This window comes from Mixophyes fleayi, chromosome 2 (genome assembly GCF_038048845.1).
Source record: "Mixophyes fleayi isolate aMixFle1 chromosome 2, aMixFle1.hap1, whole genome shotgun sequence".
In the NCBI taxonomy this organism is placed as follows: Eukaryota; Metazoa; Chordata; class Amphibia; order Anura; family Limnodynastidae; genus Mixophyes; species Mixophyes fleayi.
In genome coordinates, this window is record NC_134403.1 from 353,945,448 (window position 1) to 354,089,273 (window position 143,826).

General features: G+C 41.1%; 4 protein-coding genes across 5 annotated transcripts; 1 reads left to right on the plus strand and 3 right to left on the minus strand.

The window, feature by feature from the left end:
- Nucleotides 1-1,135: 1,135 nt before the first annotated feature.
- On the minus strand, nucleotides 1,136-66,393 carry LTN1 (listerin E3 ubiquitin protein ligase 1). Its single transcript, XM_075197130.1, has 30 exons — nucleotides 66,265-66,393; nucleotides 63,105-63,308; nucleotides 61,696-61,794; nucleotides 60,138-60,368; nucleotides 51,090-51,142; nucleotides 50,245-50,425; nucleotides 48,696-48,869; nucleotides 48,105-48,295; nucleotides 45,139-45,286; nucleotides 41,976-42,776; nucleotides 40,741-40,782; nucleotides 38,859-39,051; nucleotides 36,787-37,026; nucleotides 35,439-35,592; nucleotides 33,923-34,073; nucleotides 33,592-33,790; nucleotides 30,750-30,912; nucleotides 30,505-30,609; nucleotides 29,421-29,563; nucleotides 28,971-29,106; nucleotides 25,948-26,101; nucleotides 23,490-23,703; nucleotides 21,896-22,130; nucleotides 18,764-18,832; nucleotides 15,304-15,490; nucleotides 14,064-14,235; nucleotides 11,465-11,685; nucleotides 9,435-9,629; nucleotides 8,363-8,530; nucleotides 1,136-1,597 (listed from the first exon to the last, which is right to left on the minus strand). The coding sequence occupies exons 1-30, from the start codon at nucleotides 66,304-66,306 to the stop codon at nucleotides 1,535-1,537; spliced, it is 5,328 nt and encodes a 1,775-aa protein (XP_075053231.1). The 5' UTR covers nucleotides 66,307-66,393; the 3' UTR covers nucleotides 1,136-1,534.
- A 2,534-nt stretch (nucleotides 66,394-68,927) lies between these two features.
- Nucleotides 68,928-75,273, minus strand: RWDD2B (RWD domain containing 2B). Its single transcript, XM_075197131.1, has 5 exons — nucleotides 75,053-75,273; nucleotides 72,814-73,039; nucleotides 72,572-72,639; nucleotides 70,958-71,317; nucleotides 68,928-69,293 (listed from the first exon to the last, which is right to left on the minus strand). Exons 2-5 carry the CDS (start codon nucleotides 73,024-73,026, stop codon nucleotides 69,047-69,049), a joined length of 888 nt encoding a protein of 295 aa, XP_075053232.1. The 5' UTR covers nucleotides 73,027-73,039; nucleotides 75,053-75,273; the 3' UTR covers nucleotides 68,928-69,046.
- Nucleotides 75,274-75,743: 470 nt separating this feature from the next.
- On the plus strand, nucleotides 75,744-94,984 carry USP16 (ubiquitin specific peptidase 16). The gene is made up of 18 exons (XM_075197132.1): nucleotides 75,744-75,958; nucleotides 80,592-80,662; nucleotides 81,841-82,022; nucleotides 82,583-82,686; nucleotides 83,042-83,151; nucleotides 85,002-85,189; nucleotides 85,282-85,377; nucleotides 85,866-85,999; nucleotides 86,424-86,511; nucleotides 86,760-86,841; nucleotides 86,948-87,039; nucleotides 87,173-87,229; nucleotides 88,693-88,854; nucleotides 89,826-90,606; nucleotides 92,274-92,368; nucleotides 92,735-92,821; nucleotides 94,248-94,404; nucleotides 94,486-94,984. The coding sequence occupies exons 2-18, from the start codon at nucleotides 80,611-80,613 to the stop codon at nucleotides 94,608-94,610; spliced, it is 2,592 nt and encodes an 863-aa protein (XP_075053233.1). The 5' UTR covers nucleotides 75,744-75,958; nucleotides 80,592-80,610; the 3' UTR covers nucleotides 94,611-94,984.
- A 5,546-nt stretch (nucleotides 94,985-100,530) lies between these two features.
- On the minus strand, nucleotides 100,531-110,264 carry CCT8 (chaperonin containing TCP1 subunit 8). Of its 2 annotated transcripts, XM_075197133.1 has the most exons (16): nucleotides 110,076-110,264; nucleotides 108,044-108,134; nucleotides 107,872-107,951; nucleotides 106,974-107,123; nucleotides 106,222-106,402; nucleotides 106,073-106,134; nucleotides 105,803-105,940; nucleotides 105,347-105,525; nucleotides 105,178-105,244; nucleotides 104,272-104,359; nucleotides 103,997-104,112; nucleotides 103,670-103,741; nucleotides 103,375-103,539; nucleotides 103,175-103,294; nucleotides 102,356-102,470; nucleotides 100,654-100,741 (listed from the first exon to the last, which is right to left on the minus strand). In XM_075197133.1, exons 1-15 carry the CDS (start codon nucleotides 110,133-110,135, stop codon nucleotides 102,375-102,377), a joined length of 1,665 nt encoding a protein of 554 aa, XP_075053234.1. In that variant the 5' UTR covers nucleotides 110,136-110,264; the 3' UTR covers nucleotides 100,654-100,741; nucleotides 102,356-102,374. The 2 variants fall into 2 exon arrangements, with proteins under 2 accessions (XP_075053235.1, XP_075053234.1); XM_075197134.1 differs by lacking the exon at nucleotides 102,356-102,470 and having other exon boundaries at nucleotides 100,531-100,741; nucleotides 110,076-110,263.
- Nucleotides 110,265-143,826: the final 33,562 nt, after the last annotated feature.

Genomic DNA, 143,826 nt, shown 5'->3' on the forward strand with positions numbered 1-143,826 from the left:
TCTAATTCTCCATACATATATTAAGTGACTACTTTAGAGTGATGTCTTTGGGAGGGGGGGGGAAGGGGGGCACCATGTTTTTCCACCCACAAACTAAGCAATGTTCTTAACTTGACAAAAAGCTCTTGTGACGACACGTGATTTGAGTCAACCAAAATTTTTAAATATTCTCTCTGTGCTTTGTTACACTGTTAATCACCCTCCCATCCCTTCTGCCCTCCTCTACTGGAGTCTTTTAGCCGCAGTGAGCATCAATATGAACATTAAACACAAGAGGCCATCCGAACAATGAAACATTAAGCCTGGTAGAAGAATGGTGTGGCTAATTAACAATTTAAATTGAAAGTTCACAAATTATCTTTGGCAACCAATTAAAAGTGGATCTCGCATAATGAATTACAATTTTTCAGACAAATAATAACTATATACCTATAAAATCAAACTAAGCTTTTCTTTCAGCAGTACTTAGAAGGGGGAGGGGGAACACACAAACTGTTTGCAGACAGAAAATATATTAATAAAAGGTCCCTTTCTTTTCAAACCTATAAGAGACTCTTAGAAGTACGACATTATTGTGTTCAAGTATTCTGTACATTCTGATTTCTAACTAAATTCTAAACTATGGTTATAATTCTTTATTTATATGGCACAAGCTATCTGCAGCGCCATCCAGAATACAAAAACACAATACAGACAGTGTACCAGGGTACAGTAGTACAGAGTAAAAGGAGTATAACCAAGACTTCAATATCACCAGGCATTGAAAGTACAGTGGTGTAGGAGTAGAAGAAATGGTAATGAGACAGAGAGCAAGAGGGCCCTGCTCATAGGAGCTTACATACTAAGGGGAGAGGAGTCAGCGGAGGGGATCAAGCACAAGAGGAGACAGGGGGGTGAGGAGAACAAGGATGGAGAAGGTTAGGTGGATGGCTGTAGGCCTTGAGGAACAGATGGGTTTTGAGAGGAGATAAGATTAGGGGACAGACGAATGGAGGGAGGAAGGTCATTCCAGTGGAGGGGGGCAAACTATAACCTCAAACACAGGTCCACTTCAAAGCTTCTCTATAAACCAAATTTTTATTTGACATAATTTAGGTGGAAAATGTACATAACAAACCACACTGAACACAGCAAACCTTTCTCCATTGGATTTTTACTTAAAATAGGGTTATTTTCAAAGGAACATACAATAAAATTTACAAGCGAATGTTGGCTTTTATTGCTGTACATGTGAATTATACAATGTTCAAAACGCAACAAGTTCTGTCATTTCTTTAAAGTTGATGCTTATGACAAAAGTCCCTGTAATCATTAAGACGGTCATTACAGTACATCCCATATAGAAAGCAGAGCAGTAACAACACATCCAAGCACTGCAGAAACTGATTATTTACTGGGGAAAAAAAACATGTTTTTATTCAGATTCACATACTGCTGAAATACAATATACAGGTCTTTCATTAGTGTGCACAGATCTCCACCAGTATGCAGACTTATCTTGATGTTCTTGGAAATAGCTGCTAGCTGGCACCATTCAAAAGAAAGTCTCTCTACACAGGGGGCATGTAGACTTGTTGCTGGAGGTAAACCACTTGTACTACAAGACAGAAGCAAATTATTAACACACATTTTTAAAACTGCTCACGTTGATTTCAATGGACAATAGCAGTAAGTCTCTTTCTACTGGATTAAAGATTTCATCAAGACGATTAGGAGGTAGGGAAGGTGAAATGGGAGCCAGTTATGATGACCCCTTCAATGATTCCTCACTCTATTCTTGTTGGGTATGCTAGCCCTGTGCATCACTATAATGCTGATATACAGCCTTTTTGTGATGTTACTCTGCTGATTACTATTAAGTTACAAGTCTGTTGAATTTATATATATATGTATGTATGTATGGAATTTTACCTTTTCAAAGCAGGTGACTTTTGCCTGCTTATAAATTTTATGTCCTGTTGCATAACAAAGTTCTCACGGCCTGATTATGTCTTAGTCAGATAAACTATGTTTAGTTTGATTCAAAATGTGTTTATAAAAATCAATAAAAAATACTTTATTGGGAAAAAAAGTGTTTTACTATAACCAGAAAATGCTCTGCAGAACACAGATAGGGAACATGCCTCAAGACATTCACCTGTGCTTCATACAAGTTCTTCCCTTATCGATTCTAATTACTTCATGATGAAGCCTCCTCTCACAGTGATCATCATGACCGAACAATATTGTATTGATCACCTGCCCTAGGGTTACGTCAATAGTGTGCTGGGCTCTATTAGGATTATTACATAGTGCCTACATATACTATAGCACTGGAATACATTATGGATATATCAAGAATAACAATACAGCAACAATGAAACAAAAGTAAACTGCTCGCTAAAAATCTAAAGGATATTTTGTGTGACAGTCACACGTGAGATATGGCATAAATATGCCATTTACAAACAAATCCAATATTGTCCACCCACAAATATGATTTAGTTGGGAGGCACAATATTAATCAGAATTCACAGTCAAACTAGCTGGACACTGGAGGAAAGGTTGAGCTAAAATGTCAAATATTTCATATAAGCGTGCAGCAAATAGTATGTAATACACTCAGTGTGAAGTGTAAGAGAACTAATACTGTGCAAATGTCCATAATAAGAGTCATGGGCACATTTCTCCAAAAGGTAGGAGCTGGCAAGTTTGTAATACAAAAATAATTTAGAGGAAGGAGGAGACGCATTATAAAAGGCTGTGTTTCTACTGCAGTAAGAGCCACGTTCCTGCACAGATACCACTCTGGGTGCAGTAACTGTACAATGTTACGTAACATTGTGCGAGTGTGTGAACACAACACTACAGGGACCGGAGGTAATAAAGATCAGGCTGCCGTGTACTGAACGGAGAACGGGGACATGGTCCGGTTACAAGAGTTAAACTAATCTTCATCTGGATAAACCTGTGCTCATTCTGTGGATGTTGTGACCGGTATCTGGCAGATCTGCTTAGTCCATACACGCCCGGTGCTACAGTTATTGTAAATGGTGTTTAGACAAGGATCCATAGCATAACCAATCAAAACACAGTTGTCTATAAATGGAGGGTTATGGGAGGATGAAACATCAGCTCAGGTGTAGAAACCCTTTCATATATCAGACTTTCTATGTATTTCATTGTATGCTATCATTCTCTTTTATCAGTCATTCTAGGTTTATTCCAATGTCCTTAAAAGATCTTAAGCTGCCCATACACAGCAATTTGGCAGCTTGGTTTGGGCATTATGAAGATACAGTAAGAGAAGGACTGTATGTGTAGTTAAGTTACCTCCTCTCTCATTAACATGTCAGATTAAATAAATGCTGAATATATAACAATACTATCTATGGAGAGAAATACAATTCAACGTAAACGGATACAAACCAAAGTCAATTAATAAACCTTGTTGGACAGGGCAATCCTGCGAGTTAAAGACATCCCTTTGTGGTTAAAAGCCTCATTATTTTACTGCCAGAGGGAGTTGAAGACAGGTGAATTGTGGCTGCTAATGGAGAGCAGCTATAGATGGGTTTAAAAGCACGTTCATTAACTCATTTGTAAATACCTGAACACTGAGATCATTCAGAGTTACTATCGGTCTTCTGATAGATGTATGTTTGGTTGATACTTCCAGAGGGTGCACGTCGTTCACGGTGGCAGCTGTTTATACATAGCACTACCTACTGTAATTCCTAATGTCCAAGTTGACAGCAATACACAGACATGTAGTCAAACACAGATTAGATTGTCTAACTAATTATGATACCGCAACCATTAAGAGCTGAAGGGGGATTGGGGGTCTTCTGGTAAGGATCACATTTTGCTGATCTTGCCGGTTTACGTGGCCTTTAAACATGGTGCTCCTTTATTTCCTCATTATATAAATAATATTTTAGCAATGTGCTAACCACAAGTGATCTTTTTCAAATCAGCCATCTCCCTTGAATATATGAGGGTCAGTAAACTGTCTTACCTGTGCAGTGGAATATTTTTCAAGCACAATCTAACGTACCACATATGCAACTGTCTATTAGATTCTGTTCTGTACGGGTGTTACAGCACTTTAAAAAAACATGCTGGTCATACAGAGGCTGTATCTATTGCCCATTGTATAGCATGTATCTCTCTGGTTTTTTATTAAATAAAATGATAATATTTATTACAGTGAAGTACTATTTTCTTGGGTTTGGTGGAACTGGCTGCCTGTTTTCTACAGAATCCAATATAAAATACTTTTACTAACCTACAAGGCCATCAACAAAGCTGCACCAACATACATCTCCTCTCGTCTCAAAATATCTCCCAACTCGTCAACTCCGTTCTGCACAAGATCTGCGTCTCTCATCCACACTCATTACATCCTCCCATTCCCGGTTACAGGACTTTTTTGGGGCTGCACCCACTCTATGGAATTCTCTCCCTCGCACAAGACGACTCTCCTCTGGTCTACAAACTTTCAAGCATTCTCTGAAAAACCACCTCTTCAGACAAGCTTATAATATTCCTCAACCACCCTCTTAACCTCACTACATTACCCTTTTACCATCCGTTACACAATTCCACACAAGACAACTACCCCCTGACCAACATTGTTGTGTGACAGGATCATTTAGCTTATGAGTCACTTTTACCTTTGCAGTCTGGCTGGACCGAAATGCAAAATGTAGACTTAACCTTATGTGTCAATCTCCCATTGTCCCATAGATTGTAAGCTTGTGAGCAGGGCCTTCTCACCTCTTTGTCCATTTTACCCAGTTTGTTTATTAGTTTACTGTGTTTGTCCCTAATTGTAAAGCGCTACGGAAAATGTTGGTGCTATATAAATAAATGATGATGATGATGATGATGATGATGAATATGTGAAATGGTAAAATGGTATTAATCAGACTTTACTATAAATGTGTAAGTTCAGTGAACACAGTCTTTAGAATTAGATAGCTGCTGGACAACTTCCTGACACTATATTATCTATAACTTATAGACTATGACACCAGAAGCCGCCTCATCAGGATTCTAAACAAAGAAATAGGGTTCGATTCAAGTCAGAACGCAAAATGTGCGTCATTTTGGTTTAAAAATTAGGATGCAACTTTTGCGTAGTTCGGCCCAAACTGAAATCCAAACGTTTCTTAAGATACGTTACAAATAGTGGTGAAAATATGCTCTGTATAACCTGTACTTTCCGTATCAGTAGACACACAGAGGCTGGAGTATTTTTAGGAGCATTTGCACTATGTTTACTACTTTTGTATTTACAGTGAATTCACCTCAGAACACACATAACTTTTATATGATCATAAACTAAAACAACAACTGGTAACAATATAATATAATAATCAAACTTAAAAAAAAAAAACCTCAAGAACCAATTTAAATATATTTTTTTTCATTATAAGTCAGATATTTGGGTTGTCTTTTATTTCATCTGGTATTGTAAAAGAAATAAAAAATAGATCCTCATTGTGTACAGTAAATACAATGCGCATTGAGAGTAAGGGCTAGATTTACTAAGCTGCGGGTTTGAAAAAGTGGGGATGTTGCCTATAGAAACCAATCAGATTCTAGCTTTCATTTATTTATTACCTTCTACAAAATGACAGCTAGAATCTGATTGGTTGCTATAGGCAACATCCCCACTTTTTCAAACCCGCAGCTTAGTAAATCTAGCCCTAAATCTCCAATGCACACATTTGTTCTGTGCTCGCTACGGAGACGATGGGTGAAAGGAAGTAAACAGACTTTGCTGTATCAGTCACCGCTGCCATCTGGTATTTCCACCGGCCCTGTATCTGGTGGGACAGATGTGGCTGAAAACATCCGGGGGTAAATGTATCAAGCTGAGAGTTTTCCGGCGGGTTTGAAAAACCAACCAGATTCTAGTTATCATTTATTTAGTACATTCTACAAAATGATAGCTAGAATCTGATTGGTTGCTATAGGCAACATCTCCACAAACCCGCCGGAAAACTCTCAGCTTGATACATTTACCCCCGGACTGTAACAGGGCTTGAATTAGCCGAATCTGCGTGAAGACACCATGATTGTACATGGCCCATGTTACTCTGCCCCGTTCCCTCCCCCGTACTGCCTCCTAAGGGGTCATTATTTTACATTTGGAATATTACACAATTCAAAAACATATTAATGCAAAGTCTGTTATTTCCCATTATTGCATCTCATATGAAAAAACCCCAAAACACGAACTGATGCCAATGCTTTTGTTATTATCAGGGGTGGACAAAACCATCTAGAATTAAGGAGCCAGTTACTTAAATCTAGGAGCCAGCATAACCTTTTGAGGAGCCGGGGAAGTGTATCCACTGACATCAATAGAAATGAATTCTTTTCAGATACACTGGTTACGTGTCTCCTGGAATTTCTCCAGCTCCGATAATAATTCACAGGAATCAAAAAGATTCTACGTCTAATCTTGTTACATAAACAATGTATTAATGCAAGATGCACTGGTAACACTTGTGTTTTTAGGTCCATCCGTACAGGAAAGCGTGGACCACGTGTACTGTTAAAGATGTTTTTCCTAGAGCTCCGATACCAGGACGCAGATTAGGAAGAATACCCAGAGGTTAAAAACCTGCTATTGTTTAAGCCTCCTCGTGTGTCGTACGACTGCCAGCCTTTTTCCTGTAAAACAGAACTGAGAGTACTGTACTGAAGGGCTTGACTTAAAAGATTAACTAGGATATTGCTGGCTTTGGCTCAAGAGAAACTACCACTGTAGAAAAAGACCTTGCCTAGTGGTCTGTCCTCACTGCTCGTAAACACGTGGCCTGACAAGCGTGGAGATTATCTGCAGCGGTTACCGAGGAAAGCCAAATACAATGCTTTGCCATACAATTTTAAAGGAACAATAAAAAACATAAAAACTACATAGAGCAGGCACTTTTAAACAAAGTAATAAACAAACAACACCATCAATAAAATAATAAACATCAATATTACCCTCATCACTGACATACTGCAGCGGGAACAATCTTCTCGGCTGAATAAATGCAGTCTACCAACCCACAAGGGATTAGTGCCCACTGAAGCACATAGGTCACAAAGTGGGGACAGACAAAACAGCAGTGCACCATGTTGTTAGTGAGACCTAGTGAGTTGATAGGTTGAATTCTTGCAAATATTGATTCAGCCCACAAAATATCTGCTGTAAGGACATGCGCTCACTAGATGCTTCTAGCCACATAACCATGTATAAAGCAGTAGACGGAAATATAGAGGGCTCCTGTCTGAAGATTAGTTCTAAAATAGAGTTTTGGACACAAGACTGCAGGGAAATGTACAGACCCTCTAGTGCCAAGTATACAGTGAGAGAGTGGACACAGCCAAAAAATAATGCATCAGTCAGCAAATATGTACAAACGCTATTTCCTTCAGTGTATATCACCCCATTTGAACCGCAATGCGCATATTTATCAAAATACATGTTTGTGGCCCGTTGCTGTTCTATTCTTCACTGCACAATAGAAAACCCCAGGACACATAAAACATTTTGGTGTGAACCGAACATCATTTAAGAAAAAAAAAATGCCCTATGTTTGTATTCTGCACACTGTGCCCTCCATCTCAACACCCCCAAATCCTTGTTTAGGCTGGCCAATACCAAAATCTTAAAATACAAATCAAAATGTCCATAAAATGTTTCCTCAGTTCCTTCCTGGGCATTGATATCCAAGGGTTGTTTCTTTATAGGAATATACAGTAAATAAATCACTGACGATATACTAGCCCTGTACCAGTTATTTGATTTTCATTGAACGGTTTTCACATAAACTATAGGACAGTGAAATTCACCCATTATTCTGTATTAATATATATCAAAACATCTGCACCTGAACTACCTGGATAGATTTATTTAATAAATATTTCAATCTGTCCCATCCCTTTGTGGACATGTGGAACAAGCAGGTGACGAGGGCTGAGCTTCTCAGTCTACCATCACTCAGGAAGAGGGGGAGGGGTCTGTAGAGGAGTGTCAAAGCCAGAGTACGAGTTATTGGTTTAAAGTCTGCTAGGTAACAAAAACGCAGACTAGATATGTCCCATCAAGCTTCAAGGGAATAACTGATGCTGTGCTTTGGCATTTGAACTTTTTGATCCATTATTTGGATACTGGCTAATTACTGTGATTTGTGCCTCTTGCCTTTGATGTTGGGGTGTAGAATTCTCCATCACAGTTGCAATCCAAAGTCATGGTAAGAAAAGGCAAACAATTTTAGGTTTATATACCAACATTTCAAATATTTTTTTATCTCCGTATTATGTTTTAACTTTGACGTCTCTAGACAGCCCAAAGAAACAAGAAAGCTCCAGCTCTTACCAGACACTCCGAGTGAAACTTCTTCTTGCAGGTCCGGCAGGCTTTTCTCGGTAGAGAGTAATTTGAACCGTGAATGACTGAGAAACAGATCATGCAATCTTCAACTCCTTCAAACCGCTTGTCGACATTGTTCTTCCAAAGGGCCAGGCCTTCCATTATACTTCCGTTCTAGGGAAGTCAAAACACAAATTAATGAATCAATACAATTGAATTTTAATGCTTTTCTATAGGAATCATTGTGGTTTCCTTGAATGCAAGAGTTCTTTCTAGAAAATTAAGTGGTGAATATGAACAGGACACTGTATTCCACAGGGGAAGGGCGAAATAAGTACACCAGCCTCACGAGATATAAGTTATGACATGGTTTCTATGCTATGGGATAATTCAATACCAAATCTTGAGAGAGGATGTCTTAAAATCAAGTGAAGAGACTAAATACCCTTACACTGTACCATGTACCTCTTAAGGAACAGCTAACAGAATACAGCTAATATTTGAACAAATTTTTAACAAGATTTTAATGTTTCCTCATTGTATAACAAAAACATAAAGAGTATAAAGGTATAATACTGATGTTGCAGTGCTTCCCCTACCTTCTATAAAGGTACAACTAACTCTGCTGAGTTTACCTTGCCCTAGAGTGCCATTGTTTCTTTCTTAATCTTACCCAAAGTCCTTGTATCATTCTACAAATTCCACTGTCAATCCTAACTGTGTTTTATAATTCTCTCTCAATAAACAGCTGGGGTTGTGGTATGATGTCATAAGGGGTACGAACAGGTCAGACGAATGTAAAATGACAGATGGCAAATGAATGGAAAATAGACAAAACCCCCTAAGTTTGCTCAGAGCCTGTATTTTTATCGTACTAGATAGATACTGGTCACAACAAGCATGGATGACAACGTGTCCACACAAGGGTTGTCTGTATCATTATGTCTTGCTTAAATGGTATCTCTGTGTACACACTCTGCTTAGTACAGCACTGTGTGCTGGTTCTAAACAAAATACAGACTGGTAATTCCTGTTGTGTCAGCGGAGAACCAGCACGTAATTTGCTTACGGAACCCACCTGGTGTGTAAGGTAAGTGTTCAGCTGTAGCATCCAGTTGCGCCACTGCTGAACGGCCACACCCACTCGCCGGCCGCTTTCCACAATGATGGATCCCAGGGGGTAGTTTTGTGGGAGCTGAATTATGAGCTCAATACAGATGTCATCCACGGAATAAGTAGCGATTACCTCCCGTGTAGTGGGACGAGCTTTCACCTAAAGGCACACGAAAACAATCCCAATAGTAAGGTCAGGAGAAAAGCTGCACATAAAAGGCAAATATTAAGAACAATAAAATAAACGTTATTTTTATTTAAAACAAATGGAATCTTCTCGATTTAAAATGCAGTAAATACATGAGATTAGGCTTTGTCTAGCAGAGGTATCTAACAGCAATACAGCCTCTGTCTGTCACTGTCTCCAGTATTTAGTCATCAGTAGGAGAGGAAAATCAGACACATAACACTAGTGCTACATTACAAGTACAATTTCCAAATCTAGGGAACTCCAACTTCCTCAGGTAATTTGATACGAAAACCTGTTTTTGTCTTACTACTATATCTATGTGTTCTATTTTCCTCTGATATAAGAATACTCGTATAGCTGCATCTAGACTGGCTATGGCGAGATCTGGAATATAATGGTATGCGAGATCTAGAATGAGTTGAAATGTTGGTTATGTCAAAACCTTCCAGACACAGGTAATACCCTCACATGGGTTACTGGAGGTGTATGGGATTGTAGGACGTGTATACGGCTTAAGAGAGCTCAGCCTGGGTTCATTTGTTTTAACTAGATTTTTTTTAAGCCTATAAAGGGCCTTCCTACTCATTAAAAAGCCCACCTGATCTGATAATAGAGAAGGTCGCATGCCACTGCTTTCGGTGGTCTCCCCCGTCGCTGTACAGGTGGAGGTACATTTTGACTGTCTCGTTATTAACCTGTTTGTCTTTTTTTTTGTGGATATGCTGGGTGCCGATATCCACAGCATCGGATTACTGTACACCACATGCACCGACATACATCTCCTCACTTGTCTCAAAATATCACCCAACTAGACACCTCCGTTCTGCACAATATCTCCGTCTCTCTTCCACTGTCATTACTTCCTCACATTTTCAGTTACAGGACTTTTTTCGGGCTGCACCCAATTTATGGAATTCACTTCCTCGCACCACAAGACTTTTCTCTAGTCTTCAAACCTTCAAGAGTTCTCTGAAAACCCACCTCTTCAGACAAGCTTATAATATTCCTCTACCACTCCCTTAATCTCCCTAGGTTACTCTATTACCACCCTCTACACATAAGACAACATAGTTGTGTGACGAAGCATACAGCCCACTAAATACTTTATAACCTTTGCATTCTAGCTGGACAAATATTCAATATGATGTAGCACTTACACTTGTGTATCAAGCCTCCATTGTCCCATAGATTGTAAGCTTGCGAGCAGGGCCCTCTTACCTCTCTGTCTGCATGTATTACCCAGTATTGTTTTATTAATGTCTGTTCCCAATTGTAAAGCGCTACGGAATCTGCTGTCGCTATATAAATAAATGCTGATGATGATTGATGAAGGTCCTTCAATTTATTAACAATAATTAATGCGTATAATTTTGTGTCTACATTTAAGATAGATATGGGTCCCCGATATATGGGCAGAGAAGGCCTCAGCCCTCTCCCATCTCCCCCACTGGTACAAAGATGCTTGCCCTCCTCCTCCACCCCACACAAAATCCAGCATTTTATCTATTCCTTTATTTCAGTAGGACTTGCTCTCCCCCAACTAGCCCTCTAGACTCGTAGGCTCCAGAGACAGAAGAAGCCTTGGTGGCACCTTCAGAAATTAAATAAATAAAACAACAAACAGCCCAAGTGAACCTACGGATGGTGAGAAGTTAAAAACAGTGAAGACAGAGTGATTTTGGTTGAAGAGAAAATATTTTTCCTTAACCTACACATAGCAAAAGTAAAATAACCCAACTCTGGTCTAAAGGATTTAATGTGAACAATTATTTTAAGATTGTAAATAAACAAGAAAATCGACTTACGGTCATGCCATCAAACACTTGCGTGCTATGTTGTACTGAGGATATTTCCTGAGAAGACAGCACCCCGCTGACGTACTTGGTGGTGAATTTGTCCACCACGTTGAAGATTCTCTTGTCGCACCCGTTCCACCACAGACGAACCATGGCTGGTAAATCCTGCAGTGTGATGTGATAGACACAACATGCCAAATGGGGGATCTCAGACTGCAGTGCAGCAGAACCTAAGAAATGCAGAATGAAACAGATCAACCACCATGACCTTAACAATCAAATTGCTGTAATCCTTTCCTACAGTACCGTCCTGCTCAATGAGGTGTCCTCATAGGACGGGTGCCGGATGTAGCTCTCCAAAGATTGAGGAGAGAACTCTGTGTACTCTAGTTGTAAGCAGGTTTTATTTCTTCTTTGTTTTTCAATAAGTGTTCAGAAGAGTATAAGGGTGTGCTTTATTGTACACATAACTCTCTGCACAGCCGGACACACCAAGTGTAAGATTGTATGCTGTAAGCACTGTACGATTCTTGTCACTCAACGGAGAGTAACTTGAAAGATGATAGAATGCGCACTTAATAAGTTCCCATACTATAGCAACTTAAAATGATTCACATTCAGAACTGTACCCGTCATGAAGCAAGCTGCTTGCCCTAAGTAGAACTTTTACAGGTTTAGCGGGACAGATTGATAGGAAAGCCTTTATTCGCATTGTATTTAGACTCCGACCCAGAAAAGCAAGCACCAATCAAATCAAAACAACGAGTTTTCAAGTGGAGGCCAGATATCTGAGCAGTGATTGCCTGATCCTGTTAGTGCGACTGCTGGAGACTCTATAGTAACATTGTCACATTTACAACGCGTTTCACATTTAAGTCAAACTTCACTTGCAATTACCTGCAATACATTAAGGCTAAGGAACTCTTTCCTGCTATTCTAGCAGTGAAGAGTCACAATGGGAGCGGTGAGGAAGAGATGAGATAGGATATGTAAAGTATAAGGATGTCCGTCTCAATGGATCTTTCCTCACATTGTATTTAGATTTGTTATAACAGAGTGCAAGATATTGTCCTCTCCAAACACCTATTTTAGGCTCCTGAGAGTATCCGGTTAGTGTTCTATGCAGGAAGACTGAAGCGCACAATAAAATAGGCTTCTCCTCACCAGCAAACCCTTATGGCAAATATCTACAATGCTAATAGGTTTCCATATAAATTGATCAATATTACTAATAGACATTACATTAAAAAAACTTTACATTTTAAGTTTAATAGCTCTTGCCCTAAAACTAATAAATGTTCTATAAAAATAATTTTGTTGAGATGCACAAGTCCAGCTTCATGTGTCTTAAGTACAGACACAAGCCTTGAGATTTTCTAATATCCCTCAATTCCATCCTTTATCTCTCGTCTATAAAACACTTTGTTATATAAACCTCATGCTCGTTATGTTTCTGTAACCCTATTTCTCTAATTGTTTTGGACGTGTGCTGTCATGACTCCAGTTGCTAACAAGAAGACTTTTTTTTCTCCCCATAATAAAAAGAAAAATAAATGTTGTTGATTACTTTTTGGCTGATAACCGCTGTATTATCAAAGCTTCAGATTAATGCAGAAATGAAATTTTGGAAAGAAAACAAACAGCAACACGAATGTAGTCATGTCTAAATAAACTAAATCTCTAATCCCTGCCATTTTACAGAAATAGCTGTGCTTGGTTTACATTACCCCTACTCTACTTGCTGCGGGATCATTTTCTACATTCATGCGATTTGTCCACAGGGTTTAAACATGAATAGTGCCGTCCAGTTAAAACATTTCAACCTATAGATTATATATACATTATAACAGTGGTTCCCAAACTGTGCGTCTAGGCTCCCTGGGGTGCCTCGGCAATCTCACAAGTGTGGCTCGGCCAGGGCCAGTGGTAAGCAAGGCGGGGGGCTACTCGGTAATTATTTTGGCTTAGGGGTGCCTTGAAAAAATGATGGTGGCCCTAAGGGTGCCTTAAACTGAAAAAGTTTGGGATCCACTGTATTATAATATAGAATAATGGATTATTCAATCCCAATGTCACACCACTGAAATGCTGCCGGTGCACATGGCACATTACTCAGCAGTGTGGTGTGCTGTGGATCAGACTTTGGTTGGGTGTATCTGGTACCATTTTGGGGTTTATCTGTCCCTCTTCTTCTATGTGACATTTATACATTTTTGACACTGGTGCTGTGTCATTGTCACACAGAATGAGTAGAGCCCGAAACGGATGGCTCATGAAAACGATCGCCATTTATTTTGCCAATTGCTTGAGGGTTTCATTAGTCTCCTCTCGTTCTCCCAGAAACTGGACATCATGAAGGTAATCATCCATACCTGCTCCCTTCACTGGTTTCTTAGGGTGTCATTCACATTTTGCAGGCTTTTACACATATGTCATTCAGAGCTGAGGACCTTAATTTAGGACATATTTAGACATCTTATCACAGTTTAGGAGTTGGGTTAAAGTATTAAACAATGGCTTTTGAAAAAGTGAATACCTTTGTGAAATGCGTTGGTGTCTTAACATTAACAGGGGACAAGTGTGTCCCTATATTACAGCCTTCACTCACCTCTTACTGTTAAGGATAAGTCTTCGGTAAAGAATGTTTTGAGGTCTTTGCAGGCTGCCTCACCCGTTTGTATAGGAACGATTGGCGTGTGAGGCATAAGCTTGAACAAGTTGTATAGAAGTTTATTTAAACTCTTTGTTTTCCGCAGATACTGAGAATAGAGTGCTCGTAGCTGGTGTAAAAAGGGAAATTATTTGTTATACGTTTCATCATAATATAAACTGAAACTTAAAAAGGTCAGTCCACCTTTACCCATTACTTGGTCCCTTAACTAGTGGTACAAACTTAAAGATTGATTTATCTAACCTTCTAAAATGGAAAAGTGCATGAGTTACCCATAGCAACCAATCAAATTCTAATAAATGGTAGCTAGATTGGTTGCTATGGGCAACACCTCCACTTTTCCATTTTTTAGAATGTTTGCTAAATCTGCCCCTAAGTCCATTAGGACTGTGAGCGAAGTTGGCACCTGACTGTATTGGTATTGGAGAACATATTAATTTCTGCATTCTCATCCATAAGAATGTGAATCACCAGCATTGCAAATGGTGTGGTCTGGCATCCATCATCAACTAGTGGGGGAGGTGCCAAGGGAGATAACCCATTGAGCTGCTACAAGAGCTAAGTAACAGGGAATATTACTAAATGGACCACCCCTTTAAAAATATTTGACAGTAAGGCATATAATAATTGTCCATTCTATTCTATGTTCAACAGTTAGAAAACAATATACACATTGGTTGAAGTGGGCTGGTATACGGTGGTATATACCCCCCTCCCATAGTATTACTTAGTACAACACAAACAGGTGAAAGTAATACTGTTACTGCCAACTGAAATTATATTGGAAGCTTCCTCAAATACTGGATCCTGTTACTAGCTAAATGGTAGCCAAACATGTTGGGAAGTGAGTCACCCTTTAAAATAGATCATTGAAACAAAAACATTTTTACAACTACAATTAGTAATTTATAATCAAGACATTTATGAAATACATTTTCTGTTTTATTTCCCATCGTTGATCTACATATCCCTTGTTTACCACCGGTTCAAATTACTCAGCTGTCTGATCAAATTGTTGCCTTGTCCCCATCCTGCCATATAGTAAATTTATGAGGACTATAATTTTGCCCAAACAAGTAACCCCGGGTTGTAGCTGGAATATGATGAACAGCTCACATACCACTGTCTGATTTAAGACACACAGAGCTCGTTAATGTAGATAATAACAATAACATACTGGAGAAGATGCAGCCTTGAAGAAGGTCAGTATTAGTTTCCACGTAAGAAGATAACCGAGGACAAAGCAGAACTCTTCTTTGAATGGCTGGATTATGGCAAACTCTCCCACCTGGATTCCTTCTAGCATGCTTTCTACTAAATCTTCCTGAACAGCCAGAACGGACATCAGAGAGGCAGGTGGAGACCTGCGAACAAACAACAAACCGTGCGCATAAGAATACGGAGCCAAGGTGGTGTTTCTATTGCCAGTAAAACACCAGAGTATAAAACAAAATATAAATTATAGAAAAAAGAAAAGAAAAAAATGACACATATATTAGACATACCCAATATCCAACTCCAAGCAACTCTGTATTTAATAAAAGTTGCAGACTGTACACAAACGAAAAATAAAGTAGCCAGCCGGCAACTTTTACTAATTACACTGTATTCGTGTTCTGGTTTACTTCTGTGCCTGCATATCGTAGCGCTGTATATTCTGCCACTGATATAACCCAGCTCAGCTCTGTGCATTCGTTAGAATTGTATCCACAGAGCAACTTCGTGTTGTATCCAAAGGCATCAAAAATCTATAAAATAAACAGTTCTGCCTAGATAATACAAAGGCTTTTCATGAAAAATTAAAAAAAGCCAAAAAGATAAAGCAATATATTTTAAATAAAATAACATTTATTAAACTGATGACTTACAGTGGAAGGGGATAGAGGGGAAGAGTAGAGTGATATGTGCCTTACTCCCAGCACAGTGCCCTCTATACCCCAAGGTAGAGCAGTGTCCCTCAAATAGGATGGATGAGAAATTTCAAATCAACCCTTACACTCAATGGAACATCAAGTCACGGTATGGAACTAGCGCTGACATTTTACGGTAATCAAACAGTTAAACATCACAAAATCTATGGAAATCTCAAAGACAATGTTTCCCCCTTTATTGGTGGTAACAGGAACACAAATCTGGCACCATTATAGATGAAGAAGAAATTCCATACCGTTAATAGGAACATACTGGGAACGGAACGGCAGGGAATAAACGTCTCTCACAATTACTTAATCAAGTCTGAATTATTGTACTTTAGATATTCATTTATTTTCGTTGCTCGGGTTTAAGCCAATGTTTTTCCCATCGAAATAAACCCAACCACACTACAAGGTAACACATCATGCTCACTCAGTGCCAATAGTCTTCTATGAGTCAGTTTTCTTTGGGGATGTCCCTCCAGAAATGATATAAGCTTTAACGAAAAAAGGAACAAACTGCTCAGCTGAAAATGGGCGAATTTTCCCTCTTTCTTTAACCCTGAACGGTCTGAGAAAAAGCTACACTGAATATGCTGAAAGGTCACTTTGTATTGCGTTTAAAGACAAACTCCACTGAAAAGTAAATAAGAAAAATTTACAAAATGTAATAAATGATGAATAGATGCAATTATACAAGAGACATATTCAATTAGGTTTGGTGATCGCGATTGTGCATGTAAAGTGACAATACGGTAACGCAACATCTATGGGGTGTTGCGGTAACGGGACTTGTGCAGCCGAGCGTAATCGCGATCACCAAATCTAATTGAATATGCCGATAGTAGTGTATTGGGCAGCTCCACTACCCTCTTAATAAGGGCTCCCAAAGATACAATTTCAACTGTGGGGAAGTGTGACCCAATCCCATGTTGTCACATCAAGGGGTCCAACACCAACACATCATCGTCATCAAGACCATGATAAAGGTCCAAACACCAAGCACAAAAAGTTTTCCACACTAGGTATTAGTTTGACACTTATTCCCTTGCACTTCAAGTGGCATCGTAAGAGAGAGAAGCTCTTATATGTATTAGTGATTCTTTTGCATTAATCTAAGCCAAGTTTTTACAGTGTTCTCCATAGCACTTAGTCTCTAGTGCTAACCTGCCTCCTCTACATCAACGCTTCCAAAGCTCCTTGCTGCTCCTGAGCTCTGACAGAGGAACAGGACTAGTGGTGGAGACTACATCAACGCTTCCACAGCTCATTACTGCTCCTGATCTCTGACAGAGGAACAGGACTGGTGGTGAAGACTACATCAACGCTTCCACAGCTCCTTGCTGCTCCTGAGCTCTGACAGAGGAACAGGACTGGTGGTGGAGACTACATCAACGCTTCCACAGCTCATTGCTGCTCCTGAGTTCTGACAGAAGAACAGGACTAGTGGTGGAGACTACATCAACGCTTCCACAGCTCATTGCTGCTCCTAATCTCTGACAGAGGAACAGGACTAGTGGTGGAGACTACATCAACGCTTCCACAGCTCATTGCTGCTCCTGATCTCTGACAGAGGAACAGGACTAGTGGTGGAGACTACATCAACGCTTCCACAGCTCATTGCTGCTCCTGATCTCTGACAGAGGAACAGGACTAGTGGTGGAGACTACATCAACGCTTCCACAGCTCATTGCTGCTCCTAATCTCTGACAGAGGAACAGGACTAGTGGTGGAGACTACATCAACGCTTCCACAGCTCACGGCTGCTCCTAATCTCTGACAGAGGAACGGGCTAGTGGTGGAGACTACATCAACGCTTCCACAGCTCCTTGCTGCTCCTGATCTCTGACAGAGGAACAGGTCTAGTGGTGGAGACTCTTCAACGCTTCCACAGCTCCTTGCTGCTCCTGAGCTCTGACAGAGGAACAGGACTAGTGGTGGAGACTACATCAACGCTTCCACAGCTCATTGCTGCTCCTGATCTCTGACAGAGGAACAGGACTAGTGGTGGAGACTACATCAACGCTTCCACAGCTCATTGCTGCTCCTGATCTCTGACAGAGGAACAGGACTAGTGGTGGAGACTACATCAACGCTTCCACAGCTCATTGCTGCTCCTAATCTCTGACAGAGGAACAGGACTAGTGGTGGAGACTACATCAACGCTTCCACAGCTCATTGCTGCTCCTGAGCTCTGACAGAGGAACGGGACTAGTGGTGGAAACTACAGGAGCAGTGGTGGAGACAACCCGCCTCCTCTACATCAGCACTCGCAGTGCCCCTTGCTGTCCTGACCTCTGACCCAGAGGAGCAGGACTAGTGGTGGAGACAACCCACCTCCTCTACACCAGCGCTCCTTGATGGTCCTGAGCGCTGACTTAGAGGAGCAGGACCAGCAGTGGAGATATATCACTATCTAACCAAACTATTTAACATATTATTGTGCTAGAACCTTGACAACCCATTTTGTGATTGAATATTACAAAAAAAAATTTTTTAAAAAGATGGGGTTTTTTTGTTTAGAAAAAAACCAAACTTATTTTCTAAGAAATCAGCATTCTGATAAATTAACTGGATTAGTGGAAAAATGATTCTACAAATAGTTTTACTGCATTTGGCAACCAAAAGGAAGAGACTGTGAGAAAGCTACCCATCACATTGGCATATTTGTATTAAGAAATGATGAAAGCCTTAACGGAGTTATAACACGAATTTGGGACTTACAAAGCAGGCTCCTCCTCTTCATCTGATTTGAGATCTTCATCATCGAATGCAGGCAGATCAACCATAATTCTGCAAAGGAATGTAAACAGATCTGTTCAAACACCTTGCTTAGCAAGTACAACATTTATTGCAATACAACATGGGTATTAATGACAGGAATACCCAATGCTCCGTGTTCCAGCCAGGCTCTTAGGAATGAACAATAATTATTTATACACACGATAGACAGATTAGATAGACTAGACTAGATTAGAGGGTTAGGAAGAGCACAATGGGGTTAGGGAGAGCACCAGAGGGAGGTAGAAAGACAGATATTATTTTAGAAGCAAGGTGTGTATCCACCTTCAGTATCATTCTGGAGTATGACAACATTGTGACTGCAATGAATTTATAAATATTAAATATTCCTGCATAAACACAAACTAATGTAAGGTAAATGTATGGCTTTGATGCTGAGATTTTCCCACAGGGATTCTGAGTTACATCTGTTGCCAGCTGTCTGCAGCTGTTGGCAATTTCTATGTTTCTTTCAGCAATCACTGCGTTCTGTCATCACGGCGAGTATTTGATCTGTGTCTGGAAATACAGTCACGTAAACTGTCCACCTGAACAAAACGCTACTATTACCATTGTTAAATAATAGATTGCAGAACACTCATCATTGGTCTGTATAGGATAAACAGTGGGTATAAATCAGGTGAATTATTATTATTTAACTGGCCCTTCCTAATACTTACTTGGGTGACTGGTTACGTACACACAATATATACACAGACACACACAGGCTGATTTAGATAGGTGACAGATTTAGCAAACAAACAAACCACATTATACTATCATGGGGTGCAAACGGGTTTTTTTTTGCACGCAGGACAAATCTGATTTGCTCTTGCGTGCTGAACACAAATGCCAGCCAGCTCTATTTCTACACTACATTTTAGAGTTGGGCTAGGCTACGCCACTATCTCAATTCTAAATCAAGTTGTACATTTTACATGTCCTCATCCCCTGGATTGTCTAGTAACTCTCTCTTTATTTGCCTTTGACCCGCCATTCACTTCAACATACTCTATCTTTTTAGGTAACCATGGTTTGGAAGAATTTATAAATCTGCAAATTCAAGAATAATCCAGACCTGGCTTTTCTCTAATCTAAGAAAATCCCATGCTGAAATGCATCCTCGTAGGACTGTAGCTTGAGGAACTAACATCAAGGGAACCGCAATTGTTTCATGAGGGTTATTCCTGCTAAACAATTAGCAGTTCCAAGCTGCAATTTATTATAAGGTCCAATGACAGCATGGTGGCTCAGTGGTTAGCACTTCTGCCTCACAGCACTGGGGCCATGAGTTCAATTCCCGACCTGTGTGCAGTTTGTATGTTCTCTCCATTGCTATCAGGGCAGATAATGCCAGGAGACAGGCTGCATCATCCTTATTGTAGTTCATTAGTGTAGGACAAGAGACTCTGGCTCAGCATGTGAAGTGACCTCTAGATGGATGTGTGAGAACTGTTAAATTATAAACAGTAGAAATGGAACCTTAGTGACATCGCTAGTGATTTGATAGGCAGAGCTCTCCCAAAAGCAGCTGCCCCCACGTTGTACATTTCCTATAGAAGACACCTGTGAAATAAGAAGTTAGGGGACCCCCTTATATAGCGTGAGAAGACACAAGTAAAAGTTAGCTATAATACAAGAACAAATAAAACTGAAAAATGTTGCCTCAAAATTGCACCTTTATAGGTCGCAACATTTTCCACGATTCCGTTTTCGGTTTTTTTCTTACTTTACCCAACTGAATTTCATATTGCTATTTTCAGGGCGGGTAGTGCTTTCTATTGGTATGATAGTCAAATAAATCTATTTTAAATGTAACGGGCATGATACAAAGGAAACCATGTAAAAAAAATGCAATCTCTTAGAATTCTTCGCTTAGCTGCTTTCATAGAAAAGCCCGGACATCTCATCAACGGAGCTTCCGCGCCCATCAGCCGGGCTGCGTTGTAACACATGGGTTAGTGGTGTCTAGGAGACTGCAGCTGGGTGTCTACTGGCTATCTGATGTCCTGACGCCGTGGGAGCAAGTACTATGGAGCTTGTAATCTGCATCTATGGCATCCTAAGTGTGGGACAGAAACCAATGTAGATTCTATGGCAGGAGCAGGCCAATAAACAATGTTCACAAAAGTATAGAAATACAGGAACCTTTTAAATATTTTACACAATGAAGTGTTTTCTAAAAACGAACCTGACAAAAAAGCAAAGATCCATCTAGAGAGCTTGCATTTGGCTAGTTAAAAAGCTTACGCACAAACAATTTAAATGCATAAAACGATAGCACCACCTTCCGCTAGTTATTAAAGCCACTGGGTTCAGTTAACGAATAACATAGTCTATTTTCCATAATCCCTGAAGAGCTTTGAAATTAAACCAAGCTTGTGCAGGTTGTCAAATCAGGTGTTCCCACAAGCTTTACTCCTTTTAAAAATTATCCAGGTCTGAAGACCTAGAGAAAAGACTGACTACTGAACAAAAGGCACGAGTATCTCGCTAACGCCTCTAGGAAAGGACTCCCACAGGTTTACAAGTTGAGTGGGAGGGAAGAAGATTTTTGTGAATAGTAAGAAGACTGGACTCTTACGTTCTGCATTTCTGTGGAAGGGATTACGTATATAAAAGTTATTGTCAACAGATGCCTTTCAATACTGAGTCAACTTACATTTTAGATTTTATAGCCCTATAAGTTCAGCAAGAGACAACTTTCACAACAACTGTATCTTTGAGCATACCACGGACGGTCTACGCGTTTCAAGATTTATCTCAGGGAGAATTGTTATTGACTGAATTACACCAAATTGCAGATGAAAGTCATATTGTTGTGTATGTCTAAAGAATTAGTAAAAGGCCCAAGGGAAAGAAAATGTTGGACAGCTAGAGGCAATGCATCTTCTCTTGCAAAATCCCCCTGTCACTGGATTGTCTGCACTGTAGTAAAATCACTACATAAAAATGCTAGATATGGAAGACTGTGAAGTCAACAATGAATAATTAAAGAAAGGCATGGTAACTAAACAAATACACAGAGAAGTTGGCATTCCACGTGATGGAGGAAGAAATACACTGTGTTCTTACTTATTCAGCATATGGTAAACTGTGACCTGCACGGCTCTCTCTCTATGCAGCAGGAGAGGGGCCAGCGTGTTTAGTAAGCTTTGTAAGCGGTCACTGAGGTTACTCTTCTGTCCAGCAACAAACTTGGCCGGGAGTTTGTGGTTCAGCAGCTGGTCCTTTGTAATGAAACGCAAAGCTTCACCGAGCGACTGCAAGACGGAGCTCTGATAAGACGTCTCTGAAGCTTTGCTCTCCCCTGTACAGGACAAACCCAACAGAGAACAAAAAGAAAAACGATTTAAAAAATGGAATTACACAGACACATTTTTTACATTTCTAGTATGATAAAGACAGAACGCACTCCCTACTGTAGTCAAAAGATTTAAACCAGGGTATGTAAGTTATTGGAGAGTGTCTTTTGTGGAAATATTTCTTCTTCAAAATTTTACGTCATTTATGATGAGATATAAAACATCAGGATAATTTAAACAGACCAGAAAAGAGCGCAAAAGAAAAAGAGCGCGACAGAGCGAGAGAAAATGAGCGAGAGAGAGCGCGAGAAAAAAAAGAGCGAGAGAAAAAAAAAGAAAGGCGAGAGAGAAAAAGAACGGCAGAAAAAGAGAGCAAGAGTGAGAAAAAAAACCTGCAAGAGAATAAAAAAATGAGCTAGTGAAAAAAAACGAGCGAGTGGAAAAAAAACCAGCGAGTAAAACAAGAGCGAGGGAAAAAAACCGAGCGAGCGAGGGAGGGAAAAAAAAACGAGCGAGGGAGGGAAAAAAAACGAGCGAGCGAGGAAAGAAAGAGCGGCAGAGATAAAAAAAAAGAGCAAGCGAGAGAAAGAGAGAGAAAGCGCAATAGAGAGCAAAAGAGCGAGTGAGAGAGCAAGAGAGGTGTAGACATAAAAATATGCAATAATAATAAATTTCCCCAACTAATAATAATTCTCTTGTGGAAAGATTTGTTAATCACACTTAAATATTGGTATATGTGATATTGTGATGTGTAACCCAGACCTATGGATACTGTACCCTTCTTACCGAAATGGGGTGTGAGAAACTAATGCAGGGGCCCCCATACTGCTTAAACACACATGCATAAAAGCATAATATATGAGAGCAAAGACGAAAGCACCAATCAGCTTCAGAGGTGCAATCACAAACAGCCAATCACAAGTGGTCACAAGACCGTCATCATCTTCATCATCCACTAACTGCGCCAGCTCCCACCTATAATAGGGCTTTCTTAGACTTAAATTAGTTTTTTTCCAATATACATCCATTCGCAATTACACAAACGCACTCCCCATCCTGCCTGCTGCGCCTCCCCTTAAGCAGACTGGCGTAAGTGGCAGAATCATGCAAAGCTCACTGGGCATGTACAAAGCGATTTCACGCTACACAAAATACTGCAACGCTCACTCTGCATTGGCGCCTAAATCTTCACTTGCAATATTTGCCGCCTTGGACAACAAAATCATAAACACTTCGTACATTTATGAGAGTAACGGTAAAACGATGTGGATTTGTGAACGTCAATTCCAAGCGCATTCATGTTTGCTGCATTACGTAATGTTCCATTTTCCCCATACCATGATTACTGTCATTGTGTGGGTTACCTGCTATTTTTACCAGCATCAGTAACAGAGAACTGTGGACACCTTCAGTAAAGAATTCATTCCACTCGGAGATAAGGTTTGCGGGAAGCTGTTCAGAAGTGCCGGTGGTGACGGCTTGAAAATAACCAGACAAATCGGATGTCAGGTTGCAGCTTACGCAAGCAAATAGCCGAACAAGTGCAATATGGTACTGTGCAGAGCTCTCACACGCCGTCTGAGAATGTGAACACAGCAGAATAGTATTTCATTAGACAAGAGAGATGCTTTATCACAGCAACATTTTCCCAGCTTATCTATAATTAAACGAACCTGCAACGCATTACACTTCAATAAATAAATCCTTATAATGACTACCAGTGATTTCAGATTTATCTATTATTGATCAACACTCCTCTATGTGCACTTCTACTCACGCATGCATAAGAAAGGAGAAACAAGTTTAAGTAAAATTATTCCAAATTGAGAGTAGTTAGAGTGCAACAGTGTCAGAGTTACCACACTATTTGTAGGTCAACACTGCCCTCTAGAGGAGCTTTGCAATAACTTCTGGAGTTTAGAGCAACAGAATAAGACTCCCAACTCTGCAGCATCACACAAATCATTTCCTAGTATTAGTCATGACATAACATAAATCACCAACAAATGTGACTATCTAGGAATGCCCTGCCTGATTCAATGTAACTTTCCAAACTCCTGTTTAGGAAAGTCAAAAAAGAGGTCCAAGGGCTAGACGTATATATTACCCAGCTGTTCTGCTCCGACACCATATCAATCACAAACAGACTGTATATTCCAATTACCTGGCATGAAGATATGCTTTAGCTTTCACGTGTGCCATACACATTAACTTACTTCTGTGCTCAGACTGTTTGCAGAATGTGACACGGGGAGAATTACTAAGACGATTACTCAGGCCATGCTCAGTGTACGGTTCTAAATGTTTAGCAGAGGAATCTAAAAGGTCCCATTGATCACATCGAATGACGTATGCGATGCCATCTGTTTATTTTATACCAATATAACGGACCATCAACAAATTCAATTAATGATCAATGGTTATGCACTCATTACAAACGCTTCATAGGTAAATGAAAGAAGTGTTACAAATTGGAAGGTCGTGTTATTAAATATATCTGTGCTATTTACAATATTATACTGGTCAGTTCCTGATGGAGGAAAGCGTATAGATAGGACGGTTCTAGTGATTACGGTAACTTGTTATGTTGTTCAGTTCTTCTACGTGCACATCATGGACACAGAATTGAAGGGTATTTTGCGCTGCAGGCGTTGGGACAGCCGTTTAGTGATCTGAATCAGCATTCATAAATTATGCCACCAATTGGTTTATGAGGTTGCAGTGAAAGGTGCGGTGGAGGCATAAAATAAGATTCAGTGGGATCGATTGTAAAGCTGCTCGGTAATAAAAACGGCCTCCGCTCACAAAACTGCTGCCTCCCGTGTGTCACACATTATAGGGGAAGTATAACCCCCCCAACATTCTAAATCTGACAATCAGAACACTTTATGATCATAGATGAGGGCATACACCAATTCTGATCCAACTGATTATTTGAGATATAATCTCACACTATGCCTCTTTTTTTTTTTATTTAGATATTATATGGAAAAATTGTAACAAAATGCCAATATTCGTCCCTTGTAATCTTTATACGGCCAGTGTAACCCCACAACCGTTGCCCAATGTTTTCTACAGCAGTGCCATTTATAGGGAAACCTAATGGTGATTACAGATTGCGCTGACTGGGTGTTACGTTATATAGAATTTGTGTGTATTTTCTGATTTACCTTTATGTCTATATATATTTATTTTTACACTTTTTTTTTGTAATCCCCTGTGGGATTTTTTTTTTTCTTTTTCACTATTGATAGAATCAACATGTGCTTACTTGCAAAGGTATTCGTGTTCGAGCAGGTTAGTTCATGCTATAAAAACATGGGGAAGTCTCTGGGATCTCCTGTCTGTATGGAAATCCCAGTAATGACATCACTGAGGTTCCCAGGGGGGATGGGCAGACATCACTCTCCATGAATCACATCTTATATTGAATGCTGTGCAGGAGCAATCTAATGGCCCGGAGCCACTCAGTACATTCCTGAGCTTTTAAACAGGGACTAGCAGTCAGCGACAGCCTGGTTCCTGCAGTAACACTGCACCAGAAAGACAACAACAAGTAACTATCACACCCTGGTGCTCAAGGGCTAAACGCAGTTATGTTTGTAGCTGAAAGGATTTATTGGTTGTCAAGAGAAGGAGCATTAAACTCTCACTCATCATGAACAATACAACCAGAATTATTTTATTCACAAATAAAATTAAAAAAAAAATATATATATATATAGTCACCGTTAGAACTGTGATCAGGATCCTCAGCAGAAATAAGGTCATACAGGATAATAACACAACAATAAAACAATCTATGCTACTTTGATAACTTACCTCTAACCACGTCAACATGGAGCACATTATGAAATCCCACTCACTGTCCCCCAGAGAGGGTAACGTAGAAGAGGAGTATTTCAGGAGGAGACATATGAATCTGATCATTTCTACATTAAGGCCAATCAGGTCTAAGTTGGCGTTTTGCAAATTGCTGCAAAGAAACACACAGATATTTCACTTAAACAGCAGTTTTTTTTCTATTGTGTTAAAACATATTAATTGAAATTTTGGATATGCCATTGTTCTATGTCATTTTGATCATTGAACCTCCCTTATCCCCCCCTAGAAAATCCCAAGATGTTAAGCCATCTCTCACGGTCACTATTACAATTGCTAAATTAACAATTTTCCGACACCAGGCTATCTCATCTCCTCCTTCAGAAGTAAAGCAATGACCTTTGTAATACACTATATCTTGACAGAAGAACCACTTTGCTGGATATTGAAAAAAGGGGTTGAAAGATTCTATAGGAAACCGGGTCCATTTGTCAAATCTCTTCAATCCAATGTACAAGAAGAAATTTTAAAAATGTTTGAAAACACAACTTGGTTTCTTTACCACTCACTAGAGGGAAATTAAATGCCTCTTTCCCTCATCTCTTTGTGTTATGAGATGGAATAAGGAATAGAATAAACATATGTAGAATGAACATACGTAACATGATCTTTTTATGGAAACCCCACTCGAATAAGAACATCACATTGCATAAACTTTGGAAATATATGTTTATTCTTGAATATCCTACTGTAATTCCAAAAACTACTCACTATCATTTGCTCCTTTATCTGTTCATTTGCTATTTTCTTTAAAATGTTTAACATTCACTGTTAACTTTAATGCATATTACCATTAACAAGATATAGTACTATATTTTAATATTATAGCAGGCATTCATCTGAACTATATCATACAATTCAGCGGCAAACGCAGGATTTGTAGAGGGGGGTTTCCACACCACACTGCCAGTGGGCGTGACCAGCATGCATGGCGGCGTAGCTATAATATTAGACAGTGCTTGGCTGCTCTCCAACTCTTCCTATCCCCATAATATACATGGGCAATGCTGCGTGTACTACTGTTAGGTGCACACAGCTCTCCCTTTTCAAGTAGAGCCGTGTGAAGCAGGGGCAGGGTCCAGCCACCTTACTTATACAATTGCCCTAGGCTTGGAGGGGGGTTCACAGGTGCTAGGAAACCCCCCCTCGGTTTGCCTATGCAATCACTTTCTATTGTTTCATGGAATGAAATGTACTGAACATTTGTCTGTATCTTAATTTTGTCACATTAAGCTTTCCTTCTGGACGACATATTCACCGTACTTATATTTGAAAAACTACGAATAAAAAAGGTTTTTGAAAAAAACAAAATACAAGAAAACATTAATTGTATGCCACACGTCATTTTAAATCTCGATCTGGATTACTGCTAAAGAAACATTAGTGTCACAATCTCAAAGGTGCTGGTGGACCCCGGCTTGTAGTCAGAGTGTACAAGACACGTTTTGAAGAGGCTGGAATTAGGGGTCAAAACATGTACAGTATAAAGAACAGAGTGGCACATTAAGCACCCATCCAGGTCCTTTAGTGGTAAAGAGAAATAAAATGAATGCGAGTTCGCGTGAAAAATAAAACACTGCAGAGATCACCACGTGCCTTTTATTATTATTATTACCATTTATTTATATAGCACCACTAATTCCGCAGCGCTGTACAGAGAACTCATTCACATCAGTTTCTGCCCCATTGGGGCTTACAGTCTAAATTCCCTAACACACACACACACACACACACACACACACACAGACACAGACACAGACACAGACACAGACACAGACACAGACACAGACACAGACACAGACACACAGACTAGGGTCAATTTGTTAGCAGCCAATTAACCTACCAGTATGTTTTTGGAGTGTGGGAGGAAAATGCTAACCACTTAGCCACCGTGCTGCCCCTATTTTACAAACAGCCATTCAAGTTGTCACTTACGCACAGTGGGTGCAGCCTATCCATTCACTAAGAAGCAGTCCCATTACCCTGCTTTATGGCTCAGTAGTCACTAGTTCCTACTTAATGGCTAGGCTGCATTCTCATAAAAACTGGCGCCCTCTACTGTTCGCAGGTGATGGGTGACACTTCAGACATATAATTGTAAAAAAAACCAGAACATTTGTAGCCACATTGCATACACAATGAGGCTACAATTGTATCCCGTGTGCTCGTCAACACCAAACACGTTATAGAAAACAGCAAATGGCTAGGTCTTATGCAGACGTCAGTTTGCTGTCACAATACCAGTACAATGGTTGTCAGCTGACCAGTGACCGGTAGGGGATTATAAACCAGAATTTAGAGAAAGCGCTGACACACAGTAAGGCTATAGGCAGCCTGCAGACACCCACTTCTCCTCTCAACGATCCAAACTGAAGAGAAGTACAGCAGGAGTGCACTGACATAACCAGGTAATCACATTTTAGTATTTCAGATGCCTATGAAATATTCATGTCAGTACCAAGAAAAGAACAAACCTTCCTTCATGACGGATATGACCTCTCGCACCGCGGGCATTTCACAATGGCAATTATTCATTGACGAGAGCCAACTTATTTTCTATTTTCAATTTCCACCTAGTTACTCCTTACCATAGACCTGCTGGAAGTCTACTGTGCCTCGCTATATATAAAAAAGGGTTAAAAATTTGCTATATTATCTGTGTAGTATGCATTGTATGTTGTGTCCTAGATAGAATAACAAATTTATGGACTAAAGGTCTTTACATCTAAAGCTAAATGATAAACTTGCTAGGATCATCAACGTCCAGGTGTTTGTCAGGATCTATTGTTTCCCCTTCTATGCACTGATCTTCAAAAGCAATAGGCAGGATTGTGTGATAACTGTGCACTGAAGACCCTATGTAACATGATACATCTACCACCTCCTCCTGGTAATTGTAAGGAAGTAAGAAAGCTCAGTATGGATCATCTTGGTAACCGGAACTGAACATAGAATGTACTCACCTGCTGAACAGGAAGAGATCACCATGATCCTTTTTCCACTCGGAAATGATTTTGAGTATACCAGGGAGAACCTCCGGAGAAGGGATAGACTCAGAATCCAGGCACGAATTGATAATAGCAAGATAACCAAATCCGCCTGGCGTGAAGACAAGGGTACAAATATAAAACTCTTCCTGCTTGTATAAAATGTAACATAATATATAAAATATATAAAATAAATAAATGAGTAATGCTGCAATAAGGTGGGCACCGCGATGAAAAGGACATTTTAGTATATTATAGGCTGGTGTTCGCAAAGTTAAGAATAAAAAAAACAAGGATAATGTTCTTGGCGAATCACTCCAACAAGCTTGGTATTTATTTTAAAGACATATCCACTTTTCTTCAGCACTCAATGAGCTAATTGTATAGTTATAGAGATCCACAACATGCGCTCTGGCGCTTGCTCACCATCTGTACAGGAAACGGCCGGCGCGGCGCAGGACATAAGTCGGGCCGTACATTGGATTACAAGCGATTCCTTCTCCTCTTGACATAAGAAGGGGGACAGACACTGGACAGTGTGCAGGTTGCCTTGGGTCACAGGAAAATAGCTATTTGGAGATAGACATAAATATCTATTTTATAAAGCAAGAAACATGTTTAATCAGGATAAAACAGAAATCAGCATCGCGACTGATAGCATTTTACCGCCAGTGTAGTTGGCAATGCACAGTAGTCATACAGCAGACACAGAGATCTGGAAGGTGCGAGAGGTACAATGCCAAGTAAACCCCCCACCCTAGCTGACAAACAATACACTAAAACTCTTTAGAACCATCATATAGCTTCTCCCTATCCAAACAATACTTTCCACACTGTACAAGAATGAGGTCACTTTACACCAATCTTGACGGCGCAAAAAGTACATGAGACGCTTGGGAAAACTGACCTTCCAGGTAGCCAATAGGGGCGAAGACGGGAGGGGCTTGAGCTTTTGCCAGTAAATTTAAAGTGCCCAAGCTCCTGTTACCGCACTCTAAACCTCAGTGTCTCTACTGCCCCCCACAGGATGTATGAGATAGCTACATTTAGCCAATCAGTACCAAACACATTATGGAAAGAATGAAAATTAAAAGTTTCATTACTATATTCCATGGTTTCTCAACCTTTTCTTTATAACATCCCCCCTTATATACTGTGCCATACTGTAGTAACACAGTTGTACTTTCAAAAATGCCAGTCTACCTGGGGGTGGGCTACGCCAGCTAGTGCCCAGCAATCCAATAGCTTTACTAAAGAAACTGCCAACTTGGAACGACAGCACTGAACTGCAAAAGGTCAAATACAGTTTTTACCCAGATGCCCCCACACATTCTATAAAGTTGTTTCCAGGTGAAGGAATCCTTTACTAGCCTTGACATCTACAGTATTGTATTTCAGCCAACTGCATGCTGTCTGTCCGATTTTGATCATGTAATATTAGCACAACTGATACCATAACTCTTATTAGCTGGAAACAACAAGCCTCATAGAAAGAGACCGGATGACTGACCTCTCTGTGCCTGCCGTCAGCAGTTTCAGCTCTTCATGTCCAGGATTCCTCAAAGTAAGCAGTTTGTGAAGAGTCAAGGACCAAAGTGTACCACTTTCTAATGACCTGTAAGTGGAAGAGGTAAGCTGCCATTAATCCATGTAAAACAAAATAAAGAGGACTAAGGCATACAAAATAGTCAAAACTGTTCCAATGGCCAGTTCTTGGGTGAATTATTGTAGGAACAGGAAAACATGATGACTCACCGGGTATACAGCAGTGATAGCAGAGAGGGAAGGTGGTCACCGAGCTCCTTTAATCGCTCATGGGTTATGTCCATGGCGCGGAGCATATCGCAACCATCTGTAATAATAGCTGGAGGTTTCTCTAGCTCCTCGCACCACTGTAAGCTGTAGAGCATTTCTGCAACTGAGAAAACATATGGCAAATTAGGATATACATTGTACAGAAATGGAAGTTGCTCAATCAATTTATAGGTACACAGCAGGTGCTTGAAAGGTGGGGTTATCCAGAAAGGTACAAATAGAGAGAAAAATCCCCTACATTAAATGCAGAAATCTCAGTTACACACATTTGCAAATGTATGGTAAGCCACCCGCCCCATCAAGGCGCTTCTGCTAATAGGGTGGTCCTAACTCTAAACAATGAGAGTCCATATATTGGGTTATACATTTGTGTATTTATAAATTGAGAACTAACTTACCAAGAGGTAACACGCACTGATCCCAAACAACAATACAGAACTGGAACACTTATCATACATTTGCAAATGTGAGTAACTGAGAATTTTGCACACAAATAGAATAGCAGCTCTGTTACTGGTTCACAGCAGTGTGCTGCTGGGGGATTTTTTGTTGTATTTGTGCCTTTTAGGATATACATTGTGTCAGCTTTAAATCAATCAGCTCACGGTGCACGTATTTCTGGAAAGAATAGTTAAAGGAGATCTCCGGTTCTGATAACCCCACAGTGGTCAAATTCCCTACAGCTCCACCATCCAAGAGATTTTCTGCCCCCCTTCCCCGTTTATCCACTGGTTGGCTATCAGGAATGTAAGTAGCTTAGTAGGTGCAGAGGACTATGGGAGACAGCTGTTCAATCTAATGAGCTGCAATCAACACCCCAATCTTGGTCATAAATGTCTGGGTCATTACACCTGGAGAAAAGAGTAAGACTTGGGGCTAGATTTACTCAGCTGAGGGTTTGAAAAAGTGGGAATGTTGCCTATAGCAACCAATCAGATTTTGTAGAAGGTACTAAGTAAATGAAAGCTAGAATCTGATTGGTTGCTATAGGCAACATTCCCACTTTTTCAAACCCGCAGCTTAGTAAATCTAGCCCCTGGTGTCAGACTGGCGAGTATCTCCCAGGAAAAAGACCCCCTAAGTTCTACCGTTTTGGGGGAGAGGGTGAAACAAAAATCATTTTTATTGGCTTGAGCAAAAGTGCAGTAGGAAGTTGATACAGAGAATGGTCTGGGTGACTTGTTCCAGTGCGTATTTGAGACCGACTTGTAAAAGAAATGTTATTCTTTTGTCCTTTTTCCTGTTAAAAGAATGATTGGGACACTATAGTAGTGAATGTGCTAAAAAGTCTAGGGACAGCTTTACTAAAACTTCTAAAAAGGAAAAGTGGAGGTGTTGCCCATAGCAACCAATTAGAATCTAGAATGTAGTAGATCTATAGCTAGAATCTGATTGGTTGCTATGGGCAACACCTCCACTTTTCCTTTTTAGAAGTTTTTACTACCTCTAATACTATTTCAATACCTCTAAATCAAAGTATCTCAAAAAAAAATTCACCACAGTGTGATGGTAAACCTTTATCACGTACCCCTCTAGTGTGTACACTTATTTAAGACACTCCTTAAGCATTTAAATGTTTAACAAAATACCCATTGTGATAAAGTTTCGATTAGAACATATTTTATTATACACCAATATATTGTTCTGTATTTTAAGTAATATTTGTAAGTAATATTTAATTTGACTGAGGTACCCCATGAATCTGAGTTACCTCTTGGGGCAGATCTACCACAGGTGGAGAACCTGGGCCCTAAGGGCCTGATTCATTAAGGATCTTAACTTGAGAAACTTCTTATTTCAGTCTCCTGGACAAAACCATGTTACAATGCAAGCAAATTAGTATTCTGTTTTGCACATAAGTTAAATACTGACTGTTTTTTCATGTAGCACACAAATATCAACTTTAAATTTTAGTGTACAAATAAGCTATCAAGTATTTGTCTGCTACATGAAAAAACAGTCAGTATTTAACTTATGTGCAAAACAGAACACTAATTTGCACCTCTTGCATTGTAACATGGTTTTGTCCAGGAGACTGAAATAAGAAGTTTCTCAAGTTAAGATCCTTAATGAATCAGGCCCTAAATGTTCTTCACATTTACACAGACTAGTTATATATTTAGAATATTCAGAAGAGTTTTCTTTAGATTAAGCTACATATTTCACCTTCCCACGAGATACGAGCGGTCTGAGAGGGAGAGAGGAATGTCACTATTGAAGGCTGCTAGATTTCGCTGTATCTTCTGTAAATACTGAGCCCACCAGTGTCTGTACATCTCTGTAAGTGATGGGTTACTGTTATCACCCCATGCACAAGATAAATGAACTCCGATGAAAGGGAGAGTCCAGGGACTGGGAGTGGAGGAAATAAATGCTGATTGAAACAAATTCATTTTTGGTTCGGCTTTAACCTGGTGACCCCCAGAGGGCACAGATATGTAGTCTGCAGTTACATTACATGCAGTGACTTAGTGAGCAATAGCTAATTGGAAAAGCTTTCTGGTGGATGCGTGGGTGGAACAATTCGCAATGTTCCCAGAGCGTTCCAGCTGGCCAATTAATGGACATTAATTGGGTTTAATCTAAACATAAGTCGTTCTGTCCTAGAATCGAGATGAAATTTTGGCAGCCCCAACTTCGATGAATGGGAATTCCAAAAATAAGAGAAAAAAAAAAAGAAATGAAAAATTAAACTATTAAAAAAAAAAAAGTAGAAAAGCTAAACAGTGATCTAAAAGAAATAAAATGTTATTCTCTCCGCATTCCAATAAAATGTGCTTACCAGTAATGTTTATTTTCATTTCAATTTCCTTGTCTTTAAAAAACGCGTCGTGCTCCAGCATCCGAAAAGCCATTTTGCTCAGTAAAGCGGCTGTACAGAGGTGGTGGGGCAGCCAAGTTTTGGAGAATGATTTAAGATCTGTCCCAGATGTTTCCGAGTTCAGGCTTAATCGCCCTTCCAAAAGTGGTTTGCTCGACCACTGTAATAGAACAGAGCTGTCACAACAGAATCAACGGGATTTCAACACCTCGTTTGTTTCAATGAAATATCACAGGACACCTAGCCTTAGAATGAATACATGTACATAGCGATGAGTATAAAACACACAGACCTGTCCTGGGAGAGACTGCCGCATCTTCTGCCATCCCTCCTCGCTCGCCATCATCAGGGTCATGTGCTCGGCCAGGAAATTAGAAGCGGATGGTCCGGATTCCAGAATCTTGTCGTGCAAGTTATTAACCGTGCTTATTAGTGACTGGAGGCTGAGCAAGTAAACGTTGAAAAGGAGACATTTAGTCCGCCGAGGACGCTATATGAACATTTTTGAACGGTTTAACAAGTAGAGAGACTTTAATGGGCAGCTAGCTATGGAAGAACTTACGTCAATACACTTCTAATATTGAATCACTGGGATTTGGGAAAAGTTAGGAATTTTAGTATACATATCTAATAATGCATTATCCCAGTTTACAAGGTAAAAATAATACTCGCAATATTGGACGGTACTAGCCATAGGAAAGCAGTCACGGGTGGAGCAGATTACAGGGATTGGTGGATCGTGGCACAGAAAACATTTTGAAATTAACTTGACTATCCAAAGTTAATCTAATGAAAGATCTGACACAAGATCCTCCACTTACTACCAGATGTGGCAGCAGTCACTGACATACACTTCTCCCACCAAGAATTTGGCACAAATAATATTTGTATTTGATTGGTTGCAGAACGGGTTGGGGGCCAAAGGATTTTTTTTTTTGTTTTTTTTTTAAATCACCCCCCACTTCCACCTTCTACAGTACAAACTCCCCTGAATACATTCTGCTCAATCTATTTAAATTCATCTGTAGACATCTGGTGACATTGTAAATTAGGGCAATTTGTGCATTAATTTCCAAAACCACAAATGGCCTATGGGTGATATAAATATGGTTTTAATAAGCCCATCAAACTCAATTACATCAATGGGTGCCATTTTGCATCTACAGTATGAATAATTTTCCCCTTCAACTATGACTATTGGATCCCTGATTTTTGAACAATTTCAAAAGTTCGATCGCACCCAAAGCAAAAAACAGTATCAAAATTAGTATTTATTTTCTGTAGAACGTATGGCTATGATCTGACAGATAATTATTGTGCTAGAAGGCAGATGACATTGCGGCTAGCAATTCAATACCGGAGGGCCCCATAACACTATCACAGGCACAGGACCCCTTTGTCCGTTGTATTAAGAGGGGGACAGCCCACAAATATTCTCTAAACTGGATACGTGGCCTCTATTCTATACTGGATACGTGGCCTCTATACTGTATCTATACATTTTTGCTTGCATTTGCACATTCAAATTAAGCAGAAGTATCTGTAATTTTACATTCTGGAAGTGATAACTTTGTCCTGCACATAAAGCTATATAGAATCGCAGGGACTCTGCGGATGACGCTAAACACAACTACTATCCATCAGAATGCCCAAACCGATCCTGGATTTGCTGTATCTCGAAGTCTTAACCAGCACTACAACTTACGGGTATGACATCATTGTCAGTAATCACCTTGTTCACAACGGTGACAGACCATTAATGCTATTATTACACGGGTTCTATGAACCGCTCATAAACACAATCTTACCTCTGAACGCTCAGGTGCGACACCTGAATCTGATCTTTGATCCACTTGGCCGATCGATTCAAGAATGTGCTTCCTTGGGGTATATTGTGAAACTGGAGCACAAGTGAATTTAGACCCGCCAGCCACGTGTGTTTCAGCTTTAACATCAGGGTATCTAGCAGGAATGCGCAAATGCACTTTAATTCGCAAACTATATATTGCTAGAATTTATTAGCAAGCAACATTCACTATAGATCACAAACAAATGACCGTCACTTAAACAGGTCAGGTACTTAAAAACAATAAATGACAAAGTAAAAGTTAACAAGAGAAACACTACTTACAATTTTTTAATACATTCTGTTAATTAAGATGATCCCAGGCACAAGATAACACAACGTTCTTAAAAAGAATGTTATGTAAATGTAGAATACTTTGGCAGAATTATGAAAAGGTGAGGGGGGGGGTTGGTTGTGAGCTGTTGATAAGCAGTCACCCTCATAGGCAACGAATGCCCCACTCCCTTTTCAAAGTACTGCAGCTGATACCTGCCAAACGCATGGAATCCCTGTTACCTGAATAGCGCTCATTTAAACAAACTTATTGCAGTCCATCCATAGATCCTATAGGACTTACTGCAGAGCTATGACCAGATTGAGCTTCTATCACCAAGAGTCCAAGTGTGAGACTGCTCTCAGCTCTAGATAACAATAAGGGTACTTTGGGGGAACACCACTATTTGCTAGAACATTGGGGGTTAAATATGATTAAGAAGAGGTTGTCCAAAGTTCACCCCTTTAATGATGGGTGTCCAAGTCTGTTGTGTACTACAAATAGAACTATTATTAATCATGTTAATTAGAAGAGGAGCCATAGGTCACAAAGCTGATTCACAAATCCCATCTGAGAATGGTTAAGAAGCTGTAATTTAATACACATTTATAGCAATATAAGTTGTATCACTTTATATTCGCTTTCAAGAGCACCCAATTTTTAGGACACCGCTCCAGTCTCATCGCAAGCAGGACGGATCACAAATGTCCAAAGCTACAATCTACAATACACACTGGAAGTTTCTTGCCAAAGGTAAACCTTTTGTACTTGCACCTTTTGTACTTGCTCAATTCCGTTTATTCTTACTCTATTCATCTGACAGAACTGTGTAGCACATACCTAAGTGCAGAGGACACGCCAGTATGTATAGGACTAGACTCGCGCCACACTAGTAATAGTAATGCTGTGAAGTGGGCAACTAGAGGTGGACCAGATTTTCATTTAAAAGTACTGTGTGCCATCTGTAGGCGAAACATGGTATTACACCGTTGAACTTGCTATGCCGTGTCATTCGACTGTTACATTGCAGTTCTACCTGATAAATGAGTGGTCTCGGATGGCTGAGCGCACAGCTGGAAGATGGTAAGGAGCAGGTCCTCTGCTGAAGGCATCTGCAGGCAGCCTTTTACAGAACTGAAGAAGTTGGAGGCGACATCACAGATAAAGGACACAGACTGCTCAATGTCACCGGCTTCAGAGAGGTCTTTGGCTTTAGTCAAAGCACAGTGCAGTTTGTCAATCATCTTTTCCATGTAGGTTTCCGCAATCAAAGACTCTGCAAAAAAAATAAAAAATTTAAAGAGTTGTTAAACTTCTATAGCTGCACAGCTTCAAATATGTCAGTTTTAGAAGAACTCTGGTTCACAGTGACTGTGGCGTCCTTATGCGAGAAGCATACAAATGTTTTTCTATACTATCTATAACTGAATTGTATTTGTCTCAAGTTACATCACTGTTAAGTGTAAATAAATTTCTATCCAAATACTAACCTCATCAGGACGGATGAGGCGCAGTTCCTACTGCAAATCTGTCAGGTTTGACTCATGCAAACAATAGAGTCAAACAATATTCTGCTTCCACTATGGTCAGTCACAACAGGCATGTTATATACACTAATCAACCCACGCGTTTTACTTAAAGAGAATGTGTCACCTACACAGAGGGGAAGGTGAATTAATAGATTGCATCTCTCATGAATACTGGCAGCCTCCAGTGTATTAGCAGATGATGCTCTTAAATGGACAAATACAGGTTGATTTGATTTCCAAATAATACCAAATACAAAAAGTAATTAAAGTCCCATATGGTAAGTGTGAAATCAGAGCACAAAGGGCTCTAAGAGCGACAGTAATGGGGACTATCACCCAGGAACTGATTTTGGTTTGGAGGTGGCGTTAGACCCTGGGCAGGAGTTAGAAGTTAGTTTGTATGGAGATTTAAAAGACTAAACCTCCCAGCCCACAACATAGTGGAGCAAGGGTGCACAGGGGCTGAGCAGGGAGTTTCTGGTAGTTTATGGAAAGGGTAGTGGACATCCCCCTCACAACCACTGAAAACAATGTAAAGGTAAATACATGTTTCAGGCTTCTCCCTTGTAGTAAAGAGATCGGCCTGGAATGTTTAACGGGAAAGAGATAAACCAGCCCAATCTCCAGCATGTTGTGTGAAAGCTGTATAAAAGATGGGCTGAAAAGCCTGTATATGTGTGCAGCATCTCCTCGTCCTTCAAGTGTCTGTTGTGTGTGTAACAAACATCACTACTACTAAAGATACTGCTCTGTCCCTATGAGACGTCTATACCTGCTGCGTTCCTGTGACTTACAGGTAAGAGCCAACACTCTTACCCATCATCCGGCTGTCTTCTGTGGAGCCCAGCACCCTACCAGATAGTCAGCAGTACGGATACAAAGTAAGCGGCCAGGTAGATCCCGCCAGCGTAACCAGCAAAGAGGTTTTGCAGCAGTTACACACACCACCCAGAAGCAGTTCCAGGTGCCAAAAGCAGTTCCAGGTCATCGCTGCCACCACCAGGCTCGGTGGTGGCAGCGATGACCTCCTACAACCGCGCTAAGTCGGTGTCCAGTTAACCCTTGCAGGCAGTGAGTGCCTGGCTTGGCAAAGCAGCACCAGTATAGAGTGGTCAGTTGTGGAAAGTTATTGGCGTAAGAAAACTCCATAAAGCAGTAAACCCCTGGTTGTGTTTACCTTTCTTTATAATTTGAGATTTGAATGACACATCCTGGGCTCTAGTTAAACGTCTCCCCTGGTATAACACACAATTACACACCACGTACATATTTCCCAGACTTTTATACAATAGACTGGTATAAACAGAATCCAAGACAGGATTGGTAAAGAACATAGTCCAAAAATAAGTCCTCCCCAATCCCTTTTAACTAAAAAGATAAGGAAAATCACCACTTACAGATTCCTTTGTTGATCTTAAATGTTCCCTCTCTTCAGCCAAAGAACATGATTTATTTTCAATCTATTTTTATTATTAATGATGACAGAAAAGCAGAATGCAGACTCCTCCACACATCACAATGCTTTTATGATTATTTTATAGAGAGGAACACATTATTCCACTGCGTGGTTTCTACTCACCATTCTTAACATGCTCTGAGAATACCAAGCTTAGCAGAGACCATTTGTCACAGCTATAGGATTCCGGTTGTGTCGTCTTGTCTGTTAAACCACTGGTGCACAAATCACTTGCTAGAGAGATCAGTTTGTTGCCCAGAACATCGCCTTTCAGCCAATCAACGATCAAGGAGTGTTTCACAGGATCTGAACATGACTGATTAAAAAAATGAAACAAAAAAAAACTAGGTTTAAAAGGAATCTCTGGTTAAATTAAAAACGTCTCTCCCCATTTTTATGAAACTCATCATCCTATAATGCAGGCAATAATGGCCACACTTCTGCCATGTTGGGTCACTTAGTGTACTGCCAACTCCAGGGATATCAGACATTTATAAGCTCATAATCAGAGAACCAGTGATTGATTTTCTGGGTCTGACATCGCATATTGACGATGTTTTTCCCCCATTACTGATCAAGCAGTTTACAGACACCAAACATATATGCTAGCAGATTTAATGGGTTGTGAAGACTCGTGTCTTCACGAAGCTCCGGTTACTATATTACTAGATTGGAATGAGGTTCTATAGGCAAGATATGTTGAGTGTACATATTATTAAAAAAAACAACAAAAATAAACTCCTTAGTGGGAAGTTTTAATGAGCGGGGTTACGTTAATTGGCAAACTGCTTTAAGTGATAACCTTTGACACAAGTAGTAAAGGGCTTTTGTCATAAGGACAAGAGAAAATCTTGGTCTACAGACAGAGAAGTTGGTTTACACAGAAGACAATTTTTAGAAAGCAAGAGCTAACAAAAAAAAAATAATCAGGATTTTATGAGAATGGAAGATATTAGAGATAGTTAAGATGGAGAAAGAAGGTAGGAGATTTTATTCCCTATACACAGCCAACTTCCTGTTAGTAACCCTATTAAAGGATTGGCAACTGCTTGAACTCAATTTACACCTGTAGATAAAATATCAGGACTGGTCTAACACACACTGCTGGCTGTAGTGCTCACACAGTGCCTGTTCTAATAGGAGAAGTAATGGTTTATTCTATTATCTCTGTTGGGCTCCAAGAGACCAGTGGCAAGTAAGAACAGTCGGGTGGAGCACCCGGGAAATAGGTGCTGTGGAGAACACTGAAGCAACTTGTATTATAGGTTGTGTTGTCCTTTAAAACTCTGCATCTCTGTCCTCTAACAGAAACAGCATTTAAAGAGTAAAGCTTCACTTTGGGTGAACTTTAATACGTTATTTGACAATGTATAGTTTTACTTATATGGGGTACAGTGCTTCGTTGAAGCCATGAACGGCCCAGGGAGGCACTCCTCTCTCCTGCTACCATCTGCTTGTTTCACACCGATAGAGATGTTGTCGATGCCCCTCCTTAGCAAGCTTCTGATTTGTGAGAACTGGGAGGGGCATTGATAACACCATTGTAAGTCTGAATTAAAGCAACTTTAGTAGACGAGAGCGCAGTAGAAGGAATGGGAGGGAAACACTGGACCTTCAGATTTGTGATGGAAACCCTGCAAGGCCAGAATATTTGATGGACTTCAATGAAATCAGAGCTGATTGTCTTCTGCTATGTCCCACAAGACATCTTGGGCAGACAATGGTTTAAAAGTAGTTGCAGAACTCTGATGCCATCTTACCACTGTACACTGAAGACAGAAAGGGCAGGAAGCGGGTGGCGGAATGACAGATATTCGGTTTTACTGAAGGAGTTAAGATCAGAATTCCGTAAATATGGCAGCGTCACAGCTTAATACCAGAGGAATCGGTCATTATTGATCTTCACAGCAAACTCAGAAAATGGATTGGTTTAGTGCAAGTCAGTTTACTAAAACACCTACCGCTAAATGCATACTGAGAAACCAAGACATGGTGCAGGATTTACCTTTTGAATGATGTATAGATAAACATGCCACTGAAAATCCATCTGCAAGAGAGAGAAAAAGTACACAGTTAATTGATTATCTGAGAATTTTAGGAGTTGACCACCTTCTAGTGATTTAGTTTTGTTTAATTTACTACCCCCCATTCTGCATCTTTTATTAAACATATTATGTTAGAATTTTAGTTTCTTTCTGAGCATTTCAGACATGTATTTATATCATAAAGCAGAGTTATGTATTTACGTCTCTGCTCTCCGACCTAGATTTATACAGACTTGTTTTCTGTTGTATCCATGGCTCAAAAGCATAGCGGGAAGCTCCAGAAATATAATACAATAGGGATTGTCAGTGTTAATATTATTATTATTATTATTATTATTATTATGTACTGGCTTGAGCACATCTCCCTTCAATTTTTACAAATTGTATTATTTATTTTTCTAGCTTATATCTGTGTGCTTAAGTTACATCTTTAGATGACCAGCTCTTCCCTGTTATATAAACACAAGCGTGAAAAGCACAGAGAAGCTTGGACAAAGCATAGTATTAAACATCCCAAAAGGACATGGATAATGCAATAAATTAAAGTCACCAGGAGATGGAGAATCCTGTATCCTCTCATTACTATTCCAAATAAAACACGTAAAAAACCGAACGATTATATTGTTTACATTTGTTTTGTTATGAATATAAATATGAATATATCTATTTCTATGTTTTTTTTTATTATCTATTTCTTAATTTCCATATCTAGTTGTTAACGGATTCGGATGGTTAATGTGGAGCTGGTGACTTGATGGTTTAAATATTCGTTATCCTATATAACGTAGGTACAGTTGGTATAGGATAGAGTGTCTGTGTTGCCATGGTAATCACAGGTGTAATGTTCAGCACATTGAAGTGATCGTTCAGCTAGTGTCACACAAGCATTTCTGAATGATCCGCTTTTTTTTTTTTTTGCAGCCAGATGCTGCAAACTCATTTAGCAATGCAGATTCAATGGTAATCAACGTTTCCTTATCACTTCCACTGACACTTGAAAGTCAAATCGTCACCAAAAACCATGTTAAATTAGAGATTTTAAACAAAGTGTGTGTTTTTAACTGTTTAATGACCCTTTAAAACAAACAACGGGATCTGGACTTCTGTATAAAGTGATTGATAAATCCCTGCATCGTTCATGTTCCACCTGATAAGCAAATCTACATTAAAAAAAAACAAGCAGCTAGTTTATTACCTTTGTTAAGTCGTCCAAAAGTAGTTTCCTTTCTAAAGGTTCAGGACAGCAATGCAGAACACTGTACAAAATGTCTAGTAAAAAATTGGCCACGTCTCGGCTGCCTTCTCGCAGCCAGACTGTTAATTTTTGATACAGAAACTGCACTGCTGGGTTTCCAGCTTCCAGTAGCTTGTCCTGTCCCACCGACAGTTCCCTGGTAACGTCTCCTTCCCTGTTTTGTTCTAGGAGCACCTGGAACACCCTGACGGAAGGGAAGGCGCTAAGGAGGGCAGCCAAGAACCTCAAGTGCCGATTGGATCCCTGCTTAGAAATATACACCATGCTCAGCTCCGCCAGCTTGCAGACCAAGTCCTGGAGTCGCTTTTGTCTCAGGTCAGTCAAGAAGCACTCTCCATTCGTTTTAAGGACCATTGAGGCCACCTGAGATACCAGGGGATGAGGCTCCAGTTTAATATCATCATTTACACTGTCTTCTTCATCTGTAAATCGGATTCTGGATTCCTTCCTCCTGCACGTCTTCAAGGAACTGTTTGGATTCTTCATTACTTGAAGAAGTCCTGAAACTCCAGCTAGTTCCCGCTCTCCAGCCTCAATTACATCCACATGCCTCACGCACACCTGTTCTAGACTCTCCCAAAACAAAGACAAAACGGTGGTGTACATTTCGGAAAGGTCATCGCCAACGCCTTGGCTTTCTGCCTTATTCTCCCAAGAACGAACTGTTTCTTCTACTTGGCCAAAGAGTGAACTGTTCTGAAGTTTTGGATCTTTTAATGAGGAATCGATAAGAGGGATTAGCTGTGGAATCAAAACAGTAAAAGTTTAAAGAAAGCAGTTATCATGTTTCCAACCAAGAACATTCATCATCATCATCATCATGGAACCAAAAGCTGGCATCAATTTTAGTGCAACAAATTAAAGATTAATGGAGAACAACATAAATAACATTACATGACTCTCTTGGTCAGTTATGTAACTTGTTACTTTAATACAAAAGCAATAGGCGTCTTAACGGAATCCTTGCAACCACTGCTGCTTTAATTGTCAGAGGACCAGAGACACCTGGTCACACGACCTATGCAGCAAGTTAATGCCTAACTGACTGATAATACTGTTCAGCGTAGAAGTAATCACCAGCATCCTGTTGCACAACAGGCTGACTGCATCATGCTGGCACCTCTAGGCAGGGCTGTAACTAGGGCTGTGCGACAGGGGCGACCGCCTAGGGCGCAATGCTGAAGGGGGGCAATTTAGGAATATTTTAGGTTCATTTGGTTAAAATTGAGGGCTAGGGGGGCGGCATTTGTCTTTCTTGCCCCAGGTGCTAGAATTCTAAGTTACGGCTCTGCCTCGAGGTGTACAAGGAAAACAATGCTTATTAGAAAAACCGCAAATAAGACCCTTGAGAGCAGCATACAGCCACCAGGTCACCTGTGATGGACCAAGGGCATAATTGGGGAAGGGGGGGGGGGGTGTTTGTTTTTTTAATGGGATACGCTCACCACTGGTTAATACCCTCCTATACATTTTTTGCTCTGGCGGATGTCCTTCATACTTGCTCTATGACCCTTAACCTGACCTGTCCTTTCGGACCCTCTAGTTGTTTTGTTTTCCTTTTTTAGGGGCAGGTGGGGGGGGGGGGGGAGATTATTCCCTGAATTCAGAGAATTCAACAGACAAGAATTCTTTCCAATGAACATTACATCACCGCTTGGGATGGTAACAAATATTTGTGTATATATGGATGGTGCCAAGTGGCTGTGCTGGTTTTTTTTCCAAACCTAAAATGTACACAAACCCTGTAATCTACACCCATAAAGAAGAGGTCATTTTAGAAATCAAATCAAAATATTTATTGTACATAATGACCCAAAGCAACCATTGCCAGCTGAAACAACATTGTTTCTGGGATTCAATACCATCCAAATAAAAGGAATATTAAAATATAATTCTTGTTGTTTGAGATGTATTAGGAGATTTGTGAATAGTTTCAAGAGAACATTTGTACTTTTGTTAACGTAATAGTAAGATTAATGGACTTAGTGAACAGATCTTCTAAGTAAGATCATACTTGCCCACTCTACCGGAATGTCCGGGAGACTCATGAATTCCGGGTAGGTCTCCCAGGACAATGGGCTATTCTCTCATATCCTGCCCACTTTCTAGTGAGGAAGGCAAATAGGGGCCTCTATGACACGGTTCGCAGAGAATCATGTTATTTTGGCCCCGACTCCAGTAGCAAAACGATGCGATCACAGCACTGCGTCGCAGGAGCCGAGGCCAAAATGACTCAACTCCCGTCCACCTCCATAGTTGCACCCTCTGGGATGTTAAAAAAAAATGTTGACAAGTATGAATAATTCTGCAAAATGTATGTTTAAGCATAGATAGTTATTTATATTCTCTAAAATCTTGTACAAAAATACTACATTTCTACAGTATTTATGATTAATGGCTCTACATAATTGAACCACATTAGTTATCACTGTAGCTTTTTTTTCTTTGGTAGAGCTTTCTGACTTTTGGTGGGTTTTTTTTCCCCAACCAAATATTCTAACCGCGTGCGCGGCCATCATGATGAACATGTGATTGCCGCTTGTGATCAATCAGTTGGCTGATGATTGTGATTAACCTACCACTGGTTCCCAATGCATGTCCCTAATCACTGTGCTGCAGAACAATAGGCTATTGCTCGGGGAACCATGAACAAAATAACATGGGTTACCGTGTCATATAGGATATAGCTGCACACAATCTTGTCTTTGCCAGCCCATTATGTTCAGAAAACAAACTGATATTATAACATTTATGTGATCAATCCCCACTTTCCTACTCATATTTAAACATTACCACCATCTGCAATCCTATCAAAGTATTTAAAGCTTTACAAATGTAATACTGGGTTGTAAAGCCGATTTGCAGACATGATTTGTGACCTGGCCAAAGACAAAGACATCATCTATCTCTAATTAGCTGATTTCACTTATTGCTCAGAATCTAGGGGCGATTCCTTGAGAGAATGGAGCAAGAGATATTGTGGTGATAGAGTAATATGTCATTTCAGCTTTCTATCTTTGCGTACAGCTTACTAGCCAACATATAAATGCAAAGAGTTTAGAGAAAACCAATGTCTTTAATAGTATAATGTAACATCTCATACTTGGTCGGTAATGAGCATCTGACGAAACTTCACTTGTTCCTCCCCCTCGCCTATGTTTTCTTGCATGGCGAATCGCAGGCATTCCGTGTAGGCGTTTAGTATGGCGGAATATTCCATGGGGCTGACAATGGCTCGCTCACTGGACAGCCTGATAGAATAGGAAAAGAAAAATCACATTCTATTGTTGTTATTCACTGCAGCCAACAGCTGATTCCCAGTAACAATGTATAAACAGTGTGACTTTTACGCTATGCAGATGGTAGCCTTTTACTAGTTTTCAGTTTATATACAAAGTGGCTGAAATATGACAATTTCAGTGGGATTAATATGTAGGATTATACTGATAGGCAGAGGCTGACGTGCCAAATGGAATAATAAGTTATTGAGTTGCGTTAGCCTTTTAGCTGTAATAAAGATTACAATACACTTAACAAGCTGAACATTTGTGAGATGAACTGTTTATTGTGATCCTGCATACTGGCTGCCAGTGAGGACAAAATAAAATAACAGCCATAGACTCAAATCTCAGAGTACTACTTCCAATAGATAAGTCATATAACATAGATCTGCTGTGGAAGGTCCTTTTTTTGTGCTCAGTAACTATAGGCTCAAACGGTACAGTGCCCCTGGTGATCCTTGAATTGAAAAGAACTAGTGGCACTTTATAATTGGTGTGCTTTAATTCTAGCTATAGCATCCTCACATAGTCCAAAAACAAAGGACTATATTTAATCTTTCAGCGTGTAATCATTTTTCTGACATCAGACGTAATTTAAAAGTCTCTTGAGAGAACAGCAGAAATAAGCCTAAGCGGCTATAGTAATATTAAAGATATGGGGCGGCTTAGTGGTTAGCACTTCTGCCTCACAGCGCTGGGGTCATGAGTTCGATCCCCGACTATGGTCTTATCTGTGTGGAGTTCCAATGTTCTCCCCATGTTTGTGTGTGTTTCCTCCTACACTCCAAAAACATACGAATAGGTGAATTGGCTGCTATCAAATTGACCCTAGCCTCTCTCTCTCCCTGACAATGTGTGTGTGTGTTAGGGAATTGAGACTGTAAGTTCCAATGGGGCAGGGACTGATGCGAGTTCTCTGTACAGCGCTGCGGAATTAATGGCACTATATAAATAGCTGATTATGACGACTGCATATACTTGTGTTTACAGTCACACCGAGAGGTGAAGCTGGAGCAATAGCCTGGATCTATGTGGCAATTTGTGACTGAGATGCAGGAGACTAAGCGCTGCGGAATTAGTGGCGCTATATAAAAAGCTGATGATGATGATTATAAATTATCCCCAGCGAGTTTAGTGGAGAAATTAATTCCCACACTACATTACTAATGCCATATAAAACAGGCATCCAGGGTGATTCAACTTCTCAGTGCTCTCAATTCCAATGGCATAGGTGTAGCCAGTGCTGCTCTCACAAAGTTTAATTTTTTTGTTTTAATCCCTAGTTCTCCTGTGATGGGAACCAGGGATTCGTCAACGGGTACATTTAGAAATTTATAGCTCAGCAAATTTGGCAGAAAAGTGTAAAAAAGTGGCTTTACCTTAAACAAGCGATCAGACCGTGGGTCATCATTTCCCAGGCTTTAGGAATCACCTTTTAATGCAGATTTTACACTTCTGAGTATATTGACTAAACTGCGAGTTTGGAATAGTGCAAATGTTGCCTTTAGCAACCAATCAGATTGTAGTTATCATTTATATAGTACATTCTACAAAATGACAGCTAGAATCTGATTGGTTGCTATAGGCAACATCACCATTTTTTTCAAACCCTCAGTTTAGTAAATATACCCCTTAGACGTTCAAGCTCATAACCTGACCAAACCACAGAACACAGAGTCATGTTATGGATGGGGTTGGTGAATCATTAGGAACGCGGTTCTGAAATGTTTGGGGATGCCCATCACAAAGACATATAAATGTTTTACTTGCTGGAAATCTTGTAGATATTCAATATTGTTTCTTTGTAGAACAAGAAGTTTAAGAAACCAAAAAGGCAGCAAAATTGTTGGGCATACCATGTCGCCTGCACCATATTTTCTTCCAAAAACTGGTCAGAGAAACGTCCGCAGGAAAAGCTCTGGTTCAAAACGGTCTCTTTTTACATTTATACCAAGTTGTGCAGTGAATAGAGGAATAGTTGAAATATGAATGTTCTCTATTGTTGACGTCTATCTGCTCTGCACCCTAGTTATACTTGGCAGCTCTCCTCCCAGACTCCCTATGCTGTCGCTATCTGACACACAAGGCTGGTAGTAGCCCCTGCTCCTGGCCCTAGCAGTATGAGCCACACTACTATCTGTAATGTCCTGCTTCCCTCTTATTCAGGGGGCTCGTCAGAGTCTGAGCTGGCAGCCACATAATAACTATTGTCATAAAAACAATTCACAGCCTGCTCTCGTCATCAGGGGATATAAACTACCCAACAACTAAATAACACTAAACTATATAGCTAATTACTTACAATCTATCCCACGCCTCACACACAAACGGACAAGCAGAGCAGGATGTACAATTGGGTAAAAAAGGGTTAAATATATATATTTTTTTCAATAAACCTTTTTTTTTCTTTTCTTTTTAACAATGTATCCAGCTCCTCCCATCCAAACACATGAAAAAGCTGTCTGTAAGAGGGAGGGCTGGATATTGTTTCGTATTTACAAATACTTCTAATGTGATCACTGAGTGGCTGTCACCACAATAACAGGTACGCCCACGTCAGTAGCAGAGTACACCTTTCTATAGGGTCTCGGAGAGACACGTCCACTGAATGTAAAAGGTTTCCTACAGACGTGGGCACAGGCCAACACAATTAAAATATTGGACGCACTGAAGCAGAGAACCTATTTTGCCATCTCTCCTCTTGTAAAGACCTCAGCATCCCTATGAGACATACAACCAACAGTGCAGCTACCAGGACCAGGTCCTTCTGAATATACAACATACATACCCTTGGATTAAAGATTCAAACAAGGTGTTGTAGAAGTGCAGACGAGAGTATGTTGGATCATGCGGGATTTTGCTAACAAACGGTAGAAGGTTGGGGAAGATTACGGTAGCTAGACCTCTTCCGCCCTCCCTCAGGACTGTCCAGAGTTTGGGTAAAACCCCCTTCTTTAGATTTACATGATCCCAGCAGTTCTGGAATAAACAGGAAAACATTAAGGACCTTCACCTAGCTAGATGCACATTCACAGTGAAACGATAATGCTAAAGTACCATTAACCTTGAAATTAATTTAATCCAACAGGAAGGGTCGTCTTGTAACAGAAACAAACATGGATGAAAGTTCCCATATTATGACGACAGAATTTACATAAAATGATTTAATTGATCAAGCTGAATGTAATCCTTCATGTACTGCCCCATAAGCGGTATCTAGCAGTGACGTTCAATAACCACATCACAGGATATATGAACGCTGTATTATATAGCAGGGAAACGTATCTGGAATTTGTATGTAAAGGAGGACTACAACTAAAAAAAGCATCGTATGTTGGAAATGAACAATGAATGAGCGGACACCAGCCGGCCAGCTTACCTCTATGGTGGTTACAGTGTATAGGACAGACTCCCACAGCGCAGGACACACCACAGCGTCGCTGTCATCAATACTGAGCAGCACTGCCAGACACACCCGGGAGGCCTCTGTGTTTATAAGGCCGGGAAGCTGCTGGCACAGCGCAGAAATAAGCTCAAAGAAAGCAGAGCGGATCTGCAAGACAAAATAACAACACAATGTATTAATAGGAAATACATCAGGTTCCATGTATTATACACTCACGTATCTGAGAGAATAGCCACACACTGGACTGACACTGTTCCTGAGATCTAACTAAAACTTCCCATTCTCTGCAGTGGGCACAGACGGTGTAAATAGGCAACTTCACATAACAGGTCAAAAGGCTGCACCATTAAAGTCATCTACTACTACAGCTATACTAGCACGAGCCTGGAGAGCTCAACATCTCAGGTCCTTTACCTCTCTCTCTGGATCCAAATGAACAGACGCTTTACATAAGACTACTGTATCAGCCCACAAACAGGCTGACAATAGGCTTCAATGACATGAACTGGTTCCCACAACACGGATACCTACAGTGTGCGCCTCAGTGGTGTCACTGGTTGATAAGTGAATTTAAAGCTGCACAATGGTCATTTCTTTTATGTGTAGGTGTCAACGTTAAATGAGGATCTCAGAAAAGTGGGTGAGCGCTCATCAAAAATATGCAGCTCCTATAGTAAAAATATGATAAAATAGTGGAAGGGCGCAATGATAATGAAAGGACTAAACAGACAATGGGAAATGTTTATAGCTCTTTTCAGGTGGAAGTGAAAAGACCGTGTCGGAACTCCGCGAGGAAAGAGGATAAAATTAGAGAAAAGTAAATCAAGAATCCTTGAAAAAGTCCTAACTTCGGATAAAACGCGTTGGGTATTATTTTTGAACCTTACCAGCCACCGTACACTTGGCCAGTTCATCACTTCCGTGTGTCAAACGCAACAACACGAGTTATCAAGCCAGCACGGAGATCTTCTCTAAAGCGGATTGAAGCGTCATCTCTACACCTGGACTGTGTGTATCGCCACATCCTGAGGATTCATACTACGCATAGGGATTACTAGGGTAAGATTTACTTTTCTCTAATTTTATCCTCTTTCCTCGCGGAGTTCCGACACGGTCCTTTCACTTCCACCTGAAAAGAGCTATAAACATTTCCCGTTGTCTGTTAAATGAGGATCCTCTCAGTGGATGTCATACAGGGGCATATTCAATTAGCCGCGTTGTTCCTCTGAACATCGCAGCTGCGCCTGTTTTCTGGTACTACGGGGGTGAAGAGAAATCTGCGATGTTACATCACCGCTGAGGGCCTTCGCGACCGGTCTGGAGGCACTCCACAGCTAATTGAATACGCCCCACAGAATGCATGGATCCATAAATTGCCAGGTGTGATTACTTTTACTTATTGCTACTACCGAGATGCTGGGTGCTTCTACTGCACTTGTCTATGTATAATCCATAACTCCCCAGCATTATGTAAGTAACATAACGTTAATGATGTACCTCTCTAGCGAGGCGAGGTACTTACATTTGGTGAGCTGTGCTTGCTGTACTTCCAGAAGGCGCTCTGTGACAGAAGGTGAGCAAGTCTCTCCTGGAGGGAGCTACTCTCGCTGCTCGGTAACATGGAAAGAAGACGCTTCAACGCCAGCATGGAGCAGGTCACGACCCGGAAGTACTTGGAGTCCCTTTCCTCAGCTGGGACTGTCCTGGGAAAGACACAGAAATATTAATAACAAAAAATAAATAAAAAGAGTTCTTACAGTTTCATGTAGAGGTCCTCTGAGCCCAATATACTTTAGGAAAACGTAACTGCAACATTCACCAATACATATGTACAAGTTTCTCTACCCTGACAGAACTTTTTGTGTTTTATATTTACGTGTACTGTGCGAGTCTATGCAACTGTATTCTGTTATCAGACATGTGACACACAGCAGCACTGCAGTGTACTTTAATAAACTTTTTATGGCCTTCAATACACTTTGAAAAACAGATAGTCGGCTGCGTGCAGGCAACAAATATCTCTCTGTAACGGCAGCTTCCACCAGTACCCCCATTTCTGATAAGCTCCTGAAACAAAAGAAATGCCTCAAACTTTATACAGGAAATAAAAAATGTCTTATGGTTGTCCATGTGTTCATACATTAATCTGAGGTGGTCACGGTTTGTCAATACTGCAAATTGGGAGAAAGAGGGGAGTGTGTTTTTGTGGAGTACTGCTGTACCGATGTGACCGAGGGTATTGTCAGCTAGTACCGGACAGAAATGGTGGCAAATGTTACCAGGAAGTATCGGGATAATGTAAGTTATCCAGTTAGAAATAGAGAAAACAGAAATAATAAACAGAGTAATCAAAAATAAGTAACATACTGTGGATCACTTAGCGAGTCAGGCGTTTCTTTCAGTAGATGATCGAGCAAAACCTACAGGTGCAACAGGAAAATGTAAGATTATTAAAATATCAATGGATATTATAAAGCACTGCAGAGTTTGTTGGTGCTATGTAAATGTTGTTATTAATAATAATAATAATAATAATAATAATAATAATAATAATAATATTATATAAATAGCAAGTTATAATATTGGAAAAGAGTGATTTTATTTAACAAAAAAGGAAGTGTACACCTATTTTTGCATGTATACAAAATTCCCTGGACTGTAATTTGGCATCTTGCTGATGACCAGTTACGGTCTACTCTGTTCCCTTTAGAGGGTCCGACAGCTAAGAGGAAGGGGGTCCCAGAGCAGGAACCCTCAACCATGTCTACTAAAGAGGAGCAAGTCAAATTAGCTAATGTTCAGCAATGTGCAAATGCCTTTTGTGCCTATACATGTCACCTCATCCTGCAATCAGTCCCCTGAGCAGTATCAAATAGCAGCATCAAGCTACACTAGATTAAAGAGTTAGGCAGCCAATCAGAACTGGGTTCTTCCTGGACATCCCCCAATACTTCCCAGCAGATGCTTTAGAGCACAGATGTGTGAAATGTATTAGCATCTTCTGGATGCTATTTACAGATGCAAACTATGAACATAAAGCTGACAATAATTGGCTGATATCACAGAACATGTGGGTTTAAACCAATCACAGAGCGTCAAATGCATCTCTATATGAAACAAAGCACATAATTCAATGTGTCGCTTTAACAATTACTAAAACACTGTCCTCATTCAAAATCATGTCATCTGTTTTTTTTGTTTTTTTTTAAAATGTACTTTAGTTCCACTTTAAACCATTCGGCTTTTCTGAAGCTGGGGGGTCACAAAACGGCAACAACAATTGGTGTTTTGTTATATTTTGGCATACAACAACAGTTAAATGCTGGTGTTTATACATAATTATGGAGTGTGCGGGCAGAACAAGCCCCTTCACCTTGTCAGTGGAAAGATTGAATTGAACCACCAAGAGAATGGGGTAAAACAAACAAACAAACCCAGGACCAGATCTGATATAGAGAACAAGATTAAACAGGAAACTGTCGAGATGTTCTAGAACACTGTATACTCCAAAGAGAGAGAGTTCATCGTACAGAACTTTGTGAACTTGTTCTAAACTTCACACAGTACAAAAGCCAACAGCCAAAGTAATGAGACCGACGGCAGACACACACACTATAAACAGCGAGGATCGGAACAGGTCCAGGGAGGAGGATTCCTCTCTGCATACGATGTAAAGCAGATTACTTTGTATTTTTCTAAAGCATCTGATGTATAGGTGGCCAAACCACAGCAGATGTTGGGGTTAGAACCTTGTGTAATAACCTATTTAAATACATGCCAACAAAGTGTAATGTTTCATTCTGTAACGAGAAGAACGTGCGCAAAGGGAAACAACAGATGTGTACATGTAACTTAGTTTCTAGGAAATTATAGTGCAAAATAAGAGATGGACAATGTGCGTGAATATTTTGTAACGAATAATCCAAATATTTGTCCCTGTATTGCACCATCTTCCACTCAATATAAATGATTCATCTGAAAGCAATATGAAGATTTCGATTTTATTCGTATCATCCCTAAGGACCCATATAAGTCCTCAGACTTTGTTCTAACCAGCCCCTTAGTTCTTTGTCCTACCCAGACCAGTCAGGATAGACAGTCATCTATCATGTTCAGGATCGTCAATATCCTAGAACATTGCTGGTACCGACACTAAAAATCTGTGTGGAGTATTTTTTTTAATAAAGATTCCTGATGCACCTAGAGTAAAAGGTACCTGTGGACCACACACTATGGAGGCCGCCAAACATGAGGATGAGGCAGATCAGTTCCTCAGCAACAAGAGACATCACTCTTGGAGGTAAACTGGTTGAGCTGTGGGTTTGAAAAGGTGGAGGTGTTGTCTATAGCAACCAATCAGATTCTAGCTGTCATTTTGTAGAATGTACCAAATATATAACTAGAATCTGATTGGTTGCTATAGGCAACATCTCCACTTTTTCAAACCTGCAGCTTGATAAGTTTACCCCTTGGCCTCTGTGAGCTCAGCGCACAAAAATGGTATTTATGTACTTACGTTAAATCTCTTTCTCTGAATCCATATGGGGGACACTGCTATAATGGGGTTGTATGAGGGTGCAGGAGTTGGCACTTAAACAGTTAACTAAACTTGCTGATGACTCCTCCCCTCTGCAGCCCCTACCAGCCTCAGTGTAATACCAAAGCCCCAAGGAAAGAGCAACCAACCAAGACCACACAGCAGAAGAGCAAAAGGCAGGGCAGTGTCCCCCAGATGGATTCAGAGAAAGAGATTTAACGTAAGTACATAAATCCCATTCATCCACTCTGGGGGACACTACTACAATGGGGACATACCAAAGCAGCACCCTAAGGGAGGGAAGGCTCTGATAGACTGGCCCACAAAACACTGCGGCCGAACCCTGCGTTAGACGATGAAAACACATTAAACTGATAGAACTTTGTGAAGGTATGAACAGTGGACCAGGTGGCCGTCCGACACAGTTGATCTGCAGAAGCCCCATGGCGCGTGGCCCAAGATGCCCCCACAGAACGAGTGGAGTGAGCAGTGATCCTCGCTGGCACAGGTCTGTTTAAGCTTACATAAGCCTGCTTAATCATGGACTTGATCCAACAAGCAATGGTTTGTTTGGAGGCCGGCCAACCCCTCTTTTGAGAATCATATAAAACAAAGAGGGATTCTGTCTTTCAATAAAATGATGTTCTATCCACATAAATGCGCAATGCCCTAACGACATCTAGAGATGCAGGAAAAGCAGACTCAGATGAGGATGAAACCCCCTTTAAAAGCAGGAACCACAATTTCTTGATCAATGTGGAACCCTGACACAACTTTAGGTAAGAATGATTGAACTATCCTAAGGACAACCTTGTCTTCATGAGAAACTAGATATGGGGCCCTGCATGACAGGGCACCCAACTCTGACACTCTCTACGTGCAGACCCTATGGCCAACAAAAAAAGAACAACTTTCCACATTAAAAGTCTCAATTCAATCGAACGTAAAGGCTCAAAGGGAGCCATCTGAAGAACCTCTAGCACCAAATTCAAATCCCAGGGAGCCATGGGCGGAACATAAGGAGGCTGAACCCGTAACACTCCCTGGAAAAAAGTACAAACATCTGGTATAACCACCAGTCTACGTTGAAAGAATACCGAAAGAGCAGATACTTGAACCTTCAAAGAAGCCAGCCGAAGTCCTGCTTCCAAACCTGTCTGAAGGAAAGCTAAGAGATGGGACAATTTGAAAATGTCCACTCTGGAAGAATGCCGTTCACACCATTTAATGTAAGCTCGCCACACCCTCTGGTATATGTGAGCTGAAGAAGGTTTGCACGCTCGCAACAAGGTCTGCACTACCTTTTGCGAGAAACCCGGGGATCTCCAGAGACCGGCCTCAACAGTCACACCATTAAATCCAGTCGATGAGAATCCGGATGAAAAAAATGGCCCTTGACTTAGCAGGACGGGACGACGAGGCAGGGCCCAACCCGGTTCGTCCGCCATTTGCAGAATGTTGACGTACCAGACTCGTTTGGGCCAATTCGGGGCCACCAGGATTACCAGAAGACCTCCCAGACAAACCCTTGTGAGAACCCATTAAATCATGGGAATCGGCGGAAAAAGATAACCCAGTTGGAAGTCCCAGGCCATTGTCAAGTAATCCACTGCTACCGCCTGGGAATCCCTGGCTCTGCAACAACCTGGAAACCTGGCAATTGTGTCTGGATGCCATTAAATGCAGATCCGGCAGACCCCATCTCTGAACCAACATCTGAAAAACCTGAGGGTGAAGGGACCACTCTCCGAGAGGGAACGAATGTCTTCTCAGGAAATCCACCTCCCAAGTCTCGACCCCCAGAATGAACACCGCCGAGATGGCCGGCTCAAAGTCTTCGGCCCAGGTGAAGATCTGGTTGGTCACCTTCACGGCCTCCGCACTCTTTGTTCCTCCCTGTCGGTTAATATATGCGACTGCAGTCGCGTTGTCTGATTGGAGATGTACCAGTCTGCCCTGTAATAAGAGACTGCGCTCCCTGAAGGGCCAGAAGCAGCACCTTCAATTCCAGAATGTTGATCTGCCAGAGGCGGTCCCTGCTTGTCCACAGACCCTGAAGACGGAGAGTGAGGACAACTGCCCCCCAACCCTGAAGACTGGCGTCCGTAGTCACCAGAGTCCAAGACCAAGGAACAAAAGAGCGGCCCGCTGAAAGGTGGCTCCGATCCATCCACCAAAGATGGGAGAGATGAGCTTCCGCTGAAAGGGTCATTCGTTGAGTATCGAGATGAAGAGGCGATCCTGACCACTGCCTCAGAAGATCCCATTGGAATCTCCGAGAGTGGAACCGCCCGTATGAGAGGGTCTCGAACTTGGACACCAAGAGTCAGAGAAGCTTCATACCTAAAAGAATGGATGGACTTGAATGAAGTAGGAGTCTCCTTACCGCCTGCCTTAGCGTACAAGCCTTGGGTTCCGGAAGGAAAACTTTCTGACACTTGGTGTCTATTAGAAGTCCCAGAAATATCATTCTCTGAGAAGGAACTAACTGTTGTTTCAGGACTAGTCGAGACGACGCCTTGAGGAGTAGGTCGTCTAAATACGGTACTATATTCACCCCCAAATTTCTCAAGTGAGCCGCCATTACTGCCATAATCTTTGTGAATACTCTTGGCGCTGTTGAAAGTCCGAGTGGCAGAGCCCAGAATTGAAAGTGGGAGCTTCCCATAGTGAACCGCAGAAGAGACGGATGTCCTTCCCAAATCGAAACATGGAGATAAGCGTCTTTGATATCTATCGAAGCTAGAAACTCCCGAAGTTACAACCCCTAGATAACCGACCGCACCGATTCCATTCAGAACTTGCTCACCCAGAGGAAGTGATTCAGTCCCTTCAGGTTGAGAATCAGTCGGAACGATCCGTCTGGTTTTGGAACCAAAAACAGGTTGGAGACTCAGGTTGTTCCCTTTGAGACTCCGGAACACGACCTATTACTCCTGCGGAAAGAAGAGAGGTGGCCGAACTGATCATCGCCGGCCTTCTTTCTGGATCTCTCGGGAAGAGGCGTTTGAAAAAAAACCTCTGAGGAGAGGGTGCTGAAAGATCCAAGAAGTATCCTCTGGATATAATTTCCAAGACCCATTTTTCTTGAGAGGTTGCTGCCCACTGATCCTGAAACAATTGTAGGCAATCTCCATACCCCTGCAGCGGCGGGAAGAGGGGGGACCCCGCCATGCGATGGGTTTGTCCGAATTTTTGAGGACCGGGCGCCTCTTAGAATAAGATCCCCTGCCTCTAACACTGTCCCCGGGAACCCTGCATTCTACTTCTACTGGTAGACTGACCCCTGTTAACCGGGCTACCCCGAAAGGACTGTCGAAAAGAACTAAACCTAGGAGCTCGGTCTCTAGGTGCATTAACAGGCAGAGAGGTACTCCTTCCTCCCGTTGCCTGACTGATCATGGCATCCAATTCGGGTCCAAAAAGGACCGATCAAGAATAAGGCAGGGCTTCCAAAGACTTTTTAGACTCCACATCCGCGTCCCAGGCCCTAAGCCAGTTGTTCCCCAACTTTTGCAGTTCGCGGCACCCTTAGAGTCTCCATAATTTTTTCAAGGCACCCCTCCAAAATAATTACTGAGCAGTCCTGTTTTAGAAGTAGTTGGGTCAAAAAATTGTAATAAGTATTTAGGTCAGGACAAAAATACTTATTTAGTTGTATGCAAAAATGCCCCCTCTGCATCCAGACACTCTGCCCCCTCTGCATCCAGACACTCTGCCCTCTCTCACGCTGCCCACTCTGCCCTCTCTCACGATGTCCCCTCTGCCCTCTCACGCTGTCCCCCTCTTCTGCCCTCCGTCACGCTGTCCTCCTCCTCTGCCCTCTCTCACGCTCCCTCTCACTCTGCCCCCTCTGCTGCGCGCCAGCCATAGAAAAAACAAACACAAAAACGTACCAATCCACACGGCGCCGGTCACGCAGCTTGTCATTGAATTCAGTGACAAGCTGCGTGAGAGAGGAGGATGCTGGGTCCCGGCGCCGCACGGATTGGTAAGTTTTTGTGTTTGTTTTTTCTATGGCTGGCCCGCGGCACCCCTGTGACAGCACCGCGGCACCCCTGGGAGCTGTGGCGCACACTTTGGGAACCGCCGCACTAAGCCAAAGGATTCTCCTAGCAGAAACTGCTGCAGTAGAAACCGCAGAAGAAATGGACGCTACGTTCTGTGCTGCCTCATATAAATAACCCGATACCTCCTTTAAATGCATGGCTAACGGGAGAAGTTCTGAATCCTGTAAACCAACCGCTAGTTGATCCGCCCAGGATTCTATGGGTCTAGCAACCTATGCCGAGGAAAACATGCGTCTGAAAGATGAACCCGCAGCAGAAAAAATAGACTTAAGACAACTCTCTATTTTTCTATTGGTGGGGTCTTGAAGGACAGCCGAACTCGGTACCTGCAAGGAGGAATGACGAGCCAACCTAGCTACTGGCGCGTCTACTCTGGGAACCTGTTTACAGCGCACCGCTTACTGTTCCTGCAAGGGATATAGATTTGCAAATCTACGCGGAATAGAAAATCTCTTATCCGGTTGTTTCCAAGCTGCCTCGGGTATCTCTGTGAGCTCCGCCAAGGAAGGAAAACATACAGTCATAGGTCTCTAAAAAGAGGCTTTGGTTCGAAAGACCCGGCTCCAAGGTCTGACGTACTGCCATAATCAGTTCTTGAACACCCTGGTTCCTAACCGACTCAACCCTGTCACCCAACTGGGTAGAGTCTGAATCCTCAATCACTTCCCCCTCTTCTTCAGAGGACCTATCTGAATCTGAAAGGGAAAAAAATGTGAGAGGATTTTTGACGTTTGGCTCTAGGAGTCGCCATACATGGAGAGTCTAACAACCTATTCAAGCGGTCCAATCTTTTCCCTAGGGAAGATGACCAAGCTGGTTCCTCTGGGTAGACCGAGGAGTATTAGAAGAAGTCCGAGACATGCCTCCATCATTAATCTTTGAAACAGCCGTCCCATTATCTGCCGAGGTAGATGGATTCGACCCCATAGGGGCGCCTACCGCCATAGCCGCGGTCTCAGTGTGTCTGCTAATAAGCTGGGCTAACGTAGATACAGACTGTGCCAGAGAGGAAACCCATGCTGGCTCCTCCAACTCCCACTTCACACTGCGCGCACACAGGCCCCTGGCCCTGCTGACCCACCGAAAGTATAGCAGCACATTTAGAGCAAGAATAAAACTTTACTTTAGTCCTTTTGCCTTTATCAGACATAATGACAAAAAAACAACATTTTTTATTTATTTTTTTTAAACCCACAGTCACACCACACAGAGAAAGAAAATGCATTACTTGCTTGTCCCTGGCTAATGCCACAAACAGTAAAGAACTCCACTATTTTATGTGTTCCAAATATAAAATAGTGATGTGTGACTATTCACTTAGAGAATCCTATGATAAAACTCCAAGTGATAAAACTGAGGATAACAATTTCCTATATGGCAATATCGGGAAAGTTATACAATAATAAACCCCCTCAGGGGACTTAGCTGAAGGATGTCAATTGCAGAGGGAGGGAGTCAGCCACCGCAGAGTGTCCCCAGTGTCTGTCAAGATACACGGAGCACTGCCGAGTACTGGCGCAAATCCTTCCCGCTCTGGAAGGTACCAAGTGCTGGGGGGCCTCTCAAAAGTCTCCTCCCCACACAGCCAGACAGTAATCTCCCTTCGATGTACAGTCTCTCTCCAATGCTCTGATCAGATCTGCTCCGCAGAGATCCAAGCCCCCCCCCCTTTGCCTCAGCGGGGGACTTGGTATCTTCCGGTTAATGGCCGCTCCCCTGACAGAGCTTGGCGCTCTATGCCAGAGGCAGCGCGGACCTGACGGGAGGAAACTGTGACAGCCAGCAATCCTGCGGCTGTCACAGCGTGGAAATCTCCCTCTTTAGTGAGAAATTTCCGACTCATCCAGAACACAACATGGAACGCTATTGCATCCCCCTCTAGATGTAAGCGCTGTCGGCAGTACTTACATCTCCTCACTTCTAATAAAATAAACAGAAAAGAAAAACACGAATAAAACAACACTAATCTATAGCAGCAAATACTGGACACAGTACCAGACAGCCCAACTCCTTGGGCACTTAAACTACACTGAGGCTGGTAGGGGTTGCTGAGGGGAGGAGTCGGCAGCAAGTTTAGTTAACAGTTTGAGTGCCAACTCCTGCACCCTCATACAACCCCATTGTAGCAGTGTCCCCCAGAGTGGATGAATGAGAAATGACTAACGTCATTTCACGTGGGCAACAAGTATGTTTTTAATTTATTCCCAGTAGTTAAAGGAACAACATAAAGCTTAAGAGCTATTCATCATCACGACATCAAGTTCGCTGAGACCGAGATTGCAAAAATTTATTTAATTCAGCATAAAAACATCCATACATACTTACCATAATTTGAGATATTAAAATTTTATTTTAAAAAACGTAAATTAGACATGCTTACGTTATATATGTATATAAAACTGATACTAAAAGCATCTAAAAACATTTAGGGGCATATTCAATTAAGCGCAAAGTGCCTCTGGAGCGGACCCAGAGGCACTCCGCGTTACCGCAACATTCCGGATTTCCCTACACCCCTCATAGGGTTACGAAGGGAAATCCATGATGCTGCGGTACCGTATTAACATAAAAAATGTGGAGCCACGATGTCCGCAACTAACTCAATATGCCCCTTATAATTGTTCATTGTGTCAAATCCTGAGTTTGTACTATTTTAATATCTGGAGGAATCTTATGGTCCACCGCATGTTCAACAATACTGCAAACCCCTTTCTTAAATCAAACTGTTTAAATGCACAGCTAGGACAGAGTGATGACCTCGTGGAGGCCTTGTTTACATTCACGGCCTCAGACATTACCCAAACTCACATTCACAATCTCGTCTTTGCAGAACGCCAGGGCTTCCGGCTGTTTGTGCGGAGGAAAAGCAGCTTCAAAGGCCACTCTGGCTGCACTTGCTGCGGGCGAGTAGGTGTCACACTGGGCGATAAGCCAGAACCCCATGAGACTTTTCAAGTGAGGAGCCAAATACTTCTTCACTTTCAGGATAAGCTGTTCGAAGGCTTGTTGGGTGGCCTCCCGCACTCTGCGGTCATGATCCTACAAGGAGGAATCAAGTCAAATCAGTTCTTACCAGACAGCATAACAAATAATATTCATTTATTTAACAATAAGATACATGATCCACCACACCCCACTTTAAATTGTATGGGTATTGTAAGTCACTTAGGGATCATAGAAATATAGGTCTAAATAAGAAATAGCTTATAGGCTGCAGTAAATAGGAGATAAGCACATGGGATAGATAGATCCCTATTTCTGATAGGATACCGACATCCTATCATTATGAGTCTTCCAAACCCATAGAGTAAAGGGCCAGGTGCTAAGTGTGTGCAATGCCAGGACAGAATTAATTTATCACACTCAGGTTATCAGCAATAACACTGGGCAGCACAGTGGCCTAGTGGTTAGCACTTCTGCCTCACAACACTGGGGTCATGAGTTCTATTCCCGACCATGGTCTTATCTGTGTGGAGTTTGTATGTTCTCCCCGTGTTTGCCTGGGTTTCAGACGGGTACTCCAGTTTCCTCCCACATTCCAAAAATATAGACTGTAACCCCCAATGGGGCTGATGTGAGTGAGTTCTCTGTACAGCGTTGCGGAATCAGTGGCGCTATATAAATAGCGGATGATGAATAACACTGATATATCAAATAAACAAAACCATTCAAGGAAAAACAGTGAAGACTGAGCAGAGCTGTGTCTGAGGTAAAACAAATATGTCAGGGGGAGGGGTTAAGATAGTAGAGATGGAGGCACTGTATTTGTCAAGTGCCCTGCCTCCCGTTTCTGGAGCTGGCCCCCTCAACCCCAGCCCAGGTTAACGGTGGTTTTGCCCAGGTGGCTAGGAGGAATGCAACGTCACTTCTTACAACCGGAACAGTTTAGAAAAGGGCAGGGGGCATGGGGAATTGTTGATTTTAACACACACGTTTTCCTAATGAACATAACATCAAAACTCACTGTTTATACAGATGTCATTTACAAATGTTTATAATGGAGCCAAAGGCTGCCCAGGTCGATCATTTTTGGGTAGAACGGATATTCATTAGAATAGACATTAGTTACATAACTGAGGCATACAATCACCTTTGTCCTGTTGTATACCATGACAGACCCCTGTTTAATCTCCGATACCTGTACAGCATTTTTACTACTATAAAATGTTCTGTGCTCTCGGTATGTACAGCACTGAACACTGCTGAGCTCATCATAAGAATGTGCAACTATCTTTACCCTTTATCGTTGTTAAATGTAGGAAGAGACGTTACTTTTAATGACTCTGATTTTTTTTTGGTGTTTAATATAAACCATTTGGAAGAAAATGTCAGTTTTAAAAGGTTACTGATCACACGTAATACATACCAGGGAGATCTTGCAGTAGTTCCTAGGCCAATATGTAAGGACACCACGAACTATCTCCTTGTCTCTCTCCTTGCACATCGCACCAAACTCTTGCATTGCCTAGAATGAAAAATTAATGAGGATATAGCCCTAAATATAATTAACAAAACATGAACACTGTCCCTAGACTACTTAATATGTCTTCTACCGCAGGTTTGCTCTGTAAGAAGAAAGTGATATATGAACTGCATGTGGGTTTTTTTGTTGTTTTTCATCTTAGTTATTCCAAATTTCCCAATTTTTCTATAGAAAACAAAAAAACAGCAGTTATGTCTGGAGACATTACTGGGGACCTTTTATGATTTATTTATTTTTAATGCTGTAACCCATAGCAACCAAATATTTGCTTCCTAAACTACACTAAAAGCAAGTAAGAATCTGACTGGACTAATACGGTCTATGGGACAGATTCAATTTGGCGCAAGTTGCTGCCATGTTTCTCTGGAACAGTCCGCAGAGACACAATGCTCTCAATGTTTTTACTCAAATCTCGGCTCATTTTCCTTTGCATTTCATAGAATTGCAATGAGAAAATGAGCAGAGATTCCTTACCACATTGACCGGCAATGTGCGCAGCCAGACATCAAGGCGAAGTCCGGTAGCACCTCACAACCAATTTAATCTGCCCCTAAGAATGATACTTCATTTTAATGTGAATTGAGCATTGTCACTTTTCATTATAACTCACAATGTGTCACTGGTTTCCTGGTAGGAAAAATAAGTATATAATTAAAGAGATGTGCACTCAATTTTTTTTTCACAATGTTACCTTCTCCCTTCCCCCAAGAAGGAGAGTTGAGCTGTCAGGATGGAGCGTGGTCCCAAGACTCTATAACCAAAAAATCCGTTCTGAAGGAGGCCGGCCTTTGGCCTCATTAAGGCAGATTCAATTAATCTATAACATCTATGCTGTGCGAGCAAAAATGACTAAAGATCATCACCAGAAACATCCAGCTGAGGCACACACCGGGGGAGATTCAATTTCTGGCAATGTGGTGCGGACATCGTGGTGAGCACATTGCCAGCAATTACTATAGAAATCTCTGCTCATTTTTTCCCACACCCCATAGAGGTGAATGAAATGGAAGGAGATTTCTGTCAATTATCTGCTGCGAATTGTTTCACGGACGTTACAAAGACACTTTGCAGATAATTCACTCCAACCCCCCCCCCCCCCATAGAGCGAGGCTCATATGGGAAGTTTTAGCTAATGGAATCTGCCCCAAACAACAGGGCAAACAGAGAACACATGCACTATAGCCATTAAATGACATCGGATAACCTTTTTACCACAGAGAAGCAGAAAACGTAATAACAATGTTCACAAATCATGTGTAATAAATACATATTTTATACAACAATTCACTTACTTTTAATTTTGTTGTGACGTCCCGCTTGGAGAGCTTGCGTAACACCATTCGGAAGTCTGCATCAACAAGATTGTCAACTTCTTCTGCGCCCTGCACAGCCGGGACATAACCCAGGTCGCTCTGTGATGAGCCAAACCCAATGAAACCAGGCACTGTCCCACTTTCCTTGGCAAGGAGCTCTGCGGCCCTTCCGCTGCTTGAAGGCTTCAAAAAATAGACTTTATTAGCGTTTAATTTCCCCAGCAATAAGAATAAAGGGGTTGACCACTTTTCGTCAACCTCATCTCAACTTAGCCAGCGCCACAACAGAAAATGTGGGGATCATTCAGCTTACTTGCAGCCAGGATGTTGGATCGAAAAGCTCACACACTGCTGAAGGATTTAATCTGTCACTACCACTGCAATAGAGCTCTATCAGAATACATGAATGGTTTGCTATAACAGCAGTAAGCTGTAGTGAAGTGGGTGACATGACAGGTAACAGGGTGGAACCCCCAAATCCTAAACCTGCCTACCTCATTTCATCTATTTGAAAGGTATTTAAAGTATTTTTTGCATAATCAACTGAAATAATTAAACTCCTCTATGGAAGTATGTGTGAGCAGACATTCATCAACAGGTTAAAGCAATTTTCTGTAAATCTAGTGAAAATGAGAAGGTGATGGGGGCAGCTACATTTTTTTTCCTCACACACATGAAGATATGGTTCCTTAATTTAATATTTGAACTAATAAGTATCCTGTTAGGCCACACACAAGGTGAGCCAAAACTTATCGGACGTTCATTTGCTCACATACCCGTACCACGTGAGTCCCAAGCAGTGCACTCATGAACCCACACAACAAAACTCCGACCCAAACTCTCTCTCAAATTACCGTCCCATCTGGAGCCACCTCTGCTCCGCTTCCCCTATCAGTTGGAGTACCACAAGGCTCAGTGCTAGGTCCTCTGCTGTTCTCTATCTATACCGCTTCTCTTGGAAATCTAATAAGTTCCTTTGGCTTTCAGTATCATCTCTATGCGGATGATACCCAGATCTATCTATCCTCTCCTGATCTCTTGACATCTGTGTTGTCCCGTGTAACTGACTGTCTTTCTGCCATATCATCTTGGATGTCCTCTCGCCAACTCAAACTTAATCTTTCTAAAACAGAGTTAATAATATTCCCACCCACCAACAAGAGCATACCTGACATTTCTATCTCTGTTGATAACATGACCATAAATCCCACCCCACAAGCTCGCTGCCTAGGTGTAATCCTTGACTCACACCTATCCTTTGTTCCCCACATTGACTCTATATCTAAATCATGCTACATACATCTAAAGAACATTTCCAGAATTCGCGCATATCTCACGCAAGACACTGCAAAAACCTTAATTCATGCACTTATCTCCCGCATTGACTATTGCAATTCCCTCCTTACTGGTCTTCCCAAAAACAGACTCAAACCCCTACAATCTATTTTGCACGCTGCGGCAAGACTGATTTTCCTTACAAATCGTTATTCCTCTGTTGAATCCCTCTATGTCTCTACTTTTACTAACTTACAAAGCCATCAACAAAGCTGCACCAACATACATCTCCTCTCTTGTCTCAAAATATCTCCCAACTCGGCAACTCCGTTCTACACAAGATCTGCGTCTCTCATCCACCCATTCCCGGTTACAGGACTTTTTTCGGGCTGCACCCACTCTATGGAATTCTCTCCCTCGCACAATAAGACTCTCCTCTGGTCTACAAACTTTCAAGCATTCTCTGAAAACCTACCTATTCAGACAAGCTTATAATATTCCTCAACCACCCTCTTAACCTCACTACCTTTAGCCTGTTACACAATTTCACACAAGACAACTACCCCCTGACCAACATTGTTGTGTGACAGGATCATTTAGCTTATGAGTCACTTTTACCTTGCAGTCTGGCTGGGCCAAAATGCAAAATGTAGACTCAACCTCATGTGTCAATCTCCCATTGTCCCATAGATTGTAAGCTTGCGAGCAGGGCCTTCTCACCTCTTTGTCTGTTTTACCCAGTTTGTTATGTTTGTCCCCAATTGTAAAGCGCTACGGAATATGTTGGTGCTATATCAATAAATGATGATAAAGATGATGATGATGATGATGTGGACTGCAGTTAAAGACCTATCTGATTTTTGACAATTCCAGATAGCAATCTGTCAATCACGTTTGGAATTTGATGGGAGTAAGCTAGTTGCCTTTGACCCCACATACGTTGTCATGATTTTATTTTATATAACGCCACCAAATCCGCAACAGTGAACAGAGAATATTTGTCATTTACATCAGTCCTTGCTCCACTGAAGTTTACAGTCTAAATTTCCTAACACACAGACACACACACAGGTTAATTCTGTCGGACGCCAATAAACCTACCAGTATGTTTTTGTAGTGTGGGAGGAAACCGGAGCACCCGGAGGAAACCCACGCAAACAATTTACATATTGCCCCAACATTACTTTAAAATGTTACCCTATATGATCACTAGGCATGGAGTTATAGTATAGTATATGTATAATAAGTTAAAGGGAGCATTCAATTAGCCGCAATGTTCCTCTGAACATCGCGGATCCGGGATTTATAGAGATCCCAACAGAGGTTCGAGGAGAAATGAGCGGAGATTTTACCGTAGGAACGGTGAAAAAGTCGCAGCCGCAATGTTCTAAGGAACATCAAGGCTATTTGAATCTCCCCTATAAAGTGATAAATAATGATAACTAAACACTATGAACAGAAACTCATCCACCACTCACCCATAAACCATTAGCAAATACCATTGTTAGTTGCAAAACTCAACTCATAGAAAGTAATTTAAAGAAAAGTTCTGTTCTCTTCATGGTAATATATGTCTGTCCATGGCTTGTTCCCCATATTTGTATGGGTGAACCCCCAAAACCCCACACAGGCCTCGCACACTGTATTCCACTGTGCTGGTGTAGACGACCTGGTACTCTTCAGAGGTTTGTGCAACTATAAATCCCAGCATGCCCTTCCAGACAAAAAACTATCAGGCCAAGCTGGGACTTGTAGTTCTACAGCAGCTGGAAAGCCACAGGTTGCCTAAGCATGGCGCACAGATCAGGTTCCCTAGTCTGCCCTGACACCCCCTAAATGGCTCAGGGGTGACTGTCTGCCTCACCCGAGCATTTCCTTTCGTCCTCTGCTTGTTCTTCCCCCCCATCCTCCTCTCTTCTCCGGCTGCACAACGGATCTTTCTCTACCGGCCCCGGCAACACTCCGAACCGAGGCTGCTCAAGCACATCGGCGATCGATTACTTCTCCTGAATCATTTTCCAACGTCATCAATAATGAGAGCGCCGCCGCCATTCTTCCGCCCTCACTCCATCGATGACATCGGTGCTCGACAGTAGTAGTCTTTTTCAATGTGACACTTCAAGTTCACTTAGTTTCACTAATTAATGTCCTGGAATTTTTATTTTTTTTACAGAACACCAAGGCGTTTATTTAATAAAATGTTGCAATGTGTGGTACAGCTAATAAGACTGTCATTCTAATTTAACTTTAATATATTTTTTCAGACTGTAGCTCATTGTCCCTAATTTACAATAACAGTTCCTAGTTTTTAAATATTTGTTTCTGTATATTTAGGGTATATTTTTGTATTTAAAGTGACAATATTCCTATTAAGTGAACATGTATTAGGGTCTGATTGCTGCTTAGGCAGGCACCCATTCTGCTCCTTGACAGTGTCTATAAAGTATACCATCAGAATTGCTGGTTCTTTTCTAAATGCCTGCCAATACTCCATATGCATTATCTGGGACAAGTTCGGAGTTCTTCTCCCCACACTCTCAGCAGCTGCTGATCATTGCAAACAGTGGTGTAGACCTCAGCCTGAGAATAATGCCTTGCCAGATCATTGACTTTTGTATGTGTTCCCAGGCTCTCAGCACTTTGCCTGAATCCCTGTGTACTGACCCGGCTTTGGATTTTGACTACTCTGCTTTTTTTTACTTTACCCATTTGTCTGGGATTTGACCTTGACTCTTTATTGGTCCTGACTCCTATTATACACTCCTGATACTGAGCTCAGCCGGTTACCTGACCATGCCTCTGGTCTACCATTTAATTCTGGATTTTCACTGCTGCTATTCACAGACCTGTCTCCTGCTTTGTGTTCATCATTTGATCATCTGACGCTCTGTTCTGAGAACTTCTGTCCCTAACATTCCACTTACCTGGGTTGTGTTACTCACAAACACTTTTTCATATTCCTTGTGCCTCTAGTTGAGTTCCCAACAGTTTGGTGATTAGAAAGAGCGGTCGTCAGCAAAAATATCCTTCCACAGTGTTTGTGGCAGAATTCCTAAAGGGAGGTTGGACAAGTAATGTAGTTTGGGTACTCCGCTGGTTCTTGTTCATGGACAAAAAAAATGGCCTCAGCATCAGCTCGATGAGAGGTTTGTTTGAGCAGTGAAGTATCTGAACTACCAGGTACGAGAGAAAGTACTATGCAGGAATTGTGCCTTACTTTGTCTCACATCTGCCAGATGAGCAGTAGATACAGACATTAAGGAACTGATATATAGTTCAGCGTAAAGATGCCCCATTTCCATATAGGCAAAGGTGTATCTGGACACTTACGTTTCCAGGTCTGTATTTCGAGTTGCATGTATCTTAATATAAATGCAAACTTAAATATAGTTCATCATCACAATAAGGTGCATCTCAATGAGATGTGCTTAGCACCCCATTATACTGGACTAACACGTTAACGCCCCTGTTCCGCCTCTCTAGGGGCAAGAAGTGCAAGATATGTGCAACTCTAAACACGGGCACAAATTGTGCAGAGCGTCATCTTTACATCATAGAAATGCACTTACGTACAACTCTAAATCAGGCCCTAAAAGTTATTAGAACCTTATCTGGTATTTCACCAGAATAAAGTTCATATAAAGTAACTTCAGCCTACTGTATCAACCAAGATATCTGAAAAGTCTATCCACAATTGTCAGCTATAATAGTCATTTTTGGTGTTTCCCTAAGGCCCAAAGAGTGGCAACAAATTGCATGAAACATTCATGCCCAAAGTAGCAGAAATATAGGAAAATAAGAGTTCTTTAACTAGAGTAGTGTTTCCTAAACCCAGTCCTCAGGACTCCTAACAGTACATGTTTTCCATATCTCTTTGCTGGAGCACAGGTGTATTTATTACTGACTGACACATTGTGAAAGATCCACAAGTGGTATAATTATTTCACTTGTGACCTGGAAGACCTGCACTGCTAGGGCTCCCTGAGGACTGGGTTTGAGAAACACTGGACTTGAGTGTTAACAACCTATGTCTTTCATGCTTGGGGATTCCCAGGTGACTACTGCAGGGCAGCGGATTAGTGGTGGATGAAAGTTACCGTGAGACTTGGGCAGTGCTCAAGAAAGTCCTTCACCTGATCCCTCTCGAGCCCCATCCTCTTCTCCAACGCCAGCCATCCGATCACTGTCTGGAACCTGGCTGCACACTCACACCATTGCATTCAGACTAATAAAGGGGCTTTAAGGAGACCTCCACTAAAAATGGAGTTTTCTCACCTAAGTGAGGCCTCCACCTGGGCAGAAGTCTGGGTATGGGCCTGTTCTTAACCTTACACTTGCTTGCAAAGAAGCAGGACCTACTATTTTGTTAGCCCCATAGAAGTGGATAGTTATAGGTATGGGAAGTTGGAATAGGGCCTCCTCTCAAGGGTGAGTTAGGGAAGAATCCTCAGCCTGTATAGCAAAAAAAACCTGACAAATGAACAAAGATTCTTGGAAAGGGAAGACTTTAAAAGGAAAAGCCAAGCATTTAAAACCTGTAAAGGAGTTTATATTTATTACAAGAAGATGCAAGTGTCCAGTATTTGAATTGGCCATGGAAAGGTTGTCCACATCCTGAGCACTCTTCATAGGTAGGACTCTCCTACTTAACGTCCTTCAATCCCAAAGTACATAGGGAAGACCTCGGCACATCCCTTTTCCTGGAGAAACTGATAGAGCTGTCCTAGATCCATGTGATTCCCCCGGGTACCATGCACATCAAATGCCTTCTCTTCTAGGGGTGGAAACTTCCTGAGTTTCTGGATTGCTAGGAGCGTGTCTGAAGCACAGCAGGACAGCGGGCTATCTTCTCTATGTCTAATTAAAATGCGCTTCCAGGTCAGTTTTCTTATTCTGAGGAATCAAAGAAAAATTAAGTAAATATTACATTGCCAATATTTTATGGGACCCCCATGGTCACCCCATGGCTTACAGTCAACTAAAATCATATGTGAACACAGTAAGGGACATTTAGGACATCACAAAACTACAGACCTGAAGTGAAAATTAAATTTAGTGATACATACACCTAGATATGTGCAAAATGCACATTTTTTGCATATCAGAATGGTTCCGTCTATATGGATGCCACATTTTGCATGTTCTGAGGAGTTTTTTTTCTTAAATGTCCTCAGAAGTGGTGGAATCCAAGCCTATAATATACTTAAAAATGACTTATGCACCTTCCATGTGTACTTAAGGGAAATCACATTTTTACCATCAAATAAAAAAAGCTTTCAAATGAAGGGTACATCAGTAATAAGGACAGTTTCGGTGTCCCCTCACTCTTTATTTAAGACATAAATGAGTCTTAACTGGGCAGCATTTTGGGAAAAAAAATGGAAGCATGGAAATTAATAAAGGGGTTATCCCAAAGTACAAATTACAATACGTGTCTGCATAGTGCGCAGTTCACAAATGGCCTTTAGTAAGTCCATCCAAAATACAACTACTTTAAGGTTACACAATTCCAAACTTCAATCTTTTAGATATCTTCCTCTGGGACTTGACATTACTTTTAAGAACTTCTGTTCATATCACTGTCTATTCTTTGTCAACCCAACTTCATCCCAACATTCTCTATTTGTAGATTAGACAGACAGTCACCTTGAGCTAGATTTACTAAACTGCGGGTTTGAAAAAGTGGATATGTTGCCAATAGCAACCAATCAGATTCTAGCTGTCATTTATTTAGTACATTCTACAAAATGACAGCTAGAATCTGATTGGTTGCTATAGGCAATATCTCCACTTTTTCAAACCCTCAGTTTAGTAAATATACCCCCTAGACTGAGAATATGTTTAATACAGAAAATACTAGAAAATTTATAGTTAAAAAGTTTCTCTGTCATAAAGTATCTATAATATCACCGTATACATTCTGCAAATGTAAAACAATTCAGAGACATTGTCACTGCTGTTAAGAACCTTCTACAGGAATCAATATTGCTACATCTTGCATTAATCATGTAAGTCTGGGATAACAGTGGTTGTACACCAAAACAGAAAGTATCCTGATTACATTGTGTTGTTTGCTTTATAGTATTCTTGCCGCCAGTGGGCCAAGAATTACATATACTCTGCAAAACCCTGTGGAGTCTGTTTTTGGCATCCCTGATTGAAATATTGTCACCTGCCTCTTTAGGGGTCCCAGATAAAAATCGGTTGTGCGCGGCTGTTCTAGAGCAAAACATGATCTTATTGCACAATTCTATGGCTTTAGTGGTACTGTCTGTGCAGCAGGGTGATACAAGTCGTTGCCTAATTAAGCCTTTAAAGCAATATATAGGGAACTAGCCCCATTTTCACAATTCAACAGTTAAAATTTCTACCGGGTGTTAAAATGTATTTTCTTTTTGCATCTATTGCTTACACATACATAATGGAGGCAGCTGTTTGGGGCCTGAACCAGCATTCAGAGAATGCAGCCAATCAGATTATTAGAAACCAGTGAGATCACTACAGAATGGCTGTCACTACTCTGTGGTAGACAGATGGGTGTACTACTAACTACGCACCTGGACCAAAACTCCTCACACGGCCCCTGTGCTCCTTCCACACACACAATACCAGGTTTCCCTGGCATGCTGAAGCCAGAGAGTCCCAACTCCTTCGACCATTCTAAAATATATTTTCTTTTGTTCTTATTGTATATATGATGACTGTAAATCCACAATCTAGTGAATATGGCTTCTTCTGAGGTCTGTATTCCAGGCTGATCATCTGTAGAAGACACTGTATTTAGGTAGGTAGCAGCGTTGTCTTTCACCCACTCGGTGGCACTTAAAATACAGGCGTCGCCGTTGCAGCTGCTTCTTAAGTATGCGTTTAGATCTGAATTAAGCTGCGCCTGTTGTGACCGGACCAGGGATGGTGATCTGTTTAAAAACAAGAAATCTTTTGTTCAATAAAATAGAGGATGACCAGAATCTTGTTGAAACATTTTTAAGGAATATAATTATGATATAGAAAGATCACTGTATACAGTATAAGTCACGTTTACTGTTAGACAAACCAGTTTAAAAAAGCAGAATTACGTTATAAAGACTAGAAAAATAATTTAAATCCCGCTAGGGGCCATAAACAATTTTGGAAGACTGCATTGGGGCAGAGCTGTTTTTAAAAGCTGACTTTACTTATGTTAAGAGAGCTTGTCCACGTTGTGTTAATAGCTGATGTTAGTTGGGTTCACTTTTCAGTCCAGCCAGGCTGACACCTAGCTGAGAAGAGAGCTGTCAGCGCAGATACACTGGAGATTCAAAATCCTAGCTCTGTGGGTGTATGTAGCAGCGGATTGGAAAATAACTGCAGCCAATCCAATTACTTGATGCAAACAAGGCACACCCCCTATCCGAGATACATGCAAAACTAGAATGGGGTTAATCTACTACCACTGATGGCTCTATCCTCTACATACTGTAGGAAGTGACAGACCGAAACCTGCCAGTAACTTTGTTAATTACAAACACTCAGCAAAAGCCATATCAGAGAGGAGCTGAACACAATTCAAACCGGATTACAATGCACTGCAATGTATCAGATCCCATAATTCAGAGACAGTGGGTTATAGTCTACGATAAATATCTCAGCAGTTTGACACTGTTAATGTTAACTCAAGGGGAGTTAATATTATTATTACCATTTATTTATATAGCGCCACTAATTCCGCAGCGCTGTACAGAGAACTCACTCACATCAGTCCCTGCCCCACTGGGGCTTACAGTCTAAATTCCCTAACATACAGAGAGACAGACAGACACATACACACACACACACACACACACACACACACACAGAAAGAGAAACAAACACAGACTAGGGTCAATTTGAAAGCAGCCAATTAACCTACCAGTATGTTTTTGGAGTATGGGAGGAAACCAGAGCACCAGGAGGAAACCCACACAAACACAGGGAGAACATACAAACTCCACACAGATAAGGCCATGGTCAGGAATTGAACTCATGACCCCAGTGCTGTAAGACAGAAGTGCTAACCATTTAGCCATCGTGCTGCCCAAACCTTTAAGTAATCTTGGTACACTGGAATATTTTTTATTGTTAAAAAATAAATCTATATTTTGTTACAGTGATACAATCGCACACATCACAGAACACACATATGTGCTCATTACCTGATCACGATTTCTGGCGGAACATTTGGGTACTGCGGGGGGTACAAGCAGTGCAAAGAAAGCACTTGCTACAAGAAAGATAAGATTATTATTAATTGAAAAAAATGATAGACTCTGATTGGTTGCTATGAGTTACAGCATATTTTTAATGTGAACCACTTGTCATAAATCTCCAGCACCAACAATAGTCATGCAGCATGAATTCAGCAAGATTTGGGTTTTACAATCAGAATGTAATTTACCTGGACATTAGCAGCATCACTGTCCTCCAGTTTCACAGTCAGTGTGAACTGAATTTTGAATGTTGGTGTAAGCGTGGTCCTCTTTTCTGCATAGTCCCTCAGTTCCACCAACGCCAGCTGATCGCAAACAGCAAACTCTTCCTCTGTGGGGAACATACTGGAGAGGAGATCTAGCTCAGAAATCTGAGCCTCGGCTTCCTCATGGCTCATCATTCCCAGAGAGAGCCTAGGTAAACAGGCTAGTTGTTATAGCAGCCAATAATCATCTATGCAGTCTACATTAAACTTCACCGGTCATGAACACGGCCATTTTGGGGGCTGGACCAATGCAGCCTATCAATTCGCAAGGAGCTAGTGCGATCACTAAAGTACTCTGTGACTCAGTGATGTCACTACTTCCTAATACATGTGTAGGCAACAGGCTCCTATACCTTCCAATGGCTGCAATCAATGTGTGTGGGCTACAAATGCACGTTAACGTGTTGTTTCTTTAAGAGAATTTTGTATCAAGCAACAGTCCCTTTCATGTATTTAAATCACTTCTTTTGGGAGCGATATACAGCTTTGTATGGCTAAACTTCGCATTTGACCTCCCCATTCTGTATACAAAGTACGGCCAAGGCTCCCTTTTAATGGTCTTCAAAAGAACCAGGAAACATTAGTGTAAAATCTGTGGAAGTATAAAATGAGGGAAGGTTCTAAACAGCGCAAACTTTCAGCAACATAACAGAAAACTACAGAGAGAAAATGGCAATTGCCCAAATTATTAATGTTGTCATTTTATTTAGTTTGTGTGTGTATAAATATATATATATATATATATATATATATATATATATATATATATATATATATATATATTTCAATCAGAGTTCCACAGATCCAATGTATCCTAATCTGAGGAAACTGAGCCAGTTTTGTATACCGTATATACAGAACTTTGGAACGTTTGCATTGCTCAGACATAAACTACTATACAGAGCACTTTTAGTTATAGGAGAAAAAGCCACTGTATTAGTGGAAATAGAGTGTGTAAAATCAGGGAAAATTGGCCCATTAAAATTAAATTATTTACAAGGGAACTGTGAAAAAAAAGTGTGTCATCTAGGAAACTAAAAATCAAGGGGTGGAAAATGGGGGTTGTCTGTATATCCTTTTTACCATAGAGCTCATCCCAAGTATTAACTTGCATTCACATTTTAAAATTATTTTCAGAGACAATGGTAGCGCCCTTAAGCATGTGCACTCCAATCCCCATCATGCCAAATTCCGTAAACATGACTATGTCAGATTTTTTTGTATTTTAAATAATTGTTTTTGATAAATATCCACTTATATTTAGGCCAGATAAATAGATAGGCAGATAATGCATTTTATTTACAGCGTAATAGACCTTATACCGGACAGCTGGTAAATATTGAACACTAGGAACATTTTCAGGGACAAATCTTTAAAACCTGGCACTGTCCCTGGAAATTAATGACAGTTGGCAACTATGCCTGTCACACTGAATATTTTGTAGCATTACACCATGCTAACAGCATTTAAAGCAACAATCTCATTGAAAAAAATCTGGTTTGTTTTATAATAATGGCAGGCTATAAGAAGAATAATGACATGTACCCTTTTCCCTTGTTTTATTTGTTAAGACTGCTATTAATGATTTAAGATTTTGGACGACCATGGCAACCCCAGTCACGTGGCACAAGATGTAGTGAGCATAGAGGCTTTGGAATGCCCCTCTGAGCTCTGTGTGAACTATAACATCCTCCTCCTCCCCACCCTTCTGCCATCACATGACATGCTGAGAGCCTGTATCTCTGTGGCATACTATGTCTTGCCGTCATTTTTATTTGCAAACCAGAGTTTTTGAAAAGGAGACAATGATTTCTAGGATAGCTAAGAAAAATGCTTAGTTAAAAAAGTATTTAACTTGCTAATGAAAAAAAAAAGGTTAAGCTTTAACATTCCACTAGTTTAAACCTATGTTATAACATGGCTTGCACTTATTTACTCACAGGGATCACTGTGAAAAATATTAACTATCTCCACTGTTCCTACACTGGCAACTTTGCAATTAACACACAATGATCTATATCAGACTAGGGGAACCAGTGTTACTTCTGCTGTTGCATTACAAGTCCCAGCTTGCAGGGACTTGTAGTACCACAACAGCTGAAGTGCCATAAGTTACCTATCTTTTATAATCACATTACAGCAAAGTTTCTATTGAACTTACCTATATTATTACCTCCACAGCCCACAAATCATTTCCTCAAATTCAGAAACGAGTCCAAAGATCTACTGACAGCCTCTGAAACAACCATGTTTATTATGGGTGACTCACTAAGGATCATCCAACTGGAAATATGAGAATTCAAGTTCCTTCAGCAATGTTAACCAATTCCAAAATGGCCGCAACAGGCTCTGCAAGAATTAACGTATTCATACTGTATATTTATTATACAAACTAGGGGAAAAAATTGTGTAGTTTGTTTTCGCTTAAATATGTGAATAGTAACTAACGTTGTACGCCATTTTTGTGTGGACCACCATTTGTCATCACATAATGACGTGGCTCAGCAACAATGGAGACGACAGTTGTAGACTAATCACAGTTCCGTCACACTTCAGATTCATGGATTCGTACACTGTTTTTCAGTTGGTGGATCCTGCTGCCTGTCAACGTGTGTTTTCTGCCAATAGAAATGCAGTTTTTCTTCGTGACGTCATCACTTCTCATTCACAGATAACGCACTGCTTTTTGTCCCCACTATATGAACCATTTTGTCTGGGTCACTTTTACTGTTTTTAGTATGACTGTGGTCTTTAAGAAAATGGACGATGCCCATACTTCTCGGCCTCACAGCAGGAGACAATATGTGTGCTATCTAATACAATGTACTGTTCTCTTTTTTTCACATTGCATAGTGCTTGCTAGGCTGTGGACGGGCAGCAGTAAGCCGGTAACGTGTGTAGGAGAGGTGGCAGCTGTACAGCAGGAATACGGTGACACGTGTGAAGAGAGTACCCCAATCTCTGTTACACACAGTACCCATTATATCTGGTGTATGTCAGCTACTTGCACTGTCCCCAGTGGCTCCCTATTGACAGGAACACCATATGTCTGGAGAGACCCTTTGAGGTAGGTGGGCAGCATAATTTTCATAATAAGATAATACGTTGAAGTTAATGCATTTATAATTACTCTCACTGATTTGACTGGCATACAGATGTGCCCTCCTTTAACCTCACTGCTGTTGCTGAATGTTCTCAGGCTAAGCCTATTTCGACACTTTTTGGCACAGGCCACCATCAAGGTGAGACATTTATCTGTGCACCCAAATCACACCTTGTTATTTTCTGAAGACATTGTGTTTTGGCAGAAATAGCATTGTTGTCTTTATAACACCCGGATTTTAAAATACACTTTAGTGGAATAAAATACACCCCCACCATTCTATCACTGTTTTATTAAATATAAAGTAAAATCATTTCTTCTTACTTGATCCATTTAGGTTGGGTGGGGGCTAGGGGAAATAATCGCAAATGGTCATCTTGGGAAGCTGCTTGGCCGGCTGTTAAAGGGAGTCCCTGTCACTCCCAGTCTTAAACATTTAACAATGGTCTTTTGTAGTGAAGTTTTTATTTTTTTTGTAATAGGGATTTTCGTATTTGTGGGTGTGACGGTTGAAGAAGAAAAAAAGAATAAAGTGGGGAATGAGGGTTTGCGGTTTATTTTTTCTCTTGGTATAATGGGCAAGGGTTTGGGGACATCTTGACCATTATACTGGTGGTGCAAAGAAGGCACTCCATGGGTCCCCATCTTGTTAATCTGAGCAGAACTGCTAGCCTCTAGGAGGGAGTGGGGCAGCCGGTTCTTGCTGTCCTCACTTTCCATTGAAGCAACAGCCCTCCACTGACCAGTACAGGTTGTCTAGCACTGATGCTGGTCAAGGATTTGAGGAGGGTCTTGCTTTTACTAAAATAATGTATTTTTATTATTATTTGTATGCAGTGTACAAACAGTCCCAGCAGCCCTGTGATGTTTTCTTGTAACTGTAAAGCGCAACACACAGAGGTAGGGACTGTCTCAGACTCCAGTTTGATAGCAAGGTACTGTACAAGACCCCAGAAGTAAACAGGCCACCCAGTGGATGCGCTATGTGTTGCAGCTTGTAGGACAGGTGACAGCTCATCAGAGGTGTCCTCATCAGAATTTGAGGATAGTTAAAGAAGGACAGTTATTACATGTTTTTTTCCCAGTCTTGTTCTGCTTTTCATGCTTACTTTCCAATTGCAAAACATTGGCCCTAGTTAGTTAAAGGATGTTAGAGTGCTGTCAGTGGTTAAGTAAGAATATATACCCATGAACCCTTTTCTAGTTCCTTCACTGCACTCAACACATAGTGAACGTAATAGGATATTTTGCACTTGGCATTGGTATAATTGAGCATTATGAACAAGGAAGCCAAAGCACTTGGAAGCATTAGTAGTTGGATCTTAGGCACAAGACAGTAACCGATTATTATCACAGTTTTAAAAGCATTTGGATTTGCACTTTTTAAAGACATGACTCTCAATCACAATCCACTTCAGTTAACTGAAGTCTGTTTTTGATTCCGTTAATGTGCTAGTTGTAACAGTTCGTGAACATAGGCTATGTTGGCAGGCAAGGAAGGGATTTTTTAGTGTACATTGCTGTGAAGATCAGAAAGAACATGAAGAATAATGCTGATGCATAGCTGATGGACAGAATGATATAATACTGAGTTATTTGCTGAAAAAGTGCAAATATGTACTAAAACCATAACAACCAATCAGTCATCAGTGTACGCCACAGCGGCTATGTTTTGCATGCCTATAATATCAGGATAGATTAGGGAAAAGAAAATGTTGCAACAAGGTCACCAAATATGGCGCAAATAAATAAAAAAATCCCAGTATTAAAGCAAAACACTACATTCATAAAAGTGCTGCTTTAGCCATTGTGGGTTTCTTGCTTTCTGTTATTAACAACAAAAACATCTGTCAGTAAAGTAGTTATTTTCGACTGTTTCGGTGCTAAGTTAACAAAAAGAAAAGATAAGACTTTTTGAAGACCCTAAGTCAGGGTTTCCCAAACCCAGTCCTCAGGGCTCCCTAACAGTGCAGGTTTTCCATATCTCCTTGCTGGAGCACAGGTGTATTCATTACTGACTGAACACATTGTAACAGATCCACAGGTGGTCCTGATTATGTCACATGTGATCCAGAAGACCTGCACTGTTGGGGAGCCCTGAGGACTGGGTTTGGGAAACCCTGCCCTAAGTTGTTAAACTTTGACCTAAAACATTGATTTCCCACCAGAATGTGGGGACATATCTCTGTGTCACCATGACAGCCTGGTGTAGTACAAAGCCAGCGATACTGGCCTAGAGTGGTAGCAGTTAAAGTACTACTTCGCTGGGCCAGTCTCTGTAGTTGTGCGTATGCATCAGCCAGCTTCCTGGTGCATTAATACGCAATGGAATTTAACGCACATATTTGGGGGGAGATTCAATTCCCGGCATTGTTCTTTAGAACAATGCAGGCCGCGCACAATTACCATTAGTACGATAATTGCTGCACATGATTCCCGTCGCTACGGTAATTGCTGCACGTGATTTCAATGCTGATTTTTGCTCGCCGTTCCCCGAGCGGGTAAAAATCTGCATAGAAATTACCATAGTAACGGTATTTGTGCGCGGCCTGCGTTGTTCGAATCTACCCTTGGAGTTCCATTAAAAAAGGAAAATATTTTTTTATATTAATTTGTTAAAAATGCTTTTCTGAGAGTAACACATTTAAAAAAAAATAAAAAAATAATAATTTGATCTGCTACTGCTAACCTGGGCTGGTGGATAGCAGGACAGGTATTGTGGTGGCACAGGTACAGGCAAAGGTAGGAATTTTTGCACTAGCAGGTTTATCGCCGAAGAAAGCAATGTTGGTGCCGTTGGTAACCCTTTTATGTATCTGGTGAAAGGATAGAAAAGCCCTCTGGCAGCAATAGGGCTTTAATAATTTTGTCCCAATTTCTTAGCTGTTTACCAAATTGCCTTCCTAGAGTTAGTTTAGGTTATATATAGGTAATGTATAGTCTACTATAAATTATACGGTTATTAATTCGCTAAGGGACTATGGCCACATAAAGGCAATAGGTGACCGGCACATTCCTTTATAGAAGTCACAGAAATCTGATGTGACTTCTAATGTCGGTAATAATTTTATAATGATATTGACCTCATAAATCACCATTTATACAAATATTTGCATATTAGCGTTATTTGTGTATTGTAATCTGTTGGTGACGGTATCATAACTGTCTGTGCTCTGTGATTGTCCGCAGGTCTACCAGCCAATCCTACTTGCTTTCAGCAGAATAGGGATCCTAGCCAATCTGTGTAGATTTGTCACTTTGTTTCAATTTAACTGCAAAAACTTACATAGAAATACTTTTAATTTCTCATTGTACAGATGAACTTAATTTGAATGTCTGATTTTTTTTTATTTTGTGACTCCAGTAAAAAGCCTCTCTGAATAAATCCAGGATTAAGAAATTACTTTTGTTTATTCAAGAATTAATAACGGATAACATCTAATCTCAGGTTATCGAGCCAACGTCTGCAAGTGAAATTAAAGTAACTCAAACAGTCAGTTAACAAAGGGGTTAGCCTAAAATTATCACGTGAGGCCTATTGCAGTGTAGAATTGTTCCCACTTAATTTCTTATGGCAGTTAAAAGGGAATTCTGACATTGGACACCTCTCAAAATAAAGTAGCTCCTTCATTTATGTTAATCAGGTGAGAATCCACCCTCACTCTGATAATAGCTTCCTTCTAACTGCAGAATGTGCTAAAGAACGTGGCTCCTGTCATGTGACCTTGTTGATTAGAACTCTTGTTTGACAACCACCAGTTACAGTGAGGAGATGCCTGAAGGGGGAGGGGGGGGGGGGGTTTACGATTACCACCATTCCGACACTCAGAATTCCTGCAAAAAAAAAAAAACGAAAGAGTGAAAAAATGAAAGAGACTTACCTTGAATCCGACGCTGGAGATGACCGATGGAAACAGCATGCTGACAAGCAAGTCATTCCGATGAAAGAAGTGTGCGGCACTGCAATTTTGTGGGGTAATTTTACATCATTGCGATGTCTGTCAATCTTAATTTAAAGCGGCAATGTGGGGACCCCTAAGGTTAAATGTTTAAACACTTAACCTCACATTGCCGCTTTAAATTTACATTGACAGACATCGCAATGATGTAAAATTACCCCACAAAATTGCAGTGCCGCACACTTCTTTCATCGGAATGACTTGCTTGTCAGCATGCTGTTTCCATCGGTCATCTCCAACGTCGGATTCAAGGTAAGTCTCTTTCATTTTCTTTCGTTTTTTTTCACTGTTTCGGGTTTCTTTTGCAGGAATTCTGCGTGTCGGAATTCTCAGGATAGATATTTCGTACCCAACCCCATGTTGGGAAGTGGGGTTTTTTTGGGCATGGAAAGCAACAGTTTCCACATCTGCGTGCAGATCTGTTATTTAGTGAGAACTAAGCAAATGTGTTTTCATTTAAAGTTGTTTAAGCCGTGGGTCTGTGTCCTATGAATGTATCTACACATCCTTTCAGCCTATTGATGATGTACATCCAGCTATCTCATTATAATGATTTGTCTGATCATTTTGCACACGTATACAGCGATTCATGAAACACATAATACCTGCTGTTTTCTTTATTCCACTGTGTTTTGTAGGAAGTCTTAAAGCGGTGACATGGTAAAGAAAAGAGTGAAGAACTTGCCTGTACCTGATACTGTGGAAGCAGGTAGGTTTGTGTGTAAGATTGTGTGTTTGTAAAATCAGATGTTGGTTCTCTGAAGAGACTACAGCAGTCCGGACAGAGAGCGCTCTTAAGTTGTGGTCAGGGTGAGAAGTTGCTGTGAAGATGCTGCCGGCATTCGGATGATTGATCGCAATTCCTGCAGGCCTCCGTTGTTCAGACAAGCAGCAGTATAATTCACAGAACAACTCACCAGCAAATCGCATGCGTCTTATTTTTCAGCCTTTTCAATGTGACCTGCAGATTACTCTGCTGCTTGTGTGAACAGCAAACCGGTGCAAACATTACCATCAATCATCCTGATGTCTGGGGGTTTTCTCATACAGTGTTCCCTCCTGAGCATTTTCTACATAGAAAACTAAACTGTTTGATTTTGTTACAATTTAAAGCATAGCATTAGATAAATGATTTCTGAAAATCATTCTACTTTCTTAGGATGTTAGGATTGTCTGAGCCCTTTAAATATCCCTGCAACTCTGTTGATTCAGAATATTTTATTATTATTATTAATATTTATTTATAAGGCGCCACAAGGCATCCGCAGCGCCGTACAGAGACAATCATCATATCATGAATATCATTCAGATGCTGCTCTCTGCAAGCTATATTTTAAGATCTGTTAGTCTGCGCTGACTTGGACCAATAAACAAAGTGCACCATTAGAAGCCATTCATTTCACAGCAGATTTTGTATGTTCTCAGGTCACACAAAATAAACAATTAAAGCAAAGCATTTTCTGCATCATACAATTTGATTTACACACAACACTTCGTTTAATGTAAGTTGATATGATATCTATTGGCCAACTCCAGCAATGTGAATTGTTCGTTTTTACATGGGTAAGGAGACCATAGGATATTGCATCTAAAAGAATATTATATATCTCTGATTTTTTTTTAGCTCTGCACAAACTGAGGCGGTAGGTATAATAAAGATGTCACTATAACATTATAGAATTATAGTACATAAAAAAGACTCTGCTACAAACAATATAAGGCCACAATTCCATTCCTCCGCTTGTACACATCTTTAGTGTTTTTAGCTCTCTAACCCATGCAGCCAGCATTTTCATTAGCTGAAGACCGATTATTTGTCCAGCCCAGATAGTGGCTGCCTCCACTGTATATAGGCCACAGGAACACTGTCAGCATTGTTCTTTACAGAACCCACATGTAAGCACATCCGGAAGGGACTGGATGAAGGGGTAGTGAAGAGGGCACTGATTAATGTGGAGTGGCACGTCTGTCAGGACTGCCAGGCAGATGGCAAGGAGAATGGGAACGATGAAGAGGAGGAGTGTGGGGAAGAAGACGTGGTCTGGCTGTGTCTGAAATGTGGTCACAGGGTAAGACTCTATCCTATGTATTCCAATTATTGGCAGTGAAAGGAAGCATCATTTTCCTGACTGACAGGTGAAATCAGAAAGACAGTTGTTGTAAGCTCTTATCCTTTACACTGCATATCTGTGTGTATCTAGCAAAATGAAAACATGAGGTATTGGTTCATATTTTGCTCAAAACATTTAAGCTTGCATCCCAACATCAAGGGCACCACTGAAATCAGACCTTATTCCATAAGATATACTATATTGAGTCATCTATGTGATCTCCCAGAGCCAATAAGACCCATACAGGACACAAGATAATTATTTGTGACTTTTAAAAGAAGCTGTCATTCACATGCTATAGCAAGTCCACATTAATGATACGGTTGGTTTAGAGAGCTCTAACCACATGGTGGGATTGTATGGATGCACAATATGGATTATCTGTCCACTGCTGACTAGTGGCTCTAGCAAATGTGTAAATGGTGGAGACACACATTGTAATTCGTTGTATCCTTGTTGCAATACAGCGTATGGAAAGCAGAATCAGTTTTGTGTGTTTGGTTTTATTGTTCTTGCAGGGATGCGGCAGATATTCAGAACGGCAGCATGCCCTGAACCATTACAACACCCCGAGATCAGAGCCGCACTGTCTGGTGCTCAATGTCGGAGACTGGAACGTATGGTAATATGGTTTTCTCTTGATAAATACAACAAGACGCTGTCACTGTGACTGAATAAATGCTTTTGTGCAAAAATGACAAGTACACATCCTGATAACAACGTGCTAATTAGGACTCGTACCCGTTGTTGAGGCTGTGCTGATTTTTGTATACAAGAGGTTATATGTTCCCTGTTAACATGCTAGACTTGATATAAGGAGGTTTGGTGTCACTTATTTTCATATAATACACAAGTAATACTAATAAAAATATAAACTCTTGTAAACATCAATGTTGTCAGTTTAGTGTCCATTGAGTTCTGCCTTCACGTGACTGCAGTGTACTTGCTGATCGTTGTCTGTCTGTCTGTGCCGTTAGGTGCTACCTGTGTGATAACCAAGTTGATTGCGAGAGTTCTGGTCGGCTGCGGCAACTGACGGAATACCTTAAAAAAAAGTCCAAGTCAAACCTGAGGACTGCAAACACAGGTTTGTACATACGTGGCTGGAGAAACAGAGGATGGGTGCACAGTGCATGCCTTTAGGACTGAGAAGACCGTGTTACGATACAATAACACTTCATTATTTTAGGTACTTTTAACTAGGGTCAGAGAACTTTTTTTTTTTTCTATTCAAAACTGGTTGTACATGGTGTCATGAAGGTCTTGAAGACTAGAGAAAATGATTATTGTGTAATTAAAGCTCAATGATTTTAAACGTTTCATATCTCTCCCTCTAAATTTTTAAGCGCCATTTGAATAATAGCTAAGATATAAAAAAAAAGTGATTTTAATCACATAAAAGGATAATATGAATTACGGTGAAAGTGGAATTGAAACTAATCGACTTGACCAACTTCATCATCTGGCCAAAATTTGACCTCTGAATTAAGCTCCTCTCGGCTGATATTTTACTTTATTTAAATAAAAAACTTGAATACACCCTTATAACGAAAGCTGATCGTACACTAGACAATCACGCAGCTGGGTCTGTGTCAAGTTTTGCCATACGCGGACGGACAAAGACGTGTAGCATAGATCCAAATACCGAATGTCTGGGTCTCACAGAGCTATATTAGCATAGCCAGACCACGCCCACATACTTGGGAGGCGCGTCCATCGTCCAACCACATCTACGACATTTGATGGCTGCCCAAATTAGAACAGCAGCACAGAATATTTCAGCTCAGCCAACTACTACGTGTTCATGTGTAAATAAGTCTGAAGTGGGAAGGGGGACACCAACATCTAGCCTAACAGCAGAGTAATGATATTAGGCTTCAGGAAGATTGTGGTATGAGTTGTACCTCTATATAAAACAAGGTTCTTGACATCTGACTGTTACTGCTTTTGTATTGTGCCTTCTATATAGCATACTTCCCATGAAATTATAGATTTGGAACAGGGAGTCCAAAAAGGAGTTGTGGTCATATCTTGCTAGGGACATACCAAGTCCCCTAAGGTCGTGTCTAACACTGAAGTGCTAGGCCACCGCCAAACCTTTCCCTTAAATCCATTGTCAGTGGCAGGTAGGTGGGGCACCGACCCACCGAGAAGAGTGGGGGGCACTGCCTGTCACTCTGGACGGAGATACAGTCCCCTCGAATAAGGACTGTCCCGCCTAAAACAGGACATTAAATCTGCCCAGTTAGTAATACGGCTGAAAAGGTTAGTGTACCAGTCTTATACACGCAATAAGCGTCAGACAAAAATGTAATGTATTAAAAGCAGCCACATGGTTTTGGTGGAAGGTCTATATTTAAATGTTTATGTGTACTTCCTGCCTCAGGCTTCAGTGATGTCACTGCATTCTAGTGAGTTATTGGTTCGGCCAATAAAATGTCTGCCTCCAGTGTATGTAGGTGAGGGGTACAATTAAAGTGATTTATGGGCGGCCTTATCTTTTAGAATAGCAGTGTGACCTTTTATTTATGTTAATGATTTGTATTTAGATTGATTTTAGAATATACATTGTAGCACATACTATAAACAGTGTTTAAACCTTTACAGTATATGTTGTTGAAATGTAGCTTTGAGCTAAATCTGGATATTAAGATGCTTTCCAAAATTGAATCAGAATTTACACTGCAATTAGCACTAATCTTTAGTTTACAGAGAAGGAATATTCAACTTTGTGTGGTGCTGTAGGAAATAAGTATATGTTCTATGTAACTTTAATGTAAGAAAGAAAACTACTGGTGCTTTCCTTTCCTTCCGTTACTCAGAAGCAATGGTGCTTTCACTGTATAACATTGGTAAATGTACTACATAGTGTTTATTGGAACATAACTGACAGCTGACGTCATGCTTTTTGTTTTTCCATAAAAAAATTGCCATCAGAACAAAATGTGTGCAATTCTGAGAACACTCAGAACACTCCGGGGAATGAGGTGCATCAAACAGCTGAAGATACCAACAAGATAACTAAAAGGGACGAAACGCCCAACACACTTAATGAGGGCAAAGAAGTCGCTGTTAAAGGACTTAGTAACTTGGGAAACACTTGTTTCTTTAATGCTGTGATGCAGGTAATTATATGTATATGTCCAAATGCCACATGACTAGCAGTGTAACTTTAGCACCAGTAATATTATAATGGTTTTTGTATGTCTTCTATAAGAACTTGTCACAGACGCCTGCGCTGCGAGAGCTTCTAAATGAAGTGAAACTTCCAGGAAAAATTGTAACCGTCCAAGTGCCTGATTCTTCTGAACCAGTGAGTGTATCAATGTCACTATCAAGGTCCACTTTACAGAAGCTTTGTGTCCTTTGTCTTTTTGTATTCTATAAAATGAAGCGCCCCTCCCTCCAGCTAGTTCTGTATTATAGTGAAATAGTGAATGTATGTTTGGGTCAGCACAGTGGCTCAGTGGTTAGCACTTCTGCTTCACAGCGCTGGGGTCATGAGTTCAGTTCCTGATCATGGCCTTATCTGTGCGGAGTTTGTATGTTCTCCCCGTGTTTGTGTAGGTTTCCTCCAGGTGCTCCGGTTTCCTCCCACACTTCAAAAACATACTAGTAGGTTAATTGGCTGCTATCAAATTGACCCTAGTCTCTCTCTGTCTGTCTGTGTGTATATTAGGGAATTTGGACTGTTGGCTCCAATGGGGCAGGAACTTATGTGAGTTCTCAGTACAGCGCTGTGGAATTAGCGGTGCTATATAAATAGCTGATTATGACGACTACATGTACTTGTGTTTCCAGTCACACCGAGAGGTGAAGTTGGAGCAACAACCGGGACCCCTGACTTTGACCATGTGGCAGTTTGTAACTGAGATGCAGGAGACTAAAAAAGGAGTCATAACCCCCAAAGAGCTCTTCTCTCAGGTCTGTAAAAAGTGAGTATGTCCCAGGGCTGCCAAAATACTATATTACATTACATTAGTCGGTTTTAAGGACATAGCAGAAAAATCTGCATGTCTAATACATTTCTATTACTTTTATTATAGCTTTAGTATTTACCTTCTGGTAGACCAGGAAGTGAGAAACAGGTGGTAAAAGACCAATACATCCTGGATATAATGCCATGTAATCACTAGCACTCACCACTAGAGGCATTGTTATATTTATAATGCTGTCTCAAAGCAAGAAAGATGGGCATGCTTGTCATCCTTCACTAAATTATATTCATGGCGTATTGTGTTGTATACCTTGTACTTACATTTGCGTCATAAGTGGATTCACTTGAGGGCATTTTAATTGTATTTGTAGCTTCTTTATAGTTGACTGTGAGCATTGTGTGTGCATTGTATATCCTTATAGAGCTGCACAATTCAGAGGGTACCAACAGCAAGACAGCCAGGAGCTTCTCCGCTACCTTCTGGACGGCATGAGGGGAGAGGAGATCCAGGTATTAATTCAGTGTCCACTAGGGTTGTGTTCTCCGACTTATATCTAGGCTCATTTACAACTGGTTATACCAATATTGTGATCACAGATCTGATCCAAGTTCTTGTGTTTGCTGAAGGTCAGCATAAAATACGGCTGCTGGTGGAATAAGTCACCAGTGGTGACTGCTAGAGAACCCATGTCTGACCATGGTCTGTCTTCTCCTTTTATGTTTTATACTGGGTTTTTTTTTCCCCGTTATACTTCTAGAGAGTAAGTTTGGCAATTTCCAAAACATTACAAGACGCTTCGGAGAAAATAGATGAAGATGAAATGAAAAAGATTATTAAAGGTATCGTGTATTTTATTGTTTAGTTCCTTGTTTCCCTGGTTAATGTCCACTAGGACAGTGTAATAACCTGTATAAAGTGTAATAGTTTTATCAACTTTCTGTTTAGATTGTGAAAAAAGAAGAGCGATCCCAAACTTTGTCGATCGCTTGTTTGGAGGCGAGTTAACGAGTACGATAATGTGCGAGACGTGTCACACGGTACGTTCAGTCTTCTGCACTTTAAGGTTTCTCCATCAATACATGAACATTAAGTAGTGCAAACATTAACAGCGCATTAGCATATGTAGGAGTAAATCGGCCAATTTAAAAAAAATATTGTTTTTATTTTAAGGTATCCTTAGTCCGAGAGCCTTTTCTTGACCTTTCTCTTCCTGTCCTGGATGATTCGGTAAGAAACCTTTTGATTTGCAATGAAATACTCTTAAAGACATTCTTTGAGTACTAGAACGTTTGTACTTCTATCATCGAAGGTCTGTATTATGTGTCTTAAATTTGATTTTAATAATGTAATCTTATGTATTATCATCAAAAATTATGCGAGTGGACTCTGGAAGCTGGTTTTAAATACAATAACAAAGAAAATTTTCTGGGAACAGATACAGAAATGCAGTAAAATATAACTGACAGGACGGGCTTACTGTGCCGCCCTGTCTGGGTAAGGTGGTTTTACAGAATTATCTTGGGGTTCCAATTCCCGCCAGTAGCCTGATGTTACTGACCGCTCCTGCTGGTGTTACTTGGCCAACAGATACATGCCCACTGCACATTATTTATAGGAGGCTAATTGCTGCCACCACCAGGCTCCTTCACCGGCACTTGGAACTGGTTACTTCTGGGAGTTGTGTATAGATGCTGCAGCACCTCTTTGGTCGCTGTGAACGGTTACTTAGGATCAGGACTGCAGGTTACAGGTAGAGTGTTGACTCCGAGTTCTGGGTTCAACAAAGGACAGCCAGGGATGCATTAGAGCAGGGGTAGGCAACCTGCGGCTCTCCAGGTGTTGTGAAACTACAAGTCCCAGCATGCTTTGCCAGTAGATAACCAGCAGAGAGGTGGCAAGGCATGCTGGGATTTGTAGTTTCACAACACCTGGAGAGCCACAGGTTCCCTACCCCTGCATTAGAGGGTTGGCTCTTATCTGTTGGTTACAGGAATTAGGCTGATAAAGCAGGATCTGTAGGAGCTGTTAGACACCACTAGTGATGGGGCTTTGCTGTCCTTCTATATTTACACACTTTAGCAGGGGGTAATCCAGCCCCCTTTGTCTGTAATCAGGCAAGGTTGATTCACTTATCACTGACCTGCCACCCCCCCCCCCCCACCTCCATTCCAATTTTGTGAGACCCTTTTTTTCTGCGCCGCATGGAACGTGGATGACAAATGGTGACCCCTTGTGGATCACAATCTATCGGTTTCATGTCCCTTAGTCACGCCCAATAACCGCTCTACTCCTGTGTTTCAGGATTGGGCTTCATTTAGTAAAATCCACCTGGAAGGTACAATTTAGCAGCGATGGGGTAACGTGACCTTCACTTCTTATATTCCTCCTCTTTATTGAAACTGACATGTAGGTAAATACAAGAAACAAAAATAAAACCTATTTGCACACAACTGCAAGAAAAACAGTTATTTTTAAAACTGTTGCTAATGATGTAATTGGATATTACTAATGATTCAGTAATGCATAAAACAATGGTGCCTTTATCACAAGTGACCACTAGATAACATACCACCCCTTGTCTCTAGTGAGGTGTAGACATCAGTGCTCAGATATTTAAATTCCCCCCCCCCCCCTCTCCTAATGCTGGATCTCCTAGTGTCTCCTAATGCTGGATCTAATGTGTGTTTTAGCCTGCAAAGAAAAACAACACAAAAGCATCAAAAATGGTCTATGAAAAGAATGCAGATGATGATGATGACGACAGCTATGTAAAAGAGAGGAATGACGTCCCGCCAGGAGGAAGTAAACACCTTCAAAAAAAGGCAAAAAAGCAAGCAAAAAAACATGCCAAGGTTAGCGACCTGGAATCTGGGCGTTAGAGTTTTTATTACATATCCTGAAAGTGAACATCTGGTTATTGTCGGTTACGACCCATATTTGCTTATCTGAGCATCAGCTTTCATAAATGTTCCCCAATGGGGAGAAAGTGTGACACAGAGGGGGGGAATTAAATTGACCATGAGGTCCCACCGGACATCACCTCGATGTACGGATGCGCATGTAGCCGACCAACAAGGTACATAATCTCCGCTAATTTTCCCTCTGATCTCTATGGGACGCAAGGTAAAAATGAGCAGAGATTTTACTAAAATCTCAGGCGCTATGTCTGTGTGAGGGGGACACGTTCCGGAGATGCCTCGCGGCCAATTGAAATCCTGCCCTGAGAGATTGACATTAGCAACATTTGTAACACTAACCAAAACAATCACTATAGGACCTCATAGCCACTGACATTAATTACACGCATTTGCTAACATCTTCAGTGCTAATTCAAAGCATGTAAACCGGCCCAAAAAATAAAACCTATATTTTGGTCCTGTTGGGTGCGTTGTATGCGTCTTTCTGAGCGCATTGTGTTCCATTCACTTGCAGTTATCGCAAGTAAACACATGAGGATAACCTAGGTGATCTTCAGGGACCTTTAAAAATGCTCGAAACAAACGCATGTAAATACATTTGCTTTTGACATGTGTATGGCACTCATGTTTGTTTTTTAAAGCAACATCTGTCGGTATGAGGCTTAAAGAACAAGAAAACGATACAGGGGCAAAGAGACAAAAATACGGGGTAGATTGTTTCATTATTGTTGTATAAATCAGTATTGTGCAACTCCGAGTAAGCCGGGGATTTCAGCAGTTATAGAATTTTAACATATACACAACATTAAGACACAATATGAAAGATAACCCTGGTTTAATATAGCTTACAATATACATTTGTTAGTAGCTGAAAACAAAAAAGATACTATACTTTTATTACACAGATTCAACGTCGACAGCAAAAAATACAAGATAAGACGGTGGTCCTCAGTGATCACGTGAGCCTTCCTGATGATGAAGAATCCAACAACAACACGATCGATAACAACGAGCAGCAAGAGAAAATCTCAACAGATGGAATTTCCTTACATGAAAACGATAACATAGATGTGGAAAAGACTGAGGAAGATCTAGAACAACTGGAAAATAGCAAGGAATTGTGTATAAATAATCTGACAAACAATGCTGAAAACCCAAGTCATGAAGCTGTAGGAAATCTGGAAGATGGTTGTGAATTGAGTCCAAGAGATCTAGATAACAATCAAGCAGGCTCAGAAGATCAGTTAAATAATTGTAAATCAGTCAGCGAAACCATTGAGGTCCTAGAAGATGCAGATAACGGACAGGAGAACGTGGATAACAGTGAGGATAAAGAGGAGACTTTAGGTGTATCGGAGAGTCCTCAGGCAGAAGATGACAATGTGGTCAGTCGACTAACGGAAAATATAAACCGGCTCAATTTGAGCTCTGACCTTGAACCCAGTGACATTGAGATTGAAATAATAGATGAACCTCCATGCACACAAATCTACGAGGTGGTGAACGAAGACCCCAAAACGGCCTTTTGCACCCTCTCGGACAGAAAGGAGCTCCAGTTAGACGAATGGTCGGTCCTCAGTTGTCTCTATCAGTTTACTCGCAAGGAGAACCTGGTGGGCAATAACCAGCTGCTCTGTAATACCTGCACACAGAAGCAGGCCAAGGCCATAAAAAATAATGCTAAAGGTAAGGAAACCTAAAATGTATCCACCATCAAGGTTTTACATCCAAACTCACAGTACTTCCTACCTTTTCTTCTGCCTCTTCCCCTTCCTTCCCCTTCCATTATCCTTATCCTCCGTTCCTCCTTCTCTCCCTCTCTCCCCCGTGTGTCTCTCTGTCTGTCTACCCCACCTCTTAGATTGTACGCTCCTTTGAGCAGGGTCATCTCTCCTCCTGTCTTCACCACTTTTAACTCTGCTCTCCAGCTACCTAGCCCTCCTCCTCGAGGACCCTCTTCCTCCCCGTCCCCTCTCGCCCCCTCCTCCCCCCTCTGGGGGTTTCCCTGTCATCCGTGCCCTCCCTTTTGGGCTCCGTCGTATGCGGACCTTCCCCTCTCCCCTCCCCCGCCTCTCTAGCTGTGCTTTGAGCTCACTGAGTTACTGTGCTTATTGTTTACTGTACTGTGCTGTCTCACCTCGTATTGTAATTTCGTTTGTCCCTGTACGGCGCTACGGACACCTAGTGGCGCACTATAAATAAAAATTAGTAATAATAATAATAATAAATACGTTGTACATAATCTTCCTTACAGGCATATTTGTAAAGTAACAAAAGAACCCAAAATGACTTGTTTTTAGATCATGACTTTGACACTGTTATGTAAGATCATTGGCCATGGCCCTGTGGGGAATTTGCCAATCTACACAGCATTTTTGTTAATGATTAGATGGCAAGAGTGTTACTATGTGAGGAGTATAGTGACTTTATGTACTACCCCACTGTGAAGTAAGATTGACAAATTCTTCCTTGGTTTCAGAAAAAGGAAGGGACTGATAGAATCATGGACAGTTATTTAGATCAGTAATACGGTATATTAATTTAACCCTATTGATGGTAGTGGGTCTATCTGCTCGTTAAGACTGTAAATCTGTATGAGCTAATGAGAGGTTTCAACGGACCGCATGCTGCAAGAACACCGGTGGTGTTGGGCAGTTGGCTCAAAATCGCAGCCTGTGGTCCAAAAACAAGCACTAAACCTTATGATAATAACCTGGTCAGATCCTTAACAGCCGTAGCTGGAAGATGACCACTATCGGCTAATGTGTGCTGTCATCTTCTCCCAGCACCAGCAGGCCCCAGTGTAAGAACCCTTCTACAAATTGCACGTTTCACCTAATCTCTAAGTATAAAGGGTGAATTAGGGGTACTTAGGGTGAATTCTAAGTCTGAGTAACAGTCTTGCAGTCCACTAGGTAACACATATCCTGTGTAATCGGTGGGTTCAAATACAAGTTGGTCTGTTTCCAGGTTCATAGCTGACATATGTTTTGCTATTTGTGCTTCATATCCTGGATAAGGCAACTTATTCATTATCCAAGAACAGATGTATTTTAATATGAGGAGTGGAAGAAATAAAATGAATAAACCTATAGGTAAATGTACAACATGTTAGTATCTGCCATGGTACTGGGGACTAATACATAAACATTTGGGAAGTTCTAAGACACCGTCTTTCTATTGGATCACTCTGTATTTGGAGTTTAGTTAAAGTCTTTGTCAAACGTGGACTTATACATCATAGTTTTGCAAGGAACATTCATCCCACCAGTAAAATATACAGGATTTGTGTAATTATACTTGTATGTCTATTATTGTAGCATTCACAGGTGTTTGTGGGTTTTTATATTCAGGTGATAAGAAGTTTGTGTACACCAATGCCAAGAAACAGATGTTGGTCTCTTCTCCGCCTCCCATCCTGACTCTTCATTTAAAGAGGTTTCAGCAGGTAAATCCCCCGCCGGGTTCCTGTGCAGGTCTCAGCTTCTTTCTGGTCAAGCTGTTATGTATAGGAAACAAGCCTAATTTAGTGTAATAATATTGTAAGTGTGGTTATTTTCTCTCTCCATTGGTGGGCATGGCACTGAGTTTTATAGGCCCTGCCACTAGGAAAATGGATAAAATCAACTCCTCCTCCCCAGGCCATAATTCCAGTGTTATCTCTGCGTCCAAACCTTTTATTTTTGTAAAATCCTTTACCCAATAGATCTTTTGCCTGAATTGTTTTGGTTATAAAATTGTAACTGCAAGTTGCGTTGACTTTAATGGTAAGATTTTGATGTGTTTTTGTTTCAATTTTTTTGGTAATCCCTAGAACGGTTTCAATCTCCACAAGATCAATAAGCATATAAAGTTTCCAGAGGTGATTGATCTGGCTCCATTCTGTACCGTCAGATGTAAGGTAAGTAGGTGGCAGCCACCATAGGAGTCTTGTGTTCGTTTGGCCTACAGAGAGCTAATTCTACCACACCGGTTAAATGGAAATGCATGGAATAAAACTTGTTAGTTTAGCAGTATAAATGTATAGTTGTAACAATTCCCATTAAGCCAATGTAGCAAAAATTAACTTAGGTTATCACTGAAAGTATAACGTAGTGCTCTCACCCTATTGGGCTGCCTGTGTACATACTAAAGCAAGTCCTAAAGCCAAACTAAAACTGCAGCCACAACAGGGAATAGAGGCTAATAGGTGTAGCTGAGTGGCGGTATTTAAATTATCATGTGTATCAGATGTGTTTGTTAAGTTTGTGAATGGGGTGAAAGTTGTGGATTTCAGTCAAGAAAGTAGAAGAAGGGGAAAAGAAAGGTATTAGATGGGTAGACAGCCATCATCTTGGCATCTTATTTTATTCATACGGTGCCACAGAATACGCAGTGCCGCACAACAAAAAATGAATAGAACAAAATACAGATAAGTAAGGGCTAAGAGAGACAATAGTATATGTAAAATGACAAGAGACTATAGAGAAGCAACTACATAAGAAGAAACAACTAGAACAAAGGAAACATTACAAGGCGGTAGAGGGGCCAAACTTGTGACATTGAAGAGGTTTAGGGTAGTAAACGGAGACAATAGAGGTGGAGTGAAAGGGGGAGGTGGAGCATGAGGAGAGAATTGTCTTAGGATGGGGCTGAGTAGGCAAATGTCAAATACGGAAGATCCACCTCATGGATTTTGACATTGTTGCTGCAATCCCCACTTTCGCGGCCTATGGGCTGCCTGATCTCTTTAAAAGTTGAGTGGGTAATGTACTGAGCATACAAGGAAGATCATATTACTGAAAGCCCTTTCCTCTGTAAAGTGTGATACGTATCTAATTACAGGAGGGAAAAACAAAAAGTATGTTGCTGTATTGATCTCACTAAAATAATGAAAAAGATTAAAAGAGAAGGTAAAGAAACTCCTTTATTGTAAATATGTAAATAAGCTGCTTCATATCTGGAGCACTTTTGGGTATGTCATTTACATAGCACGCTTAAGTCAATGAATTAACCACTAAGTAGCCAGAGCAAGGCAATTGCTAAGGAAGGATGCCCGCTTCAGACAGACTGTTGTCTACCTTTAGAGCTCATTAGTTTATGCTACAGGATTTCTGCTTAGCATCTATAGCGCTTTCCAGGTAGCCTCGCAGAAACAGTAGAAAGGGTTAGGGTGCAACACTCCATTTCTGAATATAGGATTTCTGGGAAACAAATTTACAGAATTATTCTGACATTCATCTTCCTATTGTTTTGTTGTTTGTTTTTTTATTTTATTTTAAAGGAGGATGTTTTGCATACTAGTACCCACAAAGCTGTGTAGCTATTGTCGATATTGTCATTCACAGACTATCTCTGACGGAGACTGTAGATTACTGTACTCCTTGTATGGAGTGATTGAACACAGCGGCACCATGCGCTCCGGACACTACACCGCTTATGTGAAATCACGGATCCAAAACCCTAACTTGGGTGACCTAGTACTTCGGGGGGTACTTCCTGAAGGTAAGGGATTGTCTTTATAGATTGTTCTGGATGCACCGATCAGTAAGATATATATTTACTGTCCTTTTTCTCCCCGTGCAGTGTCCAATACAGAACCGTCGCTGGGTCATTGGTACCACATCAGCGACAGCCACATGCAAGCCGTGCCAATTACCAAAGTGCTCAGCTCTCAGGCCTACCTCCTGTTCTACGAGAGGATACTGTAATAAGAGTATTATTGCCTATCATGATCTAAATTGCCAAGGAATATTTATTTTAATCGAACTCTTAAAGAGCACCCGTCGCCTACGCACAATGAAGATTGCCCCTTGTGAATTGATAGACTGAATCTTGTTGCAGCGCACAATGGCGGTATCCACAGTGTAGGCGACTGGTCCATGTTCATTGTTTTACAAAACTATATTAAATAATGTGAAATATGTATATAAGCGCAGTCATAGCAATTTTTATCTTTGAATGACCAATTCAGGTGTCTGCATTAACCCTGATCATTGTCCATCTATACTTATGCAATAAATGATGGCAAGGCTGAGTACAAGCCATGCCTTTGTTGAATAAACTTTCCTGATAGTAAAATGAACCATTCAGTGCTATCTTGATTTTTCACTGCAGTTTTTTTTTAAAGAATTAACAAAATATTGGAGTATTTCATCCCAAATGACATCCCCCAGAAAACGGACTATTTCTAAGATGCTGATACGTGACAAATGATTATTCACCTTCAAACTTGCATTGATGTTACTAATCATTCTCTTTTGTAGTTTTTGTCAGTCTGTACTGACATGGAAATTACTAGTCAGTCCATAAGAGTTCAGTCTTCTGAGTACGGGGGATGATGCAAAGAACTTCATTTATCATGAATATCAAAAGTCTGTAATCATTAATATTTATTTTAAATCTGTATCTCCTTAACTAACCAGGCTAAAGTAAAGGGTGGTATATAAATACAAATTAAAGATTATTATTATTACTATTTATATAGCGCCACTAATTCCGCAGTGCTGTACAAAGAACTCACTCACATCAGTCCCTGCCCCATTGGAGCTTAGTCTAAATTCCCAGACCGACAGACAGAGACACAGACAGACAGACTAGGGTCAATTTGTTAGCAGCCAATTAACCTATGTTTTTGGAGTGTGGGAGGAAACCGGAGCACCTGGAGGAAACCCACACAAACACGGGGAGAACATACAAACGCCTCACAGATCAGGCCAATGTCGGGAATTGAACTCATGAACCCAGTGCTGTAAGGTGGAAGTGCTAACCACTGAGCCACCGTGCTGCACTGATATGAGAACACCTTTGCACCTCTAAGGCTTCCTTGACAAATAGTGGGGTAAAGCTAAGGAACCAATGGGAGCATAGACAAGGCCCAACAACCCTAACACTACAGCAGTGATGGGCAAGCTGATACACTTTGGGGGATGCATGGTACGGCCCTTTAACTTTCAAAAGGTCTGCACATTACCCTTATTCTCAGAATTAAGTTAAAACAATACATTTACTCAAAGAAAGAGACACTTATCTGTAATATCTCAGCAGTGATGTTAAACAAGTGTTATGCGCTATAACAAACAAATCTGACTATGAAGCAGCTGGGTAAAGGCTCGAAGGGCCACATGCAATCTCGGGGGCCCTTGTTGCCCATCACTGCTGTACACATTCCCTGGAGGGATTGAATAAGTGGGAATGTCTCAGGCCACGAAATCAGGAAGGAAGTGGAATTGCCAATGCTCACAGTTGTGCTATTAACCAGGGACACCAGCTTAATACGGGGTAGATTAAATAAACCTCAAAAGGAAAAGTGGAGATGTTTCCTGGAGCAACCAGATTCTAGTTATCATTTATCTAGATAAATAGTACCTAGAATCTGATTGGTTGCTACGGGCAACACATCCACTTTACCTTTTTAGAAGTTTTAGTAAATCTACCACTAGAGATCCATTTTAACTGCGTTCACAAAATAGTGATGTATATCCACTACACTTCTTCATAGACTAAAGATAGAGCAAGCTACCTTCAGGATTGGTCCGGCATATGCATAAAGTGTAGTGACTATATGCATAGTGATTCACCACTGTTTTGAGAAAAAGTGGATAATTGGTTCCTATTTCCAGACATGACAATGATCTAGTTCCATTGATTTGTAATATATTTTATACAGCAATTTTCTGACTGTACTAGTACTTATTGCAACTATACATTCTTTTTGCAACAATACTACTTTTCACGCTTTGGAAATTATATTACGTTTAAATGGTATTTACATTTTTTGCAGTTAAAGCAAAATATGAAATCTGAATACTTTTCCATTCATCTAATTGAAGTTAAGTCCTCCAAACAGATTTGTCTGTGAGGTCAAAGAAACATAGCGTTTTAGTATTTTCTAAGTCTTGTGAATAACCATATGTAATCCCATACATTGTTGAATTCTTTTACTATCTAAGTCCCCACCACCATTGCTGAGACTATTCCGTGGCTCTATCATCCTTTCTCTAAAAACATCCACTCAACTTTTAATCTTCCTCCAATATCAAAATGTTTTCCTTTTAAGAAAACCTTATTTTTAATACTGCTTTCCTGAACTCTATTAATATATTTGAATGTCTTTATCATTTATTATCTTTTATTTATGAGGTGTACAGTGTTGTAAACAGTAAGACACATAACTGCACAATAAGAGGATTTTTTTACTTACAGTAGAATCCATATCTGAGTCCATTGGGTGACACTGCGACAATGGGATATAGTAGGTTGAATTGGAACCAGGGCACTTTAATTCTTAAACTATTGAAGGATAGCGCCTCCCCATCTTCAGTTTTATAACAAAGACCAGAAGCCAGGGCTTAACGAGGCGTAACAACAGACAGCCAAAGAGTCAGCGCAGGGGGAGGAGAGCACTGTCCCCCATTGGCGTCAGAGAAGAGAGGATTTTTATACTCATGATAAATCCGTTTCTCTGATTCGATCTGGGGGACACTGCTACCATGGGGTTGTGTGAGGGGAGTGGAGTTTGGCACTTAACTAGTTAACTTGTTAATGTATCGTGTTGACAAACCCCTCCCCTATGCAACCCCCCTGTAGCCTCTTCAGTTTAAGTATAAAGTCCCAAGAGGAGCCAACCAACCAAAGAGCAGAAGGGAGGGAACACAGTGTCCCCCATATGGAATCAGAAACGGATTTATCGGGAGTATAAAAATCCTCTTCTCTCTTTCATCCTATCTGGGGTACACTGCTACCATGGGGACGTTCTAAAGCAGCCCCCTTAATGGAGGGACCACTCTGACAGCCTGGCACGTAGAGCAATACGCCCAAAACTAGCGTCTTGATGCAAATACAGTGAATTGATAAAATTTTGTAAAGGTACGGACCGAGGACCAAGTGGATGCTCTGCCTAACTGGTCCGCCGAGGCCCCGTTTTGCGCAGCCCAAGACGCCCCCGCTGAACGGGTAGAATGGGCAACAAAACGATCTTGAACAGGTCGGTTAGCATTGATATAAGCCTGCTTAATCGTCGATGTAAGCCATCTAGCAATTGATTGCTTGGAGGCCGGCCATCCTCGTTTTGATAAGTCAAATAAAATAAAGAATCCGTGCAGCGAATCTTTGATGTCCTATGGACATAGATTCGGAGAGCTCTGACTCCATCCAGAAATTCCATAGATCCTGTTCCAGACACTTGTGGATCGTCCGTGAACATCATCACCACTATTTCCTGGTTAACATGAAAACCGGGAACCACTTTTGGCAGGTAGGTAAGAACTGTTCTGAGAACCGCCCTATCATTGTGAAACATAAGATATGGTTCACGACATGAGAGAGCACCCAGTTCGGAAACTCTACGAGCTGACGCAGTAGTTAGTAGAAACGTAACTTTCCATGTTAAGAACCATAACTGCAGTCTCTAATGGTTCAAAGGGAGGTCCTTGAAGCATATTAAGGACCAGATTAAGATCCCAGGGTGTTGTGGGCAAAACATATGGAGCCTGAATATGCAGGACTCAGTGTAGGAATGTCCTGACGTCAAGTATGTCTGCCAAGCGAAGGTGTAAAAACACTGAAAGGGCTGAGATCTGCACTGTTAAGGACCCCCAGGCAAAGGCCCTTATCCAGGTCATCCTGGAGAAAAGCAAGAAACCTTGAGAGGCGGAAGGAAGCCGTGTGGCAGGTTTGGCTCTCACACCATCTAATGTAGGTACGCCAGATACGGTGGTAAATGCAAGCAGAGACTGGCTTTCTAGCATGAAGGAGGGTGTCCACTACACGCGGAGAGAACCCTTTGGACCTCCAAGGCTCGCCATCAACAGCCATGCCGTTAAAGTCAGCCGAGGTAAGTCCTCGACTGAATTTAATGATGGAATGGTCCTTGTAGAAGGTCTTCTTGAAAAGGTAACCAAAGACCATCAACAGAATTTCTGCATACCAGCTTCTCCACGGCAAAGCTAGAACCATCAGTATCTTTGGCAGTCCGCCCTGCTTGACTCTTCGAAGGACGCGGGGAATCATGGAAATTGGAGGGAACAAGTTCCAGGGCATTGTCATTACACAATGGCCACCGCCAGAGTCTCTCTTGCTGGACCTTTCAGTTGTGACGAGATGCCATTAGGTCTCTGGTCTTACGATGGGGACCCCCAGATAGAGACTGGAAGATCTCCAGCTGCAGAGATAATTTCCCCAGCAGAATTGCATGCTGGTTTAGATGCTTTCCAGCTCTGGATGTAATTATGGAGATAACTCATTTTCCCCCTTCATCCTGTTCCCTCATGGGATATTAACCTCATACTTCCTGCCCCTCAGGAAAGTCCTTTTGAATATTCCCTCCTGGCCGTTTTACTTACATCAACAACGTAAATTGTTTGCCATGTGGGCAGGGTTGTCCGGAATTTTTTGTCTAAGGTGGTCTTGTTTTCACATTCACAATAATCTGGAGACCTCCATCCCTCTTCTGTTCCAATCCATAGATTGCAAGCTTGTGAGCTGGCCCTTCTTACCTCTACATATGTATGCATTACCCAGTATTGTTTTATTACGGTTTGTTCCCAATTGTAAAGCGCTATATAAATAAATGTTGAATCCCACCTCCCTGCATGTGGAAAAAGCTTAATATCTTGGATATAGGCTGGTACACATCTATTTGGATAAGATGGGGGCAGGTGGACTCCCTCCTCGTACTTTTTCAGTATCAGGCAAGGCAGCTTCTGCCCAGTCCACATCACATGAAAGCAATCAGTCATCCCTGGATACAAAGACTTGGGCTTAATGCCTTTGCAAAGGGAGTACTTTATCATCCATGCACACCTTCACAAGATTCTATTGTTTCAATGCCACGGTCTCAGCTGCCCTATTAGCATTGGAAATATAAAATCCCATTATCAGTGGTATTAACGTTTGTAATTTTTGGGCAAATTGGGATAGTTTGTTTTTCCCAATGATCTTTATGCTATTGATTATCTCCACTGTCTACTTTTCTATTTATTTTCCATGCAAATTTCTTTGTTACCCTTGAATATAAACAATAGATATGTTGTAGACAAGGTACAGACCAAAGACTATATGTTTTATCCAAGGCCGATAAAAAGATGTCAGACAAGTGTAGTTTACCTTTGTGAATTCACATGACCACTCGTCACAAAGGCTCTTATTGGAATACTAACGAGGTGCTGCTTGAGTTGCTCGTCATATATTCAATACATTATAGACAGTGTTTAAATCTAGTCAGGTTTTGGTTTTCATGACACCTTACCGCAGTGTTTGCTAACCTGTGGCCCTCTAGGTGTTGTGAAACTACAAGTCCCAGTATGCTTTGCCAATATATAGCAGCTTATTGCTGGAAGGGTATGCCGAGACTTGTAGTTTCACAACCCCTGGAGTGTCACAGTTCAGCCAACACTGCCTTACCACAAAGGACATTAATAAGTTCTAAATTAAGTTTTACTACAAAAATGTTATGTATTTTCCAGAATCGTCCCTACCACTTTTGGCTCCACCCCCCCCCCCCCCCCCCAAAAAAAAACGGTTATCAAAATGTACTAATGGTTTACACCAACTCTTCAAGCTGCCATGTTAATCAAAGGATTGAAGAAAAAAATAAAACTACATACAAAATAATTCTAGTAAACGTCTATAATGAGTTTATTGGACTTTATTGTACAGTATTTTTTAACTTAAGTGAACAAAATATCATGCAGCTTGTGCTGCCCCTTATGACATACAATGATAAGACAATCCATAATGAAAAACAGATAAATAAAGCAGGTGTTTAATCGTTTTGGTCATCATCCCAGTCCTTCTTTCCTGCTGGTGGTTTCGGCCCACCTGAGGGTTTTGCCATGATTATCTGATGGAGCAAAAAGAAATGAATTACAGACCAGAATTCTCTCCTTTACAACATGCAGCATTGCACACAACTTACCTTGAACCAAAATGTAACTTATAACACACTGTGACCTAGAATCCTAGTAGTCTGCTATATATCCCATTACACCCATGGATAGAATTTGTCTGTCGCTGGCTGACGTTACATTTTACCAACCGCCTCATTCACCTAACTAGAGCCTGGGACTTGGTGTTGTAATGAAGAAATTGATTCTGTGTCAATTTACAATGTTAAGTGGGAGGACCAATCAGAAGCCCCAATATTTTGACAGAGCCTTCCAAATGATGCTCCTGCTGCCCCCATTGTCAAAGGAGCCCTGGTAATAGCACAGAGCAGCCCCCAGGTGCTCCATCTGAGGGAGATAGAAGATTAGTAAAATGTAATATATAGGTGCTATTGCGGTTTTATAGTGTAGCCATCAGTTACAGAGGAGAGGTAGACATTTTTGTGAATTTAATATATATTCAGCCTATCATTTCATAGGCCGACACCTGGCCACGACTTACCACTCATTTATGGGGTTAAAACACAGCCCTCTGCTAGCAGTGTTAATGACTGACACTGCTGTTCTCTGATAGCTTACATACCCATACAGCTGAACACTGGGCGAGCATACAGTAAGATGGTAATTGGCAAACAGGTGCTGGGTGGACTGTTCAGCACCCATCCAGTCCTTAGATGCAAAAGGGCAGCATTCACAGGGAATCACCTATAGACCTCAAAAGTTATGTAAATATCTATATGGAGTTGTTCTATTTAGTTAGGAGTTAGTGAGGGGGTGGGGTAGGTCTATTTGAACTAGAAAAATATAGTATTAAAAATGTTTGGAGACTGGTCCTCCGGGTCACAAAAATGTATTTCTGATGCGCTTTCCCCTATGAGCGATGATTTATATTTCCTATAACCTTTGCCCTGCTTTCCACTGTTCCTCAACCTCAATTTATTTTCTATTTTAACAACATGATACAATGGGCCTACCCTCCCTTCTACAGCAGAATGCCCACAGCACACAGATTATATAAACCAACAAGCTTTCATTGTAGACCCAGTGGGTAGTTATGCCATTTGAAAGGATGGTTATATCTCGTATATGAAGCTAAGGTACAGTGCTGACAAACCCTGGCACATAATTTTTTAGCACTTCAGTTCAGTCTAATACAAACCACACTTCGCAAGATCTATTAGTATATATTCTAGATCGCTGCTAAAAAGAATTACGTTTTGAAACCTGTGCTACATGTAAATGATAATTTGCCCAATTCTTCACTTTAGGCCAAAAGGATAAAATGTTGAGACAGCAGAGTTACAAGAGATTCTAACGAGTACCACTGCAGTGCTGAGAGTGTACAAGAAGCGGCTCAGGCTCCGTCTTTTCATCTGTAACCGAGCTAAAGCTCTCAGAAAAAGCAGATCTGAGCCAGGCGACGGGGAGTGATTTATGCAGGAGGTTGAATATACTGTTTCCACAGTTTTGGTTAATTATCACACACATTGAAAACCAAAATCAGGCTGTTAGTAAATTAGTGCAAGTGTTCCCATGCAGTGTGCAGTCCGTGCATCGTACAAAGTTGGCACCTGCTCTTTCACACAAGACCTAAAAGGTCTCCGGCTCATCCTGCCAGTCATCTTTATCCCAGTGTCCTTGCTGCTTTGGGGCTCTTGGTCCACCTGCTGCTTTTGCCATTATAATCTACAAGCGGTTTACATATTTTAGTGTGAACAAACTGTAAACAACGCTAAATTTCAACATGAACACTCTGCTGCGAAGGAGCAAGAATAAAACAGTAATAGTCAGATCAAACAAGAAACCCATACACACAAGTGGAGGTAAATGTACCAAACCTTCCAAGAAGGAAACGTGGAGGTGTTTCCCACACCAATCAATAAGGTTCTAGTAATCATTATCTAGAATGTACTAGATAAATGACAACTAGAATCTGATTGGTTGCTATGAACAACACCTTCACTTTTCCTTTTTAGGTTTGATAAATTTAACCCATGGAGTGAACAGGGATTTCTACAGCATAACTAAAGTACAAATACTCCTTCTGAAATCTCAGTATTCGCTGTACCCCAGTTAGACGTTTGTCTCCCTACCATTAAAATGTATGGACAGAGCATAGTCTTGTCCCAGGGCAATAGAAATGAAAATTCTTCCTGATGATACACACACATGGCAGACGGGGAGGGAGAGGGAGATTATACATACATCAACCTCCAACCAAACCTGTGGTTCTTTACGTTCTCAAGAGAAAGTCCTTGCTTGTTTTTTTGCTGTGCTCTTCTGCCACGTCTTTATAGCATCAGGAACACTTGTTTATTTTGTGACCCTGGGATAGGACACTATGTACCATTACATTTAGTGCATTTTATACTCTTAGATATATCACTTACCTGATCTACTCGCAGTACAGTAACAGCAGCATTTGTAGCCAGCTTTATTCCCCAAAATTTTACAAGGTAGGTATCAAAGACGCTACTTTCCAGCATGTCCTTTACTGCAGCAGTCTCAGCCTGGAATCACAATAAGCCACAGTTAGACGCTAATCCATGTAATAGTTACTCCTCCAACTAGGTGCTCCATACAAACATACCTCTATATCAAAGCCCACATTCTTGTTTCCCTCTTGATGCATTGCGTACAATTTGGATATAACTTCATTAGCTTTCACTCCTGAATTCTCTGCAAGTGCTCTGGGAACAGCCTCAAAAGCTTCTGCAAATTTCTTGATAGCATATTGGTCAAGTCCTGGACAAGTCTGAAAGGAGAGCAAACATGAACATAGCTGATCAATTTATACACATCCTATGTTTACAGGCACACAATGGGAGGTTGGGGGAAGTTTCATAGGATCATTCAATGAAAACATAATATATAAACCCCTTTACCTCGCCATAGGATGTTATCTGCTTTGCCAGTTCAATTTCAGTGGCTCCACCACCTGGTACGAGACGCTTGTCCTTTAATAAAATAAATCAAGGCCGTTAACAGGAATATTATCTGCCAGCTTGCATATTTTTAACTGGTGTTAAGATCAAGCAACTGTTAAAGTCCACATTATTACACAGCTTATATAGAGCATTATATATTAACTTTCACCAGAACAAAAACGATTAAGTGAATGTTGTTCAGATATTTTAATCATTACTGAAAACCTAAAGGATCATCTTTATCAGCAAAACGGTAAGAAAGTGAAAACCAGAACCTTTACTCACCCTTGTGAGGACTTTGAAGGTATTGACAGCATCATCCACTGCCCGCTCCACATCATCCATGAGGTTGTCTGTGGATCCTCGTACAATAATGGTTGCGATGGCACCATCTTCCTTTTCTAAATATACACAGAATCAAACTACTATAATCACCTTGTAATACAGACACATCTAAGTAATGTTTTAAGACTACGGTTAGTGCCATTTTCATATTTGAAAAATAGAAATATATATATTAGAAATAATACATGAATAATCCATTTTCTTATGGTTCTTACCATGTTTAAATACAACAACTTGTGTGTCCCCAACTTCAGACAAATACACATTGTCACAATGTCCCATTTCTTCTAGGGTAGGAGGCGTCTATAGAACGGGAAAGAAAATGACATCACTTCCTGCCCAGCGTACATTCTAGTCACTACCAGCTACCACAACTCCTGTACAATCTACTGGCCACAGGGGAATATGCTCCATACTTCAGGGTAATGCTCATTGCCAAACTCAATCAGCAACACAACAATCCTTCTGAAAGGAAGACTCCATTGTGTGATGAAACCTGCTCTCTGGTGATTAGTATTAACAGACAATTGTAAATAAAGGTAAACGGACAGCCCTTGCTTTGTACACATGGTAGTCAGCTCAAGCTGCACTCTCTAAATAGAGATCATTGACCTCTACAGAAAACAAGATGCACCGACTGCTTTCAAAGTGCTTGTGAGACAACACTGCATGTTGTGTAAATGGTCTATTAAGTGTTTGGTAGACTCTAAGGATCCAAAATCCAGATTTTGACAACCATTCAAGCTGCAGTGACTACAGTGCAGGGTGGCTGTATTGTTAGACAAGACCTTTGTTTAAAAAACCCAACCAAAAAAAAAAACCAAACCCCCCACAACAACCAGACAACGCTATGCACTTTCCAATAAAAAAAATGATTTAACTAGCAAGTAAGGAGAACAGAGTAGCAGACGATGCATCTGTAAAATACTGCACCCCTAACATTTAAGATGCCAAAAGTGAACAGAATACCCCGAGGGGACAAAGTTTTAATTGATCTTTGAAAGGTTTTAAAAACATGATCCTTCAAAATCATGCTAGGCTACGACATTTGTCAATAAACTGAAGGGGTCATAAACACTAGATGTAAAGCCTACTGTACGCACGGAGAATGTTTTACTTACCAATCTCGGCAAGGCTGTTGCACAAACTGTTTTACACAGTCGCCTCAGATCCCATTTAGAATTTAACCTACAATATAAAAACAAGTTTTTTCACTTTCAATAAGCAGTGTATAAGAAGATTGACATTAATAATGTACAACACTTTGAACCGTGTAGTCACAGGTCCTACCTGATCAACATAAGGTTGTACTTGTTTGCATAGTGCAACGCCATGTCTGCAACCTTGCCACCTGTGACAATAATGTTAGCTCCGGCTTCTGCTATGGACTTCACTTGTTCTTCCATCAGATTCTCTTCTCCTTTGCTGAAGTTCATCAGTTCTTGTGCATTGTTTATTAGCACTGTACCCTGTTCATTAAAAAACATATAGGAACATATTATATTGTTCTATGCAATAGTGTCCTATCATCATAAAGAAGGTAAAGGTTTCCCAGGAGAGTGTGTCCAATAGAAAACAATTGATAGCAGTTTTGACTTGCCCAGTAGAGGGCATACAAGGGAGAGGATTTACTGTATCATAAGGGGTGGGGCTCATCTCCAAAGTGTCTTCCCCACTAGATGCTTAAGGAGAAGGAATTGGGTCTAGTAGACGGGTGGATCCTGATGCAATCACACTATAATGTACCTTTGTTTCAGTGATCATGCCATCAAAAGGACAGGAATATACTGCGATTTTTGCATCTTTTACGGAGGTGACATCCCCTTCAGTTTCTTTCTTGAAGACCATACCATGCAAGACAGACGATGCACACATTCCAGATCCCTGGGAAGGAAGTAAAATATCTCAAATTTAAAAACCAGGACAATAAAGGATTCATTTTAGATGCCATGACATAATTAGGCATTACTCTAAACGATGAGTCATTAGAAATGAAAGAACATATGCAAAGCTTACCAAAATTTTGCAAACCCTTATGCTATCCACATTGAAATTGCCTGAATCCGGAAGGATAGAAACTATACAAGAGGCAAAAAAAAGAAAGCGAAATTAGAGTGTTGACCAAAAGCCCAATAAAACGATGTGTGTCTTGTAACACCTCTTACCACAGGCCTGGGCTATGAGCTTCGACAGGAATAATTCATTGCCATATTGTTTGCTCATGATGGAGGTCTGTAGGAGGGAAGCAACTTCATCAACGTCGTGTAGGTTCTTGGCAGAGCTGCAGACCAGGTCAGGGAGAATCTCCAGAGCTTTCCTACAGGCCTTCTCATAGCCTTCAATAACCTGTACACACACAGACAGACACCTTAATACAACAACTCAACAAGGACAAAGACTAGAAGGAGAACGTCAAAGTTAAATGAAACAAAAGGCCAAAATGATTGGGTAGAACTCTGACGGCAGCACACAAATATTAACATGAAGTATTAAAGGGTTTAAAAAACCTTTTCACAGATGTTTGACTACATCTGCAAATGAATTAGCATTTCAACCTCAATATTAAATGAAACAACCAGAACACACTGCCAGTACTGGCATCCCAAGAGACAAAATAGAAGACCACCACAAAACAGTTTAATATGCCATTTTGATATTATTAAAGAAAGTGCCCTCCACAAGAGATTTTGCTGTCTAGTTAACACGAGATTTACTGACTGTACATAATTTTAGACATAATGGAGAAGGTGACTTTTTAACTTCACCTTTTGTGCACATTACACAGCTTCTACAACCCCAAGACACACATCTACAGTTTACAGTTACACATTCACCTAGTGAGACAGGTCTTAAAATCGGAACAAAGTAACATTTCTAAAATAGAGAAGGATACGGTAAAATTAAAATAAAGCCTGACCTCTGAGACAGACAGTCCCATTTTGAGCAGCTCTTCTGCCAGCTCAAGGAGAGCGCCAGCAAACACCAGCACAAAATTAGTGCCATCGCCCACTTCCTGTTCCTGCATGTGCGATGCCATCACGATCATCTTTGCAGCTGGGTGCTGGACCTAATAAAATATTTTGCATGTAATAAAACCATTGCAAAGGGACATCTTTAATTTTATGAAGTTATTTCTGATAAATAAAACAAATCTGAATGATGTGTCCCTTATATTGCTTTATAATAATGCAATCATAATTACAGTAATAAGTATGCAGTATGTTAAAGTTTTACACTCGCTGTGTTCAGTCTCCAAGGACCAGTCAGCCAGGTAGTTGCAGAGTTTGCATAGCCTGGCTTAAGCATGGGGACAGCAATGGGAGCAGGATCAGAATAATAAAAAACAGATAATTGCCCAACCCTTTAGAAGAGAATGGCAATAGGAGAGAACCTCTAATATTCTCTGTATAGATACACTGACTTATGAAGTACAAATAATAGAACATTTTAACTGTAAGTGCCTGGACCACCTACTATACCCAATGTATTGCGGTGTCCCTAAGAGAAAAATGCAATTACAGAAAGTGTTAATGTCAGTAAATTTAAAGCGTTTATTAACTTTTAAGAAGGAATCTGCAAGCCAGTTTCAGAGACAACCCTAAATAAGCCATACTTGCGCATCATTATCACTGAAGTTACTGAGAACAGCACACTTTAAACGTGTAATAATGCGGATACTATTTATCAAGCAAAAGCTTTTAATTTAAAATTGCCTTTAAAGAGGGATGAACGGACAATATTGTAGATATTCATTGTAAAAGCATTACACTTAATTCTATAAAAGAATTGTTATAAAGTTTATTATTCTCACTAACCTCCAGCTCTCGGATGATGGTAGCTGCATCATTAGTAACAAACAGTTTCTCCAAGTGATTGATGACCATTTTGTTCATGCCTGAAACAAGTGTACATTGTTATAACTGAATCAATGGTCCATCAAATAACCCAGTAATATGTATGGATAAAGAAGAGCTGGGGATGACATACCATTTGGTCCGTATGCCGTGCGGGTAGTCTGGGCAAGCTCCTTACAGGCCTGGATGTTCCTGTACACAGCTTCTTCTAGCCCAGAATAGTGCTGCAATACATAATGTGATCAATTTAATGTATACAGAAGTGTATAACAAAAGAACACTGTTTAGGCTCCTGTTGCCAGGAATATTATCATACCATTATTGGACTCCCACCTACAGTTAAATAGTGCCTGAATTTTAGCACTTCAAGTCAGTTTATTTATTTTTAAAGGTAACAGATAACCGATAAGATCATGTAACAAAGATGAGACTACACTGCTCTGGTAATACACACAAGTACAATGCAAAATTAAGTACTTGTCAATTAGACTGGTGCAAATTGACTGCACCCATCTATCATACAAGGGAGGATTCAGCATCTTAAGCAAAGGAAGCTTGCGCTGCAGAAATGAACGTGAGGACCCACTCCCCCCCAATCTATCCAATAGAATGTAAGCTCTCAGGAGCAGGGCCCTATTTCCTCCCATCTCCCCGACTCCCCTCCTCCACCTGTGCATCCTTGCCTTGTATCATGCCTCTTGCATATTCTGTACAGCACTTGTTTGTTACATACCCTATTATGTCTTATGCTTTATTTCTTGCTTCTTGAATATCCTATACAACACCTGTGGGTCCTCTATGTCTTTGCACTATTTCCACACTGTGGGGCCCTATGGAGTTTTGTGGTGCATTCTAAAAAAAAATAAACAGGACCCAACCCACACATTTTTTTTTTTATAATGTAGGTTTAGTGTATTTTAAAGTATTCTATTGAATCCCATATATAAGGAAATATGTCACCTATATAAAAGAAACCCTCACTCATAAGGTTCCATGCCCTATGTAAAAGGCTACGAAAGCCATATAAAAGCACTAATCCCTACACCCTATACAGCTATATTCTCTACTGTCCTCCTAAAATGTTCTATTCCCTATTATCCTTCCAATATTCCCTACTGTCTCCTTAATATGTTATATTGTCCTCCCTATAAGAATATATTCCCCATTGTACTTCCTATATTCTTTACTGCTCCCCTAGGGGGCACATTTAACAAGTAGTGATGGTGCACTATCGTGCACTTACCGTGAGATCCAGGTCCCTCCATGACACTCGCATATTTAAGAAGGGTGCATCGCAGCAGATATCGTGGATATCTGCTGCTTTGCACTCCCCTTCGTTTTTGCGAGCAGTCACCATTCAGCAGTATGGTGACTGCTCCTGGCCGCAATCTAACAAGTTCCGAAAAACCATTTTTTTCGGAAACTTGTCATGTTAGTGTACGCTGTTAATTGAAAAAATCCAATGCTGTCAGCTCTGCTCCGAAGAACAGAGCTGGACAGCGCATGTGTGGAGGGATCACATGATCCCTCCCTGTCACTCACCGCTCGCTCTCTGCAACTATAGTTGCAGAGACAGAGTGGGGATCTTTGTGCGCATGTGCAGTTCTTCGAAATGCACATGCGCAATTGAAGGATGAAGAGGAGCGAAGAACACGTGGAGGAGACCCGGAGACAGCGCGTCCCGAAGAGGCGGGGTAAGAGTGATTTTTTTTTAATCACAGAAACAGCAGTTTTTCATAAATTTGAGAAATAGTTCAATCCTTATCCATGCGATAAAGATTGATAACTATTTTTCATTTTTGCCAACGATTAATAAATGTGCCCCCTAATGTTATATGGTCCTCCCTATAAGGATATTTTCCCTATTGTCCTCCCTATAAGGATATATTCCCTACTGCCCCACTAACATGTTTTATTATCCTGCCTATATATTGCCTTTGTTCCCCTATGTGTCTCTACCCTGCATTGTCCCGCATATAACAGGCCCCAACACCCATATAAGGAGATGTAACTTGTGTATGTGAGTACCACACAGGAGGCCCTGTCTATACACCGGCTACAGGACGCCGTGTGCCTGTCACTGCCCGGCCGGCATGTTCTGGAAGGTTCCATGTGCCGCACATGTCAGGGCCTCCGGCCTCCCCATCCCCGGTCCCCCCTCTCACCTTAGCTCCATCTTTCAGCATCTGGGCAAAGCCCGGGGCCTTGGGGACGTGCAGCGCCATGTGTACGGCTCCGGTAACCGGGGACAAAGAGGAAAAGCTCAGCTCACACCCGGCGAGGAGACAGGAGAAGGCGGATACCCACAACGCCCTGCGAATCAGACCGGACCAGCTGCTGCTCCGAGTGACTGATCAGACCAGAAGGCGGCAGCAGTGGAGGGAAGGGAGTTACAGAGAACTGGGTGATCGATGTGATCGGGGTGCTTCTATGTGTCCTGTACACTGTGAACCAGACCCGGCAGCGTGGTCAGGGTGTGATCTGTTGTGTGACTAGAGCCAACTAGATCCCCATCAGCTAAGGGACCTGGTACATTCACTGCATAGGAAATATCACTGAGCCAGCTAGATCCCCATCAGCTGAGGGACCTGGTACATTCACTGCATAGGAAATATCACTGAGCCAGCTAGATCCCCATCAGCTGAGGGACCTGGTACATTCACTGCATAGGAAATATCACTGAGCCAGCTAGATCCCCATCAGCTAAGGGACTTGGTACATTCACTGCATATGAAATATTACTGAGCCAGCTAGATCCCCATCAGCTAAGGGACCTGATATATTCACTGCATAGGAAATATCACTGAGCCAGCTAGATCCCCATCAGCTAAGGGACCTGGTACATTCACTGCATATTAAATATCACTGAGCCAGCTAGATCCCCATTAGCTAAGGGACCTGGTACAGTCACTGCATAGGAAATATCACTGAGTCAGCTAGATCCCCATCAGCTGAGGGACCTGGTACATTCACTGCATAGGAAATATCACTGAGCCAGCTAGATCCCCATCAGCTGAGGGACCTGGTACATTCACTGCATAGGAAATATCACTGAGCCAGCTAGATCCCCATCAGCTAAGGGACTTGGTACATTCACTGCATATGAAATATTACTGAGCCAGCTAGATCCCCATCAGCTAAGGGACCTGATATATTCACTGCATAGGAAATATCACTGAGCCAGCTAGATCCCCATCAGCTAAGGGACCTGGTACATTCACTGCATATTAAATATCACTGAGCCAGCTAGATCCCCATTAGCTAAGGGACCTGGTACAGTCACTGCATAGGAAATATCACTGAGTCAGCTAGATCCCCATCAGCTGAGGGACCTGGTACATTCACTGCATAGGAAATATCACTGAGCCAGCTAGATCCCCATCAGCTAAGGGACCTGGTACAGTCATTGCATAGGAAATATCACTGAGCCAGCTAGATCTCCATCAGCTGAGGGAACTGGTACAGTCACTGCATGGGAAATATCACTGAGCCAGCTAGATCCCCATCAGCTGAGGGACCTGGTACAGTCATTGCATGGGAAATATCACTGAGCCAGCTAGATCCCCATCAGATGAGGGACCTGGTACATTCACTGCATGAGAAATAGCACACTGTGTGTGAGCCAGCTAGATCCCCTTTCCTGAAAGTACCTTATTGCCCCTTTTGGCTGGGTAATGAATTGGAAGGGATTTAGCCAGCTCACTGTGATGTGTCTAGAGCCCCTTCCCTGAAATGACCATTTGCACCCTAGAGTGCTGAGGTAATTTTAATCGATGTGATTTAGCCAGCTTAGTCTAAGATGAATATTTTCTTATTTCCAAAGTGCTTTTTACAATTATATTGTACTATTTAACAACAGAATGCTGATACCATTTTCAGTTAAAGGTATTTAGCCAACCTACATTAAAATGGCTATTTACCAGTATGTTTTTGGAGTGTGGGATGAAACCTCCTCACAAATAAGGCCATGGTCGGGAATTTAACTTATGACCCCAGTGCTGTGAGGAAGAAGTGATAACCACTGAGCCACCGTTACTTCCAGAATGACATTTTACATTTATTATGTGCTATTTTACAACAGAGCGCTGGTCATTTTGAGTGATGGTGTTTAGACAGCTTGGACTCATGTCTCTAGATCCCCTTCAGCTAAGGTACCTGGTACAATCACTGCATGGAAAATAGCACACTGTGTGAACCTTCTCTGAAGGTAGCTTTTTGGCCCCCTGCTGGCCAAGTAATGAATTGGAAGAGGATTTAGCCAGCTCAGTGATCATCATCATCACCATGTATATAGCGCCAGCAAATTCCATAGCGCTTTACAATTGGGGACAAACAGTAATAAACAATACTGGGAAAACCAGACAGAGGTAAGAGGGCCCTGCTCGAAAGCTTACAGTCTATAGGTCAATGGGAGTCTGATACACAAGGTTAAATCAACATACTGCATATTGGTCCAGCTAGATTTCAATGGATAAAATGATTTGTATGCTATGTGATCCAGTCACAAAGCAATGTTGATCTGGGGTCAGAGGGTTGTTGCCTTGTGTGAATTGTGTAAAGGGTGGTAATAGGGTAGCCTAGTGAGGTTAAGAGGGTCATTGAGGAATATTATAAGCTTGCCTGAAGCGGTGGGTTTTGAGAGAACGCTTGAAAGTTTGTAAACCAGAGGAAAGTCTTATTGTGTGAGGGAGGGAATTCCACAGAGTGGGTGCAGCTTGAAAAAAGTCCTGTAACAAGGAATGGGAGGATGTAATGAGAGTGGATGAGAGATGCAGATCTTGTGCAGAACGGAGTTGTTGAGTTGGGAGATATTTTGAGACAAGTGAGGAGATGTATGTTGGTGCAGTTTTGTTGATGGCCTTGTACGTTAGTAGGAGTTTATATTGAATTGGGTTTGAGTCTGTTTAGGGGAAGACCAGTAAGGAGGGAATTGCAATAGTCAATGTGGGAGATGATGAGTGCATGAATTAACATTTTTGCAGTGTCTTGTTTAAGATATGTGCGTATTCTGGAAATGTTTTTTTAGATGTATGTAACATGATTTAGATATATAGTCGATGTGGGGGACAAAGGATAGGTGTGAGTCAAGGATCACACCTAGGCAGCGAGCTTGCGGGGTGGGATTTATGGTCATGTGGTCAACAGAAATAGAAATGTCACGTAGGTAACTTATGTTGGTGGGTGGGAATATTATTAACTCTGTTTTTGAAAGATTGAGTTTGAGTTGGCGAGAGGACATCCAAGATGAAATGGCAGAAAGACAGTCAGTAACACGAGACACAGATGGTGAGAGATCAGGAGAGGATAGATAAATTTGGGTATCATCCGCGTAGAGATGATACTGAAACCCAAAGGAGCTTATTAGGTTTCCAAGAGAAGTGGTAAAGAAAGAGAACAGCAGAGGACCTAGTACTGAGCCTTGTGGGACTCCAACTGATAAAGGAAACTGAGCAGAGGTAGATCCATAGAAATTAACACTGAAAGAGCAATTAGGTAGGATGAGAACCAATATAGGACAGTGTCTTGAAGACCTGGGAATTACAGCGTTTGTATGAGAATAGAGTGGTCAACAGTGTTGAATGCAGCAGAGAGATCCAGGAGAATAAGAAGAGAGTAATGGCCTTTGTTTTTAGCAGAGATCAAATCATTGACAACCTTAAGCTAGGTACACACTACACTGTTTTCATCCAATAATCGGCTCAATCAGCCGACATACGACCGCTCGTTCAAAAGTCGGGTCAGTGTGTGCAGTGACACGATGGTCGAAAGTCTGCCCAAATGGACGATTGTCGCCTCATTTGGTTGGTCGTACCGTTTAATGTTTTCGACCGATCCACAGCAGTGAGTACGAAATTACAGTCATTGCTCACGACAACATGGCTGTAAAAAGTCGCTAAAGGGACGTCCGCTCTTCCCTTTATCGTCCTAAACAAGACTAGTGTGTATGCAGTCCATGGACCGAGCGATCAGACCATCGATCGCATGTAAAATCGCTCGGCATAAAAAGTTGGTTGAAATTTCTGTAGTGTGTACCCAGCTTTAGTCAACGCAGTCTCTGTGGTGTGTTAAGAGCGAAAGCCTGACTGAAAAGGATCCAGTAGGTTGTTTGCGGAAAGGAAGCGAGTGTAGGCGTGTGTAGGCAAGTCTTTCTAGAAGCTTAGAGGGGCATGGGAGCTGATGGGGCGGTAATTTGAGAGAGAGAGTTTGGGTCAGAATTTTGTTTTTTTAGAATAGGAGTAATCACTGCGTGCCTGTATAATGATGGGAAGATACCTGTAAAGAGAGTTAGATTACAGATTTTAGTTAGAGGTGGAATGAGCACAGGAGACAGGGATCTACCTATTTGTGAGGGTATAGGATTAAGAGGACAGTGGGTAGAGTAGGAACATTATAAGAGAGTAGATACTTCATCTTCATTTGTGAGATCAAATGAAGAGAGGGTGCTGGGAAAGAATTGAGTTGATTGTTTATCAAGAAAGATGATATAATTTCTAGCCTGATCTTATCAATCTTGTCCTTGAAGTAGGAAGCAAGATCCTGGGCACTGATAGTAGTCGGAGGGTTTGAGGTGGGAGAGTTGAGAAGAGATTTAAATTACAGCCTTTGGTGGCCCTAACATGTCACAATACCCCTTGCACAGCTCTAGTTTTGCAGGTTTTGGTTCCCAAATTGCGCAGATACCCCCTCTTATGCCTGCATCACATGGTTTTGCTGCACAATCGCTTCTCGGCCTTTTGGCTAAGATCAAGTGAGTACTTGTCCAAGTAGGGAATTCCTGCACCTGAAAGGGCCATGGGAAAGCTTGGTCTGGCCAGAAGGCTGGTAGCTTGAAAGCTTGAGATAGTGCCCCTGGAGTGGTGACCCAGGGGTGCCTGACCTCACTTGGGAGTGGTGACCCTCACTTGATTCTATGGCACAGCGCAGGAACCTCACTTTTAGCTACACACTCTTCCTTGCCCTGGCCTTTTGACTAGGCAAGAATTATTTTTAACATCTCGGCCGAAAGGCTAGGGCCGATTTGCACAGCACTAATTTTTTTTCTCACTGTCTGTCACTACACTTATCTTTATGTTTTTTTTCCACGGATTGGAGGCGGTACTGGAGCCCTTATGGGTCCTGATCCCTGAAAATCTAGGGGGGGTGGTGTGGGCCTAGTGGCTCCCACTCCCCTGAACCATCTGAGGTCTCCTTTTTCGGGGGGAGGCAGAAGTACCAAGGGGGAGGCTTCGGCGGAACCCTTGCTTAAATGGACCCCCCTAGCCTTGTGGTGAAGGTGGTCTATAGACCCTTGCCCCCTAAGGGTCCTTATGGATCCGGGGGTCGGGGATAGAATTGTACCTTGGAGCACGTTTTTTAAGTTACTCACTTATTTTTTCGAGCACTAGGTTGAAAGCAAGTTTTTCAGGCTTTCAATAAAAAAAACATGGTTTTGCTACACAATCCCAGCAGGGTGAACATTTCCCACACAGTACATCAGCTTCTTGGCATTCCCTTCCGCTATTCTCCCAGGCCATTCCACCTCATAGTGGAACTCTGGACTGGTCCCTGCCTTACCCTCCTCAGGAACATAAGCACAATGGGCCTTATTCAAATCAGAACACAACAGTGCAGTTTAACACAAGAGCTCGGAACTTGAGCATAGTTCGGACTGTATCAAAATCCAATTGGATCTCAAGAGGCGTTTTGATTGGAATCTGGGTGTAAGTACGCTCTGCCTACACAGTATTTGCTGTATGTAGACACATGGAACAGAGTGCAGCATACGCACAAACATATATGCAATATAAGGGCACATCAAAACTCATACAAAAAAATGTATATTATAATGTAAATGAACACACAGTATAATCATAAAAATATGGTTGTTTAAAAAATATATATTTGTTTTTTACATTAAACACATAAATCAGGATGTTCTTAATGTGTTCTGTACATACAGTGTGTTTTTATGGTCTATCTTACTTACACACACAGGGCTATCTTAACAACATTATGGGATTATGGGCACCCCCGTGTTTTGGTTTTGGATCTGGATTGCCTTCGGGTTTTGGTTTTGCCAAAACCGGCCCTTGCGTGTTTTGGTTATGCTATTTTTTTGAAAATTAAATTTTTCAAGCTAAAATAACATAATTTAGGTCTTATTTTGTGCATTATTATTAACCTCACTAACACTAATTGCCAGTCATTTCCATTCAATTTTAACCACCTCACAGGTCACAATATTATTTTCATCCTCTTTCAAACAAAGATTGCAGCAGTTCTTGCCAGTGATGAGAAAAAGGCCATTGTCATGCCTGGGCATAAGACCAAAAATCCACCTCTTATGTGTGGAATAATTTTTACACAAATCCTGACAACAGTTGTCTAGCTATTTGTAGCGTTTTTAAAGCCACACTCAGTAGAGGTAGGGACCTTAACCATCTAGGATCCTCATCCATGTTACGGCATTTGAAGCGAGTTCATGGAAAGCTGTTGGGAAAATCAGAAACTTATGTTAAAAAAATAACAACAAGCAGTCCAGCATCATCTACCTCCCTTCTCTCATCTAGATCCCAGCACCTGTAATCTACACCCCCAGCAACTTCATCATCAATCTCCTCACAAGTGATGGGAGTTAGTCCTGCATCCAAGTTCCTAATTCTAGATGACTCCTCCACTAACCATGATTCCTCTGAAAAATTATTGAGCATTAGTCCCACTGCTGCTGTTGCTGCTGCTGGGGGTGGATCTTCAACCCAGAAGAAGACTACTAGTAGTTTACAACAATTGACTGTTAAACAATCCTTTGCTATAGGAAGAAAGTAAGAAAGCTGTCACCCAGTCGCAAAGCGGATCACAGACGCCATGGGGACTATGTTAGCATTAGATCTGTGTCCAATGTCCACTATTAGTGCAGCTGGTTTTAGACAGTTACTTGAGGTCTTCTGTCCCTATTACCAAATTACACCACGACACCATTTTACTTGAAAAGCTATTCCTCACCTCTACCAGAAAGTTCGTAAAAATGTAATTATTGGGCTACAAAAGGCCATTCTATCCACTGTACACTTAAAAGATATAGGGACAAGCGGAACTGGCAAACTAAAGATTAAATGACTGTGACAGCCCACTTGGTTGGTGATTCACCTTCACCAGCAGGAACAGCAGCAGCGTGTACCCAAGTACGTCACATTTTTCAGAAGTAGGCTACTCTGTGTATCAGTAATCCTGCTTGGATATGTGATTTCTGATAACGACACCAATATTGTTAGAGCATTACAGCAGAGGAGAATTCCATCACATTTCCTGTTTTGCTCACACAATCAACAGAACTTTTAAAAAATGACAATGACATGCAGGAGATGCTGTTTGTGTCCTGAAAAATTTAGGGTAATTTTCGGGATTCTGCAACAGCATTTAGGAGAATGTAGCAGCTGCAAGAAGACTAGAATTTGAGGGAATGTACTTTAGTCCAGCGAAGTAGTCACCTGTGAAGAGAGTGCAGCTTGAGTCAAGTGATGGCCTTAATTACACTTTTTGAGAAGCAGCTAGAGAAATTGAAGCATGAAATAAAACTAAGCAAATCCGCTAACTATATTGTAATTGTAGATCTAGGACTTAATTCTTTTCGCCAGGATCCAAGAGCTATCAACATCTTGTAATGACATCCCTTCCTTCATTTTCTCTGGCAACTGCTTCTCGGAAAAAACTTAGCTTTCCCAAGACAACCAGTGGAAATGCAGATGAGTCAGCACAACATTTTGACATTTGCTTTGCTCTAAAAGAATTGGCCAAAAAATGTGACAGCTCTGCCATAAAATGAACTGCAAATTCCATGAGGAAGGCCATTATCGGCAATTACATCAAAGTACACAGACTTCTGTGATGGTGGATTCCAGAGGGGATGAATTCGTATTGTTTGAGGAAGATGTACACAATGATGAGGGTGAATATGATGACAGTGTGGAATGCAGGTCCTGAAATCTAGCTAAGAGAAGGGAGCTATCTGATGCTTGTATGCCTGGTAATGTTTTGGGTAGAATGGTATCTTGGCAATTTAATGTTTATCTTCAGTAAACTTTCACCTTTATTAGAAAGGTTTTTTTCTTTAAAAAGGTACAAGCTTTTTATTTACATTTTTGTTTCCCTGACTTAAAACCACTATGCACTTGAACATAGGCTTTAGCACATGAGGTAGAGGGATTAGTATCATCGTGACTGAGACTGGAGAGTGACAACAACAATGTCACCCCTCCTGTTTCTGTATGAGCTATGGCACAGTAGAATGTCACTGGAGAGTTTTAAGAGCACTGACAGCCCTATTATTGCAATTTCTGTTTCAGCACTGAACCCTGCCACCTCTCCTGTTTCTGAGTGAGCTATGGTACAATAAAATGTAACTGCAGATTTAGACCAAGCCAGCCAGGCCTATAATTTCTATTTCTACAATTAGCAAGAGCAACGGAGCTATTCTCTGTGTGTAACCTATATAACGCAGTAGTCTTCCTATTCATCAATGACTTTTAACAATGGAGCACTCGTCTTTGGGTGTATTAAACCCTACACTTAGTAGTGCAAATTAAGAGAAAAACCATGCAAGGACTTGTATATTAGTATTTCAGCAATGACAAAATTACCAACGCAGCTCTTCTATTTGGGTGTATATTAGACCATACACTTATTAGTGCAAATTCAGGAAAAAAAGACTGCAAGAACTGGTATATTAGTATTTCAGCAATGACAAATTCAGCAATAAACCTCTTGTCTTTGGGTGTATATAACATCATACACTTTTTGTACACTACACCTACTCAATATCCTACGCCTTCTGTATCTCACTCTCAAATGGCACTAGATTGCCGTGGAGGACGGTATATATACATTCCAAAACCCCTGAGATCCAAAGACGTCACAATGTTGTTTGCCTCGATTTGGATTCCGAATTGGCTTGGATCCCCTTAGTTCGGGTGGGCTTGGTTTTCGGGAAACCGAGCCCGCCCATCTCTAATAAATATATATATATATATATATATATATATATATATATATATATATGTATATATATATATATACTATATATATACACATATATATATATATATATATCACTTTTTTTTTCAAATCCCCCTTAACTTACCTTTCAATCGCCTTGTTCTCCGAGTCCGATCCCCTTTTCTTCTCTTTTTCATCGCTGTCGCTGTTCTGTGCTCCTCCGTGCTGTGCTCGCAGTGAATGTTGGGCGTGATGACGTCACGACCCGACATTCACTGCGAGCGCAGCACGGATGAGGGGACCAGGGAGGGAGCCGGATCACCACCTGACCTGAATGCTTAAGTGACCGCAAAAGGTAATTCTTTTTTTTTTATAGGATTTTTTATATTCATTCTGCCTTGTACGCCCTTGCCCCTGAGCCCCCGGGCACCTGCCCATCGGGCCCAGTCGGAAAGACAGCCCTGCACACACATGTTTTGTGCTAGCTAGTTGCACGCATACGTGTACTTTTCCAAACAAAGACTAATCTGTATCAGTCATCACTCACACCTACCCTGTAGCTGGTGCAAATGATACGTCTGAAACCAGGCGTACTAAGAGAAACCCAGGACTTGACTCGGCACATCCTAACTGTACATGGCCTATGTGCATCCTTCCCACCCCCGTTCTGCCCTTCAAGACTTAGGCAGTCATAAGTGTTTGGATATGTATTGCAGGCAATTTTATTCCTTGGTGCGAGTCCCGTTTCTGAGTATGCGCAAAGATATTTCCCGCAAGGTACGGCATGCTAATGGACTTACATCCCAAGAAAATATTAGACAAGGCACTGGTCCAGTACTTTGCAAAGGACCAAGGGAGCAACCCCAATATACCTAGCTTTATGGCTCTAGAACATATTTCACCACTCAGAAGAGGAGCGAATAGGGGAATAGTCCTCTTACAGCAAGAGGCTAAGTAGATCTGAAGGGTTTTAATGAGATAAATGATGTACAGCTGAGGTTTAGAATATGAACCTAAATATAAGCTTTATGTTTAACTTTATCTGTTAAACCTACCTCACACCCATGGGTAGTACATAAATCTGTTACCTATATAGGAGTTGTATTAGAATGTATATTTGCTTTGGTAAAGCATTTATTTTATTATCAGGTGAAGCAGCTGCGTCGGGGAACGGCATTACCAATTTTCTATAACTTTGGAAACAATACAAATGATAAAAATTGTACAATATATACAAAAATACATTAAAAATACAGTATATATCATATAAATACATATTATCATTATATCACCTTTTAAAGATTAAAGAATATAAATGCAATATACTGAACAGTAAATATGTAATCCACTAGGTGGCACTAATGCACTGTGCCAGTCCTGGCATAAAATATTTTTGTTTTTACATGTTATGGTTCTTTTACAAAAAAAAAAATTCATGTAAGTTCTGCGTTTCAGAAAATTCAATAAGTAAATAAACAGCTGAAGTAGAAACTACAAGTAGAGGGAGCTGATTTGTTCCTAAAATCCTTGTTAAGCTGACCATACACACTACAATATGGCAATGCTAGATAATATTATTATTGCCTTGATGGGGTCGTTATCGGCATACCTTCCAACTGCACCGATTTAGGCACATTTGACCCCACTCTCTGGAAGTTGGGAGGTATATCATCCCTATGCGGCAAGCGTGCGTGCCGTCTGCTCACCACAATGTCACCATGGTCAGAAGGTACCACATACAGGTGCATGAAAGGGTGGGGTTATCCTTCTGGGGTACCTCTTTGGTAAGTTAGCTCTTAATTTAAAAACACATATGTATGGCCCAAATATATGGGACTCTCATTGTTTAGAGTAGGACCACCCTATTAGCAAAAGCACCATGGAGTGGTGGGTGGCTTCAACATACATTTGCAAATGTGTGCAACTAAGACTTTTGCATTTTTATCTACAGTAGAAATAGCAGATCTGTTGCTGGCTCTAGCAGTGTGCTGGGGGTATTTGTCTGTGTAATAAGACTTAGCCTGGTATGATGTAAGCTGTATTTAATCACTAACATGGTGATAGGATAAAGGGAAGGCAAATCTCCTCCCTGTCACATGACAGTGTCAGCTCAGATAATGTTGCATTCAGCGTCTTATTGCGTTTGTCAAGGGAAAAGTGTTCCGCCTTAACTTTATACTGTCACCGTGTTAGTTACTGAACTATTATAAATGCTGCACTAGAAGGTGTAGTGTTCACGTGCTCCCAGGTGACAGCACCCTTAGATGTATAAATAGGTTGCACTTATCACTAAAGTGCCCCTGTAGGCATGCTGTTAGACTTTCACTTACATGAAAGGTGGCAACCGAGGTTGGTGGAAGTGACTTTGGCACCTTACCCATCTTTGGATGCCCCTCAGGAGGAGCTGCCTCACCCCTGCCCCTTACCTTGTGTAATAGTGGGGGCAGGGTGACATCTTCTGTCAGTCTGGGATTGCGGCGCTGACCTGTGACATCATAGCCTTGCACCACACTCATAGCCAAGCACCATTCTAACCCATCACTGACATGGAGGCGCCGCAGCCTACAGCCTCACAAGAAACTGTTGGCTGCCTCTCTTCCATGTCAGTGGTTGTGTCTCAGGGCCTGAATCATTAAGGAAAGTTAAGTAAAAAAAAGTGAGTAAGTAGTCTCCTGGACAAAACCATGTTACAATGCAAGGGGTGCAAAATAGTTTTCTATTTTGCACAAAAGTTAAATACTGACTGTTTTTTCATGTAGCACACAAATATCAACTTTAAATTTCAGTGTACAAATAAGCCATCAAGTATTTGTGTGCTACATGAAAAACAGACAGTATTTAACTTATGTGCAAAATAGAAAACTAGTTTGCATCCCTTGCATTGTAACATGGTTTTGTCCAGGAGACTAATTACTCACTTTTTTTTACTTATCTGTCCTTAAATGAATCAGGCCCTCAGTGTTTTAGGCACCCGCTAAACCTTGGTGCCCTAAGGGACTGTGTAGGTTCGCCCAGTGGTAGCACCAGCCCTGATGACAACACCAGTATATATGTAAGACAGACTAATATACGTTGGCAGTATGTGACCAGTTATGAGGCAGATTGACCCCTCCAGTGAGACAGAAAACCTTCCCATATTACACCAATGTGCCGCTCTTTCCACTGTACCTTTTGCTGCTGTGTCTAATTTGGCTTTAACCTATTGATATTTCTGTCATTCTTTAAAATGTAAATGTAAGCAGATTTTATTCTGTGCCACATATACTGTAATCTGACTCAATGAAGTGATATAAATTTGGCAGCGGGAGAGGACTAAATTAGTCATGAGAAGTGAGGTAATTGATTTTATAATTATGCCTTTCACATCAGTTTTGCAATTGCTTTCCTATGACATAAAAATATTTTAAGTGGGATCTCTGTATAGTAAATGGCTAGATTTCATTTCTGAAGAACTTCGGAGTGAGTCACACAATAATAATAATATTTTATTTTTTATTTTTGTTCGCTGAAAGAGTTTGTAACCCATTAGCTATCTCAGGGTATATTTATGTTGGAGGATTGACGCGGTTTGGCATCAAGTGACATGCTTCAACCCAACGGCAGAGATAAAGGATTATCTATATACTTTATTATAGAAAACAGCAAAGCACAAATCAAACAGTATAAATCAGTTCAAATAAATGATAGAACTTTATGGAATGTAAGAGCCTTAAATAAACGGTGGAACTGTTCAGATATCAACTAGTACCAACGGAAAATATGGTCGGAGGAAAACGATTGTCCTATAAAACGAATTGAGCACAGAATGGCTTAATCTCTCGCAGACATCAACCACGTGCAACTGAATCTGCCTGTGTATGGGCACCTTAAAGATATACGGACACGGTATAGTATAAATCAGTACTAGTAACAGTGGTTGAGAGCTCTCTACCCTTTATCAAAAATGCTGCATAAGCTCTCTAAACAGTAGGAATAAACAACTTAGGAAGGCCTTATATAGCTTACTAGTGAAGGCCAATACAGGAAGAAATTAGTAACATCATGCGTTCTGTTCAGTTATTATAAGTTGATATTTTCTTTGAATCATTTACACAAATCTCTCTTGGTTTTGAAGTTTGGGATTAAGGAGGTTCAGGCTCGATACTTTAAATCCTGCAAAAATATTGGTGGGTTAGGATGGGGTTTGCATTAGGACAGTCGAGCGTAGCACTGGAAGCTGCAAAGACAAATTCTCATGCACTTTATTCATTTTCGGGGGGACTCTATTGCAATCCTGCACACATTTTTAGCAGAGACATTGCTTTCATTATTTAAGCATTGTATGGCGCTTCTGTGTTGATGTGGCGAGCCAGGCTTGCCCCCAGCAATTAGAATTGTTCCTAATTCTAGAACTAGATTAACAGGTATCACTGAGACCATTGAGATGGTCCAATGAGGACACAGATGACATCCCAGGTCTAAGGCAGCTCACTGTGCTCATCATTTTTTGGTATTACATACTTTATGAGTTACATATTAGACACATTTTCAGTGGGTTCAGTACAGGCTGTATTCTTACAATTTATTTTATACCCATAAGATGCAGTAGAGTCTGGAAAACAGAGAGGTACAGTGTTGGGAGAGAACATGTGGGGGGCATAGAAATAATGGCCTGGGTGGGGGGCGAATGTAAATCCTGCCGTGCCCACAACCCCATGCTCTCTCCAAATAATTCTTCTTTGATTGTCCAGGGTACAAACGTCTGTAGAATCCCGATTCGAACTTGCACAGCAATATTTGCAACTTATGTTTGCCATTTGCGTTTGAAGTTTACCATTCGCGTTCGTAATTTGCTGTTCAAGGTTTGTGGTAATAATAAAAAGTAATTAATTTTTTATTTTTTTTTAATGCAAACTGCTAAAGCTGCTGTGGAAGTGTTCTGAGTTTCAACTTAACACAACTCCTATCAACCTTTAATATACATATTTAACAAGCCAAGCCAACAGAACAAGCAACATAAATGGCAGCAGGGTAGTTTGACATAATACTTTGGGCACTATCGCCGAGTAGCATTCAGCGGTGAAACTCATAGAGATCCATAAATGTCAGCGTGCACCTATACACAGGTTCAGGCACAGTGTTCTTTGTTGTCTCGCTATAGGTTAAAGCTGTTAATACAGTACGTACTGCAAGAACTGCACTGGGGGAAGATCAAGATAGCGAGGGTGAAAGGAATAACATTCTTTGAAGATTGTTTTCTTATTTGACCTTCAAAGAAATAGGAAGAAAGGAGAAATGTATAAGCTAGAGAATATCAGCTAGTCCATGGCAGCCTCATGCACACCTATAAAGATTAACCCCCCCGAGTGTTGGAGGAAACAAGAACATATTGTATTGGCAACCTGTCTGCTATTTGACTGTTTTGCTTTAACAAAGGAGCACAGTACAGTTTCTTCCTGATCATTGTGCAGTCCAATAATAAGCATTTTACATCCTTCTATCAATGTAAAGAATATTTTTCTTTAAAGTAGAACCAGACCTGAAAAGAATATTTATTATGTTGTATAAGAGGCTGAACTGAACTATCTTACTGTCATTCAGAGGTTGCTAACTGCATGCTGCCCTATTTCTATCACTACAGAACGTAACGCTACATTAGTTCAATCAGCCAATTAAATTAGCGTACTTCAAGCATACCTCCCACATGACAGTCCACGGCAGCGGGACCGGAGGCGTGGCCACATCATGATGGGGGCATGGTCACGGCACCATGGGGTTTTGGCCACACCCCCAGAGGACTGCCTAGTGCTGTAAAAAATGGCCATTATAATTCCCCCCCCCCCCCCCCCAGTGTTCCCACCCGCGGTGTCCCCGTGTAGGACAGCGGGATAGATCCCTAAAATCAGAATATTAGGAGGCATGCTTCAAGTCTTTAGATAAATAGGATTGCGTTTCTTTCATAGCTATGTGTTCATGGGCCAAATACTATTATACTATTTTTTTAAAAAAGAGCCCTGAAATTAAATTGATAACTAGGAAGAGGTGTCTGAATATTTTATTACTATGTTTACTAAATTTCTACAAGGAAAAGTGGAGGTGTTGCCCATAGAAACCAATCAGATGCTAGCTGTATTCCAGACAATTATAGCTAGATTCTGATTGGTTGCTATGGGCAACACCTCAACTTTTATTTTTAGAAATTTTAGTAAATTTACTCCCAAATAAAATAAGATTAAAAAGAATAAAACAGAATCCATGCTCCCCCTGAACAGTGCTGCTATAGGGAAGAGCCTGCTTGGCTTCTGCTGCAAATTCAAATTTCAAAGGCTTAACACTCAGGATTACTGAGTCCAGGAGTCCCTTACTCCATGTTTTTCATGGTCTTTGTATTGTTAGACTCACTTATTCTAAGTGTTACAGTAACTGCAGCTGTTAGATTGTCCTTGTTAGTCATTGTCATAGTATTAAGACAAAAGTAAATACATGTTATATATTTTATATGTTTATTCAATTGTGTTATACATCCTGGCCTGATTTATTAAGGAAGGTAAAGCAAAACAAAGCAGTAACTTTGTAGCTGGGCAAAACCATGTTGCGTTGGAGGGGGAGGTAGATTTAAAATGTGGGGAGAGATTTGTTATTGGTTTAGGGCATTTCTTAGATCAACTTTAAATTTCAGTGTAAAAATAAATCTATCAAGTATTTGTGTATTACGTGAAAAAACAGCCAGTATTTAACTTCTGTGCAAAATAATAAACTAATTTGTACCCCTTGCATTGCAATATGGTTTGTCCAGGGGAAAACGTACTAATTTTTTTTGCCTTACTTTCCTGAATGAATCAGGCCCTTTGACTTTAGAACAAGAAGTTCAAGAAAATATTGTCGTTTCTCTGTAAGATGCAATTAATATTCTATTGAAAGCTTCAGGTTGTGAAGTATTTCAGGGTTGGCTTGTTTGCAATGATTCCACTAGTCATGTATCTCCTACAATAAGGCTGCCAGATTTTGAAACATAAATTTGGGGATAGAATTAATACTAAGTTCCACAGATATCACATCAGTATTATTTTAAGTCATTGTTCCTGATTCCATCACCATCGTCATCATGAAAAAAATAATAATATTGATTTGGCCTTTGCTAAGAAGAACATGCATACTTATTTGAACCAACATTTCATTTCTCAAACTGGTCATCTACACACAGAGGAAGCAGATATTTTTGTGAGCAAACCAGTAATCAGAAGAATGCAGCCTATCAATTTGCTGTGTTCACAGTCATAGGACACGAGTCACTGACTCCTAGTGAATTAATAGGATTTAATCACATTGATTTGGTTTAATGTCATTACTATGTGTGTATCTGGCAGGTGCACTCAAATCATTGTGTCAATTGCTGTATTTGAATCCAATAGTTAATATTTTTAAAATCTGCAATTGACATAAATTCTCATTTTTATATTGTATATAATTTATATGGTAAAATCTGTTCTTCAGTAGTACCATATAAAGTAAAGTGGGATTATGAAATTGCTCCATTTCCATTGTGTTATACATCCTGGCCTGATGGTTGGTGTCATACACCACATTTATTATTAAGTGCATCACAATCAGGAGGAAAATCTCAAATTGCAAAGCACAGCTTACCAGTTAACTTGACTGATATCACTGTCTGTGTCCCTGTGTATGAATCCACCCAGTCATACAGAGTATTCTGCACAGCAAAACATCAAATCCATCACCCGCGCTCTTCTGCTACAGTGATGCAAGATAGAGGTGCACCCCCTTCTAAAAGCTGATACACACAGTCAGGCACCATCCCCGCACTCCTCCTGTGTGCAGGAGACGGTCGCCTGTCCTGTGGCGCTCTCCACATCCTGCGCTTCTGGTTTTAGGGCCCACTCTGCGCGCATGCGCAAGACTGATCGAGTCCAGTGGCCTAGCAACGGGATGCACCTCCTGGACTTCCTGTCGGTGGTCAGCTGTGTCCTAACCACCGACTCCGCTTTATCTCCTACCTATATAAGGATCACTGTGCCAGAGTATTGGGTTCACCCCAGCTCCAACACTTCCAGTCTGACTTCTGGCTTATTCCTTGGCTCATTCTCTTGGATTCCGATTTGCTACTGCACAGTCCGTTTGGTTTAGACCTTATGCTTGTTCCTGACACTTCTTCTGATTACTGCGCTTCTGTTTGGCTTAACCTGGATTGTCCGACCATTTCTGTCTACACTCCACTGCGCTAGTGACTGACTTGGAGAACCGCGACCTGCGCATCGCACGCAGCGTTAGACTCTGAGCCTCCCTGTTCAGTTTCGTAAATACCAGCCAGTGGTTCCTATGGTATCATTAACCGTGACAGAATACTGTGGCAATGAATGGACAGGATGAAACCCTCCGCTCGGGAGCTTCTTGCGCATTTGGCTCAAGTAGATCAGCATGAGTCCAACCAGGTCCAGCTAATACAGTGCATTCAAAGGGTGGTATCCCGCCCGGACTCTCTCCAAACTTCCCTGCCACCCCGTCCTGCGACGATAGTAAGTATGACAAACACCCCTGCCTCTACCACGACCACTAGCACTACCGGAACCCGGAGTCTTTGTATCCCACCTCCTGAGAAATTTGATGGCGATCCTAAGAAATGCTATGGCTTCCTCAACCAGTACGCCATCCAATTTGAACTGGCTCCACAGAATTTCACTTCTGAACGTACCAAGGTGGCCTATATGATTTCTCTCCTATCCGGTTAGTTCCTTGCCTGGGCATCACCCTTGTGGGAACGTGATGATCCTATGCTATTGAATGGTACCGTGTTCATCAAAAGTTTTCGCAAGGTCTTCGATGAACGAGGTCGGGTGTCTTCTGCTGCTACTGGTCTTTTAAACCTATGACACGGATCTCTTTTGGCTGGCCAGTATGTGGTACAGTTCCGGAACCTTGCTTCCAAGCTCCGTAAGAACAACGAGGCCCTAATTGCCATCTTCTGGCTGGGTCTGAATGACCGCATAAAAGGTGACCTGGCCTCCCGTGATTTGCCTACCAGCCTCGATAATATGACTGCGTCAAGTTAGACGTTCACCACAGAGAATGCACACAGGAGCGTGACCACTCTTGCCATCCTTTTCCCGGTCTGGCCCCTCACTTCCAGTCTCCAGTTTCCACGGAGGAGCCTATGCAGATAAATCGCTCTCGTCTAACCCCTGAAAAACGAGATAGGCGTATGAAAAATCGGCTGTGCTTATAATGTGGGGATTCTGGGCATCTTCTCTCCACCTGCTCTAAGAACCCGGAAAATGACACCTCCTAGGTGATAGTAGGGAGGTCATCCTAGGATCCCAGTCCTCTTCTCCCTATCTACAGAAAGGATCTGAATTCCTGATGCCCATCATCCTTATCATAAAGAACCACAATTGTTACAAGCCTTCGTGGACTCGGAATCCGTCGGGAACTTCATATCCGCCAGTTTGGTCTCTGAGCTCCATTGACCCACTCAGTCTTTGCCGCGCATTTGGCATTAACTGCTGTTGATGGAAATCGAGTCTCCAATGGCTCAATTACCAGTATGACCTGTCCATTCGGCTGCTGGTAGTAGTTCTTCACTCTGAATTGATTAATTTCCTGGTGCTTCTGCAGTCCATCAATCTGATGATTTTAGATCTTCCCTGGTTGAGAATGCATTCACCACAATTTGATTGGGTTCACGCACAAGTCATTTCTTTGAGTCCGTCTTGCAGGAAACGCTGCCTGAAGTCTACGATCGCACGGGTCCGCTATTCCATGCCTTACTACGTACTCTGGCGAGGTTCGGCATCCTTGATGTCTTCAGTAATGCTGCGTCTGAGGTCCTGCCTCCTCTTCGGCCCTGGGATTGTCCTATAGACCTAAAAGTATTCCCAGAGGCAAGGTATATCCCTTAACCTTTTCCGAGACACAAGCAATGTCTGAGTACGTTAAAGAGAACCTCAAATACATAATACTTTTCATATTTCCTTACTAAAGCCACTTGTCCTTAACTAATTTGCCCAAGGTTCCTCTTCTCCTCCTCCTATCAAGACCATCCAGGGTGAAGAGTTCGAGGTAGAACGTATTTGAAAATCACGCCTTCTCAGAGGCAAGGCTCAATTCTTAGTACACTGGAAGGGTTACGGTCCCGAAGAGAGATCTTGGGTCAACAAAGAAGATATTAACGTCCCCCGTCTCATGGAAGAATTTCTGAGGAATCAAGCCATTCCTTTAGAGAAGAGGGGGGAGACGGGGACTGTCAGGTGCCGTCCCCGCACTCCTCCTAAGTGCAGCAGACGGTGGCCTGTCCTCTCCACGTTGCCTACCAATGGGATATGCTTCTGGTTTCAGGGTCCATGCTGCACCCGCATGCACAGACATGATTGCGTCCCATTGCTAGGCTCCTGGACTTCCTGTCTGCGGTCAGCTGTGTCCTGACCGCCGAATGCACTTTATATCCTCCCTATATAAGGATCACTCTGGCACCATTAGTGTGTATTGGTTCACCCCAGCTCCAGCACTTCCAGTTTTGTTCTCCATTCGTGTGTGCCGCCTTGTTCCTTGGCTCATTCTCTTGGATTCCGGTTTGGTACTGCACAGTCCGTTTGGTTTAGACCTTCTGCTTGTTACTGACACTTCTTCTGATTTTCCATGTGTACTGCGCTACTGTTTGGCTTGACCTGGATCTTCCAACCATTTCTGTCTACACTCCACTGCGCTGGTGACTGACTTGGAGAACCACGACCTGTGCATCCTACGCAGTGAGGACCATACCTCCTTGCGGGGGTCCCTGGTGAAGACCGGGGGTGCATTGGACTCCGTGCCTCCCTGTTCAGTTGTGTAAATACCAGCCAGTGGCTCCTACGGTATCATTAACCGTGACACAAACATTTGATGCACATTTTTAAAGCTTGCTAAATGTGTTTAAATACGGATAGTCCAAAATAGTGTAAACGAATGTAACCGTACCCAGAAAGTTTCTGGAAAGCGCTCCCTTGGTACTTGGTACTATGCTGCGGGGAGGTTTTGAGAACATGCTTTGAATATGAAATAGCATTTTGCATAATAGCACTTTACTGCAAAGCATGTTTATTGAGGTAAAGTTGTTTATTTCTTTACCATTGCCCTTGCTTTGTGCATTGGATATATCTGTAGAACAGTTCTGCATTAGTTCAAGTCAGTGGCGGAACTACCATTGGTGCGGCAGGTGCAATGCACCGGGGCCAATGGAGATTATGGGGCCCACTGCATAGCAGATGCAGAGGGTCGGGGGCCCCGGTTCCCGCCTCCCTGCACCGGGGTCCACAGCTCGCTAATTCCACCTCTGGTTCAAATTCAACAAAAATGTACAACTGTGTCTGGCTGATAGACAATTATTACTAGAAAGCACAGAAAAAGCCATAGATAAAGAACAAGTTATTTAGTGATCAGTGCAGGTGGACACATACAAGCTAATAAATTAAAGTTACTTGAGGGTGGATAACTCATTTAACTTTTCTCATAGTGACAGATCATTTATTTAGTGACTTTACACAACTAGCATATGTTACTCAATGCCAAAAATCTGCAACAATTCAGAAAATTGTAAATGAAGCACATACATTTGTTTCAGGGAAATGAATATAGTGATGTGTTGACCAGTCCAGTTTGTGTTCATAGATTTTGGGAAAAACAAAATAAAAATACCCTAATTTGCTGTATAACACAGGTTCCTTTATCATTAGACTAAATTCAAAAATGTTCTTTACTTAAATGTGTAAAGAACATGTATATGAATTAGAGATGCTCAGGCTCGGTTTTCTGAAAACCGAGCCAACCTGAACTTAGGGGATCCGAGTAGGCTCGCTACTTTCGCACGTCCTCGGATCTGAATAGAGGCAGAAAGTCATTGTTGCGTTGTCGGATCTCGCGGGTTTTGGATTTCATAATTACCTCCCTTCCCAGGAGATCCAGCCCCATTGCTCACACAGAAACAGGGGTAGCAGTGTTCTTGTCACTCTCCATTCTCCAGTGACATTGCTCAGTGCCATTGGTCATACAGAAACAGGGGAACATTGTTCTTGTCACTCTCCAGTCTCCAGTGACATTGCTCACACAGAAACAGGGGTAGCAGTGTTCTTGTCACTCTCCAGTCTCTAGTGACATTGCTCAGTGACATTGCTCATACAGAAACAGGGATAGCAGTGTTCCTGTCACTCTCCAGTTTCCAGTGCCATTGCTCAGTGCCATTGCTCACACAGAAACAGGGGTAGCAGTGTTCTTGTCACTCTCCATTCTCCAGTGACATTGCTCAGTGCCATTGGTCAAACAGAAACAGGGGAACATTGTTCTTGTCACTCTCCAGTCTCCAGTGACATTGCTCACACAGAAACAGGGGTAGCAGTGTTCTTGTCACTCTCCAGTCTCTAGTGACATTGCTCAGTGACATTGCTCATACAGAAACAGGGATAGCAGTGTTCCTGTCACTCTCCAGTTTCCAGTGACATTGCTCAGTGCCATTGCTCACACAGAAATAGGGGTAGCAGTGTTCTTGTCACTCTCCAGTCTCCAGTGACATTGCTCAGTGCCATTGCTCATACAGAAACAGGAGGGGTAGCAGTGTTCTTGTCACTTGACAAAAATTGACTGGAAATTATTGGAAATTAATGTTATTGAGGTGAATAATAATGTAGGGATAAAAAAAAGCCAAATTATGTGATTTCAGCAACAAAAAAAAGGCAATATAGAAAAAAAAAAATCGGGAACCAAAACACGTGAGGGCTGTTTTGTCAAAACCAAAACAAAAACATGGGGGGGGGGGTCAGTGAACGTCACTAATATGAATGTACACACTAGATGGATGTTCTTTCTACGTAGGCTATGCGCTGTGTTAGGGGGTTGGGTCTGGAACCTTTTCTATTGCTCTCTGTCATTTTTTGGATCTTTGCCACACCCCTGGCCACACCCTTGTTTGAATCATACCCTCCCACCAATGATGTCACACTTATTGACAGTAGGACTCTGGGAAGAGATAAAGGGATTATAAGTAAGAGAAGACCAATAACAGAGCTTTTCTAAGCAGCGAGCTCTGAAAGCAGATTTACTAGCACCATTACAAAAACTAAATAATAACAAGAATATTTTATATGCTCATTCCTTAATATTTACAATAGACAAATACAAAGGGAAACAATATAGTGTCAGAGCCCTTTTATATCTTAACTGCTGTTCAAGCTCTAAAAAGCTGTAACAGGTCAGCGGCTGAATTGACTTCTGCTTTAAAGAACACGTCTTACTCTTCACCTGAAAGTTCTTGTGCCACAGAGCGGGGAGCCGAGAGATTGATGATTGTGTTTCTGATCTTTCCAGGCTGTGTCATGCACCACAACGCTGCTCAGTGATAAGTTCAGTGATTTTCTGCTGTGAAGCAGCTTTCTCAATATGATGAAAATGAAACTTTTTCCAGTTCACCGAAAAGCTGTATTCACTGACTCGTGCAAGAAGGAGAAATGTTGTATTTCTACCACATTATGTGCAATGTAAATGTTGCTGAACTGGAATATACTGCATCTCAAACCAACATTGTTTAAAGGGCCCTTGCATCTTCAAACTGCTACTCTACTCTATCCCAAAATCCCCAAATCCCTCCTTCATTCCAAAACCATACCCAACAACGTAATACACAATTACAATCTTGCTTGCACTACCCTACAGTGTTCTGTTGTATGCAGAAGTCTGGGCACGCTTAGCAATATTTCCTTGTATACTGAGAGTGCTCAGTGTCTCTATGTCAACTGAACGGGCTGCAAGCAAATCTAACAAAGATTTAAAAAATTATAATAAAAAATGTAATAGCAAATGGCAAGAAAGCAAGTGTAGTAAATTACATTGTGTGCAAAAGAAGAAAATACATTCCAGGGGGTAGATATACTAAACTACCTAAACAGGAAGATGATGTTACCTAGAATCTTGACACTTACACTTTTCCTTTTCAGATAGCTTAGTAAATCTACCCTGGTCTTTGTCTTTTAAATAATATACCTAAAAAGAAAAAAAGACAAAAGCATATATTTCAGTCATTTGTCTCACACATAGTTCAGGGAGTAAATGTATCAAGCTGAGAGTTTTCCGGCGGGTTTGAAAAACCAATCATATTCTACCTATTATTTATTTAGTACATTCTACAAAATGATAGCTAGAATCTGATTGGTTGCTATAGGCAACATCTCCACTTTTCAAAACTGCCGGAAAACTCTCAGCTTGATAAATTTACCACCAGGGGGTAAATGTATCAAGGTCCGATTTTGCAAATCCAGCGATTTTCTCGTGAGAGTTGAAACTCGCCGATGTATGAAGCTGAGATTTCATGCAAAATCGCCAGAGTTGTGCTTCTGTCAAAATCGCTATTTGCAAAATCGCCAGAGATCAAACTCACGACTGTTTACCACTGCAGCTATACAAGTCTCCAATGTATGAAGCTGCGATTAAGCAAACTCAGGAGAGTTTGCTTTCAAATACGCCAGATACAACACGCTGCATCCTAGCAGCGTGTTGTATAAACACATCACTGTTACACTGCCTGTCAGTGTAAAAACTGTAAAGAATAGATTAAAGTATAAAAAAAAAAACGTGGGGTCCCCCCTCTGTTCCTGCTTAACCCTAGTGCTGCCTGACTACTGCTGTAAAAATCGGGGGGACCCCACGCAAAATTTTCCCCCAAAGTTTTTACAGCTGCCGGAGCTCCGCCAGCTGTATGACAGGGCAGTGTAACAGTGATGTGTACACAACACGCTGCTACAACACAGGAGAGTTTGCCAAACACGGGAGTGTTTGTAATCGCTGCAAATCGCCGGAGATGACCAGCGATTTTGAAGATCGGGGTAAAAATCGCAGCTTGATACATTTGATGAGTTTGTGACTAAAATCGCGGATTAACACCCGCGAATGGCCGCGATTTTAACACGCTGGCAAAATCGGACCTTGATACATTTATCCCCAGGTGTCTTTAATGAAGTTCATTGTATCAGTTCCCACCAGGCATCTGCCTGAGGTTAGTTTCCACTGTTCTGCTAGATTATTACTTCAATATTTGCCAACATATATCAGTTTAGCACTTAGAAATTTAGAACCTTTGCTTCAATGTTTACATTTTTCGCGCTTGTCTTTAAACAAAATCAAGGGACTGATCAACTCCGTATAATAGATCTGTTAACTATAATAGAACTGGGGAGTTATACTTCCATGCTGGGAATACATGGTGGTGAGCTATGTTGGAGAGATACGTAAAATAATTGCTGCCAAATAAAGCACCTTATTATTTTGCATTTAGTTGCAATATGAGTATTTCTTAAAGGTCAAAATTTTTAATATAACATTATTTTTTGTTTGCAAATGGAAAGTGCCCACCGAACTGATCTACTTTACAATGTGCAAGTGTCAATGACCATATAACTTAGTTCAACATTCCAGTTGGTTGTTCCAGTTAATATGCGTAGTGGCACCTCCTCCAATCACAGCCTCATCCGCCATCGTCAGGTGATTCATACAGCCAATGTGAGCCTGTACTTGTGCGGACAGGTGTGATTCAGTCTCGGTGCTTGGCAATAGTAAAGACTAAACTACATAAGTAAAATAACACGAAGGACAGAAGCTTAGATGGTTCCAGCAGGTGACTGGCAGTGGGACAAATCTCATTGGACTGACAGGTTATTATATCAACAGCACCGGGGGGAGTCCTGGCGCAACTGCTGCAGTCTCCTATCTCTAAAATCTTCATTACTCAAAGCTGTGAACTATAATGTTTCAGATAAGCTCTGGCTAAGGCCCGAGCGAGCCTCTCTTCAGAGGTGTTTGTCTACAACTTTCCAAATTATTATTGTGACTTTCCAGTATCACGCTTTGTGCAGACGGGCGTGTTACTCCACGTCAGGTTAGTTAAAGGGCAACTAAATCTAAACTTAAATTTTGTTTTACATAAAAGAGCTTTAAGTAACATTCACAAACATATATGCAAACGTTACAGAAGCTTTTCAGAATTTAAGATATTTGACATAAATCTTTGATTGAGGGGGAAGATTTCTTTCTAATGCTCACCAGACATTCTGGGACTCATGTAGTACTGGACGTACATGTGTTGAGTTTTTTTTGAAGTAAGATACACTTTTCTGTCCTGTGCATGCACACAAATAATATATATGTATAAGTCAAAATATATGGAACTGCGTATTATTGACTTACATATCCCTAGACTGGAGAGGCAGAGCCGGGTCGGACAACCTTAATGTCAGCAGTACTAGCTAGCTGCTTCTGATTTGCTGATTGTGCATTCAGCCATCCAGCTGATCATACTCAAATCATTAGCGTTGCTGCTACATCATAGGACGTCGCGGACGTCTATTTGACTAATGCAAGGAAAGAAGATTCCTATTTATTTTTAAAACAGGAAAATGGCAGACGTTTTCACTTTTGCATTTATTAATAACCGGCAGGACAATATTATCTTTTGCGTATATATGACAATTGATTATATTATGTAGAAATAGGGTAATGCGACTTTAGGCGGCCAATGCTCTGGAAAGTGCATGCTGCAAACATTATATTGTCCCCCAAAATTAATCCTTTTTTGGACTTAGCAAGGAGCTGCCTCAATCCACAAGACTTCTCTCATTAGACGGTGGAAACGCCTGCTTGCAATTGCAAAAAAGTATGTGCATGATGTCACAGGAGAACATTTGAACTGCGATTTTACTGTTTTGCTAATTACAATCTGGTGCCGTGTTTAAAATCTTGAGATGTAGAGGAGGCAAAGTAAATGAATCGCACCCTCAGTTGAGTGATAATTGTATCTGAGCAGAGCAGGAGGTGAGATAAGATGAAAGTGGAGGTGTGAGTAACTAGTATTATGCCATATAAGTACAATGATTATTACTGCTCGGCTTATGATTGGGAATATGACCCGGCATTACTACTGCTGGGAATCATTACTGATTACTATTATTAACGTGCATTACGACAACTGACATATTACTGGGCATTATTACTGCTAGCATATTAGATGCCATTTCTATTGCTGTGAAAATAACTGGCATTACTATTACTAAGCATATTACTGGGCAATAATACTGCAAGACTGTTCTTGGGTATCATTACAGCAAACATTATTGGGCATTGCTGTTGGCATATTGCTAAGAATTAATGCAGGCATTTTACTGGTGTGACCGGATGGGTTTACTGCACCACCTGGAGGGACAGGGATGAAGGGATGTTCTTCCTGCACAGTTTATCTGGATTTCTCTCTCACCGTCAGTAACCGACTGTTACTGACCACTCTCCTACTGGTGTCACCTGCCACCAGACACTCGCCGAACGCGAATGCCAACTGTGCAGTGAGTTGTAGGAGAATCCGGCTGCCACCACTAGGCTCCTTCAATGCCACAGAGAACCGCTCACTTCTGGGGTAGCTTGTATAGGTGCTGTAATGCCTCTTTGCTGTGGGCTGGCTGGTACCTCCTGAGCGCTTACTATGGATCAAGACTGCTGGGTAGCGGGCAGAGTGAATGACACAGAGATGCTGGGTTCAACACAGGACAGCCGGGGAACGGATTAGAGTGTAAGCTCTTATCTGTTGGTCACAGGATAGAGCAGGTAATAAGCCTCAGGTAGATTCTTCATGCAGTGATGTTTTATTGCTCAAGAGTCCTAACAAGGACCGTTTCACACCAGTTGGAAGTACTAGTGATCATCCAGAAGCACAGATGGAATACTAAATAATATGGTCAAACAGGGCACTTTTTATACAGTTTCTGACACACACATATTGGTGGTGGGTAGCCCAGCCCCCTGATCCTAGCTGGCACCACAAAGTCTGAGATATTACATCCGATGTTTATCCTCAGAATGTAATATTCTCTAGACTTGGATTTTAAACTTAACAAAATTAACATCAATCTGTAATTTCTCAAATCACTAACTGTTCCATTATTCAGACAGGTTCTAAGACACGGGATGAAAAACTACTCAGGATAGAAAGGTAACGACTTCCTGCTGTGCATTCAGACTAAAAAGATAGGTCAGATGAACAGACTTAATTTGCATGGGATTTCCTTTCTTCCTTTTTTCCAAAAACAAATTTCCTCCAACATGTGTCTACTGCAGCAGAAATCAGTACATTTCTAATACAATAATCAGTACATTTTCAATGATATACATCGGCGCACTGCGCCACTAGTTGAAATACATTTATACAATAAGTTATTTATAAGTGAACCAGTTATTTACTGGATGTTACTACTGCTGTGATTATTACTGAGGGTATTATGATGAATAACCACTGTGCTGCTATCGTGCTTTACTACTGCTGCTCACTAGTGTACAATACAATTTGTGGGCTTATACGTTATCATGGTAACTTGTAGATCACGGTAGAAACTAACAAATAAATGCTATTTTGTACACATTGTATTTTGCTTGTTTAAGTTGTTCAGAAACATTCTTTAACTCAGCAATGCAGAATATATGATCTCCTAACACATATTTACTACCATAATATAGATTGTTTCTTCTAATTTATTTCTGTTTCTTTTTGATACATGTGAGGGCGCTCTACAAAATTAATTAATTTATAGATGGAATAAAGGTCACTTCTGATCAATTAACACCCGGATCTCTTTGTGTGTCAGTTTTCCACAACACTGGCATTTACCACTACTTTGCATACAGCGACCACTACTGGGTAGAGATGCTCAGGCTCGGTTTCTCGAGAACCGAACACACCCGAACTTAGGTGATCCGAGTACCGAGCCGCTCGGTACTGTCGCGCGCCCTCGGAATTGAAAATGAGGCAAAACGTCATTGTGACGTCGTCGGATCTCGGGAGTTTTGAATGCCTTTTTCAGATCCAACATAGCAAGGGGTGGGGGGGAGGGTGGACACCCATTTTTCCTTTCTGCCACTGCTGTGTATTAATGTGTCCTAGATGTGCTAGGAACTGCCGTGTTAATTAGTGGTATTGAGGTTAACAATAATGTAGGAACAAAAAAAAGAGCAAAATTATGTGATTTTAGCATATTGTAGGATTTTTTCTAAAAGATCCAAAACCAAAACCAAAACATGAAGCTAATCCAGATCCAAAACCAGTTCATGGGGGTCAGTGAGCACCTCTACTTCTGGGCTGTGCATGTCACTGGGCTTATTACTGCTACTGAGCATGCTAAAAGGCATAATACTACTGCTAGGTATGATATTATGTATTTATACTCTTATCAGAATAGACAGAGATATCTATTTGTTTAAGTAAGATAAGCCATAAATCCTTTGAAAAGTGGATTCTATTTCAGGTTTTAGGGTTTCTCCCTATTTACCAAAGCCCCCAGCGGTAAAGGCAATCACAGGCCAGTAGCAATCACTGGGGGCCTCCTGCAGTGCTCCCCCATGCAAAACATGGAGAATCTTATTTACCAAGTAGCGCAGCTGTCCTCTGATTGCTGACGGCATCTCAAATCGGTATTAGAACCCGGTGCCCACAGGGGGAAATTGTTTACTATTTAAATAAAGAACAGTTTTAATTTTTTTAATTTTGTTTTTGTATTTTTTTTTAATAGAGTCTGGAACTGGAAGGCCAAGTTCGGGCTTCCAGTTCAAAGTCCCATGCCTGAGTCGGCATGCCAGCTCAATTATGCCCAGTGGATTCCAGGACTGGGCATTGCTCAGATAAGCCAGTGACATTTTTTTAATAAATGACACCCAAAAAATTTTTTTTCTTCTACTTATTGGGGGTGGTGGGCGAGTGGTTTTAAAAAATAGCCCTCTTTATATTGTATACTAGCCAACTGAATTGCAATGTATATGTGCCACCAAAATGAGATCTGTGTTGAACATCAATAACTGTAACAGATGTTTATGTGGGAAGGGGGTTCGGGAGCACAGTTTTCACACTTCACCTCAGGAAGGCCGTTAACAACCCTGAGGCCTAGTCTAATATTAGTATTGGTGGGCCTCTGTTTATATTGTTAGTTATCTTTATCCGCACTTACCATTTTTAATGAAGTGCGTTGTTTATTCTCCTTTCTTTTGATCATTCATGTGCTACTAAAAGTCATCAATATTAGATGTCAATATAATTACTTCAGTAATAGTACAAAAAAAAATTTGATTTTCACAAACCATTGAGCATTTTGTTTATTTCTGTAACGTTCCGAGTTATGCGTAGAATGGCTGATTACATGCACATGCTACGATTACCTATAAAGTTGTTTTATATTGTGATTCCTCAACCGCATGATGGTCAATAATGCAAAGCTTTTCTAACGCTACTTCATCAGTATTTTGCTATAACTTTAATTTGACCTTGGCCATTTTTAGAAACTCTTTTCTAATTTGGTTTCAGTAAGTTCAGCCAAAGGTTAGAGGAATTGTTTTGGCAAACAAGGCTTCTTTTTCTTGCCAAAATATATTACTGTACAATTGGAAACCCCCAATTCTATTTTTAAGCTGAAGAAATGGCTCAGATTCTCAAACATGCTTAGATACAAGACAAATATCTATGATAAAAGCTGTAGCTTGGCATATTTAAGGGACATTGTGATGACTCACTGGCATCCTCTGAGTCCTGTGATATTAACTGCACACAGCTTGGTTTAAAGGGCATTTAGGGTCATTAATACAGAAAAGTCAAGCAATCTATTTTAAACAAATCTACTTAAACAAAAAGGGGCTAAATACTCCCTATAAGATATGATATGTTGTAAAGGAGGGTAAATGGAATGTTTGTTTTGGGATTTGCAACAGGCGGTTCCCCCGCGAGCCTTCACCTACTTCCTGCTTTATTGTCTGATGTGTTTGTTGTAGCTTGTAACAATTGTTTTAAATGCCTGCTGATATGTTATTACAGATAGGTGTGTTTGATTAAATGTATTGTTTTATCTTATCTCTGAGATTAAAGGTAATATGCGGCCCTTCTGAAGGATAGAGAGCTGCACCATGCAGCCCCCGCATCAGGTTGCCCATCACTGTCCTAGTGGCTATCAGCATTGGAAGATGCATCTGTAGCTCTGCATTAGTTTTGGCAGCTCCTCCATGAAACTCTATTCTATGGAAAGAAAGTAATTCATTTTTGTAGGAGAAATAAGTATGATTCAGTGCCAGCTGTCTTTTGGATTTTCCATAACTCTTTCCATAGTCCACTAGTTTGCTTTGCATATGGGGATATCAAATATATTTAGTCTATGCAAGATTTGACATGGTTTTAGTCAGGGGAGGGCTGGCAAATTTTAGCCCGTGGGGCAAGACTCGAATCAGCAGCCTATTAGGAACATTTTAAAGTAATAAAATGCTGGTGGTCCAGTAGTAGGAAGCCCTCTATGGGACCGGCTTGGGGGGCAAATGTCCCCCTGCCCAGCCTGCGCCTAGTTTTAGGGCCAAATATTGTAGTCTTAAACCCCCTTATCGTGTGCTACCTCCACATATGGATACTATGTAATCATGTACACAAGTTCTTTGTTTTGGGAGGGGATGTTGTAAGAGGCCTGGATTAGGATGATAAATATTGGTGGGCCGGTCTTATTGACTGTCTAACATTTATACAGTTTTGTGAAACTGTATGAAACTCATCAAGCATTGTGTGTGACGGGGCCTAGGTTTACCTAGGGGGGAATATAGTGAAAAATGGACTGTTTTCATTTTTATATTTTTTACTAATATTATTATTATTATTATAGTTTTATTATTTTTTAAATTTACTCATTTTTAAACCTTTTATTTATATTTTTGGAAGCCCCTACAGTAAGAGGAGGCTTTAATGGAACTTCCTAGCACATTACCGCTATTAGATGCAGTGTTATTTAAATCTAATAGCAGCTTATATGTAATGACCTCCTGTAGCGAAAGCAGGGTGCCGGGAATCACGATAAAAGGTTAATCCCGTCTGGCATCCCCTATCATGTAACTTTCATTATATAATATTTTGTGGTGATGGTATAATATTATTTATGTTGTTTTACTTGTTCTTAAATGTGGCTAGCTGGGTTCCTTGGATACTGCTAGGTTATCCAACTTATCCCCTATGACAGCTAATGTCATCTGGGGTTATCAGGACACTCAGTCACCCAGAGGCACCCTGAGAAGCTGCACTGACCACTGGCTAAACACTTTGTGGAACTTCCTCCGCTAGCAGTCGGCCATTTGTGCTGGAAGTGCCAGTCAGTTGTGGGACCACTTTAGCCCAAAAAGACACTCATGGATTAACTGAAGGTAAGGACAGAGATTTAATTGAGTTGCACTAAACTGCCTACCAATTAGGCGCTCTTTGTTCTGCACTGAATTCCCTAATCTGCATGAAGCCTCTCACCAAAAGTTGCCTTCTGCTTCCTCAGAACTTAGTGGAAGGCTCACTGGCCACCCTCCGACATGCAGGTAACCAATCCAGTAGTGAAGCCTTATCTGGAACTAGTCTCATTAAGGCCACACCACCATGGAAACCAGAGTGGGCATAACAGTGGAAACTCCGTCATCTGCTGTCTGTCCCTGTTCTACTTCAGGATAGACTGACTAGGGGTTAAGGCTCCTGCATGACTGATCCAGAATTGTGCCAGCATGTAGATCTTCAAGCCTTCATGGACCTTGGTTTCATGCGAACCTGTAAAAAAAACATGAGGACATTGGACTTGATCCCGGCTCAGGTGGCAGAGGAGTGTACAGTGTGGTTCAGTGGCTTTGAAAGCACTCCACAGGATTATGTACAGCACACCAGAGAACTCGGTCACTGTAAGGTTATCCAGTAAGACTTCCTGTGCGGTTAACATGTCTGTACGTTTGGTTATATATATATATATATATATATATATATATATATATGCAAAAGTTTTAGGCTGGTGTGTAAAAAAAAATTGTACAGTAAGAGAATGCTTTCAACAATAGAAGTGTTAATAGTTTATTTTTATCAATTCACAAAATGCAAAGTGAATGACCAGAAGAGAAATCTAAATCAAATTAATATTTGCTGTGACCACCCTTTGCCTTCAAAACAGCATCAATTCTTCTAGGTACACTTGCACACAGTTTTTGAAGGAACTCGACAGAGAGGTTGTTCAAAACATCTTGGAAGAACTAACCGCAATGGGGATGTGCAGGAGTGAGTCTAGTAACGGCGAGTGCTTACAAGATGTTGGACTCATCGGAGAGCCTGATTGCTGGATCCCCAGGGAAGTGCTCTTTTGGGATCAGAGTTTCTTTAAAAAGGATTTTCCACCCAAAACTGATTTTTTTGTTTTGTCCAGAATTATTCTTTAATGATGAATGCACCTTGGCAATGTTGCATTGGTTCATGTGCATTGTGTATGTCAGTGTTGATCTTCATAAATGTAATTTGCACATGTACAAATTGGAGCAAATGTTGTTGAAAAATAAATGCATGCATGTGGCCCTAGACACACAGCGAGCAGTGCACCAAGATCACCATGTCACATGCTCATAGTAGCTGAATGTGAGTGGGAGGAGCCAGTATGGTACCTCACAGAGTATTTTCTTCCAGCAGTCAGGTGCTGAGATGCTCCATTACTTTTTAAACTCGTTCCGTCTGTACAATGCTTTAATCTCAAGAAATTGCAAATGAAATTAGTTACTCAGACAGGCATTTCATCCATGTAACCTTTTAATACTACCACAAGTCATTCGTCCTGTTTTCCTTCTATAGAAAGGTGGATATTAAAAGTTATAGCAGATGAAACATAAATATAAACCAATCATCATAGGGCTGATATTTTGGACGTGTTGCTGAGTGATTTAGAGAAGTTTCCTTACATGAAAATTAGATGGATTTCTAATACGAGTTCAGAGGTGGTAATGAGGTAAATTTTATTTCCTCAACTAAAGTTCTAATAATGAACTGTGAGTCTTCTTGGTGAACTTGAAGTTCTATATCTGGTAAAACAGGTGGCTCTGGGCTTATGATTAATAAATCCTTGTGCAACCAAAATGGATACAGTTCTTTCTGTCTGACACACCAAGTTCAGCAGCTTCTAAAGCTCGATTCACGTACGTTTTAACTGAATAAAATTACGTATCCTTAAAATATAACAAGGGAAGCTGTCACGGAGGAGGATATTCATGCCCCCCTTTTTGCGGCAGAAAATGGCGTTCCTGTGCAAAAGAAAAAGATTTCTTCATTCCCCTAGTCAGCTCTTTCACTTTTACAACAATATAATGGCATTTTGGGCTTGATTCTAATCATCATCAGCTCTTTATATAGCGCCACTAATTCCGCAGCACTGTACAGAGAACTCACTCACATCAGTCCCTGCCCCATTGGAGCTTACAGTCTAAATTCCCTAACACACACACAGACCGAGAGAGGTTAAGGTCAATTTGATAGCAGCCAATTAACCTACTAGTATGTTTTTGGAGTGTGAGAGGAAACCCACGCAAACACGGGAAGAACATACAAGCTCCACACAGCTAAAGGCCATGGTTGAGAATCGAACCCATGACCCCAGTGCTGTGAGGCAGAGGTGCTAACCACTAAGCCACCGGAACACGGAACATGAGCGAATTTCCGACTGTATTGAAATCCAAGGCGATCCCAGGATGCGTTTTGTTTTGAATCTTGGTGGAAGTACGCTCCGCCTACACAGTTCTTGCCCTATTTTAACAGACAGAACAGACTGCAGTATACGCACAACCGTATGTGCAATATAAGAGGTCACATCAGAACGCATACAAAAAAAATGTATATTATAAAATAAATTAACAATTCTAAACAGTATAATTATTAATCGAAATATGGTTGATTTAAAAAAAATATGTATTTTTTTTATCATTTTGGTAGGCTTGAATGAAAAGATGAGTTTTAAAGGCACATTTGAAGGCTTGGAGACTGGTCGATAGTCAAATTGGGATACAAACTTAAAATTGCTTGAATCCCACTGTAATCCATATATCATTGTATTAAATAAATAAAAATTTGAAGTGTGCCCCCCCAATTCCTAAACCAGAACC

What these genes read in the sequence shown, in the direction of transcription:
- RWDD2B (XM_075197131.1), bottom strand. Translation starts at nt 73,026, where the DNA reads ATGATGAGCCATGAGGAAGCCGAGGCTCAGATTTCTGAGCTAGATCTC. An exon ending in CCGCCAGAAATCGTGATCAG is followed by an intron (nt 71,318 to 72,571) that starts GTAATGAGCACA and finishes GTTTTTAAACAG; the next exon opens with ATCACCATCCCTGGTCCGGT. An exon ending in TGTGAGGAGTTTTGGTCCAG is followed by an intron (nt 69,294 to 70,957) that starts GTGCGTAGTTAG and finishes TTGATTCCTCAG; the next exon opens with AATAAGAAAACTGACCTGGA.
- CCT8 (XM_075197133.1), bottom strand. Translation starts at nt 110,135, where the DNA reads ATGGCGCTGCACGTCCCCAAGGCCCCGGGCTTTGCCCAGATGCTGAAA. An exon ending in CCATCATCCGAGAGCTGGAG is followed by an intron (nt 107,124 to 107,871) that starts GTTAGTGAGAAT and finishes ATATTTTATTAG; the next exon opens with GTCCAGCACCCAGCTGCAAA. An exon ending in TGGGACTGTCTGTCTCAGAG is followed by an intron (nt 106,403 to 106,973) that starts GTCAGGCTTTAT and finishes GTGTGTGTACAG; the next exon opens with GTTATTGAAGGCTATGAGAA.
- USP16 (XM_075197132.1), top strand. Translation starts at nt 80,611, where the DNA reads ATGGTAAAGAAAAGAGTGAAGAACTTGCCTGTACCTGATACTGTGGAA. An exon ending in AATGAAAAAGATTATTAAAG is followed by an intron (nt 86,842 to 86,947) that starts GTATCGTGTATT and finishes CTTTCTGTTTAG; the next exon opens with ATTGTGAAAAAAGAAGAGCG. An exon ending in CATAAAAAATAATGCTAAAG is followed by an intron (nt 90,607 to 92,273) that starts GTAAGGAAACCT and finishes TTTTATATTCAG; the next exon opens with GTGATAAGAAGTTTGTGTAC.
- LTN1 (XM_075197130.1), bottom strand. Translation starts at nt 66,306, where the DNA reads ATGGGGGGGAAGAACAAGCAGAGGACGAAAGGAAATGCTCGG. An exon ending in GATGCTGGTAAAAATAGCAG is followed by an intron (nt 22,131 to 23,489) that starts GTAACCCACACA and finishes TGTCCTGTACAG; the next exon opens with GGGAGAGCAAAGCTTCAGAG. An exon ending in TCAAGGCTGCATCTTCTCCA is followed by an intron (nt 14,236 to 15,303) that starts GTATGTTATTGT and finishes TTTTTACACCAG; the next exon opens with CTACGAGCACTCTATTCTCA.